At 29.9% G+C, this 121896-nt stretch overlaps 1 protein-coding gene across 2 annotated transcripts; it reads right to left on the bottom strand.

The window, feature by feature from the left end:
* Nucleotides 1-14767: 14767 nt before the first annotated feature.
* LOC123291681 (arylalkylamine N-acetyltransferase 1-like) lies at nt 14768-60289 on the bottom strand. 2 transcript variants are annotated; one of them, XM_044872051.1, is made up of 5 exons: nt 51902-51916; nt 49749-49751; nt 29883-30197; nt 16579-16811; nt 14768-15479 (listed from the first exon to the last, which is right to left on the bottom strand). In XM_044872051.1, exons 3-5 carry the CDS (start codon nt 30156-30158, stop codon nt 15281-15283), a joined length of 708 nt encoding a protein of 235 aa, XP_044727986.1. In that variant the 5' UTR covers nt 30159-30197; nt 49749-49751; nt 51902-51916; the 3' UTR covers nt 14768-15280. The 2 variants fall into 2 exon arrangements, with proteins under 2 accessions (XP_044727986.1, XP_044727985.1); XM_044872050.1 differs by lacking the exons at nt 49749-49751; nt 51902-51916 and adding an exon at nt 59969-60289.
* Nucleotides 60290-121896: the final 61607 nt, after the last annotated feature.

Genomic DNA, 121896 nt, shown 5'->3' with positions numbered 1-121896 from the left:
ATACATAAACAATAAAAATAAGTCAAAAAATAATTTTGTCCCGCTAGCTTGCATTAGACGAAACACTGTGCGATGACGTCATTTTATCTTATTGGAATGTGTGTTAGTACTAGTAGCATTTTGGTTCTTTAGAAAAAAAGACGATGCCGTTTTTATCCGTTTTTATGATACAGGAATGCCTCAAACTATTAATTAATTGTTTTAGACAATTTAAATTACTCTTATATATGAAATGCCGATAAAAAGTATTTATTTTATTATACAAAAAAATTGCCTTGGACTTGGTAGAAAAGAAAAACAGAAAACAATTTCAATGATTAGGTAATGTAATTAAATAAATTCAACACAGTGATTTGATTTGATTGGGTTATTCTTTCTATCAAATATAGAGTGCGCAAAAAAAAAAACAGAAATATGTCAAATATTACCTGAAAGTTTATGATTACCTAATGGTTTTCAATATTGGTGTAACTAGAGATTTTTCTTTGGATTGTCATCCGGTCAGCGGCCCCCAAAATATTCTCAGGGCTATGGAAAAATAATCTTTTTTAATCTACTTTTTTTTTTGTTGATATTTTGAAATTAAAATGAAATTTTTAACATAAATATTTATCGAGGTATGGACTTTTAAAGTTAAAACTCTTTATTTAAGTCTAATAATCGATTACCTTTATAAATAAAAACGTCATTATAAATAGTATCAAAGATGATAGATAAAAATTATAGGATTTTTCGAAATAAATTTGGATTTTTTACCCCAATTTTCTAAATCAATTTTTGTATTATATAAATACGTATTTCAACTACTAAGGAGTCATAATCGATATGGATTCGCTATAAATATCATATGTAAATCATTGCTAATCTGGTGACATCTGCACACTGGTATGTTGACAAGCATATATTGGTGTGCACACAATTTATGCTTTTCTTTCAAGTATCTGACAATTTTGTCGGATAAAGGAATACATAAAATATCCATTCGTAGGGAGTCCTCAATAACAGCTCCGATTTTGATGTTTTTTATACCATGTATATGAAATATATTAAGGTATATTAAGTTTAGTCCCAAGTTTGTAACGCTTGAAAATAGTGATACTACCAATAAAATTTTGGTACAGGTGTCTGTCCGTCTATCTGTCAACACGATAACTCAAAAACGAAAAGAGATATCAAGTTGAAAATTTTATAGCGTACTAAGGGCGTAAAAAGTAAAGTTGAGTTCGTAAATGAGCAACATAGGTCAATTGGGTCTTGGGTCTGTAGGACCTATTTTGTAAACCGTTAGAGATAGAACAAAAGTTTTAGTGTAAAATGTGCTTTACAGAAAAATTAAACAACTTTTGTTTGAAACATTTTTTCGTAAACAACACTATTTACCCGCGAGGGCGCATATTAGGTGAAAATTTTTTAGTATGTATTATAAGGGAATATCTGTTACATATGTGTGGCTATCTAAGAATGGATATCTTTCTTTACTTCCATGTCGTAAAAAACAAACGATTTCGTTATCAACACTATCTTTATATGGTATTTCAACAATTAACTCAGTCAATTGTTTGTTTTCACTTGTTTTTTTTCAAAATGATTCTTTTTGTATATTGTAGCGATTTGGGCTGGGCGTCGATATATCAGTCGCAACATTGATTATTCCCCACCAGATTAGTAGGGGAAGTGTTTCTGATTTTAAACAATATACAAAAATAATTATTTTGAACAAAAAAAAAATCATCAAAATCGGAGCTGTTATTGAGGACTCCCGAGTAAAAACTATTGATGCGACTAATTGTGATGTCAGCCTTCATAACATATACCACGTGATCTTTTTTGGGCAATGATATTCGAGTATTTTATCACCTGATTTTGACAACTAAACAATAAAAATTTTCTAAATCCAAATTTTAAAAAAATATAAAATAACAGAAAAAATTTTTGTAGATGTGTATTTTTTGGTTAAAAGTTTTTATACCATGCATATATGAAATATACATAGTATATTAAGTTTAGTCCCAAGTTTGTAACGCTTAAAAATAATGATGCTAGGAAAAAAATTTTGTCATAGGTGTTCATAGAATCACCTAATTAATCCATTTCCGGCTGCCCGTCCGTCCGTCCGTCCCTCCGTCCGTCTGTGGACACGATAACTCAAAAACGAAAAAAGGTATCGAGCTGACTTTTTACAGCGTACTCAGGACGTAAGAAGTGAGGTCAAGTTCGAAAATGAGCATCATAGGTCAATTGGGTCTTGGGTCCGTAGGACCCATCTTGTAAACCGTTAGAGATGGAACAAAAGTTTAAATGTAAAAAATGTTCCTTATCAAAAATTAAACAACTTTTGTTTGAAACATTTTTTCGTAAACATCACTGTTTACCCGTGAGGGCGCCAATTAGGCGGAAATTTTATAATATGTGTACAAACTATACACTAAATGTCGGTCGGTAATGCAGAAACCTATAAAGTCATTTACATATGTACTATACTTTATTAGTTATGTATGTGTCACATGTTTATATGTGTTATGGGATAAAGAAATCAACACTGACTATGCATGGTATTTCAACAATTAACTCAGTCAATTGTTTGTTTTCACTTGTTTTATCTCGATTTGAGAACGTCAATTTTTTATTGCGAATATAACGAAAGGGTTGAATTCACATCTAAGTTCTATAAATTTTCAGTAGATGTCGGTGAGAGTTATACAATTTCCCTCAAACAATCTGTGTTGTGTGTGTGTTTGAATTTCAAATATTAGCTAGCAATACTATACATTCTCATTTAAATATTGGTTTTCAATTACTTGTATTTTCCATAGTTGTGATAAATCGATACTTGCGATCGACACAATGCGTAAGAAGCTACGCTTCTGTCGGGTAAAATTGAAAAAAATAAATTTTTCTTTTAAATTTTATATTTTTCTAATACAGTTTATGAACTCCTTAGAGTAAACGAGTTATGATCTAGCTACGTCAATGACTTTCAGATTTAGATACGAAAATGGAAATAGCAATTCTTTCTCACCTTATAGTATTTCCTAACACACCATTTATTTTTTATTGAACTTGACCACTGAATATACGGTAATGGTTAATTAAAATCACCAATCAGTCACCATAAAATTTATAGACAATCAATTTTTTCTACTAAATCTTCGACCGTGACATTTGGTACTAAAATCAAAGACACAGAATAGATAATGTTTTTTTTACCGAAATTGGTAATCATTTAATTGAAATTTTTCGATTTTTCGGCCGATATTTACGATCTTAAAAACAATACATTTGAAGATCGAGCCAATATTTAGAGAGATTGTTCCAAACTGCTTACAATACATTGCTAAACTATTAAAATTTGTTTTTTTTTGTACCACTTAAAAGCAGCTTGGTTTCTACATGATGAAATAACTACAAAAATTAAGCGTAAGGTGTCGCTGCTGCGAATGTTACAGCTTGCTAGCATAAAAAATGGCGGAACAACAAAAAATGAAAAATATAATCCAAAATTAGTGGGTTTAAAAAATTTAAAAAAATCATTCAAATACGGTAAAAATTAGTCAAAATATTCAAAAAATTGATGTTGAATTTAAGCTCAACCACACGCAAATTTTATCCAATTTGGAGTAATCAATTTGGGCCATAAATTTCAAATATTTGGTCAAATTTAACTTATCTTCAATAAATTTCGAACATGCAGTATCGTGAGTTCTACATTTGGTATAAGAGCTAATATAAACGAATAACTACCACAACAAATGAAAATATACAACCCAAAATTAGTGGTTTTAAAAACAAAAGATCAAATACGATAAAAATTCACCAAAATATCAAATAATTGATTTTTTGAACTTCATAACACCATGAAATTACAAAAAAATTTCATTTTGCTCGACCACACGCAAATTTAATGTGATTTGGATCAATCAAAAATGTAATTTAACTATTTTTGGGCCATTCTTTTCAAATATTTGGTCAAAATCGTATTTTCAATAAATTTCGAAAATGTAGTAGCGTAACCTCCACATGAGGGCTAATATAAACGAATATCGGCTAATTATCTCCCTAATATCGGCTAACCGACATTAAGCTTCGCTCAAATATCGGTTATCCGATATATGAGTGTAAAAAAATTACTTTGTGTAGCTACATGATTTCATACCAGCCCCCAAAATAACGTTTTTCAGTTCTATACATGCTACAAAGATGCGATTTCGACCAATCGACTCAAAATAAAATAAGATAACAGAATACTTCGCAAAATTTACTTACTGACATTGCAAATCCCTCTAAAATGAAAAAACTACCCTAAAACTGCCCTATTCACTTCTATTCTTAGAAAGACGGATCATATTAAAATAAAGCTTTATTCTATTGTACCTATAATTAATTTCCTAATAGCGGATACTAAAAAAAGTTGTAATATCGGATATTCGTTATTATGTAACCCTGTTGAAAAACACGATTTTGGCCGACATTCAGTTATTTAAACAAAACTCTTTCCAGACAAAATGTAAAATGGTTTTTTGTTTTCTGAAGTTTATATATTTTTTGGTGATATCTGTAGAAATTGTGATTCTAGACCATCATCTATTACGTATTTTTATTTTGTTAAAAAAAGTATACGATGTTTGGGTTCATTCCCCTCTGTGAGTGTATGGTACTTATTTTAAAGACAAACGACAGTCCATCACGCGGGCCCCATTCATGCCATTTGTTACTTAGCCCACTACATATTTCCTAAATTTGCAGCGTATGTAAAATATACCTACAATAATACAGCTTATATAGAAGGTTGTTACTCTTATCCATAATTTAAATAGGATCAGTATCACGTACTGAATTTAAAGGCACAAAATTCTTACAAAAATAGTCGGGGGAAGTGCCACCATTTTAAGGAAAACCGTTCAAATTTGTAAGAGTTTTGTACATTTACATTCAGTACGTGATACTAAACCTATTTTTAGAAAAAAATAACTCCTGTAAATTAGTGCAAGAAAAAATTCTCAATTATCTGTAGCTGTAGTGCGACATTGAACGCGTAATATCTTCAACAATATTCATTTTAGAAAGAAAAGTTTTAGAAAATTCGTAGATTTAAAAGATTTTATTGCTTAAATAAATATTAGAAGAGATATCGGTCAAATCAATAAGTAAATCGTCATAGTCGTATAAGCCATAAACGGTTAGTGCAAAAAAAAGTTTACAAAAAAGATAGAAAATTTAATAATGTACAATAAAGAATATTACCATTTTTGGTCTACAGTGCACAGTTATGGAAATATAGCCCAAAACGCTTTTCCTTAAAATGCAGGCACTTCCCCCGCCTATTTTGGGAAGGATGCAGAAAAAAATTTTCTGTAGTCTGAAGTACAATGTTTATCTATAGTTTTGAGCATTTGTGTATGACGGCGTCTGATGCAAGGACACCACTTGATTCGCCTCAAGGAACGACTATCCAAACTTGTTTTTTCCGACCTTGGGATGTGGGAGGGTCAGAGACAATGGAGATTGTATATATATGCAAGTAAGAGTATAATTATGCACTCGTCAAAAAATGAATTATAATATGTATGAATTATTTTATATGCTAGATGCAAGAATATACATAATTGATCGTGAGCCCACTATGAAGTGGAATTTCTATGATCGTTTTTTGGAGGCAGCTTTTTGTGATAAAAGATAAGTTTGATAATAAAGAAAAATAAAGTTTTAACCATAACTCTATAGAATCGAATTGAAGAAAATCGATTTTCGTATTTCGACGATGTTTTCTTGTATGCCGTTTATGTTAGAAGAATCAAATCTCGAAGATTGAATTTGATTTTCCAATCCCTTTGACAATTGTAAACATCTGGCCTTTTATTTATAACAAATTATGCAATCAATGAGTTTCTTTTCGCGCAAACAACAGGCAAAAAAAACCATCGTCTTTATTATACCACTCTTATATCTATCATTACAAATTATTCATTCGCAAATTCTATATCAACCTCGGGGGTCTATTTCGAGTAAAAGGTGGGAAATATAGGGGTGGGGGTGAACAAAGCGAAACTAAATTGTAAATTGAGTGAAACGCAGATGATTTTAGATTTGGTGAAGCACAACAAACTTGGGTGGGTCTTAAACAAAGGTTGCTACGGTTGATTCCTCCAGGGGTTAATAGCTAACAGAATAAATAGACAAGCAGACTACGAGTAAACAAATTTGAAGGTTACTGCTTCAAATCTGCAAATATCTTGCCTTTTATTAATTACAGAAAAAAATCGTCGAAATACGAAAATCGAAATCCATACATTCTACACCACGAGCCACGATTAAAAATTTTTTTGTTATAACCAAACTTTTCTTTATCATTGCTCCAAATGGCAGGGAAAATGAATCATTGAAATTTCGTTTCATGATAGGCTAAGGGTCAATAATTGCATTTATAAAAATACAAATATGATGTATCAGAGATCACAGTCATGGTCGTCAACTGTGTCTTGTTAAAATAAAAATTAAAAATATTTTTTAAAATGTCAGTCATTGACCTAATATTCTCCTAATATGCAGTTTTTTTAATTGTTTTGTATATTTGTCGCATTAATTCATTTACAAGTGTGTTTTAAATATTATTATGCATGCCATTATTTTTATGAAATAAAAAATTTAAATAATTTCTTGACACAGTTTTAGTATAAAATTAGTAAATATTATCACTAATTACTAATAATATACTAATAGGTAGCTGCTAATTTTTATTTGAAATCAAATTTTTAGTGTACATACAGTTTTCGATATTTATTTAGTAATAAGTAAATATTTGTTTAGACTTAAAGTAGTTACACACTTTTTGACCATGGGGAATGGCTTCTTAATGTTATCAAAAACAAAAATTCAAGAAACTTGCTCCTGAATGATTTTATCTTGGGGTTTTTTGAAAATTATTGAAAAAAGGCGGTCTTTTGGGTTTTTTGGGAAAATTTGGGGAAACGTATTTTGAGCTAATAAGACTCGACCCCTGTATCTTTACCCGTTCTCTAGTTATAAGCTATTGAAGTTTTGAAATTGAAAATTTTTTTTGGCGGGGTCCCGGTCGGAGGGATTATAATGGTATGAAAAGGTAGTATTTTGTATGTACTATGTATGATATTTTGTTTTTTTGAATTTTGTATTAATGATAGAAATATAGATCTATAACTGTTTGTTTTTGAAAACTGATGGACCACCGCTGAAAATGGAGGGGGTTATCGAGCAAAATGAACCCCATCAGGTCAAAGTATGACCAAATATTTACAAAATATCAAAAAAAAAACAGAACTTTTTATTAACTTTCCTGGCTGTAATTGCAGAATTAACATTTTGGTAATTTTTCAAAGATTAATTACAAAAATTAAATTAATTAAAATCACATTTTTAATTAATAATTAAATTTAATAAATAGAAATATTAAAATTTTTACAAAAAAAAAAGTTTTTTACAGGGCTTGAAAGCGGGGCCTGTGGATTGAGAGCAAAAACTGATTCTAGATAGCGAACGCTTAAATTCTTGTTAAAATAAATAGAAAATTTTGCATGAAAAAGCAATTCCAAATACTTTTAAATTTTAGGTCTGGATTTCTTAAATGTCTGTTGATATGCCAATGAATTTTTGGGTCCAAGAATTACACACAATTTGACATATGGCCAAAAAATAAAAAATTGATATCTCGGATTCTAGTGGGCCTATCGGGACGAGTCTTGGTTCATTTTAAAATTTATTCAAAATGCATTAAAATGCACCTAATTTCGATCTGACGTTAGGGGGTGCCGTAATTAATTTGTGAGGAATGCCCAAAATGTTAATGATGCAATTACTGCCAGACAAATTAATAAAAAAATTTGATTTTATGATATTTTGTAGATATTTAGTCATACTTCAACCTGACGGGTCTGCGGCGGTCCATTGAATTTAAAAAATCACATAAATAGTTCATAAAAAGTATTTCCTTTTCATACTATTACAATATCGACCCTCTCCCATCGTTTTCAAGAAAAAAAGTTGTCAATTTCAAAAATTCAGTTGCTTATAACTAGAGAACGGATAAAAATACAGGGCCGAGTCTTGACCTAAAATACGTATTTTTTAATTATCTTCAGCTTTCCCTCTTAATTTTCTCAGCGAAAATCAATAGTTTCCCCAAAAAACCGCCTTTTTCAAAAAACCCGTCCAATATAACATTACGTTCCCCAATGGTCACGAAGTGTAAACCTCAAAAAAGTTGGCTTCCAAATTAAGGGTCTGAGCTATTCATAAAGCGCCCGCTTGTGATTTAGACGAGATACACTTCCTAATGCACTTAAAGAATCAAAAATGACGAAGGTCAATTTAATTGATTTTGAGCTAGCAGGGACTGATCTTGTTTTAGCGAGTCTCAATAACAGATAAATTGTATGACTGCCGGACAATCTTTCTAAATACACGTTGTTCGTTACGATGGAGTTAATAAGAAGGAGGAAAAATAGTATTTTACTGTCGTGGTCAACTAACATTGGTAATTAAAGTATTTCTAGTGGCATAAGAGAGAACGCGATATCTTAGAACTATCATATATTGCTCATCTGTTTAACGTGATTCGTCAAAAAGTAATCTTTGTTTATTGTTTTTTCATAGACTAAACGGTGAATTTCATTCCATTTAGGCTCAAATCATTTTTAATTTGTTTATTTACATATATCTAGTTTTTTTGCAAACTTATTTTCTATAGCAAAAACCCAAACTAAAATTGTTAAAAAATATGTTCTAAATAATATGGATTACTATCCTTTTTTCGAGCAAAGCTATTTTTAGTCACGTGTCGTTAGGATCATAAAACTGTAGGTAAAAAGTCCTTCACATCGGATTTATTTTATTACTGGAATTCTTTTGTTTACCGATTTGCATCAATTATTCTGATAAATTTAAAATCATTTGATATTTGATTGTAGTTATGGTCTACTAATTTCTAAGATTTGACGAATCGTAAATAGAAATTACATAACATTTATAATTGTTTTTATCATATAAATTACAGAGTGTCTGAAAGTGTACGGATGACATTCTCAGAACAGAATATTTTGTTGAATGTAAAACTTCTGTATTGGGCAGGTCTGCCTGTGGGTACGGGAGGGATGATGATAGTCAAACTCTCAGCGAGAATTTCTCTGCATAAATTTGAATAATATAGTCCTGTAAATGCAGCCATTTATGAAACGCTAACGCTGATTTCCACTGACTAGTTAGCTATTCAAGTTCAAACTATTTCGACATTTATTGATTTTTGCGATCTTGAGACTGTTGAATAAGGATATTCGTCGCCTTTTGTGTAAAAAACCACGCGTCGAAATTATTGAAAATGAAAATGTAAGTATAAGGATGCTGTTAAAAGTAATGACAAGAATATTAATCATTGTATTGATATCGTTTGTTTATCTAGGTTCAAGGCTAGGGCTCGTGTCAAAATACGCTCAACGCTCAATGTACTCAATGCTGAATGTGTAAAGTTGCATTCCCTTTAAAGATACTAGTATTATAGCCAGGTCCGTATTCCCGGAGGAAGAATTTTAGAGTCAAGCCACGCCTCCTTTCTCCGCAGAGAATAGGGTATAATCCTTATGTCGAATTGGCCATTTTACCCATAAAAATGTGAAACTAGAAGTGATACCAGGACAAAATTTGAAAGTGAAATTAAAATTGATTTAAAAACCAAGAAGTTGTAAGCAATCAAGATTGCATTCAAAGGTTTCTATCTCCTTTTAGCAAAACAAAGTTTTATATGTAATCTCTATGGCGATACCCACACATGAAGTCACTAGTGGGTATCTTCCCCGTTGTTTAATAAGGAATTTTAAAAGTTCATATCTTGCATACTAGTAAAGTTTTTTAAAAACCAACTTCACTTTTCTGCACGGCCAGTGTAAATTCTCCACTTGAAGTGATAAAAAAAATTTAGTCCCATCCTCTATTTCTCCACATTCCGATGCTCTATTTCTCCATATTTGCACTAATGATATAGCCTTGTAAGTGCAGCCATTTATTATATCCAATCATTTAGCTCTGTACATTCTTTGGCCAGGCTATTGACTTGACCAATGATGCGAAACAGATTTTGATTGAAAGAAAAGAGAAATTTTTAAAACCTTGAACAAAATCTGCGGTGAATATGAGATGGAATTGCGGAAGCCAAGCATCCCGTTAACACGGCTTGTCTCTTTCCCAACAAAATGAAAAATTTTGATGAAGACTCTTGTGATTAACTTTTTTCTATCATTTTGCACGATTATTTTCGTGATATCTGGGTCGACGAAGTTAAAATTTGGCTAAAATGCATTATTGCCAAACCGGACGTCAAAAATTCATTCGAAGTACCCTATATTTGCAATGAAGATAACAGCGACGAATAGACCCTTCTTTTCAAGCGATCGTTTCAAAACAAACCCTTGCTCGACAGTGTCTGAAGATCGGCTAAACGGTTTAATTTTGCTCAATATACATCCCGATGTAGAGGTCGATGCGCGCAGGGTTTCGCAAAATATTTTTTCTGTACTTCCCAGAATTAACTGATAGAAAGATAATGACTGAATATCACATTTTGACATTAGGAAATGTTACTCGAAAATAGATTTTCTTGTTTTTATTGACTTTATAATCTAACATGATGAAAGTTTGATATAACAGCCCCCCCCCTCGGGTGATTTCTGTAATTAAAAAAAAGTGTAAAAAGAACTTTTGCTTAACACAAAAAATATAAATTTCGACAGAAATCGAATTAAAAAATCTGTGTTTTGCATTCAGTTTCTGAAAATGGTAAAGGATAGTCTCATGTCGGGGTACAGGAGAAAAAATTAAGAAAATCGATTGATTGGTAATATTTTTGTGCTTTATTTATAATAATACTTTTTTTATAAATATTTTTCTGGATCCGAATATTCCAAGTAATTTTTTAGTAACTACTCAACTTAAATATATTTCAATTACTTGAAATTTCCTTTTTTTTTCATTTTAAACAAAACTTTGAATACAATAAACATCAACAATCTTTTAAAATTAAATAATAATATTTATATTAACGAAACAAATAGTACACACTATTTAGACGAATAAAAGTTGAATTAATTACAATAGAAAATTGAAAAAAAACAATATACACAGTTTAGGAATCGAATACTGGATCTTTTGTTTTCATGGTAAGTGTTTTATATACTCGACTAACTCTGGTGATGATAGTATGTGCAGTTTTTTTTAATCCAGTGTTAATTGTATTTAAAGTGAAGTGGATAAAATAATGATATTGTTTTTTATTTCCAAAATAAAATTGTCACTGGATTGAAAAAAAAAAAGATGCACAAACTATCAACGTCGAGTAATTAAGACACTTCTCACGAAATTTCAGAGACTCGGTGTGTTCAATTCGTGGGGTGTGAATATATTTTTCAAGTCTCTATTTATTTAGTTTATGAAATAGAAAAAAAAAACTAATAAATTATAGACATAATAAAACTTAAATCACAGTTTAAATACATGAGCAATTATAAAATTGATATATGGCGCTCTTTTTTTTCTCATTTATCGAGAGTGCGTGAGCAAATACACTAAATAAAGAGAAGTTCCTCCCCCAGTGGGTGTGTGTAAGCTTGAACGAAGTTTAGTAATATTTAACTTAAGGCTGTTATCTTGCTATAAAATTGTTAAAAAGTTTTGGATGATATGCGCGGTAAGAGTATACGATTTACAGTGAAATAAGGTGTACAGTGGACCCTCAGTAATCCGGCGCCTGCTGTAATCCGACTATTGTTTTTGTTTTGTAGAATGACTTGTATGTTCAGAGTATAACATATAGAATTTTATCATTGGATTTGTGATTTTTCAGATTACAGGGTGGTCTTTTGTAAAAATACCGGATTATAGAGGGTGTTAGGCAGTACACTATAATTCGAAAAATTCGATAGTCCGACATTCCTTTGCAATATGTTTGCCGGATTACCGGGGATCCACTATTTGTTTAATACTGTACTACACAAATGTTTCTTACACTATATACTGATTGCAATCAATTGTTTACAATTCTAATACTATAGTTATTTCTCTTACAACCACAATATTCTAACTATAGTTGTTTCTATTCAACTATAAAATGGTTTAACTTTGCATTATAATACCTAAACAATGAAAAACTATCAATAATTTTTGTTTTTCATTTTTTTAACCCAAAACAAATACATCAACGAAAAGTTGTTTTTAAAAATTTTTGACAGTAAATTTTTTTCTGATCCGAGTTTTGAATTAAGTTTATCTCGAGTAAGAGACGGGTAATCGACTTTAGAATTACTGACACTATGCCCATATCATGATAGTTTGTACCATATCTAAATTTATTATTTATACAATAAATAATCTTCTAAGTTGCTATCGGTTTTTAGTTGCCAAATTACACAAAGTTTTTCATAAAAATTCTATAATTGCTTATGTGTTTAAACTTTCTTTGCTTGAATGTAGGAAAAGTACCTTTGTTTTTTTTTTGTTTTTTTGTTTTTTAATTTTTTTAAACAATTAATTATATTATTTATACATTTATACATTTTTATTACATCATTCAGATTATTCAGTTTGTTAATCGTGTTCTGAGCACAACTTAGCCTTGCTAGATCTAAATTAGAAGCTCAGCATATCTGAACATTAAAGTTGTTCTGAACACGTAGATTATAAAATTATTTTAATTACAAAAAATATCCCATTTACTTAAATTTTTAAATATTATTTGGCACGACAATATTTTGAAAAAATTTTATAAACTTTTATTTTTTAATTATTATTTTTTTACTAAAAAATTTACAAAAATACATGTAGAAAACATTTACAACATGCCAGAGCAAATTTTCTAATAAAATGAACCCTTCAATTATCAAGGAAAATATAAAGGGTTCCTCGTAATGTCCGTAACTTATCATAGCAGTGTTATAGGTTCTAAACAGAAAAGTCTTTAGCTAAGGATAATTTTAATAGAATCTAGTTTTCATTTTCATACAAGATTTTAAGTATAACAAGTGAAAACAAACAATTGACTGAGTCAATTGTTGAAATACCATGTGTGGATTACGCTATCGTTTGTTTTACGTCAGGTAAGCAAAGGACGATAGTCACTCTTACACACTAAGTAATAAGAATATCTTTCTTCTCACTTCCTCAGTGGATATACTATATAAGCTATAAATAAACCAACACATACATACTATATGTAACGTATAAATTTAAAATATATAATTTAATATTATGTAATAATTATATACATAATATATAATGTTCGAAAAATATTTTCTTTCTCAAATTATTAAACTATATGAGTATTAATAAAAAGGTTCATTTTATTCGATTTTAGCTCTATATTCGAAATAAATCGATTTTAGACAATATTTTTCTTACTTCAAAATGTATATTCATCTAAAATAGATAAAATAGTTTTTTCCTTATACGAATCAAAGAGTAGATAACGATATAAAAATAATCTTTCAAAAAAAGTAATTTATTGAAAATAATTTTTATTATAAACATTTTTATTGGAATATTTTCATAATATGTGCCGAATTTCTTCAATTATCAGAAAAAAAGATTTCATAATTAATTCATGTTTCATGATGTTAGTTCGAGCTTTTTCAAAAAATATTCATCCAATAATTTGAATGAATTTAAAAGTTTTGAATATTACCAAATAATTAATTACCACACTTGATAAAAAACTAAGAATGATAAAAATTTAATTGAATTTCTATTCCAAGTAAAACCATGGAACTGCTCCTTTTTATGTTTTATTAGCTGCTCCAATTATATTCTCTTTCTTTCCGCAAGAATTTCTGCACCATTAGAAATTTCAAAATATTAAAATCATTTGTGGGCCAGCCCATATAGTATTTATACATTTTACAAAAATCATTTATAATTTATTTTTTTTCCAAATTTTGGAAATTGTTTAAATTTTGAGTGCCATTTTTTTTTTTTTTTTTTTTAAATAAAAAATATTTCTACTTTACGCAATAACTTTTTCTAGAGGTATTTATCATAATCAGTTTCTCAATGTTATTTTAACAAAAAAAATTCTAGAATTTTCTTACATCTAGGATAAGAGATCATATGCATATATGCAGATATTTTAAGCTGAATACAAGAACATAATTCTCGCCCTTTTTTATACCCCCTTCAGTATCAAATGCTATAACGTATGGTAAGATCAATCGAAGGTTCGATCTGCACATGGCAGTTATCAGGTGGAACTTCATTTCTGGGATGTCACATCATCACTTTGTCGGATGTGTGTGAACGTATCAGTACCGGATTAAACCAGCATTGTAACCTGTAGAAATTCTATCAAGGGTGTGTTTTCGTAAATCTATCTGGGTCGGCACCAGAGTAGATAGAAAATGCGCAGGGCCTTTACCATTTGCTACTCTTGCTATGTGACTAATCCGCGACTGGGAAGTAAGTATTGTTCTTAATTTTGTTTACTTAACAAAACATTAATTTCGATAAATTTTTTTCAACCCACCTAACTGAATTTGTCGTCCGGATGCTGAAATATGTAGATCAACCTTAACAATTCTGAGTGGGAATATACGTGATTCAGCTTATTGTTTGTTCGGGGAATGTATGGGAAAAATTCGTGCAAGATGGATTGCGTCTGGATATTAATATTAATACCAGTCAAAAATAGCATGCTGTCTGTCATTTTTCTTCCGGATTCGATTTCGTAATCCCAATCAAGAGGGAAATTTATAAGAAAATTTAAATAATTCCAGAGAGCTTTATTCGATATGGTTGTATCGAGAAACATCTACAGATGGGTAGTGATTTACCTTCTACCATTTCTCCCCAAACTTCATGAAATTGTAAATTCGGTGCAAAATGGCAAATAAGCTCATCTGTCATATTTCGCCCAATCATTTCATGCCTGTATTTTTTCCTGTACATCACCCGAAATATACGTTGAACTAATTAAAAATTGACTAGACCTACAAATAAAATTTGCCTAGGTTAAAAATTTGATTTAACTGTCCGCTAATCCTAACATTGAAAAACTGGACCTTAGGAATTTTCTGTCGTTCACTTACAACAATTAATATCTAAATTCTTTTAAAGCATTGAAATTGTGCAAAAAAAAAAAATTTAAATAAAGTAATCCACTGGATTCAATTTTTTTTTCTTTTTAGTGACATTTTAGTTGACTTAAACTGTAACTCCCCGTTAATAAATCTCGAACAACTTACATTTATAAAAATTTTACACCAAAAAATGAAGGGCCCTAAATTCGTTGGACGAACACTTTCACTTCATTGTGAGGTGGTTCAGGTGTGAAAACAGGTTTACCATCAGGTCCTAAATATTCGGAATATTTAAGTATATAAACACATTCGAATCCTAATCGTGCCACAGCTTTTGCTGAAAAATGGCTTGTGCAATCAACTCGAATCATAGCATGACCATTTTCTGCACCAAATTCCCTTTAAGAAATAAAAAATAAAGTATTAGTAAAGTTACAAAGAATTGTAATATATGTTAGATATAGGGAAATATCCGCATCTTGGCAAGACCAACGGACGGGATGCCTGACAGTGTACTTTCAAATTTGGTCATATCATTGGGTGAAAAAAAAACTATTGCTTGTGTCTCTGGGGAAGATTTCAACTTGAATTGTCCCAGAAAAAATTATATTATATATATATAATATATAAAAATTATATATAATAATTTTTATAAATAATAATAAATATATACAAAAATTTCGAATTTTGTTTTGTTTTTCCCACCAAATGCAAATAATTTTTTAGGCGGCAAATCAATAATTTTTGTCCTAAATGTGAGCCAATGAAAAATATTTGACCTACAGGTTTGAAAACAGGTACGTGAGTTTTCTGTTGTGGAAAATAAAGATTTAAGGTTACTCTAACAAATGCCAGAACATCGCAATGCCGCAATCAGAGACCGTGGGTCTGAGCGAAGAGTCAAAGTTAAAAAAAAAATTTTTTTTTGCACCGAACAGCTACGTAGGTTATGCTTTGTTAGAACGTTAACAGAGATGTCAAAAACAGTTTGCCAAATCATCAGCCACGTAACCGGTGACCGTAAATCCGAGTCGAGAGAAACATGTAGAAATTTTATTTTTTTTCATGTTTGGCTTTCCACTCAGATTTACGGTCCCCTGTTACCTGACCGATGTTTTGGCAAACTGTTTTTAACATCTCTGTTAGCATTCTGATAAAACATCAGCTACGTACCCTTTTGTTGCAAAAAAGTTTTTTTTTTGCATGTTTATCTCTCAAATCTTTATTTTTTGCAACAGAAAACTCACGTACCCGTTCGATAGTAAAACTTGCATGTCCCTCTTGCTCTACTATTTAGACATAAGCGTAATTAACAAATTAATATATGGATAACCCAAGACCAGAAGGCGGGCTGCTCACCCGTGCCCCCCTCAGTACGCCTATGAATATTGTGAAAGCCAAAATCGCCAAGGGCGGAGCTTTTGCTAAACGCTTAAAAAAACCAGTGGATTGGGTTGGGAGCAGATAATTGTGATAGAAAATTGGAATAAAAACTTACCGTGTACGATCTATAAGTGCTTTAGCAATACCACGACCTCGACATGCATTGTCTACAGAAATGATTTTCACATCTATGGTACTGGAAACATCAGGAAATTGTCCAAATACATCTGATTGTTTATCAATTGTATATAAAAGTTTAAGGATTTTCTTAAATTTTGGATTTTTACATTCTTCAGATGAGTCTACAGCTTTTCCTGGTCTGGATACGCCGTTAATTGTTACACCTAGCTGAAATAAAACGAGATTATTATTATCAAATTAGATAAACCTTTTATGAAAAGCCTAAATGAGAAACCGTAACTATTGACGCTAATTTCCCCGATTTTGAATTTTAACTAAGTGCCCCTTGTATGTTGACGTTTATATGGTAAGTTTTTTTTTGCTTGTACCAGAACTGATTTCTAAATAACGAAGAAAAAATTAAGTTGTATCAGGTACCTTTTCTAGTCTAGATCATCAAGCGTAAATATAACGCTATTATTCTCGTTTTCACAAGTGTCAATTTATCAGCGGCCTAGAAAAAATAAAGTTTTTCTAGTATCTAGTTTATAATTTTCAAGTGGCCTCAATTTTTTTCAAAACATTATTTTCGTATGAACAATCCCGTTTAAATTCAGTATTTCTGCAATTCCATTCAATGGAGGATATATTATAGTTAAATGTCTTACTGGACCAAAACCATAGAATTAATACATATAGAACCGTAACCTAGCCTCCAAACGGTTGATCGTTATTGAGAGAGAACTAAAAAAAGTACGCGTATAGCTGTTTATTGAGTTTCCTATGCTTTTAAGCCTCTAAGTTATATATAACTTCTTTAGTCAAAACCCAACATAAAATACTAAATTTTAAAACTACAGAAACCTAACCTAAAATAAATAATTCAACTCAATAAAACTCTACAAAAAGTAACAAGCGTTAGACGCAAAGTGATGTACCTTGAATCTTACAACATAATATACCACGAATATAGTAATTTATGAATTAAATTATACAATTGTATTTTTATTTTTTACAGGATTTCAAGTATAGGTAAGCGAATTATAAGTGGGAAAAAATAAATCTCATTCACCCCGGATCAATCAAAATATCAGTTAAAGGTGCTGCTGGATGCTTGTAAGAGAAACATGCATAATGTTTAATGCTTCAATTACATACATTCTATGATACTGTTCCCTACGGTGAACATTAATGATTAAATGTTGAAGAAGAGGTACAATGGTGGAAGTGATTCTAGTTACATTAGGGTGTGAGCTATGGTAAACTATACGCTCGTAAAGTTGCACGCCATCTCGTGTTTAATTTTTATTTTTTGGTTTTATTTTCTCTCTGATTTATAAGAATATCCAGGAAAACGGTAAAATTGCAATCCTGAATTATAACTGGGTTTGTTTTCACACAATACTTTCGATTCGATCGTTCTTTACTCATTTTATTGAATGTTAAATCATTATTTAATTTTAGTTTTCAAATGACGTTTAAGTCCGAAAACTGGTAGATACTTTTGGGTAGGTGTTTGAGGCATTCTGAAAATTCGTCAGATACTTCTCCCATAATATTTTAATACAAAAATGCAGAACTGGCTGGATGACAGCGATATCTTTAGAGAACCTATTTATCAAGCATATAAAATTTCATGTACCCAACAGCATTTGCTATATTTTTTTTTAAGAAAACTTAATTATTGAAAAATGAAGAAAATAAACAACCCAGGCCATTTGCAAGGGATTTTAACCCTGCAAGATGCTCACAAAACTACTTTTTATAATTTTCTTGATCACCTGGAAGGTAGAAAATCTCACCAAAATGACCTATCTTTTTAAGAATATTTATTCTTATTTCTAAACAAACAATACACATACATAGTATAAAACAAAGTCGCTTCTCGCTTTCTGTCACTATGTATGCTTAGATCTTTCAAAGTACGAAACGGATTTTAACGCGGTTTTTCAATAGAGTGATTAAAGAGGAAGGTATACTACTTGCATAATATAGTAGAGAAACACTGATAATTTTAGAGGTCAAATGAAATTGTGAACAAAAGGAAAGTAAGTGACGGCATATGAAGTGAAGGTTATGATACAATAATCTTTATATTTAAATTTGAAGTTGCTCAGCGAAGCCTGGAGCTCATATTCAAATTTGAAGTTGTAGTACTCTATAAAAATTTTAACTTGTCTCAAACATATTTTTTGTATTTATTTGCAAAGTACTTTTGCGAGCATTTTGCAGGGTTAAAATCCCTCGCAAATGGCCCGGCTTGTTTATTTTTTTTATTTTTCAATATTTAAGTCTACGTTCAATAAAATTACATTTGCCTCAAAACCATGAACCTTTTGCAGGCTTGAATTTTGTCTCAACATGTTTGCCGATTATCGAGTTGTTTTAATAAAATATGTGACTAGAAAATATTCAATCAAATATCTCCTAAGGAATTAAAATGAGGGTTAAAAGTTTCAAACTTGGTCAATTTTGAAATAAGAAATGTAAAAAATGATATTTGAGCTCATGGTTCAAAACAAACGTTTACTGTATTACCCACTATTTTAAAAAAAAATTCATTTTTCAGGAAGCAAATAAAATAAATAATTAAAATAATAAAAAATCTGAATGTGTTAAATAAAATCTGAAAAAAAGAACAAGTCCAGTAGTTTACATAGGGACTTTAACAGTCGTGGCTCATTATTGGGAAGATTTGACTATTAAAGTAGCTATGTAAACTACTGGACTTGTTTCTTTTCATATTTTATTTAACGCAGTCGGGTTTTTATTTATTTAATTATTTATTTTATTTTATTTTAGACTTTTTAGTGTCCCAGCACCAAAAAACCCTCTTATTATACTATATTCAAATTTTGAACCAATTTATTTTTATACCATGTGTACAGGGTGTTCTGTTATTGACTGCAGATCGTCGGCCTACAGAATAAGCTCATAAAGACAAAGGAAAAAGTCATTTACCAATTTTGGATTTGAGCCCTAGTTTGGGCGCTACAGGTATGGCAAAAATTGATAAATTTGTTCATTCACTGACTATGATTCGATAACCAGCAGCCAATGATAATCAGTAGATATTAATATCTATCTTTTAATAATATTAAATTAAAGAAGGGATATGAACTGATTTCAATTGGATTATATCATTTTGAAAAAACATTTTAAAAAAGTATTTGACTGGTTTGGTCAAATCCTACTCTTTTTTATTTTTATTATATTTTTCCAAGAAAACATTAGATTCTTAGTAAAAAAACAAATTACGTTATAAAAGGCGTTGTTTTAATTTAACGTAAACAATAAAAATTATTAAAACTTAAAATGCAATTGGTAAAAAAACAAATTACGTCAGCATAGGCGTGTTTTTGTTTGTTTATGTTAAATTAAAACCACGCCTTTTATGACTTAATTTGTTTTTTTTCTAAGAATCTAATGTTTTCTTGGAAAAATATAATAAAAAAAAAAAAGTAGGATTCGACCAAACCAATTAAATACATTTTTTAAATGTTTTTTTAAAATAATAAAATCCAATTGAAATCAGTTCATATCCCTTCTTTAGTTTAATATTATTAAATGATAGATACTAATATCTACTGATTATCATTGGCTGCTAGTTATCGAATCATAGTCAGTGAATGAACAAATTTATCAATTTTTGCCATACCTGTAGCGCCCAAACTAGGGCTCCAAAATTGGTAAATGACTTTTTCCTTTGTCTTTATGAGCTTATTCTGTAGGCCGACGATCTGCAGTCAATAACAGAACACCCTGTATATGAAATATACATAGTATATTAAGTTTAGTCCCAAATTTGTAACGCTTAAAAATATTGATACTACGAAAAAAAAAAAATTGGGATAGGTGTTTATAGAATCATCTAATTAGTCCATTTTCGGTTGTCCGAAAATGCATGTTAATCCGAAAAATCCATGTTTCGGTTGTCATCTAATTAATCCATTTTCGGTTGTCATCTTTCAACTCGATAACTCAAAAACGAAAAATGATATCAAGCTGAAATTTTTACAGCGTACTCAGGATATAAAAAGTGAGGTCGAGTTTGTAAATGGGAAACATAGGTCAATTGGGTCTTGCTCTTTTTTTAAACCGTTAGAGATAGAACAAAAGTTTAAGCGTAAAAAATGTCCCTTATCAAAAAATAAACAACTTTTGTTTGAAACATTTTTTCATAAACATCACTGTTTACCTGTGAGGGCGCAAATTGTGTATTGTGTATTATTTGGGAATATCAGCTATGTATGGGTGACATGTATACGTGTAATGTGAGTAATCAACACTGACTATATATGGTATTAAAACAATTAACTCAGTCAATTGTTTGTTTTCACTTGTTCCTAATTAAATTTAAGCATATAACTGATATATATTTTTGTAATCCTTAATTTTGTAATCTCTTAATTTCCTTTATTTTGATACCTAAACACCTATCTAAGAACACTTGGGTATTTGAAACGAATTAATGATTGTTTCAATGTTGAAATCCATTGAGCCATTTGGAAGATACGAGATAATAAAGAAGTTTACAAACATACATACATACAAGATACGTGCGAAAACTATAACCACTCCTTGACAGTCGGGTAAATAGGGATGCAAATTTGTATGCAATTTTGTCCTTTTTGAAGTTAGAAATGTAAAAATTGATAGTTGTGCTCATGATTTGAGACAAAAATTTACAATCACTTTGTTTAATGGAAATTCATTTTTAAGGAGGTAAAATGTGCAATGAAAGAAAACTTCGCCGTTTTTGTAAAAAAAAAAGATACAGTTATTTCTATCCATGCTTAATGGTCATGTACCTACCAACTTCAAAAATGAAGAAGTTTCATACAAACTTTGATCCTCTATTTTCCCCCCATAAAGAATAATCTTCATAAAATTATTTTAACTTTTTAGTGATTTTTCACATTATTAAGCTATTTTTTTTTGAATACGCAGTAACAAATAGAGATCTTGATTGATTAGTTGTATCCTTTACAATGTCTAATATCAGCTACGCGGACACAGTCGCATGCAGCCGCTATTATAGATACTACTACATAACGATATAGATGATGTATTGATAGTCAAAATTGTACACAATCCAATACAAATTAACAAAATTAGATTCATGTCACGAACATGTACTAAAATATTACGTAGTGTGTAAAAATGATTGTAAATTTCATAAGTCACGTATACAAGACAAAAATCCATTTACATCGATTTAACCTATATAAGTATCACTGACCCATATTCAATGTTATAAGCCATGCTTTTATTTTAAATAGGCATGTTCATTCTCATTACTTCAATACAACCAAATTTGATAAAAAAAACACTCAGATTTATGATTTAGAAGACATTAGAGTCAAAAATATTGTATGGTATACATGGTGTTCTATAATTAACCGTAGAACATTGAACTTCCTGAATAAGCTTATCAAGACAAACGAAAAAGCTCCTTACCATATTTCGATTTGACACCTAGTTTCTGATATATTTTTAATTGAAAAATAAAAAAATACATGCATTTACAGAGCACTGAAAGTTTGTAGGCATGCACTAGTCGTGCAAATTTACCACTAAAAACTGTAAAATAATGTGAAAGTTTATTAAGATTAAAACAAAACAATTTTCTGTCTTTATCGGTGCATTTAATTATCAAATCACTTTCTTTCATTATTAATTACAATACGGTAGTTGCCTGATGTCGCATTGCTATATAACGCATAAAAATGTAAAACCAGACTTGATACCATGACAAAATTTGAAAGTGAAATGAAATTGATTAAAAAACGAAGAAGTTATAAGCATTCAAAGATTGTTGCCCATCTTTTTTTAGTAAAACAAAGTTTTATATGCATTTTATATGACGTCACTATTCAAAACTCTTCCTGTTTGTTTAATTAGGAATTTTAACGTTCATATTTTGCGTACTTTTAAAAATTTTCAAAAACCAACTTAACTTTTCTGCCCTTGTAGAGAGAATTCTCAACCTGAAGTCATAAAACAAATTGAGTCAACAAGCCTATTGTTACAATTCCTGTGAATCCAGAAACCAGCTTTTACTATAAATAAGCCATCTTTTTTAAACCAATCAAAAGCTATTTATTTATTTTTCAATGAAAAATTATTATACTTCATTTCGCTAATAATCAAAGAAAATGAGACAATTTAGCAGCAAACCATTTTTGTTTTAACAGAACATTAAGGTTTAAGATGTAATTCGAAGTGTACATTATAGAATGAAGAAGACCATTCGTTATCCGAAATGGAATTATATTTCTATTATTAAATTTTGAGTTCAAAATATTACGTAAAAATAAGTTTTATACCCATCTCCTCTACCAGGCAAGGGCATGTGGAGATTTTTAAGTATCCTCCTCCTCGGATCCTTACGTAATTAATGAATGTATATACAAACAAACAGTATCTTTTTTGAGTGACTGTAGAGAGCGATGTGGAAAGTACGGGTGGGCTAACGGTTTTCGATTACTAGACGATTCCGATTGTTGAGATTCCTCTGTATTATAAAAAATATTTGAATTCCAAATTCGACAATCCTGCTTATAGGAAGACTTTTAGACGAAGAAACGAAGCACTAAAAATGATCAAAGTTCGGAAAATTTGTGCAGTAAGTAGAATTTGAATACGATTTTCAACATTCGATTTGTTAGAGCGTCAGAAAATTTTGTGACCTAATTTGATTTATGAGAAATTAAAAATATGCAATTAGCATAAATAATATGAATTTTATAATTGCATTTTAAATTGACCGAAGGGAAATTTGGCTAAATTGGGAATTTCGGTAACAATTCTTACATTAAAATTGAGAGCTTGTTCAATCGATTTTACAAGAAAAAGATAACACGATAATGTAACAAAAAAAACACTACAAATATACAGGAGAGGAATATTTTTAATTAACGAACGGGATTATTTGTCAAAAGCACGCTTTAAACACATTAATAGAAAATTTTACAAAATAAATAAGTATCTCAATGCATTCTATAAGCTTTTTATTCAATGAAAATGATCAGCTGAGTGACCTTATAAGAAGAGGGTCAATTTTTTAATACCACGGCGCTTAGATCTTAAAAATATTCACGGATAAATGTTTGCATATTTTAACCCCCGGAGCTAAAAAAAGGGGTGTTATATGTTTGATCGCTATGTATGTGTGCCTGGCTGCCTGCCTGCCTGTGGAATCGTAGTGCCTAAACGGATGAACCGATTTTGATTCGTTTGAAAGGTTTTTTTAATGGTGTGGAGTGTTCTTAGATACGTTTCAAGTGCCTCGCACTTTAGGGTTTCGTACACAAAAAAATAAAAAAAAATGGGCGATGATCGCCAAAATGGCTCAGTTTGTAAAAGGCTTTAAGGAAAAAAGACAATTTAATTGAGAGTGTTCTTAGATATGGTTCTAGTGCGAGGTTAGGGTTCCGTATCCGAAAAATTTATCGGTGGTTTTTTAAATATTGTAAATTTCACTTGATTAGTACTTTCTCTTTTTTAGACAATGACAAGATCATTGGATATTCATCGCAAGATTGGACGTTAAATTTAAATTAGTGGTATTATGAAAAATTTGCTAACGATAAACATATTGATGAAAACTCTGATATTACCAACCTGACGAGATGATTAAGACTGACTCTTTTTTGTGAATAAGCCCTAATTTTTATTTTTCAGTAATCCGTATACATATAGATATGCTTTATAAATTCATTTCTTATTTCCTTTAATTAAAACTACAATGTAGCAAGTTAAATTAATTTAAATTAGATGTAGTATGTTATTGTAGATGAATTGTTGTTATGTTTTTATTTATCAATAAATAAATAATTAAATATTTTATTATTTAAATAAAACAATAAATTAGTATAAACAAAATTATATGTAGTGTTGACCTAGTTATTAAATAATATTATGCATGTATGTAACATGTTTATAAAGACGTCAACTTTATTAGATGCAAATTAATACGTATTACATACGTACAGAATGTATGGGAGGAAGTGATGCTAAAAATATATATCAGTCTATTGGGATAACCACTCGCCAGCAATCTCATCAACCGTTCGGCAATTTATAGTCATATGATGAGAGATTTGCTCACACGTTCTACATTATGTCAAATATTTCGCGTGTTAAATATTATCATATTCATTAATTATGCTATGAATATTTATTGAATCAATTCTTTGCATTTTAAAAATGGTGTTTTTTTATAGAAAATAAATATATTGTAGGTTATGTACGAGTAAGAATGATTTCAATAAAAATTATAATATAAATCTATATATAACCTATTCAATAACATGCTGAAACCGCTGGATCTAGAAGCATGAAATTTTGTACACACGTTCCTTAAATAACTTAAGTGAGCACTAAGAAAGGATTTTTGGCAATTCATTTCCTGAGGGATTAAAAAGGGAATGTGCATGGAAAACCCATTTTAATAATTTTATAGACAAAAATAGATCAACGTTTGCATGGTAAATATTTACAGAGATTTTTAATTATTATTCTCACAATCGGTATGTAAGGAATGCTTCTTTATAAATTGAAAGTCTGAAAGTATATTTTATACAGTTATATATTATATTCTATAAAGTTCTAACCGGTAGAAAAAGTCGCGGGCAGAACCATTGAAGATAGAAATTTGAATTAATTTTATTGATTCTTATTCATATATTAAGTATCAAAATTGGCATCCAATTTCTGTTCATAAAAATATATATTATACACTAATCAAAAAAAACAAATCAATCGCTCCAGTTTTTTTTATCATATCTGTATAATTGACTGACTGACTTTCTGATGGAGCAACGCAAATTCTACTCCTAAGTGTGTGCAAAACGGGGGGAAAATTTGTATGGAACGTGATTCCTTGGTCCAATCACTTCAAATTTTGCGTAAACATTCATTAATGGAAGACATGTTTCGTATTTTATTGAAACTCATCGCCTTACGGGGTTAGAAAGGACTAGAAAGTTACTTTGGGGGTGATTAGCATCGAACTAGATATTCGTCATTTTTGAATTAAATATTTAACCGATTTTAAAAATTATTTTACCTGTAGAAAGTTACTCTATCAGCGAGTATCATAGGCCAAATTTTATTTGCAATAAATTACGTTTTCATGCAAAATAATGTTTAAATTCGAACTTTTTAATATCATAATTAAAATAAAAAAATTTTTCCGCCCTCGGTGCAAAGCGATAAAGGATGATAATAACTTTTACGTTACATTTTCAAAAAATTGAGAGTACATGCTTTCTAATGAGTTGTACACAAAGGTAGATTGTCGATAAGATAAAGTAGACACGTGTGTACAGGTGCAAGGTTACAAAAGGACGTGCAAGGTTACAAAGTTTTAAACAATTTATAAAATATTAATAAATCGTTTTAAGCTTTTATATAATTAATGATAATTAATGATATCACTCTAATAATTAACTTTCAACAATTCACTATATGTTCAAGCATTATTATTTTTATAACTTGTATATAGTAAATCAAGGAATACTAATTGTAGTCCCAAGTTTGTAAGGCTTAAAAACATTGATGATAAGAACAAAATTTTAGTATAGGTGTTCATAAAATCATCTAATTAGTCCCCATTTCCGATTGTCTGTCTGCCCGTGAGTTATCACAATAGCTCAAAATCAAAAAGAGATATCAAGCTAAAATTTCATAGCGTGCTCAGGGCGTAAAATGGAGTTAAAATTCGTAAATGACTAAGATAGGTCCATTGGGTCTTATCTTTTAAACCGTTAGAGATAGAACAAACTATTTTCTCCAAAACTATACAAGATAAGAAAATTTTCGAAAAAGGAAAAAAATTCTAGAAAATAGTCTCAAAATTTTTCGAAAAAACCATATAAATTGCGACCGCAAACCCGCGAAAATTGGTTTTTTAAACTAATCTAATTTATAAAAAAATTATGCAAGCACTGACATTTAACACTTTCAATACAGAGTAACTCAACAATTATGTTAGTCAATTGTTTGTTTTCACTTGTTAGATGTCCAGTACAAATATTTAATAAATTGAGTTTGGCGCGACCCTCGAGGTCCACACGAAAAACTTCCCAGTATAATAAAAAGTTATAAAAAGGTCATGTTAACATTTAAAGATCATGTTTTGAACATGTCTTGCAATTTATGCCGAAATGATCATTAATTTTATACATAAATGTCAAATTTTATCCTATTTTCAATTTTGTTGGTAAGGTTTTTCGTAGTTTTTTTATTACCATTAAAAAACGGCTCAACTAAGTCTGCTGAAAACTCTTCGAATAAGCTCAGTCATGTGTTAAAGTCATAACTGGTTCGCGACATAATCTAGACGAAAGAATCCGAACGAACATACACACATATGTACACACACACACACCCACATACACACACACACACAGACATCACATTGAAAAAGTTTGATTTGGATATCGCGGCCTTGCAACCGCGGAAATATGTAAAACTGGAGATTTTCAAAATCGACCCCATTACATTAACTTCCTCTGGAAAGTTAAAAAATAGTATAATAGTAAACGGCTAAGCATAAATGACTCAGGGCCAATGATTACCACCACAATACTCTACCATAGTTGCCTAATAGTAGAATAAATTTAGCGGAATTTGATAAGAAATTGGATAAATTTTGGCAAATGGCTAATTTAAAAAAAAAATAAGTTTCTTATGTTGTCAAAAATACAGAAAACGAGTTTTTCGATTTCAGAACGATCCGAGCGACCTTTTGCAGGCAGTTTTTATCTCTACATTGTTTTCTTTGGTGACGTTTTCTTAAATACATAACAATCAGTTATATCTTGCTTGAAAAAAATAATTAATTAATCGGAATGAATGATTTATTTACGTTGTTATGGTAAATGCAACAGCACAGCCTTCATTAATATATGACATATCATAAAATGGTAAGCCATACATACTAATAATTACTTGCATAATTAATAGTTAACAGAAAGATGTGTCCGTTACAAATATATCTGCTTCAATTCATCGGATTGAGACGAATAAAAAGAAAAAATGTTTCGGCTCATAATCAGATTTTGAAAAACTAAAACGCACCATCTGAAGGTATATAAAAAAATCCAATTAAAAATTTAAAAAAAAATTTAAGTCCGATGATTTGCCTGAACTGTATGAGCTGTTGAAATTTTTCAGAAAAATTCGTTTCTCTAAAAATTGAGAGTATGTATCGGACTAATTTACCACCCTTCTTTTAGATCATAAGTTACATTTTTTCCAGAATTTTAACTCAATTCCTTCATTTTTCGAAAAGTTACCAGAGACAGTTGAAAATGTACAGCGGTTTTCTTGAGATTTTGAGGTTATTTTTCTATGTTCAGGGTTCGATAGCAGGCAAGATCGCTGCAGAAATTCCCATATAATACATACTATAACATTTGTGCATAATTTGCGCTCTCGCGGGTAAACAGTGATTTTTATGAAAAAATGTTTCAAACAAAAGTGGTTTATTTTTTTATAAGGAACATTCTTTTGTTCTATCTCTAACGGTTTTCAAGAAAGGTCCTACGGACCCAAGACCCAAATGACCCATGTTGTACATTTACGAACTCGACCTCACTTTTTACGTCCTAAGCACGCTATAAAAATTTCAGCTTCATATCTCTTTTTTGAGTTATTTTGATGACATACGGGTAGACGACAGACAGACAGCCGGAAATGGACTAATTAGGTGATTTTATGAACACATATACCAGAATTGTTCATAGAATCAATTTAAGTGTTACAAACTTGGGACTAAACTCCTATACATGGTATAAAAATAGCCATTTGCAAAAATATCAAAATCCAATTAGATTAGTAAAGTTAGATTTATGAAATTATAAATGTGTAATTATTTTAAATTTTTCTGTCAAGAAATAATTATGTTTTTTACGCGTATCTTGTACTTATGGACGCATGTGTGTATGTTTGTAAATTTCTTTATTATTTTTAACCGACTTCAAACAAAAACGGATGAGGTTATCAATTCGACTGTATTTTTTTTTTAATGTTTGTTACCTCAGAATTTTCGACTGGGTGAGCCGATTTTGATGATTCTTTATCTATTTGAAAGCTGGTGCTTCCCGTGTGGTCCCATTTCATTTTGGTTTAGTTTTGACAACGCCATCCGTGAGAAAACGACAAAAGTATTAAATTTGCATTAAGTATACATGACAAGAGGACGAATAACTCAATATCACGCCAACCGATTTCAATGATTCTTTTTTTAGTGAAAAATTAGTTAGTGTACTTCAGATTCACTAAAAATCACAAAATAAAAAAAAAACTTTTAACAAAAAGAAAACCGACTTCAGAGGAAAAACCTTTTTCCAAAACAAATTAATATGCACTAAAAAGTAAAAAAATAACGATAATATAATGTAGTTAAAATTATTATTATTTTTGAAGTCGGTGCCAGACAAGGAAACAACTCTGACAGAATAGTTTGCTACATTAGCTTGGCTGACATCGACTCCAAAAATAACAATAATATTAACTACATTATATTATCGTTATTTTTTTATTTTTTAGTGCATATAAATTTGTTTTGGAAAAAGTTTTTCTTTTGAAGTCGGTTTTCTTTTTGTTAAAAGTTTTTTTTATTTTTTTGTATCTTCAAAACGGCTCAATGGATTTCGACAGTAAAATGTCGTGTTAGATAGGCGTTTGAAAAAAAGGAAAATGACGGATTTTGGCGCGAAATAGTAATACTTCAATAAAAATAAATTTACCAAACACATCGATTAGGGTATCAAACTAAAGGAAATTTAAAGGGGCTGAAAAAACATACATAAGTTATATATTTAAATTCATTATAACGGGACACTAAAAAGTCTAAATTATTCAAGTCTTTGACACCAACATTTGGTTCAGATAGTAAAACTTCCAATTGAAATTGGTCGAGTTGCTCCGGAGACAATCCTTGCCTCAAATTATTGATAACAGAATCTAATAAGGGTAGGTAAATTGATTTCCGAAAGTAGTCTTCTACCGTTTTCGCTATGATTTTTTCGATCTTTGATATCTACATGCTTTGAAACGAATTTTTAAACAAAATAAATGTTTCCCCCAAAAATTTTCAGACAGGGGTTTAGTATAAAATTAAGAACAGTAGATTAACTATTTGAAGCGGTTCATTGTCTTTTTACAATTTTATTAAGTCATCAATCTATTTAGGTGATGGGCATACCCATCATGCTTATATGGGTGGATCCGCGAAAGAGAGCGACTACCTTAAATAAAGACTGTAAATGAGTATTGAGTACTTACAATTTGTCCTTTTGACGTGGCTTTAAATGATAAATGTTCTTTCATAGTTTCCGTACATATTTCCTCTAATTCCAAACATCTTGCATCTTCTGTTTCTAATAGATTCTGTTCAACATTCAATGGTTCATCTTTAAAAAAGAATTTCCGTAAGAATACTAAAACATCTTCAATATCATCATCTTGTATCAGACAGATTTCAATATCATCATCGGTTTGTATCACACTCATCATTGAGTCTTCACTAGCTTGATGGTGTGGATGCGCTGGATGTGACATGTTTAAATTATGTAATTGTTCAGCAATGTTATCACCAATCTGAAAATCAATATTACAGTGCGGATTAGATTTTGAAATTATTTCGAAAAATCTAAAAAAATAAAGTAAAAATTATAGCGAGAAATATATTGAGTTACTATATGGAAACATATTGGACCATTTGCTTTGTACATAAATCGGGTACCAAACAGTTTAAGAGACGGCGGACCTTCACTACTCTCATAACCTCAGATGAGACATATTTATACCATGTATATACAACGTGTTCTGTTATTAACTGCAGAAACCTAACTTCCCAAAATAAGCTCATCAAGAGCAACAAAAAAACCCTTTTCCAAATTTGGATCTGAGCCCTAATTTGGGAGCTACAGGTATGACAAAAATTGATAAATTTGATTATTCACCGACTATCATTCGATAACCAGTAGCCAATGATAATCAGAAGATATTAATAAATTTTTTTAAAATAATATTCAACTGAGGTAGGGATTTTTAAAAATTATAACATGATTCAATCTTATAAATATATAGGAGACTTTCTATAGATATAGATAGATAGATAGATAGTCACTCATCACGATATCTCTGGAACTATAATACCTAGAGACTTGAAATTTGGGAGGAATATTCCTTTTGCCAAGTAGAGGTCAGCTAAGAACGATTTAGAAATTTTTTTAACCTTCGGAGGGTAGAAAGGTGTAGCGAGAAAGTGGGAAGGAAATATCGAATATTTACAAATATACCTAAGTGGGGTATCAAATAAAAGAGCATGACGTGTACATTACAAAACTGTTATCCAACGCAAGTAAATATGGAGGGAGGGGTGCAAGTGGGGATGTTGCCCAGCAAAGCGGGCGGGTAACAGCTAGTTGGATTATATTATTTTGCAAAAACATTAAATTATTGTACGTAAACTAACAAACTATGTGACAATGGGTGTGGTTCGTTTGCTTAGGTCCAATGATAAATTGTTTACGATTACTTAAAAACCAAAAGAGATATCAAGCTGAAATTTTTATAATGTGCTGAGGACGTAAAAAGTGAGATCAAGTTCGTAAATGAGCAACATAGGTTAATTGGGTCTTATAAACCGTTAGAGATAGAACAATAGTTTAAATGTAAAAAATATAAAAATAAACAACTTTTGTTTGAAGCATTTTTTTCGTAAACGTCACTGTTTACCCTTGAGAGCGCAAATTATGCGCAAATTGTATAGTATTATATGGGCATATCAGTTAGATGTCTATGTGTGACATGTATGTATGTGTAATGTGACATTGTAATCAACACAGTATATACATGGTATTTCAACAATTAACTCAGTCAATTGTTTGTTTTCACTTGTTTTTATGTAATTTTATTGGTAAACACGCCTATGATATCTTGTCTATTGAAAAATGTTCATGGGTATTGTTAATATTTATTTTTTGTTTCTGATACTAAACCTATAAGAAATATTATCAGAAAATCATTAGGAGCAAAACTTTCCGAGTTCTAAACAATTGAGTCTCTGGGCGGTCTTTTTTCTCTATTTAATCATTTTAACATGCATTTCTTTCTCAATTTTATTATTGTATCAAACTTTAATCGCGTTTTGTCAATTTTTTTTTTAGAAGTCGGTAGTCAAAATCTGTTGAAAACCTTCGACCAATTTCGCCTAAACTTTGCCCACTTCATTTGCATAGGTTAGGTTAGATTATTTTGGCTGCCCACGAAGGGCACACTTAGACTATCGAGCTCATTGTGATACCATAAATGTGTTTTACCACCTTTCCGCTGATAATTTCATTTATCAGCTCCTTAATTTCAGAGGCTGGGTGCACCTCCTTCATGCATATACCATGCATTACACCAGCCTATCACAACTATTAATTAAATTAATTTTATTGCGACGGCGGGAATCGAACTCACTACCCTAAGCATACCGCGGACATAAATGGTTACGCCTAAGCGACACTTCATTTACATACTAAATACTAGTTTCTGAACGAAGGATTTTTTTCAATCATCTATTTATTTTTCAATCATCTATTTGTATATATGAAATATACATAGTATATTAAGTTTAATCTCAAGTATGTAACGCTTAAAAATATTGATGCTACGAAAACGATAACTCAACGTCTGTGAACACGATAACTCAAAAATGAAAAAGGATATCAAGCTTATTTTTACAGCGCACTCGGGACGTAAAAAGTGAGGTCGAGTTCGTAAATGAGCAATCGAGTCCGTAAGACTAATCTTGTAAACGGTTAGAGATAGAACAAAAGTTTAAATTAATTTATATCATTTTTTTGCAAACATCACTGTTTACTCACAAGGGCACACATTAGATACAAATTTTATAGTATGTATTAATATGGTATTATCCGTTATGTATGTGTGACATGTGTAATGTGATAGAGTAATCAACACTTCCTATACATGGTATTTCAACAACCAACTCAGTCAATTGTTTGTTTTCACTAGTTTAATTAACAAAAAGAGCAATTTTGGGGAAAAATCCAAGTTGAAATCAGAGTTTTTTGATTGCACCTTCACCAAAAGTTAAAAAATTAATCTTTTGTAAATTCCTCTGTTCAAATTCAAGATAAAGATTATTTCAGATGAAGCAATCATCCTGATTACCTGATTACCACATGGAAAATTTTTTTTTGAGTTGAGTTGATTCTCGGCACTGCCCCTGGTTGAATTTTCAATATTATTTATGAACATGTAGCAGAATATTCTTAGAATAATGATTAATAATGTACCATAAGTTTAAAAATATTAATAAATATCGTACTCTGTAAGAACAATCACAAAAATATGGTTTTTTTCTGGTTTTTATCTCAGTCTTTTGTCCCCCCTTAACAGATCGGTTAATTTAGCTGCTACAGTATTAACATATCTACATTGATCTGTTAAGCGATGAAAATTGATATCAGAAGAAAGATAATTTAATTATGAAAATAATGGTATACTCTTGCAAAAAAACCGCTCATGGAAAAAATTGATTAAAATTAATTTAATTTAAAATAGCTATGAACACTTTTCGATAGAAAAACTATGTTATGAGTGTTTAAAAATCAATAAAATTTCATAAAAAATATGTCTCAGCTGATTATCAGATGGGTGAAGGTCAATCTTATACCGTTTTTTGTATTATTATTATAAAAGAAAAAAAATGGAATGACAGAATACATTATTCCCTTTTTGAATACTAAAAATAGAGATAGTTTCATAATATGAAATGAAAAAGTTTATGTGGTTGTAAATGTTAGGCTCTGAAGGTTAAGAAACAAATAAGTTTTTTTGAAACAATTTTCGCAAAATAAAGTATTAATAATGACCTTTTGTATAAGTAAGGTTTTTAAACAATTGACGCTGTAAATAATAAATTATTTTTTATTTATTTTAAAATAAATCAAAATAATAAAAAAATAATTTTAATTTTCACCTTTCAATTTGTTTTATTATCTAATTATATTCCTAATGGAATTATAAAAAAAAAGAAATTTACCAGACAGAATTCGCAACGTAAGTTAAGCGAATTTTCTCTTTCATTTAAAAATAATTAAAAATAAAATTGAAGCTTGTGCAGTTCTAAAAATTAATTAAAACTATGTATATATGTCACCGTTATATTTTAATTTTTATCAGATTGTAAACTAACTGGTAAAGTTGCTTTATCTTCCAAAAAAGGACCACCTCAACCCGTGCTAAATTGACTTAGATCAACTAAAGATAATGCAATAACTTGATTTTCATTAATAGGTGTAGTTTTTGTGGTTTTATATATTATGTGACGGAAATTACAATATTATGTTGTCATATATTATTTTTTCAGCATGTTTTTTCTGTCCATAGTACCTTATCTTCCTTATTCCCTTCTCCCTCATTTTCAAGCTTATCATGCAGGTTTCTGGTGCAAAATGACCCCACTGTCTAAAAATGTACTGCTTAAGAAAAAACATATTAATTGAGGCCGATATTGTGGTAAGAAGATAATGTATATTGGTGAACTCACGGGAAGCAGGAAGTGCATCCGCTCATTTGGGTGCCTTAAACTACCCTTATCTGGTTGGCCATTCTGTACTTGGTTAGTTAAGTAGAGGAAAGGACGCTAATTTGGAACACTGCTGGTAATTTGGAATACTCAGTTAACTCAATTAATGTAAATGCCATCTGTGTTTTGGGATCGTAAACATAACGTCACATGACATACAAAGTTAATGAGTACCGAAAACGCGGCGCCAGCTTGACGTTTCTGCTCTGAACCACACGTGAACAAAACGCCTGCTTTGAAAACTTTTTCGGCAAGAATATAATCCTTAATAATTTTTTTCTACAATATGCAAAATCTCCATTGTAATTGTTTAAACTATAAAGTGATCTTATTATTTTATTTTTTCAATTTTATTTTGTGAATATGTCTGTTCATAGAAGTCTGACATGGGGATTTAGATTAGGATGACATGTTGTTAATTTGGAATACCGAAAGTGAACATATTTTGGAATATTTTATTTTGCAATGAAAGTTTTGAATGTCAGTGAAAGGGGGTCCTTAATAAGCATTGTGATCTGTATGAGTCCCACAGGAATATTTGTCCCTCCAATAATAATTTTTCCGCGGAAAAATATGTCTGGTGTCCATCGGAATGGATCCAAACTAACTTATTCACGCCTTGGTTTCAACATTGCGCAGAATTTGTATAATAAACAGAAGCACCACCAGTGCGCTTGATTTTCGATGGCCATTACAGTCATACCAACAAATTATTACTTAAATAATTAAAGGTGCAAGCAATTATCAAAGAAAAAAGGCGAATATAATTTGGAATATACTCTTTTCTATAAGTGAAAACAAACAATTAACTGAGTTAGTTGTTGAAATACCATGCATAAATAGTGTTGATCACTCTATCACATTGCACATACATATACAAATTATATAATACATACAATTTACGCCTTCACGGGTAAACAGTGATGTTTATGAAAAAATGTTTCAAACAAAAGTTGTTTATTTTTTGATAAGGAACATTTTTTACATTTAAACTTTTGTTCTATCTCTAACGGTTTACCAGATGGGTCCTACGGACCCATAGGTCAACATCCAATTGGCCTATGTTGCTAATTTACAAACTCGACCTCACTTTTTAGGTCCTGAGTACGTTGTAAAAATTTCAGCTTGATATCTTTTTTCGTTTTTGAGTTATCGTGCCCATAGACGGACGGACGGACAACTGGAAATGGACTATGGCCCCAGTTTTATCATTTAAAAAAGTAAATGTTAAATATTGGCACAATATCAATGGCACATTTTCGTTGAAGTGGAAATTCGATAGAATCTAGGTAAATATTATTGTTATTGAAGCCACGAGGTATTAATCATTAGTAATGTAATACCTAAGTTAGCTATAGTTTGTTATTTTTACCATGGTGCAGTACACTCAAAGTAAGTAGGATAAAGACGTCTAACTAACAATGTCATAAGATTATCATTTTTCTATTTACACTCATTATATACTTATACACTTTTTTTTTACAAAAAGAACATACAATTATACCTAATAATACCTGAATAACTGCTGATTGACATGACTGACTGACTGACTGACTGACTGACTGACATGACATTGTGACGTCAATAGATTAGTGATAATGTAATTGTTATGTAAACTTTGTTCGCCATCAATAATAATATAATATAATAGTGATTGAAAAATCATGTTATTACTTTTTTTTTCAATGTATTCTTTCTTTTACCATATTCATTAATTTTCCTATATTTATTTACAAATGACAGATTAATGGACTAAGGGACTAAGCCAATAATTCTCAACTTTTTGAAAAAATCTATGAAAACTAGAAAAAAAGAATTATAAAAATTTATAAGTATACTAGATTGATTCCGCCTGTTTCAATGAGCTTAAAAGTAAAACCCACCGCTTTCTAGCCTCCATCATCTCTTGATATACACAGTTTTCAATTTTGTTAAATGTAAAATAGTCATAATTCATTGAATATATCTGAATAGTTGGCTATGATTTGTTTGACATTTACTATTGTAAATCTTTAAAGAATTCTTTAATTTATGGCTCAAAAGGATGATAATGGATCTAGTCCATCTATAATCATCATTTTGAACCATAAATGAAAGATTTCTATAAATATTTAAAAAAAATTGTAAATGTCAAATTAAAATAAATTTTTTTATTTTTTTTAATATATCTTTATAAATTATAGATCATGTGTTATTCTGATATATCAGCTATATCGCTGTACAGTTTCATTAAAAATCATTCGCTAGTTTAACGTGAAAGCATAACAAACAAACAAATAAACATGCTTACTTTCACATTTATATTATTACCTACAATGTAACTAAATATCTAAAATTAAAAAAGTATCTTTGAAATTTTTTCGCAGTTTTTTATTGGTTTGTAAAAACTTCGCAAAGAAAAATCACCCAAAGAGAGGGTGATTTTTAGAACATACCCCCCCCCCCCCTTTTAAGTGTTTTAATCAATTGTTTAGGAAAAAAAAAAGTAAAAGTTGATTTAATTTTAATTGTACACGTTTTTGGTTTTTCCATCTTGTAAACTGTTAGAGATAGAACAAAAGTTTAATATAAAAGTTATTCCTTATAAAAAAATAAACAGCTTTTGGTTAAAATATTTTTTTGTAAACATCACTGTTTACCCGTTGAGGCGCAAATTTGCAGCTAATTTCAACTAATAATCTTGTGAAATATTCTCAAAGAATGAAACAAAAATCTTAAAAATTTTGAAATTTTCAAAATTTGTGAAAATATTTTCTAGACGCTTTTATGGGTAAACAGTGATGTTTACGAAAAAATAATTAATATAGTATTATTAATAATTAAGAATTTTTTTTTATAAGAAATACCTTTTACACTTTGTTTAACTTTTGGTTTATCTCTAACGGTTTACAACATGGGTATTTTTCATTTGATTGAATGAGCAAGAAATACTTTTAAAAATTTTCGAAAGTATTTTGTAGATTTTTTTTATTCTTCGAAAATATTTTTCAACATCACTAGTTGTGCTACCTCCAAATTTCCAACTACTTATTTTTTATATTTTTGGAGAAAAAAGACACTAAAATTTTGACCTAATTTGCGGTTCACGGGTAAACAGTGAAATTAACGAAAAAATTTTTTAATCAAACAATGTTTATTTTTTTAGGACTAACTTTTATTTGTAAACTTTTGTTCTATCTTTAACGGCTTACAAAATGGATACTTGAGTAAAAATGAGCAAAAAATGCACTATTTTAAAATTGGGATATATCGGTCAATTTTCAAGCTATAGATAGTCGAAAAAATGTGCATAATTAAATCAGCTAGAAATTTAATTAATTTTTTATTATTATTTGATGCATAGTTTTTTATTTGTAAAAAATTGGTTAAAACCTTCAAATAACCCCCCAAAAAGGGCGACAACCCCTAATCGACCGATTTTTTGGTACGAAGTTTGTACATTCTAGTAGATAACTGTGGAAAATTTCAAAGATGCGAGATAATAAATGACGGTAATAAATGAGAACTCTAGAAAATGTCACAAAATTTCAATTTTTCCCCAATTTCCTAGATAAATTTTGTTAGATATAAATACGTATTCAGGTTACCACGTAGTGATCATCAATAAAGTCACAAAAGAACTTGAAAATATAATCTAATGAATGAAAACAAACAATTGAATGAGTTAAATACCTTGTATAGAAAGTGTCGAATGTCAGTGCTTGCATTATTATTTATAAATTAGAAGAGTTTAACATTTCGAAAGTATTTTCTTGAATTTTTTTTATTTTTCGAGAATGTTTTACAAGGCCACTAGTTGAAGCTAACTGAAAATTTTCACCTCCTTATTTTTTATAGTTTTGGAGAAAATGGACACTAAATTTTATCCTTATTTGCACCCTCACGGGTGTAAACGTAATGTTTACAAAAAAATGTTTTGTCCAAAAGATGTTTTTTTTTATAAAGAACATTTAAACTTTTTTTCTATCTTTAACGGTTTACAAGATGGGTTCTACGGACCTAAGACACATTAACCTATGCTGGTCATTTTCGAATTCTAACTCACTTTTTACGTCCTGAGTACGTAGTATAAAAATTGCATGCATTCAAAAACATGAAAAGACAAAAATAACTTTTTTCAATAATTAAGCTTCTAATTATAAAGGAGCATCAAATAAGTGGAGAATATGACCTTGCTAATGGAGCCTTGCTACTCTTTAGTTTTTTTTTATAGAGAGTGTTTACTGTAAATATTAATTTATTAAAAAAAGAAACCTTACTGTTTTTAACAAAATATGTAAATATTTACCAATTAAACAATTTATTCTTTTTATTCAATAAAAGACAAATATTTAAAAATTATTTTAGAAAAAAATATACACTTTTAAAGTAAAGTAAATTGACTATACGATCATTTTTAAAGCACTTAAGATAGGTACATGCTTGCCGCAGGCAGATAAAATTTTTTCTAATATACTGTGTACTTATCATGAAAGAAAATATTGTGCCAAAATTCAGATAAAAATAAACTTAACAATTTCATACACATAGTAAAATTTAATTGGTCGAGAAAAAAACCGTTGAAAATACAAAACAATTTAAAAATATTAGTCACGCATGACTTATGCATTCATTTTTATTGTTTCAGATGGAAATAGTTAAACGTTTTAAAAAAATGATGTTTGCTCATGAGTTTTTCATTTAAAAAACAAACAATTGACTTAGTTCATTGTTGAAATACCCTGGATAGAAAGTATTGAATGCCAATGCTACCATTTGTTTTTAATAAATTTCGGAAACTAAAAGACCAGCACAACTATAGCGGCCTTTTGGCCGCAATTTGTTTATGGACACAAATTTTTTTTTTACTTTATAATATTATAAATATAATAAAGTATTGCGATCGAAAAAAATCGATATCGGGGTTTCAACGGAAATGCACGTTTTAAGGGTTCCTTATTCCAAAAAAGTGGTTTTTAAAACATGTTGCGCCCGTCAGTATGTCGGTATGTCTGTAACCAAGCTGGAGCCTTCAATTTTCAACCAATTTTTCTCAAATTCGGTAAATAGGTTCAGTTTGGTCATAATTCCAGACAACTTTTTCATTTTTTTCGTAGGCCTTTTTTCAAGGGTACTTCCCTCTAGGCCAAAACAGGATTTTTGGGGTTTTCTCAAAAACGACTCTAACGATTTCGATTAAACTGGGCACAAGGCTAGACCTTAAAGTGTTTCTAGAATTGGAATAAGCCACATATCCGAGAAAATTTGAGAAGGCCCACACCTTAGGGAAAACCTTTCCAAATACAGGAAAATGGGATTTTCTAGGGAGAGGCAGAGGGGACAGCAGTGAAACTTCGTATAACGGCTTATTTCAACAAAGTCCTAGGTTTGATATAACTCACCTCTGGACCCCTCCACCCCTCGCCCTGGAGCCGTGGAGCTGGAGGGGATGAAATCGTCAAAAGTGGTCTAATCAATAATACCCAAAATTGATCAAATATTATTTAAAATGTCTTTCTAAGTAACTTTTGTTACTTGGTAACCTTTGCTTAACCTCACCCTTACCAAACTACATCCTTCTAAATATTATATTAAATCCAAAAATATCTAAGCCTGTTCCTCATAATTATTCAAATTGTTCACATAATCAAATAAATCAAATAAAGAAATAAATAAAACTTAATTAAGCCAAATTATTGAAGTTAAGAAACTGAAGCTTTTTCTTGTTTTTAAATAATTCTTACAATTGGCTGCTTTCAATAAAAATATTACAAGAATAATAAATCAATTTTATAATATAATAAAGTCTTATCCGATGTTTCGGACCGTTTATTTTATTTTTTTTTATTTTTGAAATGGTAAGACTCTTCACTTTTTCGAAATGATTCCGTTTTCAAATGTGAATGATTGAAATATATATTTTTCTTTTTTGATGAATACATACCTAGGTTAGGTTGGCTATCTACGAAGGGCATACTTAGAATATGGCATTGTGATACCATATATGCGTTTTACCACCTTTTCCACTCATAATTTCATTTATCATCTCCTCAATTACTTTCAGAGACTGAGTGCACCTCCTTCATGCATACCATGTACTACAGTAGCCTATCACAACTATTATTCTAATGAATTTTTGTTCTAACGGCGAGAATCGAACGTGCTACTCTAGACATACCGCGAACCAAATTGGTTTAATGCAGTTCCAAGCTTATTTAATATGAAATTCGGCATGTATATGAAATATGCTGGAAGTTTATGGGAAATCAGGCCGTGCTTACCATAAAAATACATTTCGTCGAAAATAAACTTGTATACAAAATTTCAGCTCAATCGGCTAAAGATATCTGCTTAAAAATTGAGTTGCAAGATTCCATCCAAACAAACATATCTCTTGTGTCACAAAAAACGCACATTTTAGTATATATACTCTATGCTAATCTCTGAGATTTTTGTGACACAGAGTGTACATACCTTGCAAGTTAAATGTTTTAGGAAAACGATGTTCTAATTACTTAAGTACTATTTATTTATCAGTGGCGGATTTAGAGATTTGCCGCCCGTAGGCTATTCAATTTTTGCCGCCTCTAAATTTTGATATCTTAGTTCACAATCATATCAATTATCTATCAATAAAATTGCAACTTTATGATTTGTGCTCCATTATCCTCATTACATCAACTTTTCCCGTATGGTTAGTATCATCGAGAACTATGGTACCGTGTTAGATCCTTGATTATTTTTACAGCAAAGAATTATCAAAAAACAATATTTTATGCAAAAAATATCTCAAACATGTACCAATTTTAAAGTAAGTTAAGGTATGTGTTAAAACTATACAATACTTATGTAATATGAATAAAGCTTACACAAAAAATCTAGATTTGGCGAACGTTGATAAATATTTATTATTACACTTACAGTTACAAAACAACACAATAAATCTATCCTTTCTTAATTATTTGTTAGTATTATAATTCAAGTCAAATTATAAAAGCATTACAATACTATTTTGCGACACTTTGAATTCGCAAAATCATTTATTATATCGTCGTACGAAATCTTGTTTATTAGCTCTGACTCTATGCACAAGAGAGCTAAAGCGTTTAGCTTTTCTTGACTTAAAGTCGATCGGAGGTAGTTCTTTACTCTCTTCAAGCAAGAGAAGCTTCTTTCACCTGAACAATTTGTCGCTGGTGTACAAAGAGCCATACGAAGTACTATATCCAAGTTTGGATAAATGCTTCCTAGATTCTGATCTCGCAGGAATAAAGACAGACTTTTTAATGATCCAGAAATTGGTTTTATTGAAATTCTTTCAGATGAAAGGTAGCTTTGAAAGTGTACGCATTCCTGAACTAAGTCTGTTTCTAAATCATTAGGATACATTTTTTCTAAAAAACTGGCTTCTTCCGTCAGAACTGATGGTAACAACTCACTTATTTTGGTAAGAAATGAAAATTTCTCGTTAAATCCGTGATAAGCCTCTTGTCGTTTTGCTAACTCGGATATGAGTCTGTCTATGACAACGAGAAATGTGTTAACCCTGATATTGTATCAAGATTGACCATCGATATTGTATCAAGATTGAATTGTGTAAGGAGATCTCATAATTATTAGGTACACGGAGAAAAAATTATAGTAATTATCAGTGAAGAAAATATGTAAAAATAACTAAATTTCGACTATAATATGGAATCGCTATTGCGATATTCTAAAAATTCATGATCATTACATTATAATCAAAAGCGTTTAGCAATTGTTTATGCAGAGATTTTGAGATATTTATTATTTAGCACTGTATATAGGACTATATTTCGGTTTTTGTTGAATATTTTAATTCCTCTATAATTTTTGAAATTCGTATTTTGTGTGTGTATTATAATTTTTTCTAAATTTTGTCAATCGAAATAAAAAATTTATGAACTAAATTTGCCGCCCCTTAAAATTTGCCGCCCTAGGCTCCAGCCTACTCAGCCTGCTGGTAAATCCGCCACTGTTATTTATACTAATTTTCCCGTTTAAAGCTTTATATATTTTATCATTTTGTAATTTTTTGAGAATTTTTATTTCAAAAACTAGGCACCTAGTTAAAAAATCACAAGAGTACTTTTTGGTTAAAAATGATCAAAAAATACAAAAATATTTTTATTTTGAAAAAATTCAAATATTATAATATTAGACTAGCTCGACTCGTGTGGAATTCCGTTCCCGAAGTTAGAGTAACCCGTGGCTACCCTGTACACGTGGCTAAAAACAACAAACAAATCTCTTAAAAAAGTGATGAAAAGTCAAAAGTTCTTAAATTAATATAAGGACAACATGCATTAAAAGTAGTAATTATATGTCTAGAGTGCTAGGAGAGCATCTGTAAATATTAACATGTTTGCCTAATAAACTTATTATTTAAATTTATAATAATTTTTTGTTCATTTGTACATTTTTAGATCGTGAATATATTTTTCGTTAAACTTAGACATAATAGGATAGGTTATATTGGCTGTCCAAAAAGTACACACTTAGGGTATATAGCCATAATATAGAGTAGAGCCATAATATAGACTAGAGTATTGTGATACCATAAATGTGTTTTACTACTTTTACGCTGATAATTTCATTTATCAGCTCCTCAGTTTCAGAGGATGATTGCACCCCCTTCATGCATATACCATGCACTACAGAAGCCCATCACAACTATAAAATAAATTAATTTTTTTCTGGCCACTAAGCAATCCGCGGATGGAATTGGTGACGCCTTAACCAAAAGAGGTAATAAGGCGACCTAACTCAACCTAACCTAACCTAGACATAATAAGAAAATTAGTAGTGAATCATGGAAATTGATGAATTAATAATGAAGATAAGGGCAGGACTTACATCGGTTCAGTGGTCGAGCGGTCTAAGGCGATATTCTTTGCCCGTTTGGCAACTGGCCGGGAGGTTGTGGGTTCGAGTCAAGGCAGCGGCATTGAGAACAATTATAATTAATGTGGGTGCAGAATTGATCACATTGTCGTCGCTTGGATAAGAACCAAGTAACCGATTCCACTCACATCAAAATGTAATTGTAAATATGTATGTAGTTAAATAAATAAAGACTAACAAATAATGATGTGGATGTCCTCTGTTATAAGACGTATATGTCAGAGAAACGGAGGTTAAACCCGATTATTATTATTATTATTATTAAAAAACTTGCTAGAGTAATAATATATAACATAATATTTATTACTTTGTTCTCAAACTTGTAGTATTATAACAAAAGTGTTTTCTTCTTTAATAATATTTTCATACATGAATAAAAATGAGAAAAATATGATATTCATGTTCGTGGAAAACTCAGATAACAATGCGATAAATTATATTTTATTGTTATGTCATTTTGTTCCAAACAATAAGATTACGATTATCTACTACAATAGTCCGATGGCACACGTTACATCACCGTTGGGACTTGGTCTATTTGTTCTTTATGTCCTGTTTGGCATCGAGTCTTGCATAAGCACAATCGGATAGAGGGGCATTTCGTTTCAAGGGATTCGGAAATTTTTAATATCACCTGCTAGTTATAAATCCAAAAGAAATTAGTTTTTTTTATTATTATAACAGGAAGATAATCGTATAAAAAATAATAAGCTGTAAATTCAAAATTGAAGAAAAGTTCCTAAAATTTGCGCTAGCCAATGCGGGTGAACAGATCATTTAGGACTTTCCAAATTTTAAACAAATACAACTAAATCAAAATCAGTTCATTTGTTAGCTTCCAGCGGCACATATCAGTGCGGGCGTAGTGGTAAGTGGATAAATCCTGGGGACTAAGCCATAAAAATTGCGAATCATCGATATCAATTTGGAGAAACTCGGTATGCAAATCCTTAAAAATCGTAAGAGGCTTTTACGATTTCGAGATAAAAAAAAGACGTGGAAATGTTAAGTAATTGACAGCCATAAAAGACACTTCTTAGATACAAATTTTCAATGCTCTAATCCAATTTGTAAGGGCTATAAAAATAAGCAAAGCTTTTAAAACGTCGAAAAAAGGCGATTGTTTCCCGGAAAACCTCCACAAACAGGTAATAAACCGTTTTTGAATCAGAGTTAAAAACACTCTCAATTAAAAATCCCTCAGAAAAGAAGCGAAAATTGATTCTTCCTTTTGGAAGCAATTTTCAAGTTGACGGTTGCCATGCACTGTATTTTCCCATTAATTATTCGATGATTTTCGTGTTAGAATAATAAAGATAGAAGATATTCATCAATTTCAAGCTTTGGGGTTCAACTACAAATTTTTTTGGTCCTGTGTAATAGAATAATGGACCTGTACCGAGAATTTTTTTATATAAAACAGAACAGGATAAACAGGACTTAAAGAACGTCATTTACAAAGTCTCAACACAGAGATGTAATCAATATGTTTTTTGGGCATGGGCCTACGGACTATAAATGTAACGCTATAAATTTATATCTCGTTGAATTTAATATATTTTGTTGAATTTGTTCATCCGTAATGAAATGTGAAGAAAATCTTTCTAAACCTTTTTCTATATAAGCTATAAAATTGTTATAATATACAAGAGACGTCATTTTAATCGATGCCTACATGAAAAAATTTCTATTTAAAAACAAGTGAAAACAAACTCAGTCAATTGTTGAAATACCATGCATAGTCAGTGTTTATTTCTTTATCACATTACACATAAAAACATGTGACACATACATAACTGATAATCAAGTATAGTACATATTATAAAATTTCCGCCTAATTGGCGCCCTCACGGGTAAACAGTGATGTTTACGAAAAAATGTTTCTAACAAAAGTTGTTTAATTTTTGATAAGGAACATTTTTTACATTTAAACTCTTGTTCTATCTCTAACGGTTTACAAGATGGGTTCTACGGATCCAAGACCCAATTGACCTATGATGCTCATTTACGAACTTACGAACTTCCTATGATGCTCATTTTCGAACATTCACTTTTTACGTCCTGAGTACGCTGTAAAAATTTCAGCTCGATATCTTTTTTCGTTTTTGAGTTATCGTGTCCACAGACGGACGGACGGACAACCGGAAATGGACTAATTAGGTGATTTTATGAACACCTATGACAAAATTGTTTTCTTAGCATCATTATTTTTAAGCGTTACAAACTTGGGACTAAACTTAATATACCATGTATATTTCATATATACATGGTATAAAAATTTGATTAAGAAATATATATTTAAGAGTTTGAAGGGGACCATCTTCTCCTATCGTCGAATTTAATCAAATCAAATCAAAGTCAACATTCTATTTTATCTTTTTTTTTCGAAAATCGAATATTTTTGAAGGAAATTTATGGGCATAGAATGCTCAAATTGAAGGTGAAAAAGGCTAGAATTGATATTTGAAGGAATCCAAAACTGACCAGTTGATGAAAAAGATAAATTAATAATTATTCAATTATTCACAACAGCAGAAATTTACGTTTTTTTAGATTTTACTGTTTAAGATGCAAAACTAATGAATTTGAACCATGAAATAATGCAAAATTATTGTAAAAAATTTTAATTTGTAAACATAAAAGGTCATCACACAATAAATAAATAGTATTCAAAAAAATATTTAAAATAATTCTAATTTAAAAATATTTTTAATATTAATATACAGGGTGGACCATTTTAACACTATTATGGCTAATAGCTCGTTTTGTAGTTTTGTAGTTAACTAAATAACTAATCAATAAATAACTTAACTAAATAACTAAACAAAAGTAGCAGAGTTTGATGGAGGACATCATGTTCTGGCATCAGAGCGGACCTAGTTCTCGCAGTTGCTTTAATAGTCAATTTAGATCGTAAAAGGTAAGAACACTTTATAATAAAAAGTTGTTAACCAAAAGTTTAACCAATGAATTTGAAACTGAAATTCGAGTTTTAAGTTAATTTAACATCGATTTTCGAATGATCTTGAAAATTTACCTCGGCTTAAAAGTTACTAACACACACAAATGACCTTTATTGTCCATGATTTTGTCTAAAAATTTTTTCTAAAGTTTGCATATTATCTTTCGATTAAATGTATAGTTTTATTTTTAAGTCACATTTCCTCCGAATGCCAACGATTTTCGAAAAAATGTTGTTGTTTATAAAAATGTTAGTTTTTTTATGAGGATCAACTTTCTAATTTAAAGAGAGTGTTATTCTATCTCTTACCTTTTAGGATCTAAAAAGACTATTAAAGCAACCTGAACAACTAGATCCAATTTGATGTTAGAATATGATATTCCCAATCGAACTTTGCAATTTTTGTTTAAAATATTTTTTATTATTTAACTACAAAACAAGCTATTAGCCATACAATTCAAGAGCCATTAGGGAATATTCATGGAATTTAAATTTGGTTCAAATATTTTTTTTCCGTAACTTTATTGGCTGCACATTTCAACTAAACCATTATTTTAGTAATTAAATACTATTTAATTACTTAAAATTAATTAATAAAAGTACAAATTCAGTGAGAAAAATTCAAAATTTCTAAAACGGGCAATCAAATTTTTAAACGGACGTGATCCTAGTACTGGCTTGTCAAATTTGTTCAAATACTGTATGGTATTAATTACATATATTTTGTATGGTATTACCAAGTATTACATTGATTTCTATTATTCTACGACTTTTTATAAGGAAACTTAATGAAATTGAGTGTAAATTCTGTGTTGTAAATTCATTTTTTTAAATTGTAAATTATACATTGAACTGTCACCAATTGACAGATCACGTACTTATACGTCATCAACAGAGAGCGCCAAAAAACTGCGTTTAAATATCTCAAAATTATAATGTATTTTAAATATTTTTTTACACTTATAAATACAGCATTTTTAAGCAGTATTTATATTTTTTACTTTGTTATAACGGTGTAAGCAATGAATTAAAAATATTAAAAAAAAAACATGAATATTCCCTATTAATTATGTTTTTTAAGTAATTTCAAAAAAACATGCGACACAATCGTCTACCATCGCACAGTGGAGTATTTATATCAAATTTCTGGTCAAAATTCAGGAGTATTTATATCAAATTCAACTCTTTTGTTTTGCATTAAAATTTGTTTTTTGCAACCTCGTGGGATCGGCTTACGATTAAGAGCGCGATGCTAGTTAACATCTATGAAATTTTCAGCCTTTCTAAAACTTCTCACTTAAACTCTTGATCTCTACTACTCTATAATAAAGTGTTCGTATTGATCAAACCTTGGGAAGCCACTATTTCAATGGAAGTCTGCCTCAATCTTTCAATAAAGGTAACGAGGCCGGATTTCCTTAATGTTTCGTAATTTTAAAAGACATATCATATAAATTAGAAATTATGATTTATTTATAATGAACAGAAAAATCTGACATATTTACAACCTATAATAATATAATGATAGGTTTATACAACTGTTATTAAATACTTTCATGATTTATTACATAAAGGGACAGGCGGGGGGGGGGGGGGAAGTGCTAAAAAGGGAGTCTATAAATATTATATATTTTATAGATTATCTAACATTCTACAAGATGATACAAGAGAAATAGTCTTATAAGTTAGTTTCCATTCTTAAATTGACTAAATGAGTGTATGAAAATATTTTAGATTTACGTTTCAATTTTGAGAGTGGATTCTGTTAGGCGAAAATTAAGAGTAAAATTTTACGTTATATACTATAGTTTTTGAAATATTGATGCCTAAAGATAGGGAGACAATCACTTATGGATGAAATTAAGCCAAATGTCATTCATTTCATCTTTTTAAATGTATTTTATAGAAAAACGAGTTCTGCTTGTTATAATCTTCTTTACAGGAAAATATTTGTGATGCTTTTAACTAATAAATATTTAATTTTCCAAATTAATCTTTAATTATCCTTGCTACATAATAAAACACTTCAATGTAAGGATTTATATTTTAAAAACATAAACTTTAACAGCTTAAATAAATTTAACACCGCACCGTAAGGAATATTCAAAAATTTCCTGTTTATAAAGAGCATAAATGAGAATTTATATACAGGATTTAAAGATCTTAAAAAAACATTTTTTTTTGGTGTCATCTTAAGTCTGTTGGTTAAGTTGTCTTTTATAAAACGAATGTTCAAATAGGAAATATAGCTTTTAAGTAATTTCGATTGATTTTCGTTTTTTGTTTGGTTTTCCAATTCCGACACCAATATTTAAACATTATTCGCAGCATGGTGAAAATTTTTTTTAACACAGACGTTTACTTTTAACACGCGATATTAAGTGAGTTGAGGACCCATTTGAGGACCCGGCAAACCTTATTATTTATATTAACACCTTTCGTATTTATGAACTGATCAATTGGACTTAAATTCTAATTATACTAACTTAATGAAGCCCCATTTTTTTTTTTAAGGTACCGAAATTTTATGGTTTTGAACATATGTCATTTCCAAATTGAATTTGTGGGTTGAAAAAATGCGGTACCTTTATACCTATAAGTCTCCTTCGGTCTTATCACAATTTGAATGGCTTAACTTTTTTCGACTGACAGAGACCTTTTTTGTTGAATGACTTTTTTTTTGTCAGGAATTTATTTTTGTCGTTGTCATAGTTTTGCGTGTTATTCGCCTCTTATCCTCTTGTTTGGGGTGTACCAATGTCGATTTGAAATCAAAAACATAAAAAAGCTATCAATTTTTAGTCCATAGTAAAATATCGATGGGAAATTCTAGAAACAATTGGATGTCGAAGAATCGAAAATATCGAAAGTTCAGTAATCGATGCATTGTAAAACCTCGATCGATAAAAAATTCGATATTTTGTTTTTGAGTGAACAGCCCTACCTCTTGTCAATTCGAACGGTGGGGACACGCTATATTGTAACAATTGATTTTGTTACATTTTGTATAAATTTCATTATTACTTTTCGTAACCTCCTAAAAGACCATTATGTGATTGTATTTCAGTGGTAACAGATAACAAGTTAAATAGGTCAAATTCAATATCTATATAAAATATCCTCCTATACACGATGATTTTTTTAAAAGCTTCTACTTTTGTATTTCGAAAACGAAATGGACAAGTGAAAACAAACAACTGACTGATTTAATTGTTGAAATACGATATATAGACAGAGTTGATTACACAATCGTTTGTTTTTTACGCTTAAGTAAAGAAATAATGCCACTCTTACACGCAAAGTATTAATAGTATCTTTCTTATCACTTTTACATCCGTAAATGTAGTATATGTGTGATATAACAAACAAACCCATACATAATATTTGTAACGTATAAAAACGTATTCAATTTGCGCCCTCACAAGTAAACAGTGATATTGACGAAAAACTGTTTCAAACAAAAGTTGTTAATTTTTTTAAAAGGCAAATTTTTTACGTTTAAACTCATTTACTATCTCGACCACACTTTTTTCAAAAACTTTTTCTTTGCTCTCAATTGTCGGAACTTAAATTTAAGATTTATTATTTTAAGAATATGCTAGTTAAAAATTTTCTTGGTAGGAGCTTGTTAACATGGAATTTCGCTCCACAAGTTTGTTTCACGAAAATAAACAACCTTCTGCTGTAAAAAATGTGTAACTATGGAGATCCGTGCGTATAAAACCGATAAATATTGTATTTTCATTTCCCTTAAAAGTTACTGCTACGTATTCTCGATTTTCCATTCTGTTTTTGAAATACAGCGGTGGAAACTTTTTCTAAAAATCATCTTGTATGTTATATAGTTCTTAATATTATGAAAGAGGATATTCTGTAAAGATATTATGTAACAGCTAATATATTTTTATCTCCTGTATACATAAAATATCAGGATAATATCCAGCGTTTAGTTTTTAGTTTCTAATCCGTGGTTACATTTATATTAAAAACTTTTTTGTCTTACACTTTTTACACTTTTCTGTAAAAATTTTACACTCGATGTAAGCAGAAAATAAAGTTCTTTCTAGCGTATTATAATGCCAGTTTTCCATTAAACGTTTCATTTTTTGGCTTCGCGGAGCCCTACTTATAATAAATATAGTTAACAAGATCACGTCAAAAGATCTTAAAAAATTTTAATACTTTATTTATTATAATTTTTTAAACTCTTTTGACGTGATCAAAAGGTAAAGACACAGAAGATAGATAGACTACACAGAAGAAGGGTATGAATTCAATCTTCTGGGAAGTCAAGATTAAGAACCAATCCATCGATTTCATTTTTCATCATGGTTAGATAAAGAATTTTATGTCCTTTCAAATGAGGTATCGCAAAGTAGGAAGCGCCATTTGAAATTTCAAATTTGGGGGCTAGGGACGAAGGGTTAAAACTTAAAATTCTCTAGGTACCATTATGGAACTTCTCCCTTGATTCACATCGGTCAAGAGGTATTAAGTGTGGATACCTTTGAAATGATCACACTGTATATGTAAGAAGGGCTCCATGAAGTCAAAAAATTTTACGTCAATTATTGAAACATTTTTTAAGTTTACAATGAAAACTTTAAAGATAAATTTCCAAAAAGATGTTATAAAAATGACATCTTTTTCCAAAACATATCTCATTCTTCAATGGAGTAAATTGTTGAAATTTTTGTATTTTTTTTTTGGAAAATATTAAGTATTATTTAAAGATATGTTATGGAAAAGAAGAAATTGAGAAATTTGTAAAACTTTTCGGTGTATTTATGCTATGAAAAATTACAATGAAAATTACTTTTAGATTAAACTAGTTACTCTCTTTTCAGGGATAAGACCAAATTTTTAGACTTATTTACAACCAGTCAAATATTCTGTAAAAAATTATCTGACAATTATTTTTGCTAAAAGGATATAATTTTAAAATACGCAATTAACACTGCTTTCTTCAGGAATGGGTCGTAAACGTAGGCAAAGGACTCTCAGATATCAGACGTTCTTCGTCCCTACCTAATTTTTATCCAAAATCAAAATGTTTTAAAATAAACTTTTTCGTGAATTTGACAGTTTTTACTCCAAAAGAGATTTTTTATTCCACCATTGATTTTGGTATATCCGTAGGAATGGTTTTACGACAGTGAAGATAATGCTGTTTTGATCGAGGGTTATGAAATGGTATTTACTATTTTTAAATTTTCAGTCTAGATCCTTATATTTTCAGCTAGCTCAGACTTCAGAAATTTAGAACATCATAAAATGTGCAAACTAGTTAGTTTTGTGTATGTATAGACCAGCCATGGCCGAATTATTTTAAGTCGAAGTCACCATCTTGTTATAACTTTCTTTATTGTGTGCCATAAACTTTATTGTGTGTCTCTTTATCCAAGTCTCGCCTTGCTCATAGAGAAGGAAGCGAGACGAGTATACGACTCTTCAATCTATCTCAGTTTCTCTAATAGTAATGAGATAGGTAGAAAAAAATGTTGTCTCTCTGTTTAACTCGTATTATTGTATGACACTAGCTAGGTTGTCGCTGTCTTGCTTGTTATTTAGTTACAGAAGTCTGAGGGACTTCTCTGAGTCACATTTGCCCCTGCCTGGTATAGACGTTAAAATACATACACAATCACATCAGTTAAATATTTACTTTTGATGTGAACATGTAAACAAATAAATTGTTTATTCACAAGCATACGATAAAAAAATTACAATGTTTAATGTATTATATACATTGTATACAAAAAAATAGAGTCATGTGTAGTACCTTGGATATCCAATGTACCTTGAGTCACTGTACAGTTGTACAGTGACTCAATATATTGTTGTCTTTAAGAAAGCAATTATATAAAGATAAAGTTTATACAACGTGTTCTGTTATTGACTGTTGAAACCTATCTTCCGAAAATAAGCTCATCAAGAGCAATAAAAAAACTATTTTCCAATCACTGACTATCATTCGATTACCATTAGCCAATAATAATTAGTAGATATTAGTTTCACTTAATAATGGAAGGGATTTTTAAAAAAGTATAAAATAGAATTTGGTCAAACTGTTCCACTTTTTATATTTTTATTCTATAATTGTGAGAAAATAATAATAATTATAAGTAAACATTTTATCATTGGACGTAAACAAACAAACCACACCCATTGTCACATAGTTTATTTGTTTAAGTACGATAATCTAATGTTTTCTCAAAATAATATAATCCAATTAAATCATTTTATGCTTTTTAAAAATCCCTTCCTTAGTTGAATATTATTAAATGAAATTTACAAATATCTACTGATTATCATTGGCTACTGGTTATCGAATGATAGTCAGTGAATGAACAAATATATCAATGTTTGCCATATAATTATCTCCCAAATTAGGCCTCAGATCCAAATTTGGAAAAGAGTTTTTTTGTTGCTCTTGATGAGTTTATTTTCGGAAGCTAGGTTTCTGAAGTCAATAATAAAACACGTTGTATGGATGGATATATGATAATAGGTGAGTATCTAAATTTTATAATGATTTTCTCGTTTGTTAAAGATTTTCATGTAAAGGTTAGCGCCTCATTCACCTCGAGGAAATAAAAATACCAGATGAAGAAGATTTATGTAAGAGAAACTAGTAGAGATGTTTTATTCACATACATTTAACGATGCTGTTCCTTGGAGTGAACTAAACAGTAGTTCGCGAACGACCTAGTTCGTAAGAAGGCTCTTTTTGGCGAACTATGCGAACTAGTTCGCCAATGTTTCCGTTTTTAGTTCGTTAGTTCTTTTTTTACAAATAAATTATTTTTAAAGTGTCTGCGTACGAGGTGGCGCCAACTTTGAAAGTTTGAAATATCAGACTGATGATTTTTGTTGTTGCTAAAATTGAAAACATTTTACCTTTATCAAAGAGCGCTTTTTGGCAAAGATAGACGATATGTGATATGTCTTTACTTGATTGAAATTTGTATATTTTCTAAAAGTGATTTTGTGCACCAAAAATAAAAAATTTGCAATTATATAATTATAATTTTCTTTATTTATAGGTAATCGTGATTTTATGAAACATTAATTTATTATGAATGTACGTTTGTGCTTTATATTTGAAAAAAATATTTAAAAAAAGTTTGGAAAGTTAACTAAGTTTTTTTTTTTAAATTAATAAAATTAGTTCGCAAAAAGTGAACGAACTAAACTGAGCGATCTCAAAGGCGAACTAACAGTCCCAAGTCTACTAAACAGACAGATTGAAGAGAGCGATTGCTATAATCGATGGAGAAAACCTTAGGTACGTAAATGTTTAATCCTTGTATTGATAAATTATGTACTTGTACCATAGATCAAAATTTTTGTACCGATAGCTGTTTAATATTTAATTTCTCAAAAAGATACATAATGTGTAGAAATAATAGTACTATAAAACAAAGACTATTTCCATGGTTATTTTTTTTAAAAAAAACACACACACATTACTATAAATTTTACTAATGTATGTATACTACACTTTCTCCTACATAAGTACACAAATAATATTTGTTTTAATTTATCGTAGCTATAGTTAGTAGCTGTATGGACGGCTGTGCCTCCATTAAAATAATGTTTTGTTTTGATTTTTATTTAAAAACAAAAATAAATTATTATTACATTTGTACTTAGCTAAATACAGATATCATAGATGTATATACCGAAACTTGGATCACTAACTTATTATTTTAATTTAAAGTATGTTTCCATTGAACAATTAATTAATAATTTATTTCATTGTGTACTTGTACTAATAGACTACGAGATGATGACAAAAAATGTTCTCCTATTTTCTACTGCAAACTTTCTACTCAGGCATGGGCGAGTTATTTTAAGCTGAAGCCACCATTATTATAACTTTATTGTGTGTTATAAACTTTATTGTGTGCCTCTTTAACCAAGTCCGTAATTCATAGAGGAGGAAGCGAGACGGGTATACAACTGTTCATCTCAGTTTCTCTAATAGTAATGAGATAGGTAGAAAAAAATGTTGTCTGTCTGTTTTACTCGTATTTTAGGTTGTTACTGGTTAGGTTGTCACAGTATTACTGGTATTTTAAGTTAGGAGTCCGAGGGACTTCTGTAAGTCACGTTTTCCCATGCCTGCTTTAGAAGATAAAATGTTAGTCGATATTTGTAAGTTCAATTTAGTTCATGCCTGTTGATATTGTTAATTTTAAAAGTTTAGTTGTGTATACTATACCGGAAAGACGTTTCTCTCAAATTCAATCTTTATAAATAAAGATATGCGGTATATATTTAAATTGACATCACTGAGTTTTATTTAATTAATTAAAATTATTTATTAAATCACAATTACCTATCCACAACTTCTTACATAATCAACCCTAAAATATAAATAGATAGAGGGGTTCTTGGCAGCTGCACGCTTGTACGTCATAAGGAAAATGGCTGAAATTTTTTTAAAATAATTTTTGTGGTTTTCCGTGATATTATATTGCCTGCCTTTGTAACATAAGGTAGTGCCAACAAATTTAACCCATAATAATTAATTGATGGCATCCAATTCACAACGACCAAATAGACTTAAAGGCGTAAAAATGAGAAAAAAATTATATTTCAATATCGGTTTTCAAAATGAAAACCGATGTAAAACATGAATGTTTCCATCATAAAAACACTCTGCGAAAAATGGCATGCGCCTTTCGTATGACCAAGGGTGGAAAATTTTGGGTAAGTATTGAATAACACAACATTTTCTCACAACATTGGTTTTTTATGGAAAATTTATTCTAAATAAAACGAAGCCTTCATTGGAATGTATGTACTTAAGCCAGACTGTACACACAGCATTAAACGCGTGTCATTGTGATGCTATAATGTTTTTTGAATCATAACAATGAATCATTTTATACGTATATACAAAAAAACAATATTATTTCTGAGTGATTGGTAGAGAGCCTGGTGTAGAAAGTATTTCGATTACTGGACGTTTCCGCTTATAGAATGTTCCGATTTTCTAGACTCGCTTTGATCGCAAGTGAGCCCCCATTAGATGACTTGCAAGAAAACTTAAAAAAGTATTAACAAAAAAGTAATAGAACTAAAAAAAGTTCTCTTTGGGGGATTTTAAGAATTTTCGTGGGATTAAAATGAAAAAGTTTTCAGGCTTTTCCCGTAAGTTTGAAGCAATTCCGCGCCAAACGAAGAAAACGCATATTTCTAGCATGTATAAAACTGAAAAACTTGATTCTGGGTGGTTTTTCTGATTTTCGGGAGATTGCGACGTAGGTAATAAAAGTTTTCTAATTATTTTGTTTATTTGATTTTATTTTGTTTTTCCGATTGTTATGGCGATAGCAATGAAAAAGGTGCATTTTCCCGTAGGTTTCTAGAAATTCCGCGTGGAATGCAAAAAAAAAAACGCACGGCTCGATTTGTCACTGAATGAGCTTTCTTTGGAGCTATATATTATTATAGATAGATTAGATATTATTTAGAGACTAAGCAGCTGAGCGGGATAAAGCGCAATCGACTTTAGCCGTTTGTCTACGATCATCCAGACAGCGGCAGTATAAGCAATTATAATTAATGGGACGGTAAAATTGATTATACTGTCGTCGCTTGATTAAGAATGAAGTAGTCGATTCCACCCACATCATAAATTCAATTGTATGCGAATGTAGTTTAATAAATAAAGATTAAAAAGTAATGATGTGGGTAACTTCTGTTATAGACGTATATGTCAGAGAAACGGCGGTTAAACCCCATTATTACTTTTTTTTTAAATTTATTATTAATATAGATAAACTCTACTGTGATATATAAACATCAGTGTTCTAAATGCATCGTATTGCACCTTGATTACACAAATCGTGCTAATAATTATTATTATTAACTACAGACAATGAATAATACATATTTTATAAAAAAAATATTTAACATTAAACTTCAAATGTGTTAAATAGTAAGTATTTGTAAAATGTTAAATTCATTATTATTTAACTTAAATCGTTTGTTTAATGAGCATGGCCAGACTAGACAACAATAGAATGTACCTTTAACATTTCATATTATCTCTTTTTAATTTTATTTAGTATGACAATTAACAAGTGTAAATATATACGGATGTCCAGTAAGATGTTACCACTTATATGAAAATGCTGATCCAAATTAAATTCATTATTTATATCATGTATATGTGTTATATATGTCAAGGTATACTAAGTTTAGTCTCAAGTTTAAAACGCTTAAAAATATTTATGCTACGAAATCAAAAAATCACCTAATTATTCCATTTCCGGTTGTCTGTCCGTCTGTCTGTCTGAGAAAACGATAACTCAAAAACGAAAAGAGATATCAAGCTTCAACAAGTTTCAACTAGTGGCCTTTCTCGTAAAACGAAAAAAAATTCTATAAAATCATCGAATATTTTTGAAAGTTACGAAAACCAAATAAATGGAGGCCGAAAGGTGGTTTTGTAAAATATACTAATTATCAAAAAAAAACGTATGCAAGCACTGATATTCAACACTTCCTATACAGGGTAGTTCAACAATTAATTCAGTCAATTATTTGTTATCACTTGTTTTATTTAACACACACAAAATGTGATATTATGTCAATTATATTTTTATTAATCGAATATTAAGTATACTCCATTTAAAATGAAAAATGATATAAGCTAAATGAGTGCCCCTGGATTTTATGCAGCAGTTTTCTAGCAGTGCGAGGTTTATTTCGGTTATAACTTAGCGGATCTTAAGAAAATCCCACAAAAATGCTCCTCCAATGTTTAGAGTTTGCTCGAGCTTTTGCATAATGATACGAATTGTTCGTTCACTAGAACGATTAAATTGGCCAAAATCTTCTCGGAAAATTCTATATACCTACAATTCTTACAGAATTATTATTTCGAAGAACAAGTGAATTTGATCGTTGTGCGTTATTGAGCGTTAGTTAAACTAAAATTTGATGTTTGAAACAAGCGAAAGTATCCATAGCATTCGAATTTACAGAGCTGATCATAGGAAATCAATGGGAAACTGAAATTGGATCTTTATTTGCATATGTTTGTTTAACACCCTGATAGAGCAGGCGCTTAATTCTTGTTCAGAAAAGCTTATCAATTAATGATCCGAAACAAATGACAATTTTTTGAACCAAATAGAGCTACTCGAGTTTTTTTCGGTAATATTATATATTTCGGTTAATATATTATTAACAGTTTAATGTTTGGAAAAGCTTCAAAAAGGTTATTTTCAAAGCTGAAAATTAATGAAAATAAATTAAATTTTTGAGCGCCTCAACATCTTAAAATAATCTTTAAACATCTTTTATAAAGTGAAGGGTAATTATAGATTGCTTGATTTTAAAGCCTCAATTTTCAATTGTTAAAAAATGTTTAACTGTTAAAAGTTTTGGAAATAACCTCTCTCAATTTTTTCCAAACATTAAACTGTTAATAACTCAAAAACGGTGAACTTTACGAATAAATCACAACGCTCCTTTTTGATATAAAAATACCCAAAAAGCCTCGGTAAGGTTTATTTGGTTCAAAAAATTGGCATTTAACTGTTTCTGTGGAGGGGGAGAGATATACACAAATTGGACCAATAGGATTTCTGGAAACATCCGGAATATTAATCTATAAACTAGAATCAATTGACAAAATGCGGATCTCGATTTTTGCACAGTCAATTCTATCTAGCGCTTGCTCTATGATATAGATATCAGTGAGCTAAAAAAATATTTTGAACACTTACTGAACAAAGCTGTAATTTTACGTCTAGAGCTAAGCGATTAATTGACAGTCGTTTCAGTCGTGGTTAGAAATTTGTAAGGCTGTTGTCGAGGTGTTGTGTTTAATAACTTTTTCCTTTATCAAGTTTCCAGGCTTTCTGATATCACTCTCAAATCTATGCTTGAAATATTCGTTTTTTTTTTTTTTTAAATTATGAAACCTAAATTTAAACCAACTTATTAATCATGCACTAAATTTTCCTTGCGATTTTGATCATTTAATTAATAGAGCTCTTCTTACTAGCCAAATTCTTAGGTTGGCTTGAAAATAATTTTTAGAAAGTAAAAAGTAAGCTCACAATGGAGCGAAAATTCTATGATTCATAAACGCAAGTTTGGAAAAAAAAGAAGTTCAGAGAAAGTTTTTATTACCAAAAGCGAGTTTAGGTGAAGGAAAAAATATTTTCGTGATTTTCTGCCGTTTTTGTTAAAAAAAAAAAGTAAGTACACATTACGCAAAAAATCTTGCAAATAATTGATATAACAATAAAACACCTTGAGCCAATGACCTTGCTATTGGTGAACAAGTTTAAGGTTTTTATAACTTTTAATAAATTAAAAGCCACTCAACTTTCTTCGCTGCTGAATGACCTTGAATTTCATTAATGCAGAACAGTTAAAAATCACAAATAAAACAGTTAAAATTATTAGCATTACTTTTTAGTTAAAAGTCAATAGTCTTATCAAATTTAAAATCTTAAGGCAGACAAATGTTACAAAAAATTAAATTGTTTCATTAATCCTTATTACGGCCTATTTTTATTCTTAGTCCATAATTTTGAAAGAATGCAAATGGTGAAATTGCTTAGAGTAAGTAGACAGAAAAATCGAAAAAAGGCCATATGCCCCTATAATGAAGCGAAAACTTTAATATTATTTTCATAGGAAGTAAATAAAAATGGTATTTCAACTGCGACTTGAATATCAAACTTATGGAAATCAAGTATTTCGATTTTCGTGTTTTTCAACGATTTTTTAAAGTTAAAAGAAATTCATTGGGAGCACATAACAAATATGGAAGTGAAGCTATTTATTCGGTTCTTTGTTTCGAAACTTACCAAATTTTAACAATCGTGCAAACGATAGATAAAACGATTAAATAGAATATTGGTTCTATGATGGGCGTTAAATTTTGTGAATTTATAATTACTAAATAACTAAACTATTTTAAATGTATGAAATATATTTTGGATTTTATATTTCAATATCATCCATATCTTTGGGGAAAAGTTAGCTAACGAATTTAGGCGTAATATTCCTTTGAGGCCATAAAAAGGCGAAATTTCTATGATTCTTTTTATCTGCAGTTTTGGGAATGAATAAAATTATAACAGAAAAATGAAAATTTAATCGTTGCTCAAATATTTAATTTATGGAAATGTTTCTGATGTTTCATATTTCGTTGAAATTTTTTATCTGCTGCTGTAGTTGCTACGAAATGGTTGAATAATTATTTGGAAAAAATTGGAAAATTGCATATTATTTTTCGACCCGTTTGTTAGCAAATACCCTGCCCCAAATCGAAAAATCGAGTTTCATTAATTCGACACTCGACCCACAGTTAAAATTTTTTTTTCGTTATTATTAACTTATCTTGACCAATCCTTTTAATAGCAGGACAAAATAGAATCTTTAATAATTTCGCTTTAATCTGACTTCACGGAACATAAAATTTGGGTTACAAAATAAAGTATCCAAAACATAAAATATCATTTTTAAATGTATTTACCCGCATAACAATATCCTGTTCACAAAAATTCGAAAAACACTGTCGAAAATACGAAATCATAATATACTTTTTATACATGTTTTCCAAAAAAAAAAACTTATAAATATCTTTTCAAAAAATTTATTTTACAAAAAAAAAATATTATCACACTTCAAGCTCAAATAAGAACACTTTTATTACTAACTCGAAAAACATTTCCACTCAAGGCAGAAAAACCGTTAACAGGTATTACAATTCATATATACCTATATAATAATAAGAAAATGCGTGAAAACTCGAAGGAAAACACACTTCGGGTTAATAAGTAGAAAATATATATGTATTTTAATATATCTAATGAAAACTCAAGATATTTAGAAAGAAAATATTATGTATCGTACCGTATATCGGGATACCGACGATTCACGAAACTTTTTATCGCCATCACTTTTATTAAGGGTGGTGAGCCCGGATGTTTGTTTCATTGCATGTACTTCTGCCATGTTTCTATAAAAAAATAAACACTAACACCACTTAAACAAAAAGAAAAAAGTTTTTTTACGCCAAAAAAAAAATAACACACACAATTTATTGTACTTTTGATTTTTGATCAACAACAATCACTTAATAATTTTTGAGTTGACTTTGTGTAGAAGCGATCCGATATAAATAACAATGTGCTTGTTATCTGCTTGTATATAAACTTGTGTATTATGTACCCACAGCTGACTTATATATATGTGTAATGTGTATGGCTCGGTTACTCCAGGACCTCACAATTTTACTATCAGTGTAGTATATAATATGTTGTTATGTGTATTACAAAAAGCAAGCGTAATACGTTGTGTATTCTCATATAATATACCGTACGTTTAAATCCGGATTTCCTATTACGTCCATCAAATTATAGACGAAGAAACGAAGGAATACAGGTCGAAAAATTTGAGCAGTAAGTTGGATTTGATTGCGGTTTTCGGCATTCGATTCGTTAGAGCGCCAGGAAATTTGATGACCTAGTCTGATTTATAAGAAATTAAAAATATGCAATTAACATAATTAATATGCATTTTATAATTGCATTTTAAATTGACCGTTAATATTAAATTCACAATTCGGTTAATAGTGATGAAAATGATTTCAAACTTGTTACACGGGAGTTTTTGGGATCGCTGAACACGAATATTGTGACAGAATACTCAGAGGTACCTGTTGTAACGATATCCCCGTCGTTTGCTGGAGTTTTCGAGAAATTCGTCATATAGTGAGTCCAAACTCGTTACAAGAAGATTTTGGGATCGCTGAACATATAACAAATGGACCGATTATATAACAAATTTCCCGACAACTCCACTAGGCGATGAGGAACCCTTTACCCTGAGCACCAGATGCCTCTGAGACCAATTATACCTATTACGATATTCGTGTTCAGTGCCCCCAAAAACCCCCGTGTAACCAAGTTTGAAATCATTTTCATCACTATTAACCGAAATGTGAATTTAATATTAACGGTCAATTTAAAATGCAATTATAAAATGCATATCAATTATGTTAATTACATATTTTTAATTTCTTATAAATCAGACTAGGTCACCAAATTTCCTGACGCTCTAACGAGTCGAATACCGAAAACCGCATTTAAATCCAACTTACTGCTCAAATATTTCGAACTTTCATCATTTTTTGTGCTTCGTTTCTTCGTTTATTAGATGAAACTTATGATTTACTGAAGTTTTGTAGGCAACAATACCATTTACGCCAAATTTTAGCTTTTTTCCTGTAAAATAAAATTTTTAATATGCGCAAGAAAAAGGGTGATTTAAAAAAACTAAATATTTTTTACTCGAAAAATTCGTAGCGCAGAAGCTGCTTTAGCTAAATGAATTCCCTCAGAGATTGAAAAAAATAACACATTATTTTCTTAAAAGCGAAGATTGCATTTTTTATTTTTCAAGAATTTGTATTTCGAAAACTAAGCGTCAAGAGAAAAAAAATCATAAGAGTCCTTTTTGCTTAAAACTAAACAAAAACTTCAAAATTTTATACTGTGCCTTTTCAAACTCCGAAGGTTAAGACTAGATGAAAACAATCTTTGAAGTTGGTTGTATATCGTGTTAAAAGAGCTTTATCGATCCACAACTTTTAAAATTTTTGAAGCACACCTCTTTTCAATCCACTACAGCCTTTTTTGCATTAAAGAGTAGCCTATATGTTAATCCAGGTTATAAACTAACTAAGTTCCAAATTTCATCCAAATCCGTTCAATGGTTCAGGTGTGATTGAGTAACAAACATCCATACATATTTCCATTCATCCATTCTAATAATCAGTCAAGTTATCGGGCGTAAAATTTCCGATGGGTTTGTATATATATATATTTTATTATCTTTTATATTTTCTGAAAAGTCTACATCAATGTACAATTTTCCGTGCTTTTAGTGTCTTTTTTTTTTTTTTTAATTTTTCGTAAAAACAGTACATTTAAGGGGGAAACTGTTTCTAACAAAAGTTGTTAAGTATAAAATTTCCTACCGATCTGTATATATTAATCGTCTTAATCTTTTACATTTTCGGGAACTTTTGTTCCTAATCTTTTGTACGTCGGAATTTTGGGAAAATTTCTTCAAATGTTCATCGATCCTATTTACCAGGTATCGAAAATGACTATCGTTCAAATTTGTGTATATATATGTATATACACTCTGCGTCACAATATTTAAACAAATTAATTATCTATTTTTATTAATTCATTAAAAAGTTTAAGGTTCCTAAGGTTTAAAATTGCTAAGGTTTGTTAAAAATAGTTATGACATGTATATATCACATGAATATCACCAAATATATTTTAGAGAAAAAAGTATGGCACTTTTTTTATATTTGTTCTGTGCAAATTTTATGAATTTTATGAGGCATTTGAATAAAATTTAGTATCAAGAAGGTTTTTCGTATTTGACCTTTCGTTAATGAGAAAAATCGACCGGCAAACAAAGTACAAAATTTTTAACTTTTTCAAAATAAAAAATATTTATTTATTTTTTAATAAGTTTTAAACAAAAAAGTACTCTTGTGATTTTTTCTCTACACGCTTAGTTTTCGAAATAAAAGTTCTTGAAAAATTTAAAATGCAATATTCGATTTTAAGAAAAATGTGTTATTTTTTCAATATCTGAGTTTTTTTATTCTACAGATAAAGCACTGCTGCCTCCAGAACTTCTGTAAATTTCACCTAATTTGATCTAAGTAAATACGATAAACCTACATGCCTCAGCCTTCCGTAAGATGCTCGCTTAGACTTTTTTTATTTGAAGATACATTTTTGAGGTTGCTAAAGTTTGGTAATAAAGAAAGATTCGAAAATTTCGCTTCATTATGGACTCACAGCGTACTGTATATTTCAAAAAACATATCCATAAAAATGTTTCCTCTTAGACATCTATGGATCTAGAGATATTTTTCAATGTTCAGCAGTCTTTTTTCATTTTGACCAGGTTTAATTTTTTTATTTGGCGATCTTATCGGATTTGCTTTCACTAACTATTGTTTGAAAACTCAGATTTTGCGGACATATAGTTCACAATGTGTATCATATAGCACAGCAGTGCGAAGCGTAGATTAGTAAAATGGAAAATCGAAAATTGAAAGTGTAATGTATGATGATGTATGTGAAATGTGTATGCTTTTGCTGTGATTATATATACAGGACGTCAAATAGCCTTTTTTCACACCCTTATATCTCACTACTTGAGCTATAATGTTGCGCTTTTCAACTTAAGTAGATACATACTCTGGGACGCCGTAAATCAAATTTCAAGTGCATGGCTCTCATCGTTTCCGAGCAATAACGCGTCAAATAACGGCCACGCTCCGATATTTTGTGACTGACTGATATAAATTCACAGCAAAACTGAGAAATGGTATAAAGATGCGGTTTTCGTTAAAATAAATTAGAGAAAAATCATACTCCAGAAAAACTTCCAAATATCAAAATTTTTAACGGGAAATGGGAAATTTCGCTAATTAAAGGTGCATTTTTACCCCATTTAAAAATCAATGTTAAAATATGAACCAATCAGATGGCTAGTTTTTTTTCCTATACACTTTGTATGGGAAAATTAAAATACGCTTAAAAATTTGTTATTTATATAATTTTTATTAAATTTTGATTAAATTTGAATAAATATTAAATAAATAATTAAAAATTAATTGTGTATTTCAATATTTCCAACTTAAAATATTATAAAAATTAAATAAAATATTTCTAAACAATAATACCCTATCAAATTCAAAGTACCATGTAGAAAACAGATTAAAATGAATTTGTCACATTAATTAGGAAAATTTTAATTTGCCTTTTTAGCAAAAACTGTAAGAGATAGAACAAAAGTTTAAATGTAAGAAATGTTCCTTGCATAAAATTAAACAATTCTGTATGAATTTAAATTTAAACAATCAAAGTATTCTTTAGATTATAGTCAAGCACCTACTTAACAAAGGCCTAATTTTTTTTACTAAAGTACGAAAATTATTGGTTTAAATTTCTTGTGTAAGTTTCTCCTTAGTACGTATTTATTTAATATTTTACTTCGCAAGTTTTCGGAATATAAAAACGAATCTAAAAATAAAAAACTTGCCAAGTAAAATATTAAATTAGTACGTACTAAGGAGAAACTTACACAAGAAATTTAAACCAATAATTTTCGTACTTTAGCAAAAAAAATTAGGCCTTTGTTAAGTAGGTGCTTGACTATAATCTAAAGAATACTTTGATTGTTTAAATTTAAATTTTGATGTTTAATAAAAGTTGTGAAAAAATTATAATGTCATAACATTAGAGGGGAGGAGGGAGATAGTAGGGGGTTAACGATTATCTTTTGTTCTCCTATACAGGTGCGTGTAGGTATGAAGTCACCGAAAAGTTGCTAATGTAATACTTTAATGCTTCTTTACGGAAAAGTTACTCAATAATTTTATGCCATTTTTATAAATTTTTTTCAAAGAATTTTTTTCTCTACGGAATTTCACAACTTTTTTGGGCTGACGTAATTGAGTTTATTGGGATTCTGTGACATCTAGGCATTTATTTTTTTGGTGGGATACATTATGTACTGCATCCATGTAAAGGACGTCTCCAAGCAGAGATAGAGAGGGACACTTTCCTCCGTCGCTAAAAACTCGAAAACGTCAAGAAAAATTATAGTCATTAATTACCCAACGAAAACATTACGTTTGAAAGGTTGAATTTTGTCAGTAAACAGGATTTTGGAACATTTCCTGTGTACGCAAGTCCCATCTTTAAATTTTTAGAATTTGGTCTATTTTTAGATTGTGTTAGATTTCACAACAATAAATTTTATCTGTTTACTATTCGGCTCCCCCTCCTGTTCCATAGAAACTGGCTGGCGAAGCAATTGCTTCCATTATTTTATGGTGGAAATAATTTCTTAAATTTTCCAGCTAAGAGATACTCTATGTAGTAGTAGCGTTTTGAATAAAAAACTAATATCTTGGATAAATAACCTTTCAAAACAAATTTATACACATCAGTAATTTTTTGACACACTTACTTATTGTCATGCATTTGATTAAAGTCTGTCAGATTATGACAGAAAAAAATTAACAATTTTTTACAGTCTGCCAATGAACGGGGACATATATGTAGCCACAAGTAACAGAAACATGTATAAAATAACATTCAAAACGCATTAATGTGTAGTTAAAGGCAAGACTCTTCAATACATAAAAATTGATTGGCAGATGGTTTTCTCGTGTACAAATTTCAACATAACAATATTAGTCAGTAAAAAAAAATATTTTATTGTTAAAGTTTGTAACAGTCTGTCAAAAAATTTTTCTATTTTCAGTCTAAAACAGTTTTGCCTTTTATTCAAATGAATGGCAGACTCTAAAAAGTTGCAAACAAAAGTTAATGTTTAACTATGCATCAGTTGCTTGTGGTTGTGTAAATGTCTTCTACTATTGACATACTGTTAAAAATAGTTTATTTCACTATTGCAATCTATTATGATTCAATTAAAAACAAATTTCAATATTTGTTTTTTTTTTTCCAAGGAATCGAAATTAAATCGTTTTTTTACAATTTTCTAAATTATTTTGAACAAATTTCAAAAATCGAAAAAAATGACGCTTTGAACTGTCAAAAATTAAAAAAATAAATAGTTATTCAAACATATTATTAAGATCTCGGCGGTGGTAAAAAAGTAAAAAAATGGACCTTTTATCAATTCATTCAGTTGATAATTTTGATTGATTAAAAAAATTATAGAACGATTATAGAATGCGTTGTGATATTTATTTATTTTGTAGAAATATTGTATTATTGTGTTTAAAGCGTGCTTTTTAGTTTTGACAGCTGATTCTTGTCGTTATTTAAAAATATAGCTCTCCTTGACTTTTGCGTGTTTTGTGTTTTTATACCATGCATATATGAAATATACATAGTATATTAAGTTTAGTCCCAAATTTTGTCATAGGTCTTCACTAAATCACCTAATTAGTCCATTTCCGGTTGTCCGTCCGTCCGTCCGTCCTGTCTGTGGACACGATAACTCAAAAACGAAAAAAGATATCGAGCTGAATTTTTATAGCGTACTCAGGACGTAAAAAGTGAGGTCCAGTTCGTAAATGAGCAACATAGGTCAATTGGGTCTTGGGTCCGTAGGACCCATCTTGTAAACCGTTAGAGATAGAACAAAAGTTTAAATGTAAAAAATGTTCCTTATCAAACATTATACAACTTTTGTTTGAAACATTTTTTAGTAAACATCACTGTTTACCCGTGAGGGCGCCAATTAGGCGAAAATTTTAGAATATGTACTATACTTGATTATCAGTTATGTATGTGTCGCATGTTTGTATGTGTAATGTGATAAAGAAATCAGCACTGACTATCCATGGTATTTCAACAATTAACTCAGTTAATTGTCTGTTTTCACTTGTTTAAAAATACTTTTGATATTATTGTTTTTTGTATTCGGTAACTGTTTATACAAATTTTGTACTTGATCGTGTTGTACGATACTACTTTTAGTTTCAATGTGCTACAATAATAAACAATCGTAATTATGGAGAAGTTGTGCATCGGTATAACATTCTATGTCTACAAAAGACCTATAAAAAGGTTCCAAATATAATCGGTAGATAGAGTCTTCCTTAGTACGATTGTCCCATAGACAATACAACTGATATTTGATCTTGAAACTTGTGGATTCTATAAAAATGATTTACTTGGCCAGATGCACAAAATTTGGTCAACAAAAATCGAAAATAATGATTGATATTTGTGATATTGTGACGTTGTAATCTTAACTGTAAAACTGAATAGATAATTCAGAAATAAGCGTATTGTATACAAACTGAGCTCGGTTACTCTGGGACCTCGCAATTTTACTATACGTATACATATATGTATATATATATATATATATATATATATATATATATATATATATATATATATATATATATAAAAAGCAAGCCAAAGCGTATTACGTAGTGATGTTTTAATATATACAAACTACGACCGTTTTACGGTATTAATAATAATGATAGTAGTACGTTTTGTTGGAGCTGTATAGTCTACTATACCTACTATAGCTCCGTTTATGTATAATATGTATATAGCAACGTTTTGTGCATGTTAAAATATTGAATTTGTATAGTTTAAGTGAAATATAAAGTCATTGATATTGATACGAAGGCATATTTAACGCCATTGTCTGGCTACAATTTTGCTGTGGATTATATGTGTGGTAGTCGCCCTATTAGCTCAGTTGGTTAAGACGTGACCAATTCCGTCCGCGGTATGCTTAGGGTAGCGTGTTCGATTCCCACCGTCGCAACCAAATTAGTTTGATTAACAGTTGTGATGGGCTGGTGTAGTGCATGGTATATGCATGAAAGAGGTGCACTCAGCCTCTGAAATTGAGGAGCTCATAAATGAAATTATCAGCAGAAAGGTGGTAAAACACATATATGGTATCACAATGGGCTCTATAGCCTAAGTGTGTCCTTCGTGGACAGCCAATATAACCTAACCTAACCTATGTGTGGTAAGAGTATATAAGTTTGTAATGAAATGATATAAAATTGTTGTCTAATACTGTACCACACAACTTGTTGACATAACCAAAAATGTGTAAGATCAGTAGTTTACAATAATTCAACTATAGTTGTTTCTGTTACAATAATAATACTCCTACTATAGTTGTTTCTGTTCAACAATAAAATAGTTAAACTTTTCATTATTGTATCTCAACAATGAATATTTTTTGTTTTTAAACCTCGAACCAAAAAAGAGGTTTTTTAATTTAATTAAAAAAAGCGGTATTATAAATTTGACCGCTATGTTCGCCTGCCTGTCTCTCTGTAATATCGTAGCGTCTAAACGGATGAACCGATGTGGATTTTTTTGTCTCGTTTGTAATGTAATTTATTAGGGAGTGCTCTTAGCAATATTTTACGTGCGAGCTTAGGGTTTCGTATCCGGAACAACTAAAAAAAAGGCAATGATACTCAAAATAGGTTCAGTTTGGAGAAAGCTCTATGACAAAACATAATTTAATGGAGAGTTTTCTTAGGTACGTTTCATGAGCAAGTTTAGGGTTTAGTACCCGAAAAATATCTCGGGAGTTTTTACATTTTGTAAATTTCACCGGTTGAATGAAAAATGTTGAATTGTTTTAACACAATGACGGCAGTTTTACGCGGTACAGGTGAGTATAAGTGAGAATTACGCGGTCACAAATGGGAAGTTACGGTAAAGTATTTTTGTACGGCTTACTTCCATGTGTTAGAACCTTACCCAAAAATGACGGAAAAGCTAATGTTGTACAAAAACAGCGATAAGTTAAAAAATGAATAACAATTACTGGGCTGATTTTTCGTTATCTAATTTTGAGACAAAAAATTTTGTTGAGCCATTTTTTATGCTAATGACTAGAAATCCTCATCCTACAAAATTCATTTTTGAACAGAAATGAATTCTTAAACATAATCCTACTTTTAGCTGTAAGTGAAAAAGTTTGTTTCAACTGTAAGTGAAAAACAAAACAGGTTTATTAAGATAGGTTAAGGAATTGATTCGGCAGTGTCGACATTCACTCGGAGGCAAATGCCCATAGTGATATCCTATCTGTGTTTTTCGCTGATTATTTCAATTCTTTATTTATTTTGAGTACTTATCATATACCATGAACTATCTCACCTCATGGCAACTATTAATTACATAAACTTTAGGTGTGAGAGTGGGAATCGAACTCGCTACCCTTGAACTTCATTATGAACAAAATTTAAAACAAGCCGTGTGTAAGGTCTGGTGCGACCGTTGAGATACACACGAAAAACGTCCCAGCATAATAAACAAAAATATTTAAACAAAAATTAAAACTCAAGCGATTCGAAACGACTAGATCGCATGTGATAAAATACTTTTCGTATCATATTGCCTTTAATACGCTTCAATTGGCAAATGACCGCAACGAAGTCGATATCATTTTTTGTGCACGCGATCAGGAAAAAATTAAAAAAAAAAACTCGCCCGACTCGAAAAGACTTGACTAAATGTAATAAAATTATTTTCGGATCATATTTCCGTTTATACGCTTCCATCGACACCTTAACGATGTCAATATCATTTTTGTTCGCGCGATATCGGCGATATATTACTTCTCCAAATTAGTGTTAATGCCTTGTCCTAACCATGAAACGTAAAGATATGTTGAAAATTTTTATCTCGAAAACGTTCAATGGTATGACTCAGGATAGAAATCTGGTCCTTTCATTTGGGAGTTAGATGTCATAAACACTCGCTTAAAATATTATATACTATTTTTCATTCACTGTACCAATCTACTTATGTACTATGTATATAGAAACAAACAACCCTCGAAGCAATTTTCTTAGTATGATACAGAAACTGAATATAATAAATTACAGAACATTGTAACATCTATTAAATTTTATGAAAAGAAAATCAAATGTATGTTTTTTAATTTTTAAATTAATTACGTATATTTATTGTGATAAATCAAAAACGTAAAATACTTTTGGTATGGTATGGTATAAAATAGCGTATAGACAGCGTTAGCAAAAAGCTCTCAAGACTGAATCTGAATTTTGAATATTTTCTATTGCAATCAGGTAGATTGAAGTATGTCTTGCGTCTAAGAGCGAGTTGCATTTCTTGTGTTTGACGGTTAGTAAGTAAATAAGACTTCAAGAATATGGTGTCTAGTGGTGCTATTGCCCGGGGTGGTAATCACCTCTTCTAGAAGATGAAAAAATATATGTCTACAATAATAACGGGAGTCGATTGAATAATGAATTCGAAGCAAAAAGTATAAAGGTATTTATGTATATTTCGAAAAGTCAACACTTTCCGAGTTATTGGCGATTGAAATTCAGAATATTTAACGTTAAGTAACTGATAAATTGGACGTTTTTTGAAAAAAAGAAAATCAGACACTGTTTAAAGTGCTTGAAAAAACCTTGGAAATTAAAAATCTTCAAATCAATTACACGAAAAATAACGGAGTTATAATGAAAAGTAAGTTTCTCGTATCTTTTAGTACCAGTTAGCCAGTGCCTACTTATTTGATTATCGTGCCAAATAAATACACACAAATTTGATCCACTTCCCGGTTTCCGATTGAGCTGAAATTTTTCATGTACATTTAGTTAGGACGACAATGCATGGTAAGGTTGTGGTGCCCTGATTTTCCTATCGCATGCACCATATTTGATATATATATATATATATATATATATATATATATATATATATATATATATATATATATATATATACATTTTTTTTAGTCTTAAATTAAAAATTTTAATAAAAAATTCTTTTTAATGGACAAGCTTTTATTGTACTAAAAAGTAGAAAATAATTTTATCTATGAGTCACTCATACCCGACTATTTGTAAAAGCTTGAGGCGCTTAATATCAAGAATGAATCGAAAAATAATGAGGCATGTGGATGAGTCCAATTCATTTTTGATATTTTAATTTGAGCGCCTCAAGCTTTTACAAATAGATGAATATGGTATCATCAATATTTCTATGCGTTACAAACTTGAAACTAAAATTAGTATACCTTGATATATATTTCATTTATATAGGAAGATAAAGGTTTAGGTTTTAAGCAATATTGTATCAAAATAACGTCCTCAATATTTACTAAGTTACTTAAAACTAATTGAGTAAAGAAAAAGTTTTGGAAAATTAACCATTTTTAAACTGTATAAAAAATGATCTTCTGGAGGTCGGCAAATAATTAACACATTTTCATTTTACTTTTCCCAAAAACTAGACCAAATGTCGAATCATTTATTTTTATTTTTTCTGTGATTCGGTCGGTTTTGATCATAACTCATCATCAAAATCGTTTAACAAAGATGCTCCATTTTAATCAAATCTTAATTTTACTGTAAATTTTCGGTTAAAATATTAAGTTCCGTAAATTGGTTAAATTAGTATAAGTTGTTCTACTTACGAAGATCTTGAATTTGATCTTGACTTTCACGATCCCTAAAAATACAACAGATGTGAGTAACGATACAAGATAAACGAAATGTTTAAATTAGAAGATTCTTTGTAAAAAAACAAACAAATTTTGCTTAAAACATTTTGTCAGCTTTAAAAAAAAAAGTTCGTCAAAAATGGAATGCAAAGCTACTAAAATAACAAGTGAAAAGAAACAATTGACTGAAGTAATTGTTGAAATACCATGTAGAGACAGTGTTGATTACTCGGTCACATTACATCCACATACACATTTGATATTCCCATATAATACATCCTATACAATTTGCCCCTAATTTGCGCCCTCACGGGTAAACAGTGATGTTAAAGAAAAAATTTTCAAACAAAAGTTGTTTATTTTCTTATAAGGAACATTTTTTTAAATTTTAATTTTTGTTCTATCTCTAACAGTTTATAAGATGGGTCCCACGGACCCAAGATCCAATCGACCCATGTTGCTCATTTACGAACACGACTTAACTTTTTACGTTCTGAGCACGCTATTCGTTATCGTGTTGACAGACAGATGGACAGAAAACCGGAAATGAACTAATTAGGTGATGCTATGGACACCTATACCAAAATTTAATTCGTAGTATCAATATTTTTAAGCGTTACAAACTTGGGACTGAACTTAGAATCTCTTGATATATATTGCAAATGGTATAATGAGATTAAAAAAGTTAAAAAAAAAAAATCGAAAGTCTTACGAAAAAAGGTGTCTAACCAAAGTTGTTTGACATTTCAAATATTTACTCTATTTCTTATTGTTTCAGTAGTTTTAGTAGAGATTAAAGTTAGGCAGCCTGTATATATATTAATATATGACACATAGGTCGGTAGAAAGCGGAAGCAAGTGATTATTTCAATATCAGTCATACCTAATATGTATTGAGTCAACTATATGGGTGATAAAATGTAATCCGGTTAATTAGATTTAAGTGTTTGTATTTTAAATCAGTTACTGATAAGTTAATATTATTTATAACAGTTATTGGTAAGTATTTCGTTGAACTAGGTAAAGGAATACATTTGTATTCCCGCTAGCCCATTTAAGCCACCATACGGATATCCTTTATGTACTAAGCTATACTAAAATGAAAGTATGTAAGGAGAAACAAGATAGTCATTTTTTGTGGTTTGAATGGGATATAAATATATTTTTAAATAGTTAAGGTCTGGCACAACGTGTCCATTTCGTGATTGGTTGACCGCCATTATCCGTTCGCTCCAATGAGAGAAAATTCTTTATTAAAAATTATTTATTAATAATAATAATAATAATAGGATTTAGCCTCCGTTTTTCTGAAATAAACCTATAACAGAAGCCACCCACATCATTATTTGTTAAATTACATTCATATTTTACAATTACTCTTAGGATGTGGGTGGACTAGGTTATTTCGTACTTCACCAAGCAACGACAATGAGATCAACTCTACCGCTCCCATTAATTATAATTGTTCACACTGCCGCTGCCTGGATTCGAACCTGCGACCTAATTCTAAGTAGCCAAACGGTCAAAGACTAACGCCTTAGACCGCTCGGCCATTTAGACTCATCAAAATCCCTAATTTATTTAATTAAAATCACTTTTAATATTTAATATCACTTTTATTTAATTCAAATTACGTTTAGAAATTATAGTTTCAATTGTATATTGAAAACGTAACCTATAATTGTAGTTTGTTGACAGTCTTATATGTAAGCAGTCGCTATTATTCGCTCGGAAAGTAAAAGAGAGACAGTTCTCATTCCAACTCACACGTTTATATGGATCTGTACAGACTTTCATTAATAGGGAATTTGGTTATAACTAGGGCTGTGCCCAGGAGCTATACAAGGGAGGGAGGGTTATAGTTTTTGTTCATTATGTTAGGCCATCAAGTCAATATAAACAAGAAACTGGAGTACGATAGTATTTTATTATGAGAAAAGTGATATTCAGTCACTATTTTTCAATAAATTAATTCCGCGACAAAAAGATTATTTTTCAAAACTCTGTGCGACCTCTACATCGCAATGTATATTGAGCGAGGCTAAAGCGCTTAGCCGATCGCCAGACATTCTCGATATAAGGTATGTTTGAAGAAGACACACAGTTGGAAAGGAGTGTTCATTTGTCGCTGTTATCACGGACAAAACTGCCAGAACGCGAAGCGAAGTTTAACGCCATCGCGTTTTCGTTAAAATTAACTTCATCGACCCAGATACCACGGGACTCATGGTGTAAAATTTAAGAGTATGGTTATAAAATTTCGGCGCAAGATTTTAAAATAAAAACATAAAACATAAAAATTTTTCATTTTGTTTGATAAAATATCTAATGATAAAATATTGCGTTGATTAAAAAATCGATATTGATTGAACGGGAGTGTTCGCTTTCGCAACTCCATCTCATATTCACAATCAAAATCTGTTTCGCAGCATCAGCCAGTTCCAATTGTTGTTTGTATTGAACTCAAGGATAATGACAAATATTGTATCGAGCTAAATGACTGAATGCATATAAATGGTTGCATTTACAGGACTATATTGTTAGAGTAAATTTATGTTCAGAGCTATGCGGGGGTTATTGATTAGCAAAGCCCTTTCCCCCGGGAACACGATTCTGGTTATAATAGTAGTGAATATTTTTTTAAATTATTAGGTAGGATATACTAATAGCATTGAGAAACGGCTTTATTGATTGATCCGCACGTTTTTAATTTATGTTCCCAGCAAATATTTCATTCTGACTCCCAAGCAAATATTTCATTCTGATAAAAATTAAAACTTGTCAACTATTTTAATTTTTAAATATTTTTCTATTTTATCTTTGAAGGGAATGCAATTTTTGTTCTTTAATTTAAAAAAATAATTAAAAATTTACTAAGAAGTCAGTGATTCGATAATTTATTTTTATTCTAAGAAACCCATGATTTGAATTCGTACCATTACCATTACATATAAAATTAATTTCCATTGGATTTAAATTTTTTGGGTAATAAATTGGGAAACTCCATAATTTGTATCAAAATGAGTAACAATTTTGATGTGAACGCATTAAAATATTCCATTAAGTAACAAACATTATTAGTTTCATTTTTATCTTTGCAAAATATATTTCAAAATAACCCAAAAAATTAATACGTTGGTCTTTCATTAGAATAAATTATTCCATTTATAATAATGGATGGTAAACTCAGACATAGCAAAGAATTAAAAGTACGTCATAAGTCAAAGACACTGTGACTTTACAATGGTACCGCTTTACACGGTTAACTTAAGTAGGTCATAATTATACCTACGTCAATCAGTGTGTTTGGAAAAAATTGTTATAAATTAACCCGAAAACAAGTGAAAACAAATAATTGACTGAGTTAATTGTTGAAATACCATGTATAGACAGTGTTAAATACTCTGTATCATTACACATACATACATGTCACACATATATAACTGATATTCCCATATAATACATACTATACAATGTTTACGAAAAAATGTTTCAAACAAAAGTTGTTTATTTTTTATAAGGAACATTTTTTATATTTAAACTTTTGTTCTATCTCAAACGGTTTACAAGATGGCCTCACAAGACCCAATTGACATATGTTGCTCATTTACGAACTCGACCTCACTTTTTACGTCCTAAGCACTCTATATAAATTTCAGCTTAATATCTCATTTCGTTTTGGTGTTATCGTAATTACAGATGGATAGACAGACGACAGACAGACAGACAACCGGAAATGGACTAATTAGGTGATTTTATGAACACCTATACCAAAATTTTAGTGTATATAAAATTTTGTTCATAGTTTGTTGGTAGCATCAATATTTTTAAGCGTTACAAACTTGGGACTAACCTTAGTATACCTTGATATAATTCATATACATGGTATAATGATGAAAATAAAAAAAATATTTTTTTTCTTCCCCGGTGGAATATCGGATGGTTGCCTAATTCCGGATATGTGAATATTTCTCCAACTAAGTAATGTTACCAATCAAGAATTGACAAACCAATCATACACCTCTAGATAACACCACTGTTGCGTGTTCAGAGAATTATTTGTCAAAATGGTGACGAAATTGGAAAAAGTGTGATTTTTGTTTCCGAAAAAATTGTATAGTGTTATTTACAATGTTCTGAAAAGTAAGTGCATAATTAATTATGTTGTTCAAAGGCACAAAAGATGAAAAAAAATCGATGATAGTTCAATTAAAGATTTTACTTGTGATGTCTCCTTACAAGAATAAGAATAAGTAATGGCTGATAACTACAAGAATAGTACAAGATCCGATTTAGGGTCGACCTTCACACATCTATGTACCGAATGAAAGTTATTTTTTATGAAATGTATAATATTAACAAGTATCCTTGAAATTGGTTGTCTAAAAAAATATGATCAAGACTAATTTTAATAAAAGTTTCAAACCCATTGCAGAGATATTTGTTAACAAATAACTTTCATTCGGTAAGTAAACAGTAGGGTGAAGGTCGATCTTAATTCGGATCTTAGACCAGAAGACTGATGTAGGATTGCAGGACAAGATTATTCTGATTTAATGTAATCAATAAGATAAACTTATCTAAAGCATTTAGCTAACTTAGGATATAGTAATAATTTTTTGAAGATTTTATTAAAATGTTAAACCTGTAAAATTATTATTTCTTCAATTGATTCTATTTGATTTTTTTAATAATTAAATAAGATTAACTAGTTTTCAAAATTCTTACACAAGAAAGTTTTATATTGGTTTTGTTTTTATAATTTATTCAGCAAAGTAGGTTACCCAAAATTGGATATCCGATATTGAGCTATTATCCGATATGGGAAATTAGGATACTTTTATGATGAAGCTTAAATAGCGGATTAAATTGAAATATATAATCATGTGTTTAATTTGAACTTCTATTCCTTAATTCACTAAGTAAGATTTGGCACAACTTTTTTCCAATTTTCGAAACTTATCCGATATACGAGCCCTTTCCTTTGCTAGAGTCAAAAGTCGATTATTTATTATTTTTAGTTATTAAATAATAACACAAATCCGATTTCTAGTGATGATAGATCTAAATTAAATTAACTAATTTACAGATTTTATAAATTCTGTTTTAGATTTTTTTTAGAACTTGCGGTATACTGTCCGATCAACCTTAAAGATGTTTACATTATTCAAGATTTTTGAACTGAACGATTCTCGCACCCTACATTGGTTATATTTTTGTTGTTGGTATCTCAGACCTTAGTCCCCCTTAGGATACCATTTATTACCTATTTTGTAAATTTGTTTTAAAATAACCCAAAATAATTTCCTTGGTAATAAATTTTAGATAAGATACAATGTTCAAAATTGATTAGTAATAATTGTGGATATTTTTACGGGAGATGCATAGCAAAAATATGTGTTCTATAGAGATTTTAAACAGCCATACAGTTCTATAAATCGTTTAGTAATAATATTCGATCAAGTAACCTCAATCAGTAAAGAGATTCCCAATTTGAATAAATTCCGAGAAAGTTATTAAACTTAACTTTCAACATGGCTGATTTGCCAGATATGATTTGATAAGTAACGATTGACATGTTTGGCACTTTGCAAACAGAGGGGTACATTTACGTCCCTAGAATTTTTCGAGTTAAATGAAAGTACAGTTGGACGAAATTTGTTGCAAAGTGGTAGATGGGTTCATCGCTCCAATCAGTTCATCTTTCACGATGCAGCCATGTCGAAAAACCACAAGGAAATTTTTTCAATTCTAGAAGTGATTATGTTTTTCTTCTGATTGGAGTTACAAAACAATAAAATGGCAGATGATATGATATTGGGCATTACAATTTCAATGCACCAATTTCACATGGTTTTTCCCGTACATCTCCCGAACCATAAATTTATGTTTGAATATTTAACTTAACCATATAGGCGTGTATAAAATAATATGTAAAATTTATTTGAAAATATCTTAAAAATAACCCAAAATATATTTCCTTGCGCAAGAAATTATAGACTACTTGGAAATTTCCAAAAGTAACGTGAAATAATACCTGAATTCCTGTTAAAAAAGCTTGTACTAGAAGGGTGCGTGACCTGACATCGTTTTGCATTGTTGTTTTCATGGGAGATTGAGGCAATGTATGAATAAAAATATGAATTTTTGATCTGTTCTTAATTACTAACTCATATAGTACAGTTAATAAGCCTGGATGCATTGGAAAAGTTGGAAAACAGCAACAAATTTCATTAAGCTTTTTTGTGTTTATAGGACCACAAAGAACATTCAGCTAACTTAATCTAATCATAAGAAGGCATAGAGCCCCAGCAAATGTAGCCCAAAATTTTTAAAATGCTTATTTGGATTCAAAATTGTCATTAAGTAGATATTTTTGTCTCTGAATACGAATCAAATGTCAGATTACATATATTTTGTCATGTATTCCGAAAATCGTGCCATTTTTGACGGGAAATTCTACTTTTTGGAACAAAAACTTTAAATTTATCGCCCAAACTGCGCTCCAGGGGGTATTTTAGGTCTCTGATTACGAATCCGATGTCAGATTACATGCACGTTGCCACGCCTTCCGAAAATCGTGTCATTTTTGCCAGTAACTAAAAAATAAATATTTTTTTCTGAGCATTAGACACTATTAATACCTTGATATATTTGTATAAATATAAAATTTAGTATTACCTATGTTTCAAAACATATGTTTCCCTTAATATCGTGTGTATGTTTTTTGTGCCGTTTTGTGCCAAATAACGTGACAGAATCCTTGTTATTTGGCATCAAATTCATAATCAGTGACAAAAATACCTACTGGATGACAATTTTAAGCCAAAACAAGCATTTCAAAACAATTTTGGGCTACATTTGTCGCCCGTTGGGTCCCTATGACTAGGTTAAGTTGGCTGAATGCTATTTGGAATTTAGTAAACACGTTATAAAAAGTTTCATTAAAATTGGTGTTGTTTCCCAAGTTTGCCAGTATCGAAATTTTTCTGCGTTACATAAGTATACAATTTTTTGAAAAAAATTTCATGTAATTATTTAACATGCAACCTATCTACGATATTTAATCTATTTAGCACAAATAAAATTTTTGTAAAATATGTAATTATTTAACATATAATCTATCTACATTTAATCTATATAGCATATTAAATAAATTATCATGCATATGAAGAAAAAATTCATGCATTTTTGAAATTTTTCACAGTTGTGTATTTGGTTGAAAAAACTTCGTAAAAAAAAGTCGACTTATCAGGGGGGGGGGGTTAATCAGTTTTTTTACAAATTACAAAACAACTATGTATTATAAAATTTAAAAAAAGTTCAACAAAAGTAGCTTTTGTTTTTCTATCTGATTTATTTTGCACTTTCTAGCTTCAAAATTGTTCGAGATATGTCATTTTTAAGATGGAATTTTTTTGCTCTTCAATTAGTGGTTTTTATGAAACATTTTAGAAAAACAAAAAAAATTCAAGAAAATACTTTCAAAAATTTTCGAAATTATTTTCTGTATTCTTTTTTGGGCTTTCTAGAATGATTCACAAACCCATTAGTTGAAGTTTACTTGGAAATTTTCAACACATTTTTTTAATAGTTTCGGAGATAAAATAAACTTTTAACAAAAAGAAAACCGACTTCAAAAGGAAAACTTTTCCAAAATATATTAAAATGCACTAAAAAGTAAAAAAATAACGATAATATAATGTAGTTAAAATTATTGTTATTTTTGGAGCCGGTGTCAGCCAAGCTAATGTAGAAAATTGTTCTGTCAGAGTTGTTTCCTTGGCTGACACCGACTCCAAAAGGTCTTCCATTTGAAGTCGGTTTTCTTTTTGTTAAAAGTTTTTTTATTTTGTGATTTTTAGTCTACTCACTAACTTGTCACTAAAAAAAGAATCATCGAAGTGATATTTAGTTATTCGTCCTCTTGTCGTGCAGACTTAATGCAAATTTAAGACTTTTATGGTTTTCTCATGGATACCGTTGTCAGAATTGTACCAAAATGAAATGGGACCAAACGGAAAGCACCAGCTCTCAAACAGATAAAGAATCATCAAAATCGGTTCACCCAGACGAAAGTTCTGAGGTAACGCAAGGTTACGCAAGAATGATTCAAATAAAAGTTTTTTTAATTTTTTATAAGGAATAACTTAAGTGTTTTTGGAAATAAGAGTTCAATTTTAAGTGGGATGTCTTCAAATAGATTATGATATGATTAACTGAGAGATAAGACTTCATTTAGATACAATTATGTCTAAAAAATTGTTACTGTTTTAAAACCAAGATAAAATGGATTTATCCGGTTTTTATTTATCCGATATATTATATCATGGACAACAAAAAAACAATAAAATTTATTTACAGCTAGAATTTTCAATTTGATCCAATTATAAATTGATTAATTGTATCGAGCGTTTAATTGTGGCAGTCCATTATACTTTTTATTTATTATTTTTCAATAACAACCACTAATTTTTTTTGTAAATTATTCATTTAAAATAAAATGTTGACGTTCGTTTCGGCTTGTTAAGCCATTTTCAAAACAATGTAATTTATTATAACTAGCTGACCCGACGAACTTCGTACCGCCTAACAGTCGATTCTTTTTTTTTAAAATACTTATTCTGCTATTTGGTACACCGAAAGCAAGCTAGTAAGATTGCTTTCCCGGAACCCCTATAAACTTTATGGTATGGTATTAAAGTTCAAATTGACTTCTAATTATTATTACGAATCTTCTGTATAGGAATATAGAAAAGTGTTGTTTTTAGACTTTTTCAGGCAATTTTTTAATTTTTCCTCCGTAAGAACCATCCTCGTACTTCAAGGAATATTATAACAAAAGAATTAGCGAAATTTGTTCAGCTGCTCTCGAGATTTGCGCTTAGCAACACATTCAGCGATTCATTTTTATATATAATTAATTTACAATTAATTTATTCCATTAGTTAAATAATTATTGTTAATTGATTAAAAACACATTGATTTAAAATAATAAATAGAAATGCAGTTAAGGACAAAACAATCGTTTATTTAAAAAAATTTTTAAATTATTGTTCAAATTGCCGAAAATAACCTGAAAATGTCAAATATTTTTCTTTTTACTTTTTCCAAGTACAACTTATAAAATTTAAAATAATGTACAATAGTTTTTATAAGGAACCGGAAATTTTTCAAATAAGTTTGAATTTTAAACGGAATTCTAAAGAAAAAAATTTTGTTCAATTAATTATTAAGTGAAAAAATTATGATTCATAAAAATTTTTTTCTGTTGACAGTAATTTAATATTTGTTTATTGTTCATTAAAAAATTGATAAACAAAAAATTAATTAAAGTAATATGATACTAATTATTAATTTATTTCAATTTTAACAAAAACAGTTTGAACACAATACCGGTCTAAATTTTTTTATTTACATGTAGCGAGCGAGCGCTTATTAAATTTTTTTTTTTAATTACCAAAAAAATTAGGTATAATTAACAATTGAAATGACTTTTTATTGAAATGACGATGTATATGAACGGAAATTAAATGTTTTAGTACGCAATGTACGTTCGACAGTGAAATTTTCGGAGTAGTTCGGACCAGACATAGATTTACGAAGACAAAAAATAGGGAGTGTCAACTAGACGTAGAGGTGCAAAAAGGTTAAGCTAGCTTAAATAGCTATGTTATGCCAGCGACACAAAATTAGGTACTTTTTTGGTGCTAATTAGCTACCAAAGTCAGAAATTAGGTGCTCTGTAACTAACACCGCAACTCAATTCTCAAAGTTGCGTTGCTTACGAATGATTAATCAGGTATAAATTAAGTGCTAATTAGGTGCATGCAAGAAATTAAGATGAAAACGATCATACATAAGCGGAAAAAAAACGTTTTCTATTTTATTTTTTGTAACTCTATATTGCTTTAATTACGAGTTGGTTGAGTTGTCGACTATAGAAGAGTTGGTTTGTCTCAAGTTTTAAGCCCTTGCGTTCAAAAATGGGACACTATTACAGAAAATGCATTTAAATTCTAACTTTTATATATAGTTACGATAATATCTCCATTTCCTGTAATAGTGTCCCATTTTTGAACATCCGTTTTCCTCCGTTTTCTGTAATAGTGTCCCATTTCACGATCCTGACACATCCAATTATGTTTCCTTAACATTCATTATTTCATTCTTATTTCCATTGCGTTGCTAGCATAACTAATGCGGTGTAATTAACATCTAAAAAGTTCCTTATTTTGGTATTTTTTAAATCCGTACTTTGGGTCGCTGGCGTAACAGAGCTTTTTTAAATGGGCCTCCACCAATAATAATTTTTTTAAGGTATTAAAAATTAATATAAAACTTTGAAAAAACTGTGGCGTATTCGAAATACTTTAAAGAATTTATTACTGTTGGAAAGTTAATTTTCAACGAGTTAGACAATAATAAAAAAAATTTTCTCGAATTTTCGTTCTTTTATAGACTAAAAAAAATGTATAGAAAATTCGCGTCAAATTTTATGTTCCTGGAGCCCTTTCTATGTATATACTCAACAAGATCACGTCAAAAGATTTAAAAAAATTTTATCTTACAGTTTCGGATATATATTTTTTGAAATATTGGTAATAACTCGAAAAAGTTACAAAAAAAAGTTCGGGAGGTAAAATATCCTGCGGAAAAAAGCTAAATTTTTTCCTACTAAACTTTTCTTTGTTACTTCATCATTTTTCGAGTTATGTAACAATAAAAACAATTTTCCTTTTTTCTAATTTTTTTTTTTTTGCATTTAAATTGCAATGTTTCGAAAACTGCGTATCAGAAACTGTTAAAACTATTTGAGCATATTTTCAGTACCTGATTAAAGTAAATTGAAAAGCAGCAAGTTTTAATTTTAGTTTAAATTCACCAGTTTTTGTGCTGAATAAAACATAAAAAAAAGGAACGAGAAACTATCTTTTCATTATAGCTCCGTTAATTTCGTGCAAATGACTTGAAACTTTTTTCATTTTCACAGTACTTAAAATGTAGTCAGATACTTTTTTTAAAAAAACATCAAATTTTTCAGTTATTTAACGTTAAATATTCGAATCAAAATATATAGTCTTTCACTTAATCAGGAATGTAAAGACATTAATTGTAGGAAATTTTCTGAGGTTTAATTTGTTGTATGTATATATTTTCCCATTTCCAAAACTCCTGAAAAAATTACTAGGTAACACTACCAAATGACTATACAACTTGGTTAACTTAAACAAATTGTTATAAACACAGTGTTAAAATTTTTTTAACACTTTTGACGAGATCTTGTTAATAAATTTGACTCGAATTATTTAACCACGACACCAAAAATTGGTTCAACTATATTATTTGATAATATTTTTTAGAATTTCTTGCCCATTCAATCAAATGAAAAAATACCCATCTTGTAAACCGTAAGAAGTAGAAGAAAATTTTAATTTATATAGAATGTAAAAACGTTCCTTATAAAAAAATAAACTTTTGTTAGAAACTTTTTTTCGTAAACATCACTGTGCACCAGTGAAAGCGCAAATTAGGAGCAAATTACATAGTACGTGTTATACGCGTGTGACATGCAAGCATGTGTGGCTATCTAAGAGGGGTTATCATTTTTTACTTACGTCTATACAAGGTATTTCAACAATTAACTCAGTGAATTGTTTGTTTTTACTTGTTGTTATGAAATTTGATAAAAAATAGAAGAGTCAGTTCTTGGTTGATATGGTTAAACAAAATTTTGTGGAATTTTTATATTCAAGGCAACAAAAATTTCCATTGGATTGGATTGGAATGTTTTTTCCAATATCAAATAATATACCTTAAAGCTGTATGATTAATTACCGTTATCAAATTTGCAATTCTCGTTATGTTTTAAGATTTTTTTAGAACATGCCTCGCTTTTTTTTGTTTACCATGGTGTGCCTACATGAAATATATCAAGGTATGTAGTCTTTAGTATCAAGTTTGTAAAAATTAAAAATATTAATGCTACGAACAAAATTTTGGTATAGGTGTTCATAAAATCACCTAATTAGTCTTTCCGGTTGTCTGTCTGTCCCTCTATCTGTCCGTCTGTTAACACGATAACTCAATAACTAAAAAAGATATCCAGCTGAAATTTTTATAGCGTGCTCAGAATGTAAAAAGTAATGTCCAGTTCGTAAATGCGAAACCTAGTCAATTGGATCTTGTAAACCGTTAGAGATAGAACAAAAGTTTAAATATAAAAAATAAACAACTTTTGTATGAAATATTTTTTCGTAAACATCAGTATTTACCCGTGAGAACGCAAATTATGCGCAAATTGTATAGTATGTATTATATGGGAATATCAGTTATGTATGTTTGACATGTATGTATGTGTAATGTTACAGTGTAATCAACACTGTCTTTACATGGTATTTCAACAATTAACTCAGTCAATTGTTTATTTTCACTTGTTATTATTAACGATGTTGTTAATTCAATAATAATAATTATTATTATCAAATCAATAATGTTGTTACTAATAATTATTATCTATATTATCTATTTTCGAATTATGAATTTTTCAGATTTTTTCAACCTATCTACAATTTTAAAACAAATATTTTGTTAAATTTCTTCAGAAATTGTGTGAATTTCTCTCGTTCATTACGAGAGGAAAGGAGTAAGCAAAAAATATTATCTTTTAAAAAATTCGAGCCTATTGGTGTACTTAAGTGTACTCGTTAGTTTAAGTCATACTCAGTAAATTAAAAAACTTGCGTTAGAAATATGATGAAATGAGTTAAAATGAATTTAATAATTTAAGATTATTTTTTTCTGCTCTAATATTTTCACTCTCGAACATCATTGAAATCATAAAAAAATAACGCAAGTATTAATATTCAACACTTCTATACAGAGTTTCACTGTATTTCATCAATTAACTCAGTCAATTGTTTATTTACACTTGTTCTAAATAATTTCCCACTGTTCTCTCCTCCACTGTTCCTCAATCTCCCTTAGTTTAATAGGGTATTATCGTTAGTCAAAAATAAATAATGAAATTTGAAAAAAGTTAAAATTTATGTAAAAATAAACTTAAATATTCTGATTTCGAGTCATAAAAGCACTTTTTTCTATTAAAATATTAAAATATATTAAAATGTATATCACGTGACCTAAAGCGCGGGTAAGCCCTATTGTGATGTCATAGCGGTATGAGTCATAGACCATCATTTAGTTCAGTTTAGACAGCTGGGTATAATATATACATAGCATAGATAATACGTATTTATATTTATTATAATCAGATGTCTATGAATATATCTGTCAAAGTTATTAGTGTTATTTCGTATAGTGATACCCATATTATGTCATCAAATTGGATGCCCGCGTTTTTGACAGTTTAAAAAAGGTTTAAAATTAAATTTAAGTTTTTGGCAAGAAAGCGTGTGTATTTTTCCGAAATAAATTTTTGGTGGCTTTTTATTTGTAAAATCCACATTTTGAAGTACTTACGATACTCGAAATAAAATAAAATAAAAATTTCATTTCGAGTATCGTGGTATTTATTTCAATAACTATACCCTATTATGAATAAAATATTGGAAGCTCTCTTACTATTTTTATTACAGTATTTTCTTTTCAAACTGAAAATTATATGAATTCCGTTTAGATAAAAAAAAAACTTGAAATGTATTAAAAAACATTACATTGAGATATTACTCTCATTGATAAATAATTATAGATAAAATAATATATCATGACGTATCAATATCATTGTTCTTGTAACAGACAAAAATTTATTGGTATTTTTTAATTTAAAAATATACTTTGGTCTAGGATCAGATAAGAAATTTGCCTGTCATTTTAGAGCGGATGGAAACAATCTTAAACTAACCCTATAGTACTTGAAACTGGGGTCATATTTGCTCATATTACGAGATTATGTTAATCTTGGCATCCCGATCAAAAGCCTCAACGAGAACGGTGATCGAAATACAAATGATTCAAAAGTCAAAATGTCAGAAATCAGTGCGTAAAGACATATGATTTAAAAAAAAAAAAATAACAAAATTTTGTTTTGGGGTGTAAGCGTTTTGTGATCTGAAAATAGATGATATCCCATATAAAACGGTGTCAGAATTTAAATATTTATAGAGATCGGCAAAAAAAGAAGGAAGAACGAGTGACGCCATTAATGAAAGGAAACAAAGTGGAAATCAAACTCACCTTGCAAATACCACACTCCTGAAAAACAAATTCATCTTAGATTAAAATGACGTTCCCTAATTAATGAGAGATTGACAAATAACACAAAATGACCAAGACAACTTAGGAAGTTTGAAACGAAAATAATAAGGATAATATACAGTGAACAGAGAAATTCTGGAAATCTTGCAGGATGAAGATATTTTGAAGTTCATCACACCATAAAAGCTCAGATATTTCGAACATGTACAGAGAATAGACGAAACAAGGATGCCAAAGAATCCTGGCTTTAGTGTCAACTGAATTAACTCTGTGGTTATGTACCGATAGGTGTTAATAGGTGAAACTGTAAAAAATCCATACACTCCCATTCTAACACACACAAAAATTAGGGTGTCCGTCGTTCAATACCCTAAAAATTGCATATTTAAAAAAAAAAAAGAATCAGATTCATTATTTGCAAGCTTAAAGTGTAGAGAAAAGTTCCCCCAAAACGGTAGTTACCGGTTGTGAAAATTTTTGTAGAGTAAAAAGTTGTTAAAGGCGTTCTTCAATATAAATAGGCTCTCGAATTTCCAGACGTTTTGAAATTATTGTCATGCAGGTCCTTTGCAGTGACGGATTAACAATATAGCAAGAGCAGAAAAAGCAACAGGCTCCGGGCGGGTAATTGGGAGCCCCATGAATTCTACAGAAAGTTTTTTTTAAGAGAAATGATGAAAGAGATACTGTGGATTAAAAAATAGTGGTAAAAGTAACTTGTTGACTAAAAGTATTTCCTACGAGCTCTGCGCTAGCTAAATCCGGCACTGGTCCCTAGACTTAATATTTATTATTGTGGTTTGATCTTGACCATCAAATATTTTAGTATAGGTTAGTTTTTGTTTGGTTAATTATATAGCTATACAAAATTTAATAATATATACTTACTTTCTTTTTTAATTAATTGAGTATTTATTATAATAGGTTTATTCATAGATGTTTATGTTTGAAACTTAAATAGCTAACTTTAACGCAATATATGTTCATATTATTTTCATTTAAAAAACTGTAATATAAATTCATAAAAATCTTTTTTCATTCATTTACGGTTCAAATTGGCTATTGTAGCATCTCAGAATGATGAATTTGTTAAAATAGGGAGAGTAGTCATTTGTATTATCTTTTCGCAAAACTGATGGTTTTTGGCTAAATCAGAAGTCACAAACAAAAAATTTCTGTTCTTTAAGATGGTTAAAAATAAAAAATAAAGGCAAATAAATTTGTTTTAATATTCTGATTGATTTATTTAGCTGTGTCCACTTTTTCGAAAAAGTGATTTTTCTTGTTAAGAAAAATTATAAACATAGAATAGCTGGCAGAATTCCGGGAGGTAGAACAAATTATGGATTTTTTTTTTCAATTTCGGATATCTATAATAGTTTTCGAGATATTTGCAAATAACCATTTCATTTCATTTTTATAATTCAATTGAAAACATAAATTATAGCTTTTGTAATTTTTACCATAATCTCTTTATTTGTGTCTGAAATGACGGTAAGTAGACATCCTTGTTTCTGTATACGTGTAACAGATTTGAAAATAAAAAATTATGGAAAATCGTCATACTTTTGGCAGTATAAAATATTTTAAGTTTGAGAGCGTTAATTTGTGGAAGTTATTAACATTAATTAAACACATTTTATTTGCTTAAAATCCACTTTATTTTAAAAAATTTTGTTTATCAAAATATTTTGTTGATGATCATTTCAACTTGTTAGTCATCTTCAGATTTTAAGAATGCAGAATTTATTGGCTCTAGAAATCTAAATATTAGTATAAACTTTGATGATTAAATGTCTGATTTAGAGATAAGAACAAGTTGTTAATGTGTTGAACATTAATTTTGTAATACCTAATTTAATAAATAATATCTTTTATTTGGACGTATTATATACCTACACTATTGGGTTTTACCTAATTTTATCATTTACCGATTAAGGCAAGTACAATTTGCGTAATGAAATTTTATAACTATATAATTACAGACTGTCAAAATAAATGTTACGCATTTTGTTTAGCCAGTGGTCATTTTATATTAATGTCGATGCATTCATCATTTTGCAAGGAATTATTTTGGACTTAAAGGCAGGTAATTACCAAGAAAATAAAGTAAACAATATTTGAGATTACAATTTGTAGATTTGAATTCTTGTCGAATGAATGACAAGCGTAAAGTTCTCGATATGCAATTTAAGTTGACGATATTGAAGCTGAATCATGAAAATTATGAAATACACTATCTAGGAAAAGCACAAAAAAATCAGCAGAAACGGAAATTCTAAAAAAACACACATCGTTTCAGCAAAATTTATATGTCAAGTAAAGACTGGCTTTTATGTTACTGCCAGGTTTTCAAGTGTAAATAGCCTTTTATTCATAACGCCATCTATTAGGTTTATTATGATAGTACAGCATACGAGGGTTAAACCTCTTAATTATGTTCTTTAACTCAGACAGACTTGAAAATTTGACGGTAAGTAGACAAACTGCTCAGAAACAAAAGTTATATGGTGCCAAGTGGTGCTTTTGCCCTGTGCAGGATGACTAAATATATGTAGAATATTTCAACAAGAATCGATAGGGGCTCAATTCTAAGCAAAAAATGTCGTATATTTCGAAGAGTCGATACTTTCCGAGTTGTTGGCGATTGAAATTTGAAGTATTTAACGTCAAATAACTGAAAAATTTGATGTTTTTTGAAAAAAGTATATTGTATATTTAAAGTACTATAAACAAGTGAAAACAAACAATTGACTGAGTTAATTGTTGAAATACCATGCATAGTCAGTGTTGATTTCTTTATCACATTACACATACAAACATGTGACACATACATAACTGATAATCAAGTATAGTACATATTATAAAATTTCCGCCTAATTGGTGTCCTCACGGGTAAACAGTGATGTTTACGAAAAAATGTTTCAAACAAAAGTTGTTTAATTTTTGATAAGAAACATTTTTTATATTTAAACTTTTGTTCTATCTCTAACGGTTTACAAGATGGGTCCTACGGACCCAAGACCCAATTGACCTATGATGCTCATTTACGAACTTGACCTCACTTTTTACGTCCTGAGTACGCTGTAAAAATTTCAGCTCGATATCTTTTTTCGTTTTTGAGTTATCGTGTCCACAGACGGACGGACGGACGGACGGACGGACAACCGGAAATGGACTAATTAGGTGATTTTATGAACACCCATGACAAAATTTTTTTCTTAGCATCATTATTTTTAAGCGTTACAAACTTGGGACTAAACTTAATATACTATGTATATTTGATATATACATGGTATAAAAAATTCGAGCAATTTTCTTTTCATTTTAACTCTGTTAATTTTCGTCCAAATGATTTGTAACTCTTTTGATTTTCAAGTTTTTTTTATAGAACTTTTAAAAAGTGTACGATATACTTTTTTTCAATAAGCGTTAAATTTTGCAGTTATTTGACGTTAAATACTCCAAATTTCAATCACCAATAACTCGGGAAGTATTGATTCTTCGAAATGTACTTAACTGACACTTTTGGCTTAGAATTGAGCCCTCTATCGCTCCCCGTTGCCAATTACAACATATTTTTTTAGAAGGATCAAAGTTTAGAGAATATTTATACTATCATTCCCCCCTTTTTTTCTAAAAATCGTCCAAAACTTACTAGAAGATTACTTTGTTATATTTATCAAATTTATCTAAAAAATAATTTGATCATCTTAATTACTCTTACAAGTCTGATCCCCACTTTTGTTTTACAATAATTGCTCTGTCTTGCTTGAACTTTTTTTTGTTGATATCTTAATTAATTTCCTGATTAATTAGAATTGAATAAAAATTTTAATCCTTTGAATTTTAATCCTCCTTACCAAAATTTTAACTGAATAGACCGGTGAATAAAAAAACCTCCTTGGAATAGAGATTTACAGAATAGTGTTATTTAAATATAACCATAACCTATGTTAATTTATGATAAATTAATAATTAAATTCTTCAAGTGATTTAATTAATTTATCAAAGTCACGGAATACCTTGAATCTAAAAATTTATGAATAAAAGTCGCTTAAACCATGTACACCTTAATATTTTTTTAATTAGAGAAATTTATATTTGTGTGTACTTACATTTAAATTTTAAATTAAATTAATAAATTATGAAGGGTATTTAAAATAGATTCTGATCTACATGCCACACAACCTCTATATAAAAATAGGTACCTATTCCATTAAAAGTGATCGAACTTTAACCCGTCAACACTCGCGTTATGAGGATTTTGATCTCCGCTCTATTGAAAACATAAATAACTTATGTGTTTTAAAATTTTTCTACCTTTAGGTATATAATTCAATTTTTATACCATGCATATATGATATATACATAGTATATTAAGTTTAGTCCCAAGTTTGTAACGCTTAAAAATAATGATGCTAGGAAAAAAATTTTGTCATAGATGTTCATTAAATCACCTAATTAGTCCATTTCCAGTTGTCCGTCCGTCCGTCTGTGGACACGATAACTCAAAAACGAAAAAAGAAATGAAATGAAATTTATGAAATTTTTACAGCATACTCAAGACGTAAAAAGTGAGGTCAAGTTCGTAAATGAGCATCATAGGTCAATTGGGTCTTGGGTTCTTAGGACCCATCTTGTAAACCGTTAGAGATGGAACAAAAGTTTAAATGTAAAAATGTTCCTTATCAAAAATTGAACAACTTTTGTTTGAAACATTTTTTCGTAAACATCACTGTTTACCCGTGAGGGCGCCAATTAGGCGGAAATTTTATAATATGTACTATACTTAATTATCAGTTATGTATGTGTCACATGTTTGTATGTGTAATGTGATAAAGAAATCAACACTGGCTATGCATGGTATTTCAACAATTAACTCAGTCAATTGTTTGTTTTCACTTGTTTTTTTTAATTATGATTGTTTCAGATTTTTTCAACCTATCAACAGTTTTTAAAAATCAGAGGGCACGGTAGTGCCACCAGCCAAATCGATCGCGAAGCAAACACTACCGTACCATCCTTTACTGGAACCATTTCGCAGCATTTTCCGGCTCCTATTTGAGAATCTCTAGATAAGAACAGAACGCAGAAATCGTCACCCAGTAAGCTATGATCACATACTTAAAATCCAAAATTCCAAGTCTGTAGCTCATTTAGTTCCGAAGTTAAGCGAAAGCAAAGTTTCGCATTTATGACACTCACTCATCATGATCATCAGAATAGAACTAGTACTTCCCATAAACTCAGAGAGCTGAAATTTGGTACAGAGTTAGGATTTAATGGCCACATAAAGGGAAAACTATAAAAACTAAGATAATCTGGAGTACCTGGTGATCCTGAAAAAAATAAATCAATATGCGAACATTTCTACAAAAATAAGTGAAATCCCACCAAAAACATTCTGTAAAAAACTAGCCAATTCTCAATGGAGCTGCTTGTTTATTTCTAAAAAGTATTGAAGTAAATTTTTGGTGCGATATATTTTCTTAAATATTTTTTTTTTTTTGAAATTCTGAGCATTTTCTCATAACGAGAGTAAACGTGTAAGCAAAAAAATATTAACTTGGGTGCTTTCATAAGTTTTATATTTTACTAGCGACCCGCTCCCGCTTCGCACGGGTGCAATGCTGATACTAAATACACTACAGAAAAACTGTGAACGTTGTATATAAAAACATAGCGGCCCGCTCTGGCTTCGCACGGGTATAAAATATATAGTCTATGTGATTAAAATCGATCCAGTAGTTTTGATTTATTCATTACTGCCCGTGGCCCGCACGCGTTAAATTTGGAGTAAAACAATCCCCCTTTCCCTATACCATGAAGATTTCCTGCTATCTTTGGAATATCTAAATTCATACACTACATTTTTACTTATTTACTTTTTACATTTTTTACTATTTATCTCAATAATAGCAGTACTTCTCCACTATTTAATGGATGTTATTATACATCATAATCCGTTGCGTAGTTTCAAAGATTTAAGCATACAAAGGAACATAGGGACAGAGAAAGCGACTTTGTTTTATACTATGTAGTGATAAGTCGTACTCGGTAAACTAAAAAAACTTGTGATTGAAACATAGTGAAATTAATTAAAATGAATTTAATTATTTAAATTATTTCTCTGCCCTAATATATTCACTCCCGAAAATCCTTCAATAATCACGTACTCAAACTATTTTTAATAAGCTGTAGTATACAGCTTATTTAATGTAGCTGTAGTATACAGCCTACATTAAATTATGTAGGTTATGATTTAAAAAGTTAGAGAATATCAAACGCTCAAAAAGATATCCGCACGGTTGACGCGAGTGCTGACGGATTAAATTTAAATTATACAAATATGAACAATGAAATGGCAGTGCCCCAATATTTAATATTGGAAAAATCATCAAAGTATAATATTCAATGCAATGTTGAAAAACGCATGCCACTGTTTTGAAGTAAAAAATCGTTGAATACTTATTGTCTGGTGAAAAATATTTAATGTTTCTGAGACGCTATAGAAAAACAAGTGAAAACAAACAATTGACTGAGTTAATTGTTGAAATACCATGCATAGTCAGTGTTGATTTCTTTATCACATTGCACATACAAACATGTGACACATACATAACTGTTAATCAAGTATAGTACATATATAATAAAATTTCCACCTCATTGGCGCCCTCACGGGTAAACAGTGATGTTTACGAAAAAAAGTTTCAAACAAAAGTTGTTTAATTTTTGATAAGGAACATTTTTTACATTTAAACTTTTGTTCTATCTCTAACGGTTTACAAGTTTAAATCTTTGTAAGCTCTAAAAATAATGGCTAACCCATAAGAACTATAATGCCAATTTACGCAACTTATCTTCTGAATAACTTGCATAATTTTTACACAATCACAAAAAATTGTGACACAAAATTTTATGTTAATCGGGTTTTTTTTCTATAGCACCTCAAAATCCTTAATCAAATGGTTTATCAAATAAACAGATTTTGATTTATTTGTTGATCCCAACAAAATTATATTTGCCAATTGGGTGGTATTCTGAGACACTGTTTCACGTCACGTAAAAGAAAAAACATTCAATGCTGTCTGATACTAAACTAAATTACAAGTTTTTCATGTTCGGACACTTTACAAACTGAGTAATAACAAACCTAGGTTGTGGTATAAGGTGACAAACTTTGCTCAATTCACACCAATCTCCTGATTTGAACAAAATATTAGCCCTGTTATTTTCTTAAAAAGTTAAATAGGATAGAAGCGTATTTCAGTAGAGTTCTGTAAACTGTAGAAGGTGATGATGCATGTATTTCCCAAGAATTACAAACGCAGCCTTTCCGTGCCAATGCCAATCTATCCGTATGAAATTTTCGCAGTATTTTACTTCGATTTGTTGCAACTGTATACTATCTTCATCAATAAATGCCACAGAAAGCAATTAAGGATTTTGCTGGAATGAATCCAGGATTTTATAATTATGACTTTTCGTTAAATTGAAATAATAAAAAATTTAATATCATACCCAATTCATTCGCGAACGCTTTGTGTACAGAGGTAAAAATATTTTCTTACGAACAAATTTAAAATATGATTATTTTAATCGCCTAATCGTTCAATTGTATTATAAAATAATGCATCGCAATGGGGAGTCCAGGAAATGGTTTCATGCACAAACAATGTCTTAGGTCAATCGTTGAAATCGATATAAATTATTAATGTCATTATAATGTTTGTATTAAAAATAAAAAGTATCACGAAATTTTTGACAAGGTGAAAATTTTAATATTCACACGCCAAAATAATATTTATAAAATAGTCCTTGAAATATTCATAAATCTTTTGTTTTGGTTATTAATAATAATTATAGTATTTATTGAATTTCACAAGTAGGGTAAGGTTTAGTATCTAGGGCACACTCCGAACTGTTGTGCGTAACGTACTAACTCCATTGTGTTCTTTGAGCGAAAAAAACTATATCAGTTTCGAATTATAAGGGAGCTATACGATGAAGGAAGAGCGGTTGAAAGGAATCAATTCGTCGAGTGGCAAGAATGATGATAAACGTCCACCATGGGCAAATAATTCGGTAATTCACGGTAATATCAATGAATTTCTATATTTAATAGTATCGAAAGAACATGCACCATATCTTATTTTCCTGTAGAAGATGCGAAGAGAGAGAAAGGCTGCTTGGAATATGTTGGAAGAGATTATCAACCCCCAACAACATCACAGCGCTGATGAACGTACTAATGCGCTTGGCAGAGCACGGATTTACGACGGCAAGGGCTTAAGAGTGTAGAAATGAAGTAAGGAAGCGAAAGCTAAAGGATAGAAAGAAGAGAATTGTCGTTAGTGGATAAAAAGCTCACATTACCAACGTACCGATGCGATAGACTATTGTACTATACCAGCTTATCGCAACTTTTTTAATTAATTTATGTTGAGACTCCTAAAATGGAAGCCGCAATCCGAGATATATCGCGTACGGATATTGGTACGCTTTAACCAGCTAAGTCACTTGCGTTAACTTTTTAGGAGAGGAAGCTATGTTTTGAGGCAACGGGAAAAACGCTAGATAACAGCAATGCAAATTTGTTTTTACAAGTAAACTCAAGTTTTTACAAGTTGTATGTGGTTAAAAAAAACTCGTGATTTGTCATATAATTGATTTGTATACGTAATAATTACTGTTTAATAATAAATTATTTACAAAAATCCACCTTTTTCTTTTAAAAGTGGGTGTGTTCAAGATATTATTCGTTCTCCAAAAATATAAACTTATGTACTGTATCGAAGGTCAACGGAAGGGGTAACGGGGTTAATGTTAGTCTTTCAAATTTTTACCTACTGCGATAATTCTCATTATTTTTACTTTAAAAATTAGAGCGAAACAGGCTATTCAAAAAAATTTTTTTTGATGATAATTTCGACTCTTTTTAAAATTCGTTTCCAATTGAAGGTAATGTAACTAATGCCATTTTTCATTTTAATTTGTATTGGTGTAAATGGAGATCAAATATGAGATAAAACTTTACCAAGTAGGATAAAAATTTTTTTTTTAAAAATCCCTGCAATAACAACAGCAGAGAAAAATTATTTTTCGAATATCTATAAAACACAACCAACGTGAAGTCATTAAAGAAAAGATAAAAAAGAGGTGAATGTTGCATCAAATCAGGTACCTATGTTTTTTTTTTTGATACGTTGGTTGAAATGTAAAGGCAATGTTAAATCCAAGTTTTCGACCTCGGCAAACGACCGGATCGTGCCGAAAAATAAGAAAAACATTGCAAATTTTGACCTTATTTTAGTTTTTGGCGACTTTGACTTGGAAGGATTGCTTTTTCATCCAAAACTGTTGTATTTGTTTTTAAAAAAAGTTAACTTTGCAACGAAACGGGTTGAGATCCAGCCGATTTTTATAGACTCGATTGTTTCGGAGTTAGAGTTTTTCAAAGTTTGTTTATTTTTTCAAGCTATACGATTTTTCGCAAAATTGTAAACCGTTAGAGATAGATAGAGAGAGATTAGAGATAAAGTTTTAATACAAAAAATTTTCCATACAAAAAATATACAACATTTGTTGGAAACATTTTTTCGCAAACATCATTGTTTACGCGTGAAGGCACAAATTAGGAAAACATTTTGGTGACCATTTTCTTTCAAACTATAAAAAATAGGGAGTTGAAAATTTGCAGGTAACTTCAATTAGTGGTCTTGTGAAACATTTTGAAAAACTGAAAAAATTCTAGAAAATTTTCGATATTTTCGAAAACCAGTGATACTTACGAAAAAATTGTTTCAAACAAAAGTTGTTTATTTTTTGTTTCAGAAACATTTTTTTAATTTAAACTTTTTCCCTACTCTAACGTTTTTCTAGATGAAATTTGGCGTAAAATCGTGCAACTTGAAAAAATAGGCAAACTTTGAAAAGCTGTATCTCCAAAGCCGTTGTTCTTATAAAAACCGCTTTTATCTCAAATTTGAAAATTTAACCTTCTTTAAAAATAAATACTATAATTTTTGAGGAAAATCAGTCATAACGGGACAAAATCGGAATAACTGAAGTAACGTCAAAATTTTCAAGGTTTTTATATTTTTCGACATGATCCGGTCGTCTGCCGAGGTTGGATTTAACAATGCCTTTACATAGCAAGCAATATTAAAACTGCATATTAAAAAAAAAGAAAAATTCCTGATTTAATGCAGCGTACAATGTTTAATTTGACTGGTTTACTTTTTGTCCGGTGTTTTCATAGTTTGTAAGGAAATGTGAAAAAAAGATCAATATTTTTTATTAGTGTGTATTCCTCATTTTTTCGAGGAAGAGATTGCTCTATATGTAATTATTATTTCTTCAGGACTTTGTTTTAGCTTGTTCAAATATTATTTTAGGATATTGGCAAGCTCAAAAATTTAAATACTACGCTGGTACGAAAGCAGTATCTCAATTTTTTAAAGAATAAATTCGCTAAAAAAACACTTCAAGGGCTGTTGATTGTTATTTTATTAAAATTATTCATAAAGTACGTATGTATTATTATTATCATTAATAAGCATTTGATTTTATTATATTTTTAAACTTGCTTACCTTTTGAATAAATCATTTGTACTTACATTAATAATAAATAACTGATAGAAAGTTAATGATTTCATTTTCCAAAATAACATGACCAAAAAAAAAAAAAAAGCAAACATAAGTTTACAATAAATAAGAAAAATTTTTTGCATTAACACACTCCAAAAAAATGCACAAAAAAGTAAAAAATAAATTTAAAATACCTGCTGCACTCAATAATTTTCTTGTTTGCTCACAAGAGCATTATTGATTGAGGCCGGTTCTTTAAAATTATTTTTTAGTTTTTCTGTGCATTTTTTTGGAGTTGGTTTAATTTTTGTAAATAATTTTTATTCTGGACTTTTTAGTGCGCTTAAGTCTACCTTCGTAGACTTCGAAGCAAGCAAAGTCAGTTAGTACACGTATTAGCAGGTATCTTAAAAATTACTGATTTTAATGATAAAAACAAGTGAAAACAAACAATTGACTAAGTTAATTGTTGAAGTACCATATATAGACAGTGTTAATGACGCAATCGTTTGTTTTTTGGCGTCACGTAAATAAAGTAAGATACCCACTCTTAAATAGACACACATACATAACTGAGATTCTTATATTAATACACACTATAAAATTAGCACCTAATTAGCGCCCTCGTGAGTAAACAGTGATGTTTACAAAAAAATTTATAAAACAAAAGTTGTTTATTTTTTTTAAAAGGAACATTTTTTACACTTAAACTTTTGTTCTATCTCTAACGGTTTACAAGATGGGTCTTACGGATCCAAGACCCAATTGACCTATGTTGCTCATTTACGAACTCGACCTCACTTATTACGTTCTAAGCACGCTTTAAAAATTTGAGCTTATTATCCCTTTTCGGTTTTGAGTTATCGTGCTTACGGACAGACAGATGGACAAACAACCGAAAATGTACTAATTAGGCGATTCTATGAAAATTCTTTTCGCAGCATCAATATTTTTAAGTTTTACAAACTTGGGACTAAACTTAATATACTATGTATGTTTCATATATACAGAGTATAAAAAGATTTTAACAAAAAAATCCGACTTCAAAAAGTAAAAAATAAAAATGCACTATAAGTAAAAAAATAAAGATGATATAATGAAGTTATAATTATTGTTATTTTTGAAGTCGGTGTCAGCCAAGTTAGCAAACTATTCTGTAACAGTTGTTTCCTTGACTGACACCGACTCCAAAACTAGCAATATATATATATATATATATATATATATATATATATATATATATATATATATATATCTATAAATATATAGGAGACTTTCTATAATAATAATAATAATAATAATAATAATACTTTATTATTTCATAGAAAAAATATACAAAATTTGTACATGAAAATTGTCAAAAAAAAGAAAGAAAAGAACAGAGTAGATTTACACGTCCAAAAATTCACTGACACTATAATTGCATCTCTCCAGTAACAGCTGCTTGAGACTTACCTTGAACTTATGTTCGTCGCGGACTTGACGAATTTCAACTGGGATTTTGTTGTAAATTCTTATCGTATTGTTGTATGGCCCTTTTAATATCGTGCTCAATCTCGTTTGCTGAATCTTGTATTCCCAGGTGGATCTAGTGATACGCGCTCTCATATTTTCCTTACACTCGAAAAGTTTTGGGTTTCTCTTTACGAATAGGGAACTTTCTAGTATGTAGATGTCGTATACTGTCAGAAGTTTATGCTTATTGAAGTAAGGTCTACAGTGCTCCTGTTGTTTTAAGGTGAACATTATACGAAGGCATCTTTTCTGGCATTTAAATATTTTTTCAGCATATCCCGCATTTCCCCAGAAGATTATTCCATACCTCAATATAGCATAAACTTGACTATAGTATACTTGTAGTAACCCATCAATCGGCAACTTAGACTTTAGAATCCTCAGTAAATATAGATAGATATAGTATAGATATAGATAGATAGATAGATAGATAGATAGATAGTCACTCATCACGATATCTCTGGAACTATAAGACCTAGAGACTTGATATTTGGCAGGAATATTCCTTTTGTCAAGTAGAGGTCAGCTAAGAAGGGATTTTACGAAATTCCACCCACAAGGGGGGTTGCGGGGGTGTTCATGAATAAAAAATTCATATTTTTCAATTATGGCTTTTAATAGTTCAAAACTTGGTCAGAATGTTTTAAATTACATTTAGAAATTTTTTTAACCTTCGGAGGGTAGAAAGGTGTAGCGAGAAAGTGGGAAGGAAATATCGAATATTTACAAATATACCTAAGTGGGGTATCAAATAAAAGAGGATGACGTGTACATTACAAAACTGTTATCCAACGCAAGGAAATGTGGAGGGAGGAGTGCAAGTGGGGATGTTGCCCAGCAAAGCGGGCGGGTAACAGCTAGTATATATATATATATATATATATATATATATATATATATATATATATATATATATATATACATATAATTTTTACTTTTGAAATCGGTTTTTTTGTTAAAAGCTTTTTAATTTTTTGCTTTTTAGTGAATTTGAGCTACAGTAACTAACTTGTCACTAACAAAATAATCATCGAAATTCTTTGGCTTGATATTGAGTTATTCGTCTATTTGTCGCGCACATACTTAATGCAAAATTAAGACTTATATGGTTTTTAAATAGATAGGATTGTCAGAACTGGACCAAATTGAAATGGGACCACACGAGAAGCATCAGCTTCCTTTATGGGTGAATGGAATTCAGTAACAAAAATAGGTCTGTTTGTTAGATGTGTATTTGTTTTGTACTTATTAACAAGTAGTATCTGAACATTTATAAATTATTTTAAATAAAATATCACAAAAATTAGGTAACTACTCTTTTTGACTGTTCAAACTATTCCCTTCTCGGTTTGTGAAAAGACAAAACATTATCAAAAAACATTGTCATTAATATTTCTCGTAGGTAAAGTTCTAGTAAATAATATTTACTTATATTAAATTTGCTGAATAAATAGGTAGTTGATCTGGTCTCTAAAGGTTTTATTTATTATGATTTGTAATCAGATAATGCATACATACTTAGTATAAAGACAAGTACTTATGTTGTTATTATCGTGTTAATATTTTGTACATATTATAATCGTGGTTAACAGAATCGTGTAATGAAATCATCGTATCAAATCTGTTTTGATTCTCTGTTAAATATTATTAAAATATGCTCGCTCATTATGCTACCACAACAATTTCAGCACACTCAAAATCAAAAAATGTACTAAATTCAAGCACATTTAGTGCCAATTTGAAAATAAACAAGTGAAAACAAACAATTGACTGAGTTAATTGTTGAAATACCATGCATAGTCAGTGTTGATTTCTTTATCACATTACACATACAAACATGTGACACATACATAACTGATAATCAAGTATAGTACATATTATAAAATTTCCGCCTAATTGGCGCCCTCACGGGTAAACAGTGATGTTTACGAAAAAATGAATCAAATAAAAGTTGTTTAATTTTTGATAAGGAACATTTTTTACATTTAAACTCTTGTTCTATCTCTAACGGTTTACAAGATGGGTTCTACGGATCCAAGACCCAATTGACCTATGATGCTCATTTACGAACTTACGAACTTCCTATGATGCTCATTTTCGAACATTCACTTTTTACGTCCTTAGTAAGCTGTAAAAATTTCAGCTCGATATCTTTTTTCGTTTTTGAGTTATCGTGTCCACAGACGGACGGACGGACAGATGGACGGACAACCGGAAATGGACTAAGTAGGTGATTTTATGAACACCTATGACAAAATTTTTTTCCTAGCATTATTATTTTTAAGCGTTACAAACTTGGGACTAAACTTAATATACTATGTATATTTCATATATACATGGTATAAAAAGTGAGGTGTCGTGAGACATCCGGTAGGAAGTATGTTCCTATCGTATCTTCGTACATTGTAAATGTAGCGCTTACTTTTTTACTCAAATTTGCTTTGATTTTTTTGCTGGATTGCATGATTGATTATGCACATGCTCAATTTTGTAAGATCATTTTGTGCTTTTATCTTCTGTCTATATTTTTAAAAATATTCAGCGCGACTTGTAGTCGATTTGCTATAAAAAAACACAATTTAAAAAAAAAAATGGAAAATATACAACAGGATAAAAATTATTTGAAAATACGGGGGCAGAAAATACAAATAACTGTAACAGTAATTAATTATAAATATAAGTATTGTGGTTCGCTACCTTGCAGGTTTTGTTTAATTAGTTGCTATTAATTTTTTCTCTTTCTCGATACTTTTTGCAGGTCTGTGCGTTGATAATTTTAGGTTTAATTTTTTTTTCATTTTTTTTTGCACGATACTGTTTGCATGTAGCTGTGCATTGGTAATTCTGAAAATTTAATACATTAATTTAAGGATGTATGAGCATGACAACAATGTTTGATTTAAAGGCTCAAAATTTGTTTGTAGGTAGTCTTTTACTCAAAGAATATGTGGTTAAAATTTCAGCTTAGGTATCCGTGCAAATTTTTAAGAAAAAAGTCATTAAAAATCGATATAAAATACATTGGCTCTAATGGAGGAATCTCAAAAAACGACATATTTTGGAAGTTTTTGATAATTTTCATTTGGAATGAATGAAAACAAATTTAAAAAAAACTTTTTAATAGAAAGTAAACATATTAGCAATGAATTAGAAAAGAAAAAAACTAAGTGTCACCGTCCATATAAGGGATGTAAGAGCAGGGTAGATTAAGGGTTGAAATTATTTTTATCTTATTTTCAACTTTGGTGATGAATTTTGTTATAACTTCATGAATGTAGACGAAAAATAAGAATAAAATTTTTCGATATGTGTCTTGGTTTTCGAAATATCGAAAGCTAAATAATTAAACAAAATTTTCAATTTTCGATATTTTGAAAATTAAGCCAGATATCGAAAAATTTTATTCTTACTTTTCGTTCTATATCGTCAAGTAATAATATAAATTTATCATCAAAATTGAAAATATCTATTTTTGAATTTGTGCTCCCACTACCATGCTCATACATCCTTAAGAAGTCAAATACTTATTTTTTTGTTTAAAGAATCAAATATTATAGCTACTTTAACTCTATACTTTACGAATTAATTGTAATATTAGTTAGAAAAAGACATACATTGATTTAACATCACATAACATAAAATTTCCTTGTACTTTAAATTTAATTTATCGCTATTATGTTTAACTTCTAAGAGCTCACAATTTATTTTTTAATGAAAAAACCTAAATTTTGAAGAAAAAAAAAATACAAATTGATATATTGTAAAATATTTTAGCATTTTCTCAAAATTCATGGTAAGTTGAATCGATTAAAACAATTTTGTTTCCTAGATAACCTACATGCCGGATTTTGGGGTCGTTTTTATTTATTGCACTTTTTTTGGTTTCACCTCTCAACCAGCAAACAAATCATAACGTGCGATAAGCAACACAGTTCCAAAAAAAGATTTATAACTTTAATGTCCTTAAAATTACGAATTAATATTAAACTAACACACATATATATATTTTCAAGAAAATAAATTTTATACCTACATTTTTTATTTGCTAAATTAACACAATGCTTGAAAATGTTGTGCTGTCTGTTTGTGTGTTTATTCGCAAAGCACACAAAATCTACCGGACCGATTTTGATATTGTATATGAGTATAATTTATATATTGTTGGTACGAAACTGGTGGTCGGAGATATAACGATAAAACCATGTTTTTTTGGTCCAAGGAATGGAAGCATAGCTGGTGTTAACGGATTGAGGGATATTATGCGTTGTTATTTGGTTTTAAAGATGGTAGTGGCTACATTCCAAGTATTTTATTTTGAAATTAATAGAATGATAAAGAATATAAATTTATGAAAACAGTGGTGATAAAATTCCAAAAAGTCTTATGTTTATGATTATAGTTGAAAACAAACCTAAAAAATTTCACATCAATAAATAATCAGTGATTTAGGAATCAGTGAATGAGATTTAAAATGTGAACACAAAATGAAACTTTTCGATTCCTTGAGAATTAAATCACATGGGCAGTCATTCTCTCGGATGCTAGCTTTTTGGTAGGTTAACTATGACTTCATAAAGTATCAGTCTAAAAGATAGTGTTGAGAACACATTTATGAGACAATTTTCTTTGACTTTATCTTTGAGTCGAGTACTTCAAACAGAAAATTTCGATCTTGGCAAGGCTATCGAACTACCTAATGCTGCAAGAGATTTTTTGGTTGAAAGTAGAGGAAACGCTGGAGAATAGTTAAGTAAAATTTTCAAAACTATGAGCAATATCTGCGATGAACACGGCATGCAAAAGTTCGCATTATAACAGAGTCAACGCTCGAATATACCGACTAGTTCAGTTTGAAGATTATAGATCGGTTTTTGAAAAATCGCAATATTTTACCAAATTCAGCTTGTTTTTTTTTTCGATAAACTGAAAAATTTTGATGAAAACTCTTGCTCGACTTTTTTAACTAGAATATTCGATTTTTCATGATGTTTCCCGTGACATCTGGGTCGACAAAGTTCAACTTTGGCGAAAATACAATGCCGGCCGTGGTGCCAAAAATTCACTCGAAGCACTCGATATTTGCAATAAAGATGCATTTCCGTATGTTAACCAAATGCTTCGCGTTCTGCCGTCTCTTTATTATTTTTTGAGTTATTTGACGATAAAGACAATTTTTTGGTTTTTTCAAAAAAGGATTTTTTTAAATTGCAATATTTCGAAAACTATATATCCGAAACTGTTCGAACTTTTTGAGCATTTTGCCAATACTTAAATAAGGTAAATTGGAAAGCAGCAAGTATTAATTATAGTTGTTAATTCATGAATTTTGAGCTGAATAAAATAATAATAAAAGTTAAAACAAACAATTGATTGAGTTAATTGTTGAAATACCATGTATAGATAGTGTTGATTACTCTATCACATTATACATATACATGTCCCACATACATAACTGATAATTCCATATTAATACAAACTATAAAATTTACATCTAATGTGTGCCCTCGTAAGTAAACAGTGATGTTTACAAAAAAATTTTTCAAACAAAAGTTGTTTATTTTTTGATAAGGAACATTTTTTACATTTAAACTTTGGTTCTATGTTTACGGCTTACAAGATGGGTCCTACGGATCCGAAGCCCACCTTGACCTATGTCAAAGCCAAGCGGGTAGTTCACAGCTATTAATAAATGAAATAGAATTTGACGTTAGTTCTGATGTATAAACTTACGTCGATAAATTTTAAAAGGCTTTATCTCTTTAGCTATCTTTAAAGTATTGGGTCTACAGAGTCTATTTTCGACGCATATTGTAGAAAATTTAGTATACTTTAAAAATGTTCTGAAAAGGTTTTATCAAAAAGCTAGTCCTTTAGGGTTATAATCACCAAATTACGAAATTTTCACAGATATTTCGATTTTTGGTATAGTTGCGTTCGGCGCTCAAGGTCACAAACTTGGATTATTCGTTGGAATAACATCATAAACAATTCTGCAAAAAATCAGAACTACCGGATTTGATGCTTACTGTAATGAATAAAATTACCGTAATACAATGTTTAGTAAGTATTATACACAAAGTTTTTGGCTCAAATTGGAATTGATAACATAAGAAAAAATATTAGTCCAAAAAAATTATGTTGTATGTATGGATTTAATGCATAGTTGATTTATTTTAGATCACATCAAACAATAAAAATTCATTTCTTAATTGTGGAATTGTCATTCCGTTATACTATTCGAAGAACAGTGTTTTCTAGAACAAGTTTTTTTACATTATAAATCAAAAGATTTTAGCCTTGTCAAAAAGAATTGTAAAAAAAAAAATAATGTATCAATTTCGTGCTAAAATTGTATAATTTATCTGTTTGTCTTGCAAAATCCTTGCAACGCAATTTTAAAAATATTGTAATTAACATGGCAAAGTGTTGTAACTTATTTCTTAAAAGATATTGTTTCCTCTGAGAATGAAGTTTTCTTACTTAGTCCAGTAATTCTATGAAAATGAACTTTTTCGATTCTACCCTGTAACAAAAAATAGGGTCGTATGGATTGTAAGCTGTTGCACAAGATAATTCCTAAAAAATTCATAAAAGTCGAAAAATCAGTTCTTTTTTATTTAAAAAAAGAAAGAAAAGAAAGCCTATAATGAAAAAAGTTTTAACAGAAATTTGCGATAATAAAAAATCTATTGAATGAACTAAATTTGATTAAGATACGTTGTATATTTACGAGAAAATTGCAAACTACCGTCAAAATTTACGGTTTTTTTATTTCTAGCATATTTTTTTCAATTTCTAAGCAAATGACTCCATATTTGGTTAAAAAGTAGACTTTGTTGAGTAGAAAAAAACTGTTCTTGCAAAATTTAAAAAAATGGAAAATTATTCAATTTATAGTGAAATTACGAAAAAAAATCCTTTTCGTAAATTGGCCATTGCCAAGCTTTCCGCCCACACGATCCATTCGGTGCACAAATTCTTCTAAAACATGGTAAAATTGTATGCTGAGCATTAGAAATATTTATTTTTATTTGTATAAATCAAAAAAATAATAATAATAAAATGGAAAATCGAAATAAAATTGTCAAATTTTAACAGTCTTACTAGTTGGTTAAGGCGTAACCAATTCCGTCCGCGGTATGCTTAGGGTAGCGGGCTCGATTCCCGCAGTGGCAACAAAATTAATTTAATTAATAGTTGTTATGGGCTGGTGTAGTGCGTGGTATATTCATGAAGGAGGTGCACTCAGCCTCTGAAATTGAGAAGCTGATAAATGAAATTATCAGCGGAAAGGTGGTAAAACACATATGGTATCAAAATGGGCTCTATAGCCTAAGTGTGTCCTTCGTGGACAGCCAATATAACCTTACCTAACTTAACCTAAAAGTCTTACTAATAATAGGTCCCGATTGTCGCTATGTTTAATTTATTTTTTTAATAAAAGAAATTGAATTTATAATTTTATTCACATTATATAGCAATAGACAAAAATTTACTGTACGTGGATACAGACTCATTATGATTCAAGGTACAATACTGTCCCATATCCTAATTATTAAAATTATGTGAACAATATTATTATAATTCATAATATAATATATTTTAATTAATTAATAATAATAAACAAATTAATTATGAATATTTAAATTTCAAAAAAAAAAATGTTTTAAAATAATTTTTTATTTTTAAATAAATAGTTTAAAAACTTTTTACGTGTTTTAAAATAAATAAAATGATTAAAATATTACTTTATTTTTAGAATACTTAATAATAATTATTTATAAATAAATAAAATTTTATTTATTTAATAAACTTGTTTAATAATTGCATGCTGTTTAATTATTGTTAACAGTTCTCTTTAATTTTATTATTGTATTCAACTCGAAAATGAAAAATTAATAGCAATACAATGTCGTCAATCTTTTAAATTGTTTGATTAAACTCCACACAAACAGTATTCAAACCTTTCCAATCAGATACTTTTTGCTGGTGAAAAAAAATGGTTTGCATCCCAAAAATTTACATTCCTGTTTAGTTATTTAGTCCGAAAACTCTATACTGGCATAAACCTCAAATAAAATAATAGATTCCTTTAAACACCCACTATTGCCTATCTCAGCGAACCAATGGCACGCGTGGCACTAATGGACACGCGACACAACATTTTGGACACGCCACCGATAACAAAGTTCACTATAAATTATTATATTACGAACGAACGCGAATGATCTTACGGACGCGCGCTTGTTTGTTATTGTAATTATATCCTGGACTACAATTGACATTTTGAGACAAATCACCATTAAATATGTTGACAGAAATTGTCATACGAACGCAGCAAGTTACTCGGCTGCAAATTTAATTACTAGGATTAATTTTTTTCGAGAGAGAGCTTTTTAACGAAGCCTGATAAGCATGCGCGCACTCATTTTTGAAGATTTCGATACTAAAGATAAGATAATTCAGCGAATCAAAGAGAGGAAATGTAACATACCAACAAAAAATTTATATTAACTCCGCTTCTTTGATATCGCTATGTCTTGGCAAAATCACTCATATCACTAAATCTACACATTTAGCTGTTTTTGCTTGATATTGGGTAGTAAACGTCATTAAAGCAGAATTAATTATGAATATCCTAATAATCACGAAGTTAAAGTTATTTGACAGCACATCTATGACCTCATTAAGCATTTCTTTAAAAAATTGGCACGTTGATGTATAAAGGTTCACCATCTCCGGTCTATATAACATTATCAACATCAAAATAAATTTCATAGACTTGTCTGGCTGGTGATTTAAAATTCAGACTGTTAGACAGGTAACGGATATTGGGAAAAATTATTGGACTGGCGTTTAAGAGCGTTATTCACCATTGCTTCGTAATTGAAAAAAGTAAAGTTATCGATACAATAAAAAAAATTCTATGTAATTATGGGATTATTAAAATTTTGAAACTTGTAATAAAAATAAGAAAAATAACTGGTTTGAATTAATTTAATGATAGTAAACAAATAGCAGGTTTTATAAGTAGAGCATACTCCTGAAATGGATCATGGCAGCTCTTTAAGTCACACTAGTTTAAATAAAAATAGTTTGGCACTATCGAGGAACACAGTTAAGGATATATGATCAAATAATTCAGATAAACATGTAAAAAATATATATTCTCATAATAATTTTCGATATCTGGCGTAATTTTCAAAATATTGAAAAATTTCTTTAATTATTCAGAGGCAAATATCGAAAAATTTTATATTTATTTTTCGTCTACATTCATGAGGATATAACAAAATTTATCATCAAAGTTCAAAATAAGATAAAAATAATTTCAACCTTAGTGAAAATTAGTAAAAGTATTCAAAACATGCCGTTTTTTGAGATTTCTTCATAAGAGCCATGTATTTTATATCGATTTTCAATTATTTTTTTCTTAAATATTTGTATAAATTTTACCAACATATTCTTTGTAGGCTAGTCGAACATTAAAATTGCAAAAAAAACGGTAGTTCTCATTTTTTAAATAAAGGTCTGTGCTAACTTTGCAGCACTCGAAAAACCATAAATATTCGCACTTTTTTGGTATTCTCAATATAAGTCCTATACGTTTTTTTCTTAAAAAAAACGACGGGTTGCACTCCGGGAGTGCCAGCAGAAGTCAGAATCAGTTCTTTAGGTTCAATACTTACCGAGATACAACTCTCAAAAAATTGACAATTTTCTCTAAAAAAGTAATTTTGATCCCGATATCGGGGAGATACTCATTTTATGGGTAAAATCAAAGGTGAAGATGCTGTCTCAAATGCTATAATTTAAACGACGTCTCTTGGCCATATAGTTTACTAACAAATTTTTATATCTGTCTGTTTAGTTCTCACTATGGTTTGAAGGTAGTTTGAAAGGATGCACATGATACATAAGAAATGTATATTTAAAATATTAATAATTATTAATAAAATATTAATATTTATTACGCTTATTTACGGCATTACAAGGGCATTTTATACATAACATGAATTCCTTTAAAGGTAACAGAGATGCCTCCCTATATGCGACAGGAAAAAATATAAATACTCCATGTTCTCCGTGGCGTTCTTTGGTTCAAAATACCCTCTTTGGAGTCTAGTGGTCGGTTTATATTTATACAGTTTTTTATGGCATTGATTGTGATACCTAGCATCAGCAGCAACTAGATCATTTTTAGAAACAAGACCGTACATAATTTTGTAGGACCCATTCATTCCATCACGTAGAGCTCCTTCAAGCATGGTCTGCCTCACTCCCAAATTTTCAACTGTGTGGACAACATTCCGTCGAGACGCTTGTAGTTATTTTTTCAGTCTGAGAGATTCTTCAGTGATTTCCACACACTAAACAAATTTTCTGTAGGTTACAGTGTTCTGAAGAGGCTCTTCATCCTCTGGATTTCGATGGTTGAGAAGATTTATCACCACCACGGTGAACCGATGCGACAATATTACTATCAACCTTGATTCTTTTTCTGATGCGTTGTAAACCCTGACTTCATCCACCTCCTGTAGAAATTGTTTATTCTGCAACAAGCCACTTTACAAGAAAGAATTTCACGTTTTTTCACAACTAGAACTGTATCTTCTTCGAGTGTTTTGCAACAAATGAAACAACATCAAGGCGGAGCCGACATTATTTCGCACAGCTCTTTTTGGGCGCTTTATTTTAAAAATTATATTTAAATTTAGGTTATTAAAGTAGATACTTATTTCAATCTTTTCTTCAATATCCTAGAGCGGTGTTGTATTATACAAATAAGTATTCCGCACGTGCAGATCGTTACCTTATTAGGAACTAGTAATATACACTATATGAGTACTTTTTGTTTACAACAAAATAAATTATACTTAAATGTCCAGTAGTAATTCGAATTTTATTGACGTCAATACAAAGCTAACAGTGATTTATTGCTGAGTTTTGGACTGATTTTATATTATACAACAATATTTTCTGAATATTACTGGCGCACTGATTAAGTAAAGGTAAAGACCTACTATAAGTCAATGGTTCATTGTTTCGCGTGCTGTGTGGCATGTGGCACAGTCTTGTTGAAACAACATGTCATGCAAGTCAAGCTCTCACATTTTGGGCAAAAAGAATTGGATATCATCTCATGGTAGCGCTCATCATTCATAGTTACGTTGCGATTCGCATCATCTTTGAAGAAGTACGGTCCAATGATGCCATCAGCCTATAAACCGCACCAAACAGTAACTTTTCTTGGATGCATTGGTAGCTCTTGCAAAGCTTCTAGCTGATCTTCACTCCAAAATCGACAATTCTGCTTATTTACGTATCCATTTAGCCAAAAATGAGCTTCGTCCCTGAACACAATTTTTCAATAAAAATATAATCTTCCGCCAACTTTTCAAGAGCCCATTCACCAAAAATTCTGCGTTGTGGTAGGTCGTTCGCCGTTCGCCAAAAAGAAAATAGTTGAATAATCACCCGTTATTTATTTATAAAATATTGTTAATTTTTGGCGAGCTTAATCTGAGTAAGTATTGAACCTGCATAACTGATTCTAGTCTCAAATTGTAGTAAATTAACGTACTATAAACTTTTCCCAATGATTTCACAAGCTAAACGATGCAATTGGAGATCCCTCATAGTAATAATATCAAACATTCCCAAAACTTCATAAATCGTGTTCTATAAAACGGATTTATAACGCACTCCACGTTGACCTTCGATACACGGCATATGTCTTTATTTTTGCGGGAATTATGACTAAAAAAATATGGACACCTTGAAAACAGATACAAGTCTTATATTTTATTATGCCCTTGTTACAAGTGCATGCAGCTGGCTGGCTTTATTACAAAATATGATTTTTCATTTGACTCATATCCGCATTCATAATTCTAGGATATTGAAATAATTCATAAGATTTTTTATTGATAAATTGATATAAATTAAGTGTCTATTGTATTCGTGGGTTTATTCAAATTTTAATCATCATTAGACCGCGCGTTTGGAAAAACTCACTCGAAAACGAATCGCTATGCTTAGGGTACGAGTCTAGAATATCCACTTTTCTTACCTTTACTGGCAAAACTCATTTTGACTGCTTTTATCTCATCCAGAAATTCTAATTTGCATGAACAGTCTACAATGTGCCATCTCAAACGAAATAGATACGATTTTTATACCATGTATATATGAAATATACATAGTATATTAAGTTTCGTCCCAAGTTTGTAACGCTTAAAAATATTGATGCTACGAAAAAAATTTTGGTATAGGTGTTCATAAAATCACCTAATTAATCCATTTCCGGTTGTCCGTCCGTCCGTCCGTCCGTCTGTGGACACGATAACTCAAAAACGAAAAAAGATATCGAGCTGAAATTTTTACAGCGTACTCAAGACGTAAAAAGTGAGGTCAAGTTCGTAAATGAGCATCATAGATCAATTGGGTCTTGGGTCCGTAGGACCCATCTTGTAAACCGTTAGAGATAGAACAAAAGTTTAAATGTAAAAAATGTTGCTTATAAAAAAATAAAAAACTTTTGTTTGAAACATTTTTTTGTAAACATCACTGTTTACCCACGAGGGCGTTAATTAGGTGCAAATTTTATTGTATCTATATATATATATAGGAGACTTTCTATAGATCTATATAGATAGTCACTCATCACGATATCTCTGGAACTATAAGACCTAGAGACTTGAAATTTGGCAGGAATATTCCTTTTGCCAAGTAGAGGTCAGCTAAGAACGGATTTTACGAAATTCCATCCACAAGGGGGGTTGCGGGGGTGTTCATGAATAAAAAATTCATATTTTTAAATTATGGCTTTTAATAGTTCAAAACTTGGTCAGAATGTCTTAAATTACATTTAGAAATTTTTTTAACCTTCGGAGGGTAGAAAGGTGTAGCCAGAAAGTGGGAAGGAAATATCGAATATTTACAAATATACCTAAGTGGGGTATCAAATAAAAGAGCATGACGTGTACATTACAAAAATGTTATCCAACGCGAGGAAATGTGGAGGGAGGGGTGCAAGTGGGGATGTTGCCCAGCAAAGCGGGTATATTTTACGCCACGCAAAGCGGGCGGGTAACAGCTAGTGTATTAATATAGGAATATCAGTTGTGTGTGTTTAAAAGTGAATATCTTTTGTTATTTACGTGACGTCAAAAACAAACAATTGCGCATCAACACTATGTATTATAGTACCTATGTATTAATATGGGATTATCAGTTATATATGTGTGACATGTATGTTTGTGTAATGTGACAGAGTAATAAACACTGTCTATACATGGTATTTCAATAATTAACTCAGTCAATTGTTTGTTTTCACTTGTTTAAGATATAATTTGTTATCATGGCATCGATATTTAATAAGATTATTGTGAAATGGTAAAGCTATTTGAAATTTCAAATTTGTTTCAAATTTGTTCGATTTTAATGAGCTTGTTTGTAATGTTTCTATAGGTCCTCAAGGAAAATTCAACCAGCTTTACCTAGTTCATATGTAGTCCAAATTTTTTTTTTCGGATTCTGTCGCGTATTCTAAAAACCGTGCCATTTTTGGCCAAGATTTTTACTTGTTTCGCAGAAAAAAAAAACGACAAATTAAGTATTTATCGTCCAAATTTTGCTCTAAGAAGAAACTTTTGGCTGCTGATTATGAATTCGATGTCCGATTACACAGATTCCATGATTCGTAATCAGCGAAGAAAAATACCCCTTAGACCACAGTTTGGACGATAATTATTTAGTTTACCATTTTTGTGCCAAAAATGAAAATTTTTGAGAGAATATGGCAAGACTTTCAAAAAACGTGACAGAATTTGTGTCATCTGATATCAGATTCCAAATCAACAACCAAAAATACCTCCCTAGATTAATAAATTCAAATGTTATTAATAAATTCAAAATATCGGATAATGTTGACAACAAATACAACAACAAGCATCAAAAAAGATATGTCAATGATGACAATGTGCTACAAGTAATGCTTTCTGTTATTGAAAATCCTCAATGTTCCTTACGAAAAAGAGCATCTCTGGTACCAAATCCCAGTAACAAAGATACAGTTTTCTTTTTCTTTCTTTTGTCCATTTACACCATTTATTCACACATTACTACCAAAAGATTGTAACAGACGTTTTGTATTCTGCTATGATAGTCAAGGAATGTTAGAAGATGACCGTTTCTTAATAAGCCGTGTTTTGTTTTTGGACGAAGCAACGTTTAGCTCCAATGATAACTGTCCTTTCACAAAACTGTAGATAGTGGAGTGCTGAGAACCCTCATCACTCCAAATAATTGTGCTTTTCTTTTTTCGAAATACTTGGAACGGAGATTGTGTTTTAGACTTTTTACAAATTGGATTGGCAGAATCATTTTGGAAAAAGTAGTTCTAAATGACCTCTCCATAAATGTAGGAAAGATGTTTGTAGAACGATAGTCTCCCAAGACCGTTTAGAAATGTAGACCATTTAGAACAGATAATAAAGAAAACGGTTCAAGGAATCGTTCCCGAGATATGTAGGAGAGTTTTTAAAGAATTTTGTGAAATAACAATTACATGTAGGTATGGAACGTGAAGGTAGATACGTTGGCACAAAAAGAACTGACGATAACTGATGTTACTTACGTCAACAGTAATAATAATTGAATTTGTAATGTAATGTATGAAAAGAAAATGTTCTGTATTAAATATTTTGTTACATATCATTCATAAAATGTGCCAAATTAGCAAATAAACATTTAAAGTACGATGACTGGTTAATTTGGATAACAGATAACGTGTTTTTTAAGTATTTTTTGCAAAATTTAATTTCAAATTGAAGAGATCAAAGTATTTCTATCGAACTTTTTCAATTTTTAGACATCCTATGTATTCTATGACAAAAGTGAATAGCTTATTGTTAATATTTTCGAAAGCAAGGATTTTTATAAAGAATAACTTTTTTGCTAAACCTTATAATAAAAATGTTTTCCATATGGAGTTAACTAACGTATAGTTATATAAGTAACAATTTTTTACTCGAACCAACCTGTTTTTTTATAAATGTCATTCTATCCAAGAAAATGACTTTTCACCACCCTTTTTATTCTTTATAGGTTTTGAAAATAAGATTAAAAAGAGTGTCTTAATTTTGATAGAAGACAAATTTTTTTAATTAAAAGCTGCAAATTTTTAATTAATTCATAAAGTTTGCAGGATAGGGCTATGTGTAGGATACCTTATTTGGTGAAATTTATAGCATATCAGGTAAAACACCAAGATGTTGATGGGACATGGAAGTTTTTCTGCCAAAATTTTTGACCATTTCTCAAAAATAAGCTAGTTGAATATAGATCCTGATCTGAATTTTCTCCCTCAAGGTGTGAGTGGTTGCAGACTTTTTAACAGAAACCTCAGACTTCAAAATATTTCATGGAAAAAATCCAATAATTATGATTTATTCGGTCTAACATGATCTAAAATCTCTGAATTTTTTAAAATTTATCTTTTGGCATTTAATGAAGCTAAATCACTATTTCAATCATAGGAAAATCGCAAGCTGAAGCATTATTATTTTTAAAACTTTGTCCAACAGTGAAAACACGTTCTTTTTTCATCGAGTCTTCCATTTCAAAAAATCCTAGACTGCTAGCTATCATGTTATCTTTTTCCTTGTCAACACTTTGCCGTAAAAATGGGCAAACATTCAAATCTTGCGTTAGTTTTGGGACTCTTTTACCCTCATTAATTTTGTCAAAATAAAAGCCAAAGGTTTCCAGTCCCTTTGTGAAATTCGGGCTTTGTTTTTGTATTATAAAAAGAATAATTTTATAATTTATTTTTTTAAATAAAAACTAGTTTTATAAAACCAAGCGGATATTTGTTATTGAATGGCTTTTTATCAATTTTTTTTTTTATTATCATTGTCAATGAAGTGAATAATAAATTGCACTTTGTAAAGTAAATAACTTTCAACGGCAATAATAGTTGTCATTGAAATTAGCCATAAAAATAAATTTTTTAAAATTTAATAATAGATAGGTAAGATTTAATCATATTTTAACTCATGTACAGGATCTTCCAAGACTGTCGTATTAGAATCTTAGCACTGATGATACGTAACCATATCAGTATCAGCGAATTGAAATTTTTTTGATTAGAAGCATTACTAATATGAAATGGCATAAATCAATTGTTTCTCTGACATTGTCTGTTGGAAATAAGGTAATAATAATAATGAATTTTAGCCTCCGATTCTCTGACATTTATGCCTTATTACAGAGGCCACTCACATCATTAATTGTTAGTCTTTATTTATTTAACTACATACATTTTTACAATTACATTTTGATGTGGATGTATTCGGTAACTTCGTTCTTATCCAAGAAGAGTACTAGAATCAAAATTTTCATGCATGTGAGATGGTGAACCATGATTCAAGATGTATGAACAATGGTACAAGATCTGCAATCATAGAATGTATGTGATTAAAACAATCAAAATCCTACACGTTTCTCTTTTAACTGGATCCAGTATGAGCGTCACCTTTTACTGTTATTTTTAAAAACTCGGGGTGAATAAGATTTCTTTTTCCCACTTTGTTTACCCATGAAAATGTTAACCCATGAAAAACAAATATAAAATTTTAAAATTTATTACATACATATATCCATGTATTATGTTTTTCGATTCAAGGTACATTCTTTTGTATATTATACCCTAATATCCGTCATTTAGCATGAATAATTTACGCATGGATTTTTGAAGAATTCCCTTTAAAAAATACTCCTGAACGTGAAAGAGCAGGTTGCCGGTGGTTAATATTATTTATTTGTTTTAAAAAAAATTAGTTTAAACAATATCCTACCGGGTTACCCATCGGCAACCTGCACATTTACGTTCAGGAGCAGTTTTTAAACAGGACTCTGCAAAAATTTTTCATGCGAAAATTATTCTTTCTAAATGACGGGCTTTACCCGGTCTATATTTGAAACTTTAGTTCCTCAAAATCTAACGTTGTTTTCTTAAACTAGAATATGGTATTAACAATTTACTCACCCATAAGCAAAGATTTAAGTTGTGTATGATTTACAAAACAAAATGGTCAATGGTCAGCTTTTACATACAAATGCTGTTCAGTAAATAGCAATATCTGTTAAGAAACTTCCGAATGATTCAAGGTAGGTGCTACGTTTTATATCCTAGATATGAAAGATATCAGGGTATATTAAGTTTAATTCCAAATTAACGGTTGGAAAAAAGTGAAGCTACAAACAAAATTTTGGTGGCCAAAAAATCACCTTATTAGTCCATTTTCGTTCATTCCCCTGCCATCATGATAACTAAAGACGAAAAGAGTTATCGAGCTAAATTTTTTATAGCGTGTTCAAGATGTAAAAACTTTGAGTTCATAAAATGTTCCTTATCTAAAAATAAACAACTTTTGTTTAAAACAATTGTTTCGTAAATATTTTTATTTTCCTGAAGGATCCAAATATGGAAGGCAAAAGTTATGTTTCTCCTTTCTCAAAAACTATTAGAGAATTGAAACTTTGTAGGTAGCTTTTAAAAGTGAGTCTAATTTCAAACTAAACCCATCCGATAATATCAAAGGAATCAAAGCGGTCAATTTTCGGGAGAGAGGGAGTAATTTTTTTGTTTAAAAATTTGTTTCAAAGCATTCTAATTCCTTAAAACGAAAAAGTAATTCCTAGAAAAAGTTTCGGAGAAAAAGAGACTAAAATGAATCTTTTTGTTTATTTAACTTATTTAACTTATAAAAATAATAAAAGCACTGTCTGTAGATAAAGTATTTCAACAATCAATTCGGTCAATTGTTTATTTTCACATGATACCCTACAATTTATGTCTTTTTAATCTGTTAAATACGCTATTATTTAGCTATTTTACAGAAGAAACAATTATTGATTATGTAATATTATTATCAAATTGTATAATATGTCAATATACTGACTTGAGTAATTGAATTTATTATATATCATTACAAATTATATTCACGGGTCTAGAACTGGTTGGGAAATTGAGAGCAAACTCAAAATAGGTAATATTTTTTTATATTTTTAATTTATTGTTTGCACCGCTATAACAAAGTAAAAAATATAAAAAACTGCTTAAAAATGCTGTAATTAAGTGTAAAAAAATATTTAAAATACAGTATAATTTTGAGATATTTAACCGCAGTTTTTTGGCGCTCTCTGTTGATGACGTATAAGTACGTGATCTGTCAATTGGTGACAGTTCAATGTAGAATTTACACTCGTTATCATTCAGTTTTCTAATAAAAAGCCGTAGAATAATAGAAATTAATGTAATATCATACCAAATGTAAGTAATTAATACCATACAGTATGTCAACAAATTTGACAAGCCAGTACTATGATGTCACGTCCGTTTAAAAATTTGAATTTCCCGTTTTAGAAATTTTGAATTTTTCTCACTGAATTTGTTTTAAGTAATTAATTACGAAAACAATGGTTAAGTTGAATTGTCCAGCCAATACAGTTACGGAAAAAAATATTTGAACCAAATTTAAATTTCATTAATATTCCCTATTATAATGAATTTCCATCACTTGTTAAACTTGTTAAAACACACTTGGATTCGTGTAAGAGTATAATGGAATATAAAGGGTGCTAAAAGATCTTTAAAACTTTCTTCCTCATATAGCCTAGCTCAAAATAAGTAGATTTAGCTAAAGATGATCTGGTAAAAGTTGCTTTGTTTTCGCAATATACGCTTTTGAAGTTGCAATTTTAAAATCGTTTTTCTTTGATAACTTAGGTAACTTTGATAAGATAGGATAGCGCGATTTTGATAAAATTTGTTGTGGTGACACTGTTTTTCAAACAAATCATGTCAACCATAGAAGTAATATTAATTCATGGGTGTGAAATGTGGGTTCGTGATTTGTAGTAGCTAAAACCCCCCAAATTTTTAAGCACAAAGGATTTTAAGTGTGGAATTTAGATGAAGTTAACTGTTAACTACAAAAAAGTTGTTTTTCATAAACATCGACGAAAGACCTTTTAGAGACACTCTGTATAACGAATTATTTGCCTGGCACTCAAAGGAAGATGTCCGAACGGCCGACAATTTGAAAATTGAAAATTTAAGGTGTTGAAAAACGTACATCTCGCTCGTTTGAATATCGAATATAAGAACTTATGCATTTTTTCATTCACCGATCACATTATTCACAATTTTCCTACGTCGTTGAGAAGAAGAACCCGGCTATGAAAATTTGCGCAGAGGAAAAAAATTTTTAATCTTCAATCTTTCGTCGTAATGACTGTCATATACACCGCTTGTCCCTAGATCTAATAGTAAGTGTATATACTTTGTTTATCATGTACCGAACGTAACAAGATATAAGGCATTATTAACGAAAATGAATGTAATCTGCTAGAAATCTCTTGTAGCTGGGTAAACTCAATTACTAAATTCAAATAAAAATAATATGGATAGGGCAGGTAGCATCAATTCGAGGTATACGACTGATTAGTCAATTTGAAGCCCACATTTTTGGTGCCTGATGTAGTAGAATCAAGAAATTAAGTTTTTTCTAGATTTTTTTTTCATTTTGTGGTATCAGTTACATGGTTTGAAACAAATTTTTAAACAAAAACCTTTTACCCCAAAAATTGACCTCATAGATCATCTTAAAGTACCAGATGTGTTTGGTATGAAAGTAGAATCAATAAAATTACTTTCTGAAGATACCTACAAATTTTCATCTATTTTTATTTTATTGTGATTGAGAAAATGGAAATTAAAGTTTTATCCCTTTTTATACTCTGTAAGTTAAGTCCCACGCTTAAAAATATTGATGCTATCATTTATTATTCAGTTTATGGCGAGCTCAGGACGTAAAAAAAACGTTCAGTTCGTAAATATGCAACCTGGGTCAAGACTTGGGGTCGTAGTACCCATCTTATAAACGGTTTGAGATAGAACAAAAGTTTAAATGTCAAAAATGTTCCCTATAAACAAATTTTGTTTGAAACAGTTTTTCGTAAACATCACTGTTTATCCATGAAGGCGTAAATTAGAACAAAACTTTGGTGTCAATTTTCTCCAAAACTAAAAGAACATATGGAGGTGAAAATATACAGGTAGCATCAACTAGTGGTCTTGTAAATCATTTAAAAAAACGAAAAAAATTCTAGAAGATACTTTTCGAAAATTATCGAAATGTTCGAAAACTGAATAAATGAGGACCGAAAGTCCGTCATTAATTTTATTGGCTTATTAAAATCTGCTTATTTTGAACCATAAATTAAAATTTCTGTAAAAATTTAAAAAAATGGTAAATGTCAAATTTAATTTAATTTTTTTATTATTATACCATGTATATGAAATATACCAAGGTATAATAAGTTTAGTCCCAAGCTTGTAACGCTTAAAAATACTGCTGCTAAGAACAAAATTTTGGTATAGGTGTTCATAAAATCACCTATTATTATTATTGCCGTCTGTTGTCTGTCTGTCCGTCATCACGATTACTCAAAAACGAGGACGTAAAAAGTGAGGCCGAGTTCGTAAATGAGCAACATAGCTCAATTGGGTCTTGGATCCGTAGAAGCCATCTTGTAAACTGTTAGAGATAGAACTAAAGTTTAAATATAAAAAATGTTCCTTATAAAAAATAAACAACTTTTGTTTGAAACATTTTTTCGTAAACATCACTGTTTACCCGTGAAAGCACATATTATGGGAAAATTGTATTATTATATGGATATATCAGTTATATATGTGTGGCATGTATGTATGTGTAATGTGACAGAGTAATCAACACTGTCTTTACCTGGTATTTCAACAATTAGCTCAGTCAATTGTTTGTTTTCACTTGTTTTTATATTAGCTTTATAAATTATAGTTAATGTGTTATTCTGATATATCAGCTATATTGCTGTATAGTTTCATTAAAAACCATTCGCTAGTTTTGGCCTGAAAGCATAACAAACAAACAAACAAACAAACATGCTTACTTTCACATATATAATATATAGGGATATTATAAGATATATTCATAGAATTGTTTATATTATTTTTTTCTGCAAATTATAACATTTATAACATTGTATAATGAAAAAAACATATATTTGCGCCTTTTGTAGGTGATGGGCATACTCATCGTGCCCATTTGGGTGAATGCGCCACTGAGGTTTACACTTAGTAGTACAATTCTATTAACCCAACCAGCTGTTCCTCTATATCCTTTTTTAATTTCAACTTACCTCACATTTGGGAAAATGTGAAAGTACATAGTTATCATAACAAAATTTGAAAGTAAAATTAAAACAAGTGAAAACAAACAATTGACTGAGTTAATTGTTGAAATACCATTCATAGTCAGTGTTGATTTCTTTATCACATTACACATACAAACATGTGACACATACATAACTGATAATCAAGTATAGTACATATTATAAAATTTCCGCCTACTTGGCGCCCTCACGGGTAAACAGTGATGTTTACGAAAAAATGTTTCAAACAAAAGTTGTTTAATTTTTGAAAAGGAACATTTTTTACATTTAAATTTTTGTTCTATCTCTAACGGTTTACGACATGGGTCCTACAGACCCAAGACCCAATTGACCTATGATGCTCATTTACGAACTTGACTTACTTTTTACGTCCTGAGTACGCTGTAAAAAGCGTTCAGCTCGATATCTTTTTTCGTTTTTGAGTTATCGTGTCCACAGACGGACGGACGGACGGACAACCGGAAATGGACTAATTAGGTGATTTTATGAACAACTATGACAAAATTTTTTTCCTAGCGTCATTATTTTTAAGCGTTACAAACTTGGGACTAAACTTAATATACTATGTATATTTCATATATGCATGGTATAATTAATTACGAAGAAGTTATAAGCATTCAAAGATTGCTGCCTTTTAAAGTATGTCCCTCTTTTGTTTGATCAGAAGTTTTAAACGTTCATATTTTGCGTACTTCTAAAGATGTTCATAACCCAGTGTCACTTTTCTGTTCGTGCAGTGAGAATTTTTCATCTGAGGTGATAAAAAAATATTCTCATCATCATAATTATGTTTTGTTTCTAGCACTCAATATTCGTTGCATGCATATCCGAATTTAGCGTTGTGCGCGGAAATAGTTTTAACATCTGGATATATATTTTCACTTGAAATTATTCCACAATGGTTTCTAGTTTTAGTAGCTTATGCCCACGGCTTCGCTCGTGATAATGATTCATTTCAATGTATTCCATAAATGATTCATTTAATAAATCCTTGATTCATTTAGAGAATCAATTTTAAAGATTCACAGCTATTCTTCAACCCGCTTTTCCTCCCTTAGCCCACCTTCTTAACTTCAACTTTACGTACATCCCCTTGGAAAAAAAATGCAAAATTTGACCATAGAGTTCTGTACTCCCTTAAAGAATGAAATAAACAAGTGATACAGTATACTTTTATCTCTTTCGCTTGTAATAAGGATTCATTTAGTGAAGGATTGATTCATTCAGAGATCCAATTTTTACCTCACTTACCCCCTCTATATACCTACAGCAATATACACAGTATTAACTTTAAAGACCCAAGTGCTATCCTTCAACCTGCTTGTTGTCGCTTAGTTCGTCCCTGAAAAATACACTTAACTTACATCTCGTTGGAAAATATTTGGTAATGGAGTTCGCTGTGCTCCTTTAAAGAATGGAATAAAGGAGTAATACAGTATAATTCTGTTTCACACCATGAGCACGTATCACTTTAAACCCTATTTTGAACCCCATACGGGAAGAGTTTTAAAAAATACCTGATGTAAAAGAGACGGTATATGGTCGATCTTCACCCATCTGATAACCAGATGAGACATATTCTTTATGAAATTTTATTGATTTATAAACACTATCATAATTTTTCAATCTCTACCTGTTCATATGGTATCAACAGATCTACACCGATCTGTTAACCAATCCAAGTTGGTACCAAAAACAAATAATTTAATTACGAAAATAATGATATAGATACGCTTGCCTGTAAAAAACCTTTCATGAAAATTAATTAGTTAAAATTAATTTAATTAAGAATAGCCACGAACTCTTTTCGAGGAAAATATGAATAGGAACATAGTGTTTATTAGAGGAAAGAAAAAATCTAGTAGATATTATATAGAAACTTAACTCTATTAATAGTTCTGTATTAAATATTCTTTCTAAGATATTAGATTTGGTAAGAACATCTATTATACTGTTTTTTCGTTTAGAAATCTTAAAAATAATCAAATTTCTATCTTCGATGGTTTTGCCCTCGACTTTTTCTGCCGGTTGGAGCTTTAAATATACATCTGTAAAATCATTGTTTCAAATATTTCGTGCAACGATAAAATATAGTTTCGGACTTTCAACTTATAAATAAGCATTCCTTACATACCGGTTGTGAGAATAATAATTAAAATTCTGTGTAAATATTATAAACCACATTTAAAATTTAAATTAAAAAATTTATATTTATTTTATTAATTTATTTAGAATTAAAAAAAAAAAACTAAAGTAACATGCCAAACATTCAAACGATGATCTATATTTGTCTATAAAATTATTACCATGGGTTTTCCATATACAAAATTCACACCCCCTTCTCTCCCTTTAGGGGTAGAATTTTGGAAAATCATTTCTTATCGGATGACTACGTCAACCTAAGAACACACTTTCCAAGTTTCCGGTCTCTACGATTAGCAGTTTAGGCTGTGCAATGATCCGTCAGTCGGTTATTCAGGACATAGCGTTTTATATGTATAGATGTAATGGCGTTGCCAATATTTTTTTAATAAACAAATTTATTAACAAATAATATAGGCAATATTATAACATAAATGAAATGCATGAAAATCACTGCATGAAAACTAATATTATTGACCATCATTTTTGTAACACATTATATTTAGTAAAATCTATTCGGATGTAATTTAATCAGTTATTACTGTAATCAATTTATCTATCATAGGGAAAACTGATTGACGTTATAAACAATAAGCAACCATTACTAGCTGAAGATACGACGTTATTCAATGCACGTAAATATATATGTACAGAAATAACTGTACTCAAGTTTACATTCTAAATTGTGCTGATATATTATTCCAATGAAAAAAAATTTTCACTTTCGTCCAAAGTAGATTTTTGGTACAAAACTGTATTAAAATTAAATAGTATATGAAAAAAAAATGTACACATCACTCTAGAGTTTGAGTTAACTCGATATCCGCGTAGCTTAGCGCTTTACCCAACCAGTGGCGTAGCTATCATAGGGCCAGGTGGTGCAGTGCACCAGGGCCCCGAAGCTCAGGGGGCCCTCAAACCTCAGCTTTGAAAAAAAAAAAATAAAAGGGAAGGAAGTGTATACAGCGATGCTACTGTTTCATACAATTCCTGTTACTTCCGCGGCAGCAGAAAGATCTTTCAGTAAACTGAAGATT

Source organism: Chrysoperla carnea, chromosome 2, assembly GCF_905475395.1.
Source record: "Chrysoperla carnea chromosome 2, inChrCarn1.1, whole genome shotgun sequence".
Classification (NCBI taxonomy): Eukaryota; Metazoa; Arthropoda; class Insecta; order Neuroptera; family Chrysopidae; genus Chrysoperla; species Chrysoperla carnea.
The sequence above is the reverse complement of the archived record's forward strand: the minus strand, read 5'-3'. Positions and strand labels throughout refer to the sequence as shown.

What these genes read in the sequence shown, in the direction of transcription:
- LOC123291681 (XM_044872050.1), bottom strand. Translation starts at nt 60,070, where the DNA reads ATGGCAGAAGTACATGCAATGAAACAAACATCCGGGCTCACCACCCTT. An exon ending in CGTCGGTATCCCGATATACG is followed by an intron (nt 30,198 to 59,968) that starts GTACGATACATA and finishes ATTGATTTTCAG; the next exon opens with ATTGGTGATAACATTGCTGA. An exon ending in GCACTTATAGATCGTACACG is followed by an intron (nt 15,480 to 16,578) that starts GTAAGTTTTTAT and finishes TATTTCTTAAAG; the next exon opens with GGAATTTGGTGCAGAAAATG.